The sequence below is a fragment of the Varanus komodoensis genome, unplaced genomic scaffold, assembly GCF_004798865.1.
Source record: "Varanus komodoensis strain SLA01 unplaced genomic scaffold, ASM479886v1 scaffold6_4, whole genome shotgun sequence".
NCBI classification, from domain to species: Eukaryota; Metazoa; Chordata; class Lepidosauria; order Squamata; family Varanidae; genus Varanus; species Varanus komodoensis.
Genome location: NW_025336347.1, coordinates 7,763,492 through 7,907,670, shown reverse-complemented (window position 1 = coordinate 7,907,670; position 144,179 = coordinate 7,763,492). Strand labels below are relative to the sequence as shown.

General features: G+C 41.5%; 1 protein-coding gene across 2 annotated transcripts; it reads right to left on the bottom strand.

Annotated features, from left to right (window-relative positions):
* Window positions 1-23,623: 23,623 nt before the first annotated feature.
* Window positions 23,624-113,275, bottom strand: LOC123034595 (RING1 and YY1 binding protein). Of its 2 annotated transcripts, XR_006416799.1 has the most exons (6): window positions 112,797-113,275; window positions 111,480-111,605; window positions 36,345-36,521; window positions 35,699-35,797; window positions 33,895-34,029; window positions 27,733-27,798 (listed from the first exon to the last, which is right to left on the bottom strand). XR_006416799.1 is itself a non-coding variant. In XM_044452050.1 (5 exons), exons 1-5 carry the CDS (start codon window positions 112,826-112,828, stop codon window positions 27,546-27,548), a joined length of 687 nt encoding a protein of 228 aa, XP_044307985.1. In that variant the 5' UTR covers window positions 112,829-113,274; the 3' UTR covers window positions 23,624-27,545. The 2 variants fall into 2 exon arrangements, 1 of the variants encoding a protein (XP_044307985.1); XM_044452050.1 differs by lacking the exon at window positions 33,895-34,029 and having other exon boundaries at window positions 23,624-27,798; window positions 112,797-113,274.
* Window positions 113,276-144,179: the final 30,904 nt, after the last annotated feature.

Genomic DNA, 144,179 nt, shown 5'->3' with positions numbered 1-144,179 from the left:
CAAATTATGAATGAGATGAGTATTGTTGCTAAGAATACATTAACTATGCTATTCATAATAATTTGTGTTACAAGTTAGCTTTAAGTATTCCTGAAACTGAGGCAAAAAAGCTCGCCTCAAGTGAGAAGATGGTTGGAACAAATTGCTTCATTCTTGGAGTTCGAATGCCCATTACAAAACAGGCATTCAGAGAAGGTGCTTCTGAAGAAAGATGAAAACCTGGCTGTGTCACAGAGAGGCCTTCCCAAAGGCATAAAAACGATGGGTGAGTTCAAAACACTAAGGGGCATAGAGGAGTGTTTAAGGTAAAGGAACATGATTAGTGGTAAAGACTGGAGAGATCCTGGGAAGGCCAGGACACTTTTGCCTTCCAAAAGTGTTTACCTAAGCTCTGCCATTTGTGTCTCCCAGGTCTGCAGTGTTGGTTGAGAGGAATAGAACTTCACTTTTAGTCAGAAATGTGCAAGTGATTATTTCTATTACACATTTATTTATTTATTTAAGATATTTATATGCCATCCTGTCGCAAAAGCCTCAGGACAGCTTATATAAAATATAACATAAATAAATTCCCGACCCACACTGGCTGCAGTTAAATACATAGAAAAGACAATATTAAAACTTGTTAAAATATTGCTGGAATAAAAAGGTCTAATCACCCCGCTTGCAGATATAATAATGTGTTCTGCTAATTTCATCATTTCAAAGTTTTGTTAGTCCCTAATACTGTTGAGGAGTATAATTAGCAGTATAATTTGTGGTACCCCTTCATGTTATTTGGCTTCAGCAGTGTTTCAGGAACCACAACCCATATCAATCAATTCTTGAAGCCCAGAAGACTGAGATGAGATTTGCACATCTGTTTCCTGGTTGAGTCTGTTCACACAGCCACTGTTTTCTCTCCTGGTCAAGTGAATTGCAAACACACCTGTTCAGGTAGGGGAAACAAGCCCACCACATGGAATAGGGTTTCCTTTGTCTCTCAGTGTGTTTTCAGGCTCTCAACTGACACAACCCAGGTAGGGTGACTATCAGCTGCTCCTGGACAGGAAGGGCTATGAAAGGTTTGCTGTTTGGGCAAGCACTTTGCCTGGGCAACAATGTTTTCCTGGATCTGATGCCAGGAAAACTTTCTGGTTCACCTCTGGAACTCCTAACCACTCAGCCTTGAGACAGCCATTTGGCTCTTTGCAAGAAATTTGTTCTGCCCTTTGCAAGAAAAGGAAAGAGCAGAAGAGCCTGCCTTTCTCCCCAGCTGACTGTACTCTACTGCACTCCTTTAATCCATTTCCTCCTAGTGAGGGTCATGTGTGGTATCGAAGATGGAATTGCCAAAAATAGCAGCAGAACACAGTAAAGCATCCTTCCTCCACCTGGCCTGATCCAGCTGCGCTGGGCAATTCCCTGGTTCTGAGGGGTACAGTGAGGCAAGGCGGGGGATGAGCAAACCCTTTTTACGTTGGGGAGAATCTCCCCGCCTACAGTTTATACATACTGTGGATGGGGAAATGGACAACAGCAATTGCCTCACCACATATAAATCAGAGAGAAGGTGGATCTCCAGATGCTCTGGACTTCAACTCCCAGAAGCTGCTGCCAGCATGGCTAGTTGTCAGAATTCCAGCAAATTTCTGACTGAAATCTGACAGGTGCCCCAAATGGTCCTTTTCCCTGCCATTAGGGTCACTTGTCAGATTTTCCTGCTCCTCCCACCTCCTGCCCTAATGATCTTCATTCGGGTAGGAGTGGGAGAGAGCTGATCGGCACCAGGAGGAAAGCAGTTCTGCTTGTTTGATTCCTCCGCTGGTCAGCGGTGTCCAGTCTCCATGGGTGGCAGCGCCTGCTTGGGTGCTGTGTGCTGCAGGGAGTCTCCTGCCAGAGCGAGAAAGGGACTGCCAGGCCACCTCCCTGTCATGGCCACTGCCCAGCTGCTTCTCGCCCCTGCTGCTGGCTGGCTCGTGTGCGTGAGGAGCTTTGCTCTGGTGGATGTGGGATCCACAGAGTGCAGCTGCTCCTTTCTGCAGGGTTGCTGAGGGGAGTCTCGTCCCTGCTTTGGCTCCCTCACATCCGAGGAGCTTCCCCGCAACAAGTGAGAAACTTTACACTTTAAAGAGAATAACCTCACTTGTCAACTTGTCAACAGGCAATTGCTCCTATTCCTTACGGTTTTTTTGCATCCGAGAGCAAGCAGGTTCTTGTCAGGCAGCGGGTGACAGGGCGGGCAGAAACAAACTGAATGGAAGTAAAGCAAGAGTGCTAATCTAGATGCGCTGTTACAAATTCTTGGTCCTGCCTTGGCTTCATGGAACACCAGATGTGCTAAATCTGCAGAAGAACCCCTTCCCGGTGGCCCACAATGCTGAGCCGACCTCCCCACAAGCTGCGGGTTCCTCGTCTCTCTCGCATTTGTTTTGTAACATGCTGAGGGGCACATTACTTGAAAACTGATCTACGTAGAATTGAATTCCATTTCGCTAAGGAATCGGCTTTCCTTTTTCTTCTGGTTTAATGGCACTGTGTCTGAGTCATGCCATTAATCTTCATGGACTGTTATTTAGCTATGTGAGAACGTTGCATTCCCCACGTCTGGAATATGCTGTAACTCTAGAGAGGTGGAAAGCTGATCTTGTGTCATGCTGACATATGCAGCACTAGATTGGGTATGTCAACTCACAAGTAAGTCCTGCTAAGTTCAGCGCAACTGCATCCCAGGTAAGTGTGAGTCGGGTGGCATCTTTTGTTTACAGCAGCGTGACAACCAAAAGGAAAGGAAAGAGTCTTCTCTGAAAACCCAACTCTCTTTTTAGCAGATGGCTGTGCAGAGTTAAACCATGGATATTACTGTCAGATGATGCGGTAATAGCCATCAGCTTGGATGTTTTGGAGAGGATTTTAAAAATTTGGGGAGAGTACTAAGGGCACATTGACAAGAAGTACCATTGTGAAAACAGGACATAATATATCCCTAAGAAATAATAGTGATTTGAAGCATGTTGGCCCTTACATGTCCATTCTCTTGTACTTCTGGGAATTTCTGCTCTTCTGTAATTTGTAGTTGGTGCCTTCTCTGTTTGTTTTTCTACATCCTTCAGAAATGGATCTTCGTATGCCTTTCAGATTATCTGGTTAATTTATTAATGAAATCGGGTTAATCTGACGGGATTTGTTCTTCATGTTGGCTTCTAGTAATCACTGCATTGTTTTTAGGGTGGTTGCAGTTTGGCTGCTGTGTAATCTGCTCCAGAATTACCCATGGATTGATGTCCAACTGACTGGACTGAAGTTCCCAGGCCCCTCCTTTTTCCCCATTTTGAAGATGGGGACAATATTGCTCCTTCTCCAGTCATCTGGCATTTCTCCCATCTTCCATGATTTCTGAAAGGTAATAGACACTGTTTCTAAGTGTTCTTCTGCCAACTCCTTTATTATTCTAGGATGCAGTTCATTGGGCCTGGAGGTTTAAACTCATATGAAGTAATGGGGTACTCCTTAATCGTTTACCTGTGCCCGCCAGCTTGTACCTCACGTTTGCCAGGGAGATGCTAAACCCTCTTTTGAACCAAGGTAGGAATTGAGGCTTCTGCCTTCTCTTTGTCTTCTGTTAGCATTTTGCTATTCTCACTGAGGAACTGAACCACCCTTTCTTTCCTCTGTCTTTCCTATGCACATAATTGAAAGCTTTTTTAGTTCTTACTTTTTGCATCCCCCACTAACTTCAGCTCATTCTCAACTTCAACTTTCCTAGCACCATCCCTGCAATTCTGTGCTACCTACACAAGTATATATCCTTTCTAGTGCGGAAGAGCACACAGCCTCTGGTTGGCAACTGGTTCCAATGTTGTATTGCTCCGACAGTGAGGAAGTTCTTCCTCATGTCAAGCCCGCACCTGGTGTACTGTAGTTTGACTTCATTGTTCCATGCCCTACATTCTGGGATGAATGAGAAGGGGTCTTTTCGCTCTGTGACAACCTTTGAGGTACTTGTCGAGTGCTATCTTGTCACCTCATAGTTTTCTTTTCTCAAAGTTGCCTATTCTCAAAGTTGAACAGACCTCGTTCTTTCAGCCTCTCATTATTTTCCGGGCCCTGCATCATCTTTGTTGCCCTCCTTTGAACTCTCTCCAGATTTTCAGTGTCCATTTTAAACCTGGGTGCCCAAAACCGAATGCTGTATTCCAGGTGAGTGAAGCCACATGGCTTCTTCTCTTGTCTTCTATCTTTTTTGTTGTTAGAATTGTTTGCAATTGTACCTTTAAAATTCCCTATGTTAAAAATCCCTTTCCTCATTAGAGTTGCTTGCCATGAGACCTTATGTATCATTGTCTTGAGTTTATTAAAATGGGGGGGGGGTTTGAAATCCAGGGTATGTTGCACTCACCTTTTCCTTCCTTTAGAATAAAAAATAAAATATGACATGGTCACCTACCCACAGAGTTGCCATAACTGTCGCCTTATCCATAGGGTCATCCTTGTTGGTCAGAATCAAGCCAAAGGCAGGCAGTCCTCTAGGCCAGGGGTTGGCAACCTTAAACACTCAAAGAGCCATTCGGACCCGTTTCCCACAGAAAAGAAAACACCAGGAGCCACAAAACCCTTTTGACATCTGAAATGAAGATAACACTGCATGTATCATTTTTTACCTTTATGCTATGTATAAAAAAACTATGGTGTGTTGCATTTATGAAATCAATGAACTGCTGCATACAGAAATAAAAATTGTTTTTTCTGTAACAAAAACATTTTGAACTCTGTAGAAAAAAAAAGACGCTGCGATGAAGGTTACTTTCAAATAAAATACTCAAAGTCTATTTGAGTCCTCCTAGTATTTATGAAATAAAAAGCCGAACTTAAATTATGATTTTTGCTCAGATCAACCTTCCACATCAGTTCCGAAATAGCTTTTTTTCTCATCTCCATCCAGATATTTTTCAGCAAAGGCTGTGTGTTTATTCTGGAAATGTCTTGCAACATTTGACTTTTTGTTGTTTGCCAAGTTCTCACCACATACTAAGCATACTGGTAAACCAGTCTCGTCAGCAGTGAAAGCAAATGAATCTGCCCACATACCATTAAACGTTCTGTTTTCTTCTGAAACTTTTCTTTTCTTGGATTTATCCATGGTTGACCTACCAGGAGTCGAAAAGCTCAATAAATCGCGTGCCGGCCGGTGGGTGTCGCACATTGGCGGTTGTGACGCATATTTTGAGCGACGGAGCCACAGCAGAGGGATGAAAGAGCCACATGCGGCTCCAGAGCCGCGGGTTGCTGGACCCTGCTCTAGTCCCTTCCTTCACTTGCTGTAGGAGGAATTTATCAGCAACACAAATCAGGAATGTGGAGGTGCCATGTTTGGCAGAATTTCTCGCAACAGATATCAAGCAAATAGAAGTTTCCCATTAGCATTACACCATACCTCCCTGAAACATTGGCAATTTGTTTTTCAAGATTTCCATACTTATCTTCCCCTAGACTGGGTAGCCAGTAGTAGACTCCAACTATCATGTTCGTTTTCTTCTTTACCCCATTTATTTTAATCCAGATGCTCTCAATGGCCATAGTAAGCTCACCCATCTGTGTTTCTGTGCAGAGATATATATCTTTAACATATAGCACAACCCCACCTCCCTTTCTCTTCTTTCTGTTGTTCTTGAACAAGATATATCCTTCAATCATTGAATTCCAATCAAGGGAGTAGTCCCATCAAGTTTCTGTCTCACTTGTCAAGTCATATAACCCCTCTGTATTATGAGTTCAAATGTTTGTTTCCCAGACTCTGGATATTAGTACAGAGACATCCAAGACCATGTACTTTATAGTCTAGCTTTCTTCCTACATTTTAAGAGGACTATTATTAGGTGGTATTAGAGCTGCTTTCTCTACTGTGGTGCATAGCCCTTGCTCATCGCTAAGCCCAAGTTTATTTCTCCCTCCTCAGTCGGATTCAGTTTAGTCCTTCTCATGAATCCGTCATGCAACGGCCAAGCACATTCTTTTAAAAGATGGTGATTTAGGGCCACAATTGTATACACGCTTATCTGGGAGTGAGTGCCACAGAGCTCGGTCAGGCGTACGTCAGTGTTGCGCTGTTAAGGAAGAGACGCACCAACATTTTTCACAAAATGGCAGCAAGTTCTAGTTAGAGTGAAGCTGAGACAGGAACGAGAAATGCTATTATTGCTTAGCATTTATCTAGTAGTAGAAAGCATGCTAAATGGACCGATTTAGCCCAAGAAAACTTGCTTTTGCTAGTTAAGATGGCTTCCTGCTTTCCTTTGTGGTCTGAGTGTGAGGGGAGAGATGGGGGCGGGGGGGGGGGACTCAGTGAAGTTTCTCGCTACCTTTCTCACAAAGCCTGTGTCCAACCTGGTCTGGATGGGGCTGCATCCCCCACCCTCAGGTGGCCTCAGTGGCTTGAATTATCTTTTACCAGGTTTGGCTGAAGGCCCTGCTACACCCCATCAGGCCAGGGACAGTTTTATAAAGCTACGTATAGCTCTTACTTGGATTACTGCAGGGCAGGCTACACAGGGCAGCCGCTGAAGATGGTTCAGCTCAAATGCAGAATGCAGCAGCCAAATGAATACCTGGAACGGACAGGTCCAACACACAAGACCAGTTCCGGCCCACTTGCATTGGCTGCCTGTATGCTTCCAGGCCCAATTCAAGGTAGTTTTGACTTTATAAGTCTTGCAGAGCATGGGAATACAATACTTAATAGAGCACCACTCCCAACCACAGTCTACCTGGACAGGCCTTCCTCCGAGTACCAACTCCAAGGGAGGCTTGGAGGGTGGCACCCAAAGAAAAGGCTTTCTCTGTGGTGGCCCCTGTCAAAGGAATAACATTCCCATTGCAGCTCACCTTGCAAAACCCTCGCCATCCAGGTTAAGAAGGCCCTTTATACTGAGGCTTTTAATGATAAGCTTGGTTATCTGGGGGCTTGAGGGGATTACCCACCCCAGGAGTTTTGCTTTTATAGGGTTATTGTTCACTCTGATTTTAGCTATTTTTAATTCTTATACCCTTTCATCGTATTTTATTGTGCTGTTTGTCTGTACTGTTGTTAACTGCCCAGAGACCTTTGGCTATGGGGTAGTATAAAAATGAAAAACAGAAGACATCAGAGAGTCCATTAATAGTCCACTGAAATGCTGCTGACTCCGGACAGCATACCTTCGGCTCTCCATTGTAGTTTTCTGCATTTGGCCGCAGCTCTTCTGTCCTCCCCTGGCGAGACGAAGCAGGTGGCCTGGGGCAGATCCGCACAACAGATTTTACTGGCATTGTATTCCTTGCCTCACTGGCGTCTCACATGATGCTCCCCCAGTGTCATTTTTGCCACTGTACCCTGGGTTTCTTCAGGTCAGTTACATCGCAGTGTTTTTATACGTTGTGTTTTTCCTGAGATACATATTTCAGTGTGTGCCAAAATTGTGCTACCGTTCCGAGGAGACAAAAAGCGCCTTCGGTGGACTCGTGGAGTGGGGGAACGGCACTGCGAGAGGAAGCGTCCACTCGGTTTTGTTGTTTGCGTGAGGCTTGCTAAAGCGCAGGTGGAGCAGTGTGAATCTGTGGATAACAGAAACCCCTCGCATTCGTTCAAGTGCTGAGTGAGGAAGGCTGCTCCTGGCTCCGCTCGGCTCGGCGTGGCGTGGCAGCCTCAGCAAAACGGCAGCAACCCTGCCATGGATCAGCCTGGGTCGCTTTCCACCTGCCACCCTGTCACTCCTGCACTTGGTCTCCCGCTCCCTCTCTCCTCCCCCAGTGAACTAGAGAGTAGAATCCCCCCTCTCCAGCCGTTGGGGAAAAAGTTTGGAATGTCTTTTCAAATGTCTCCTTTCTCATCCATCCTGAAGGAACGGCTAGCTAAAGTCACCAATATGCATGTCTGTTAGGAGTGAAACCACATTATCTTCAACCCTTGGGAAGCCAGCTCAGCAGAGGGGCTGCCCTTGCTCTGGGGCAGTGCCTTCATGTGGAGGGGGTGGGGGAATGGGTCGTCCCCCGCAGGGGTGCGAGGATGGCAGCAAGCAGCGCGATGCCCTCGCCTCTTCTCTCACCATCCCCTTCTCTGTTATCGTTTGTGAGTGGGGAGGAGCAGCTGTCAATTGCTGGCTTTTTAAAAACTTTTATTTAACTAAAAATCCCTGCTCTGTCTAGGGAGGTGAGAGGAAACTGTCTGGGATGAAGCCTCAGTCGGATTCTCGGGGCTTGGCTCCCTGGGCTCTGGCCCACTTTGCAGCAGTCCTGAGTCTGGGTTTCTGGCGAGTGCTCCCAGCAGTGCTCACCAGGACCTGAGCTCCACATGGTGAGGGCCGGGCTGTGGGCGGCAGCAGGGTACGGGCAGACCGTTGGGCCCAGGCATGAGCTCAGCCTGGGGTCTGGAGCTTCACTATTGGGCCAAAGGCTGGGAGCAGGGTCAGCGTTGGAAGCACTGAAGGGAGCAGCCCAATTTAACACACACACACACACACACACGAGAGAGAGAGAGAGAGAGAGAGAGAGAGAGAGAGAGAGAGAGAGAGAGAGAGCGCGAGCGAGCTCAGATCAGAAACACTCCCAAGGTCAGTTTCCCAGGTGAGTTGTTTCAGCAACGGTAGGCGAGCAAATGTCAGGAGCAGCATAGGAGCTGCCTGGAGCAAGGCAGGTGTGAGGCACGGAGAGGTGGGGAGCCAAAGCACAAGGAGCCAAGGGGACGGCTTGTGTAGCTGCGGCAAGAGCAGCCACGTGAAGGAGCCTTCTATGCGAGTCTCCAGGACTTCTCAGCCGTGCCCTGCAAGCAGCCATAGAAGAATACCTGTTTCTGGCACACGTGCTGCACAAGCAGCGACGCCTTCCGCACACGGTGCTGCCTCCACTGACCACGCCACATGGGGAGCAAGGCTGGGCACGGGGCCTGGGCCTGGCGTGACCCCTTGGAGCACCCTCCTCCGTGGCTGCTGCCGCCGCCTCCGTCAGCCACACTGGGCGGGGGAGAAGGCCAGCCACTGGGGTTGCTGGGAGGGGCACCTGTGTCCTGCAGCTGCTCTTTGGGTGGCTACCCTCACAGAAGGTTTCCAGTTGCACAGAGGGGTACTCAAATATTTCGTCTTGGCTCGGCTCATTTTGCAGGTCCAGGTGAGCACAAGAGAAAGTCCACACATGCTACAGGAACACTTTCCAAAAGGGTTCATCCCAACAGTAGCTCTGTCATCCCAGAAAACTTGCCCATGTTATTATGGATCAAACACCAAAACCAACCTCCCTGCTTTTTTCAGGGGCCATTTCCATGATTCCAGCTCTTCTTATTTCTCCCACAGTTGCAATTGCGAGTGTCACAAGATCATGCTTTCAGTAGTGGGAACTGCACAGTATTCATTAGCACGTGCCATAACAGTGGGGAATGCATTGCGCGAATACCACAATCTAATAAATTGAGGGTGTCTAATGAACCTGAACCATACAGCGTTGCCGCAAGAATCTCTGGATGTTGTCCAATGACTAGTAGAATACTGAATAGAATCATTTTTAATTGAATTTACACTGTAACTGAAAACAACAAAGCATTTTCACTTGATTTACGGACACAAGAAACATGTGTAAGTATTTCTTGTGGAAAAAGACCCTAGATAGCTTTAAAATGTGTTTAATCACAGATAACCAATCTGGAGTTTTTGGATCTTTCTGGAACTGCAGGGAATGGTTAAAGTAAAGGTTCTGCTATCCCTTCCAATGAAAATAGAACCCAACCCAAATCTTCAGAACGGTATAATAATTGCTGTTATTTAGCAGTTGTACTTTAATAATTATTTGGTGGGAATTTTTTTGGGGGGGTGGCATTGTGGACTTTATCAGGAAACCTGCAGGAAAAAGAAGTCTTGTGCTGTTAGCATGCTTTCGAGTCTTCCTTCCTTCATAGACTTACATTTCTGGATTGCAATGTTTGCAACTAAGGATACAATCCTATGGACATTTAGACAGAAAAAATGTTCTACAATGCATGACTGGGGCATACTGGGAATTATAGTCCTTTGTGCTATTAAGAAGAGTAGGGGGAAACCCCAGAGAGTGTCTGCTGGGGGTATACCATCAAGAGGACATTTCCAGTTTATTCTGACATACAGGAAATACATGCAGCTTTAGGTTCCCCGGAAGGAGGGTCGGGGCATCAGCCGGGGGATCATGTGCACAGTATGCTGCAGGTAATGAGGGTTAAACAGTAGGGCTGAACAGAATTCAAGGAGAAGAGTCTTCGGGACACACAATTAGCACATCTAAGGGTGTACCCGAGCTGGACAGGCAAACACTAGCATCTCTGGGGTGTATGTGAGATGCAAGACTTGTAACATGGACTCCTGAACATGTTAGGAATCCCATCTTCAGTCTAAAGCAGTTTGAGCAGCCACATTATGGCAAAGCCTTTGCTTTTTGTCCTGACACTATCTAAACTTGGACGGGATTTGCCCTTAAATGTAGTATTTTCTTTCTGAGTAAGGAAAATGGAGGGGAGCTTCATGGCGATCATACGCACATGGGGCTTTCTCCCCGGGAAGCCTGGTGAAGCAGCAGAGGCATGGGGTGCTTGCATGCACTGTAGGGATCCCCACCCATGTCCCAGTGTCATAACGCCAACACCTGTACTCTGCACACAGCCGGATCAAAACATTCAGAAAAATGGCATACTATGCAATGTTCTCAATTATCACCTTACCATCTATGATGCACCTGCCTGTCTTTTCTTTTCCTCAAATGTCACAATTTCAGGATCATTTGCTATCACAAATGTTTCCCATCAGTAATTCCCTACACTCCGTGCTATTGTACTCCCGTTTCTGCAAATTACGTGATTGTCACAGCATGCATGTCAGGCACCCATCACATTTGACATCTCGCTTACTATGAAAACCCCTTTCAGACTGGCAAGTGCAGCATCACATTCATTTCTAAATCCCATTCGCATTTCACACTTTGGGTCCTCAACCCATCCTTCCAGCTAGCAGACCCACAGTAACATGATAGACTTTCGTTGAATAAATGGACAATAGTAACATAAAATATCCCCAAAATACTCTAGTAGCTACCACAATGTCTATATGTAAGCCTGACTACTGCACAGTGCTCCATCAATATACTATTTCCTTCCATTAAAGTTTGTTTTTAATCTGTATTTTATTGTTGTTGGTCACCTTTGAGCACCAGCTTTGGCAGAAAAGTAAGATATCAGTTAAAGAAATAAATAGCTCAAGATTATGCAGGCTATATGGTAGAATACCAGGGTTGTAAATTGACCCATCTCAGACTCAGTGGCCAAGTGTGATGGGTCAACTTACAACCTTTTTCTTTAGTTCAAAAAAGATGTCAGTGGAGGGGTATCCTTTTTTATGAAGTTACGCAAGATTTACTATGCACCATTAGGAATAAGTAGCAAAGGCTGGAGCAGTCAATAACTCAACTGGAACTGGAGTGGCTTCATTGTTCTAGGATTAATGAAAAATTGGCGATAAGGACATAAAGGGCTGGGAAGAAGAGCAGAAGGAGAATTCTGAACTGGTGCTGCCCTTGTTCTGTACTGTTATTCTGAATGCATATTCCAGCTGAACCGAGATGTGCACACCCAATGAATTTATCAGGGGTCTCTTCAAACGATCCCTTCATGGCAAGTGACCTGTTATCCTGCCATGACAGGTGCAGTCATGTTGTGAAGGAGGCCCCAGGTCTTGCATATGACAGCTGTGCCTTAGTCTGAAGAGTATCGGAATGGTTTGCTTTCCCACCTACCTATCCCATCTCTCTAGCTTTATTTTCATCCAGGTTATTGCTCCTCCTCCAGGCCCTTCCGACACAGTTCCCTTGGGTCCCTGCTGAGGTATGATTGGCCCGTATTCGTTAATCAATGTTTGTTCATTTTGTCACACACTCCCCATTTCCACGCTTTGAGCAGCTTCACCAGGTTTCATTTCCTTTGGGTAACAGCACACTGCAGACTTCCAGCATACCTTTAAGCAATGTACGAGTGGAGGGCAGTGGAAGCCAGGGTGCCTCCAGCACGCCGCATCTCTGCCCTGCGATTCCAGTTAACGCTAGCCGTAAATGTGCATAGATCCGCGGCCGCTTGCCCCTCATTCCTTGCCATTTGGCAGATGAACTGCTTTTTGCCACCTCTTTGCTTCCGCCTTTCAGCTGGAGTGTATTAGCCACTTGAACCTCTGAGGTCTCTCATTCCAAACACTTGAGAGGGTTTCTCAGCTATCTAGAGGCAATCTCCTTGACATTGGCTCTCCCTGATGAAACAATACAGTCAGCCTAACAAAGGAATGAGGAGGCACTTGTAACGTTGGCAGGCATAACAGTTTTGAACTATGCACCAAGAAATCCCAAATTCTGTAATCAAAATAATTGGTGCATTTTTGCAAAGAGCTTCATATTCTGCATATTTTATTCTGATTCCCATATGAGTTGGTTGCATTGAATTACCAGATTCTACACAAAACTCTCAACTGCATTGTACAGAAAAAGATAACTAGCCCCATCTATCTCTGAGAATTTCATTTCTGCAGGAGAAACATGGGAGCATGACCTGTTTGAAGGCCTGGGCATGAGCACATTTCTGCCCAAAGTGTCTTTAGACTGGCGAACATGTGCTCATGTTTGTCTTATTCCCAATTCCCAGTTTGATTCATGCAAATTATCTCAGTAGACTGAATAAGCCCCATTTTAGCCTTTGGAGGAAATGTTAACAAATTAGGAAATGTGCACAAATTTTCTTGATTTGCACAAGTTTCTGACCTGTGTAGAGTAAGCAGTAATTGTAAATGCAAGTAAATGGGAATCAGACATGATGAGATGATATTCAGAGAATCCCGGCAATCTTGAACAACGCTTGTTTGTCCATCCATGATGTGATGTGTGCACGAGTGCACATACATGCAATGCTACCTCTGTTCAGGTATTGGGAAAAGCGTCTGGAAAATTGTTCCAGCCCCCTGATTTACCGACTCAGATCTGAACAGAATTCAAGAGGAGAGCAAGGCGCGGAAGTTAGGAGTCCTGGAGCTGAACAAGGGGGAGTGGGTCCAAATCTTTAGCTGGCCACCTTGGGCAATTCCGTATAAACCAGCCCTATTTACCAGAGAGAACTGAGAAGACAAAATGCGTTCGTACCTTATGAACCACAGTCTGGTCTTGAGAGAAAGGGAGGATTCAGCTGTGGGAGAGTGTCTTAAAGAGCATATTACACCTAGTAAGTAAAAGGGGAAACCGCGAGGAGAAGGGCCTTGTCTGCCATTGCACCTCCCCTGTGGATGCCCTTTCCAAGGAGGTGCTTTTGGCACACGCATTACTTGCATTCCGCCACCAAGTTAAGATGTTTTTCCAGTTAATACTGGTTTTAATTAGTTTTTTAATGCCGTTGTTATTTGCTTTCATGTTCTCCTGCCCAGTGTATTATGATATACAGTGTTATATTGGATTACATGCTGGTTGTTGGTTTTTACAATTTTAATTTTGTTTTATGATCTTACGATTTTATGATAACTGTTTTATCTCTCTCTTTGAGCCACCCAGAGAAACTTCATGCTATGGGGTGGCATACAAGTGTAACAAGCAATAATAATGTGGTAATATACCAACTAGTCACAGTCTAACATAAAGTTAACTAAAGTCAGGCCAAGCAAAGCCAGTGGGCAAGGACAGGCACTGGTGCAGTTAAGCCATTTGGACTTAGGACATTCTCCCTTTCGATAGCCATTTTGCACATTTTTGGCTTGTGAAGCACACGACGTCATTCCCGTTCTACCACTCCCCGAGATTCTGTGCTTTACTCCTGCCCACACATTTCTGGCTTGGCAGCGCTCATTTAACCACACACCCCTCTGGACATTTGCTGTCTCACATTGCAAGTTCACACAAATCATAACATTATAATCGCTGCAGGAATGCATTCGAGTTGGCTTCTGCTTCCCTCATCACCTGTGAGTGCTGGAGGGGTGTGTGCTTTGGCCGCACAATGTAGATCCAGCCGCACCTCTGAAGGCAGGCTAGACTGTGCCACACAGTCCAGCACAGAAGGTCACAACTGCTGTTCCACTGAGCAGACGTTCTTTGCCGATGTTTGCAAACAGTGAAATGTCTTAGAGGGTCTCTTTCCAAGATCAGGAACAAGAACAACTAACTGTTTAGTGAACTCCCTAATCCTGTGACTTCTTTGGTTTCAACGACACTTCAATGGCGCAATGCCCCATTCTGGGAAGGGCTCGATTAACTAAAATTGCAACAAGGAGTTGGCACAGACGCTGCTCAACACTCATCATCACCATACACTCCCACCCTCATATAGATCTGAGCATATCTATCCTGCTATGGCATTTGCCTACCACTCCATATCTGGCCAGATTCTGGAGTGGGGAACAGTCAAACAAGGAGTCAGATAAAGGAGTAAAGCAATACATTAAAAGCAGGATGATGTTAAAGCCATGGCTGGACAGCAAAGAAGGCTTCTCGGAACAAAGACCTCTTCATCCACAGCAACTCTCAGAGCTTGATTAATGGAATTACCCTACAATCCCCCACACCTCCCTAAGACTTGCAAGATTTCAGTCGCAATCTTTACACACACCTGAAAATTAGTCTTTCCGAAAGAATAGGGCTTACTTTTAAGTAGGCATTTGTCAAATTGTTTACTACTACTGTTAATTTCATAGCTATACCATCCAATAGCCAAAATGTTCAAGAAAGTTCATAGCAATTCATAAAGCAAATAAATTACAAGCACACTAATAAAAGATAAACACAAAAATGCAGCATGAATTTCCAGTAAAAACAAATTATTTAAAAAACCAAAACAATATCAATGAACTAGATTTGCTGAAAGAACTGACAAAGAAACATAGAATAGTAGAGATGGAAGGGGCCAAGAAGGCCATTGGTTCCAGTCCACTGATGTTGCAGGACAATTTACAGCAACCCACTCAGATGGCTGTCCAGTTTCTTTTTGAATGTCTCCAGTGTGGAAGAACCTGCCACCTCTCTAGGCAGCTGGTTCCACTGTTGTATTGCTCTGACAGTGAGGAAGCATTTCCTGATATCTAGCCTGAATCTGGCTTGTCGCAGCTTGACTTGATTATTCTGTGTCCTGCACTCTGGCATCAGCAAGAAGAGATCATGACCTTCCTCTTTGTGACAGCCTTTGAGGTACTTATAGTGGGATAGCATGTCCCCACTCAGCCTTCTCTTTTCAAGACTGAACAGCCCCAGTTCTCTCAGTCTCTCTTCGTATGACAGTGTTTCCCAACCCTGGATCATTTTTGTTGCCCTCCTCTAGACCCTTTCTAATTTTCCTGCATCTTTCTTAAATCTTGGTGCCCAGAACTGGACACAGTATGCCAGATGAGATCAGACTAGTGAACAGTAAAGAGGAAACCATTACTTCTCATGATTTGGAAGTAATACTTCTATTAATGCATCCCAAAATACTATTTGGCCTTTTTATGGCTGCATCACATTGTTGGCTCACGTTTAGCCTGTTGTCCACAGTAACTCCGAGGTCTTTTTTCTTTTCAGTTCTGTTGAGCCACGTATTCCCCATCTTGTATCAATGCATTTGGTTTCTTTTTCCTAGTTGGAGGACTTGACATTTGTCCCTCTCATTCTGTTGCTTTCAGCCCAGCATTCAAGTTTATCAAGGTTGCCCTGGATCTTCCTTCTATGTTCTAGGGTACTCGCTATTCCTCTCAGTTTTATATTGTCTGCAAATGTCCCATCACATGTCATTAAATACCTAGAAGTTGTGGGCATTCTTAATAAGGCACGAGGAAGACAACAATGTGGGCACAAGCAGGCTTGAATGGGGAAGATCATCCCTTAATTGAGGGAACAGCACTGAAAAACTCTCTTCCTTGTTGCCTCCTGCCATATCTCCATTAGAGGAAGATGTAGATTATACCGCCCTACTAGTTATGGATATGTACTTCCTACTTTTACTCTAGTGGGTTTATGAATTGCTACAAACTCACCATTATTCAAATGAACTGAGAAACAACCTCATCTAACCTCTTCCCTTCCCAGAGTGATGCTTCATAAATAAAAGTGGTTTGGACTTTTCAAGAGGCTGCAAGGCGGGGGGCGGGGGGCGGGTATAAAACCTGCAAGTGATTTAGGAAGCCTCACTTTTAAAGGGGGTTACTTGTACAATAAGGGACTGCAGGTGGCGCAGTGGTTTAAACCGCTGTGCTGCTGGGCTGGTTGATCGAAAAGTCACCGGTTCGAATCTGCACAAGGGGGTGAGTTCCCGTTGCTCCGTTCCAGCTCCTGCCAACCTTGCAGTTCGAAAGCATGCAAATGCAAGTAAATAAAAAGGTACCACTTTGGTGGGCAGGTAACAGCGTTCCGTGCACCTTGGTGTTTAGTCATGCCGACCACATGACCACGGAGACTGTCTGCAGACAAACGCTGGCTCCCTCGGCTAGGAAACAGAGATGAGCACCGCCTCCTAGAGCCAGGCATGACTGGACTTAATGTCAAGGGGAAACCTTTATCTTTACCTTACTTGTGCAATAAAGTGGATAGCACCCCTTCTTGCACTGTACCACTATCTGACAAGAAACCACAGAAAAGTGCATCCATTGCTCTCTCCAGTGGAAAAAGAAAGGAACTCAGTGAACTCAGTGAAGGAACCCACTCCTTGGAAGGCAACCGTATATCCTCCTTGGAAGGCAACCGGATATCCCTCCAGGGCATGGGAGACTTCTGATAGTGGAAAATTTGGTCACTGGAAACATAGAAAGTTGGGTTTGTGATGGATGTGTGGACCGCATGATGAATTGCCTGTGTGGTGTGAAGTTTATGGATATTGCACTCTGTCTAGATAGCTTTGTAGATAGTGTGGGGCCAAGTCAGTGGTCGTGGTCCATGTTGGTACCAATGACATGGGGAAATGTAGTCAAACTTAGGTTGCTAGGTAGAAGGTTGAAATCCAGGGCCTCTGTGGTGACTTTCTCTGGCATGCTACTTGTTCCATGTGCAGGGCCAGCTAGATGGGTGCAGCTGAGGAGTCTCAATGCATGAATGAGTTGGTGATTAGAGAGGAGGGTATCACATTTGTTAGGCAGTGGGGAGTTTTTGGGGCAAGTCAAGCCTGGATGGACTCCACTTGGACTAGAATGAAGTCAGACTACTACCACATAAGATTTAAAAAGTGGCAGAGCAGCTTTTGAACTGAATCCTAGGGGAAAGCTGACAAGAGCTAGAAAACATCTGGCCTGGGTTAAATCATCCCAAGTAAATGAAGAGGAGGAAGTTTCAGACTGCCTAAGTGTGGGAGGGAAGGAAGTAGGTAACAAGGTTATCAGTAAGCTGTGATAGCCAGTTGGAGAGGACAAAGGACCAGCACAATAGCTGCACATGGCTGGAGGCGGGGACACGGTGCTTAGGTATTTTATGCACATAGTAGAAGCCTTAGGGCCAAAAATGGGAGAGCTGGAGTACCTGGTGATGAAGGAGAAGCTAGATATTGTGGGCATCATGGGAACCTGGCAGAGTGGAGATCACCAATGGGATGCAGTCATCTATGGATACACACAGTTAGGACAGACTTGGAATGGCACGTTGCAGGAGGTGTTGCCCTCTACGTCAAGGAGGGCTTAGAGTGCAGCAAAATAGATAACCTGAAGTGTGAAGATTCCTCCACAGAAGAACTATGGGTGGAAATTCCTGGCTTCAAATCTAATTTAGACATAGGTGTGTGCCTTCCTCCCCCAGACCAGAATGCTCAGGGTGATCTTGAGATGGGGAAAGAAATCAGAGAGACCTCCAGCAAAGGAAAATACTGTAATAACAGGAGACTTCAGCTACCCACACATTGACTGGATAAATGAATGTTCCAGTTCTGAGACAGGACAAATTTCTCGATGTCATAAATGACTGTGCAGAGCAGTTGATCATGGAACCAATCAGAGGGGAGGCAATCTTGGATTTAATCCTAGGCAGGGTTGCCCAGGACATAGTATAGGGTGTAAATGTTTTTGAGCCATTAGTGAACAGAGACCACGCTGGTATCAGATGTAACATATGGTTAGATGGAAGACTTCCAAAGAGGTCAAACACATTCGCATTTGACTTGAAAAGAGGAAACTGGTGAAGAAGCTAAAACGGGAATCAAGAAATTTAAATCACTTCAAAGCATTTGAAGATTATACAAAAACACTATAATAGAGGCACAAACAAAATGCATACCACAAGAGGGAAAAGGTAGCACAAAATCCAGGAAATCACTGGCATGTTTAATGCAGAGAATCAAGGAAGCCAGTAGGGAGAGGAAAGCTTCCTACAAAAAATGGAAGTCTTGCTGAAATGAAAAGAACAAACCACAAGCTCGCACAAGGGAGATGCAAGGAGACAATCAGTCTGGTGAGCACATTGCTAACAATATGAAGCCTAACAAAGAATTCTTTAAACGTATTGAAAGAAAGTGGCTAAGGAAGTTGGGCCATTGGATGATATTGTGAACCACACAGACAGCCCAGATATGGGCTATTGTAGTAGCATACAAATAGAAATAATTAATAATGAATGGAATTAAAGGGGCACTGGTGGGGCGGCGGGATGGAAATGAGATGATTGCAGAGAAGCTGGATGAATTCTTTTTGTCATTCTTCACAGCCGAGGATCAAGAGCAGAAATCTGTCCCTAAGCTTATGTATTCCAGAAGGGAGTCTGAAAAATTAGGACAGATAGTAGTGACAAATGATGACATCCTCAACCTTTTTGTCAAACTGAAGGTCAGCAAGTCACCCAGTCCAGATAGTATACATCCTATATTTATCAAGGGGTTCAAGCATGAAATTGCTGATCTTCTTACCAAAATATATATCATGTCCCTATCATTAGCCCTTGTACCAGAGGACTGGAGAATGGCTAATGCAACACTGAATTTTAAAAAAGGATCTGGGGCTGGGGGGATCCAGGAAAATACAGGCCAGTTAGTTTAACAACTGTTCTAGATAAATTGCTTGAAAGCATTATAGAAACAGAGCGAGTCAGAAGAGGCCTCCAGGGCCATCTAGTCTGACCTCTGGCACCAGCCGGCTCTGCTCACGACATGCCCACCAGGTGGACGTCCAGCCTATCCTTGAACACCCGCACTGATGGGGCCTCAACGACCTCTCGTGGAAGCCCATTCCACACCCTCGGGGCCTTATGAAAGATAGAATCCAGAAGCACACAGAGGGACAAGCCCTGCTGAAAAAAGAAAATCAGCATAGCTTCCTGAAGGGGAAGTCTTGTTTCACTAACCTGTTGAAGTTCTTTTGAGAGTGTCAAAAAGTACATAGACAAGAGGTGATTGAGTAGACATTGTTTACTCGGACTTCTAAAAAGCCTTTTGTCAAAGTCCCTCACCAAAAGCACTTGAGCAAACTAAGCAGTCATGGAATAAAAAGTGGTGGATCCTCTTATGGATCATGAACTGGTTAAAGAACAGAAGACAGAAGATGAAGAATAAATGACAATTTCTCCCAATCAAGAGATGTCACTAATGGAGTTCCACAGGGTTCCGTATTTGAACCAATGCTTTTCAACACATTCATAAATGATCTGGAATTAGGAGTAGGTAGTGAAATGTTTGGTAATGACACTCAATTTTTTAGGGTGGTTAAAACAAAAAGGGATTGTGAGGAGCTCTTCAAGTTGGGAGAATGGGTATCAAGGTGGCAAATGCAGTTCGATATAAGCATGGCTTTTCCTATGTTCTTACATAACCTCAATATCCCTCTTGTTTGGGCAGTTCAACATAGTTTCATTGAAGCGTGCAAAAGTCAGACTGTAGCAGCACAGATGCCTTGAGGGAATATCGGGAGATGCCCTCAGCAGAGCTTGCAAAACAGGAATCATAAGCATCAGCAGTAGCACCAATATCATAGCTGAAGACGGTGACAAGGGATGAAGGCTTCACATCTCTCCTTCAGGGCTACAGCTTTTTAAGTGGTTCACAATAACATACTCCACCTTGCCTTTTGTTGATGAGGAGGATATTGGAAAGAGCATACCAGTTTTAATTACTATTTTAGAAAGAGTTTTTAGGAACAATGAATAAAATATGATTGAATGTACTGGGGTGATTTCCTAGCCTGCTTGTAAGACCGGGGCAAGTTTAATATCACCTGCTTCCACCTAGAAGAGGTAGGCAGGTTTAGAGTCATTTTGTGATTGATGCTTGATCATTTTGCTAATTGACATTGCACTATGCCAAACATGGGGATTCTTAGTAACTGTGCAAGACTGATATAAAGTATAATGGTGAGGGGGTCACTTTGTTGCAATTGAAGTACTTTTATTCTGATGTTGAGTTGAAAAGGCTCCCCAAGTGATTTATGTTGGATTAGTAAGTTCTGGCCCAGAGTCTGAACAACTGGGAGTTAGGAATTCTTCGTGACCTACTGCAATCCCAGTGTAGATGTTACTGAACAACATGGTCCAATTGCCCAACTTGGCATAAAGAAGTTTCCTGTGCTCCTAAGATTGCCATCACAGGCTATCATAGGCTTCCTTTTACTTATGAATAAGTCACCAGTACTTGCATTACAGCATTTATTATAGGGCAGTCCCATAGGAATACATTTCAGGCAGGCACCATTGAACTTAGAATTTTTCCATTCTAAGGCAACTTAACAGGGAAATGCATACTTTCTATTGCCACAGACCCACAGTTGTCCGTGCTGTTTAGCAAGGAAGAGCTTGCCTTGGGAGCCTAGAGAAGGTAGGTGCCTTGAGCTTGGATGAAGCTGCTTGAATTTAGGAATGAAATTGCAGCAGAAGCAGGATGCCTCTTTACAGGAACAATGCCAGCTGAAAATAAAACATGTACAGAAAAACTGTATTGTACCATTCTTACATTATCCAAACGGCTGCTAGAACCCAGTACAGCAAAATGATAAATGGAGTGTGTAAGCGAGAAAGAAGCCATCTTTGAAATGTAGTGCTAGAACCAGCTGTAAGGAAAACAGGACTGCAGTGCAGTACACTCGCACACACAACAGGTAGATAGAGCAAAGAGCAACTTTGCGCAGGTGGAAACACCATTCTTGTTGATACTGCAATGGCTGCAGGCCAACTTTGCAGAGCCATCTGAGTTGGCCTTGGTGTGCCCACTATGAGTGAAGCCACGCCTCTTGGCACCCCTCGGCATGGCTGCTGCCGTGATGAACCCCTCCAGCTCTTGGAGGGAGAAGTCTTCCCTGTGGGAGGGGCTGGCCCACAGCAGGTGGAAGGGAAGCTTCCTTAGCCTGCCAATCTCTTGGGCTTCGAACTGTTTGGACTGCAAAACAACGTGCGGGTTGAGGAAGTCTGCCACTAATGGTCGCAAGTGCCAACCATATTGGCACATGAAGGCATTACAAAATAACCCCAAGACACACCCCCCTCGGGTCCCTGTAACATGCATGCCAAGTGCAATAGTGCTGACAGATGGCCAGGCATTCTGTTTTATTATCCTAGGTATGTGGACACCCCACCACACACACTGCTTCGCTCTCATCAGCTCCGCGTAGGGTCTCTAGGTCACAATGCCGGAGTGACAACAGAAGGCACAGTATCAAAACACAGCACTGCACAGTCTAGACCTAATAACCCTCTGCCTCTTTGCTCCCTTGACCTAGTCTCCCCGGCCCTCTAGCTCCCCTTTGCCTATTTCTATCATTGGCTTTCTTGTTCCTACATGGAGTAGAGCCCTCCAACTCAGGCCTTCCCTGCCTCAAATCCTTGCCTCCCCTTGTTTCCTTTAGTCATCCTGTCTCCTGTTCAGCTTCCCTTTCTCTTCTTGCACCACTCCTACACTAAGAGCCCCCTCTTACCCAGTGCCTTGTGTCTTTTGACCTTTTTCCTCACACCTCTTTCTGTTTCATCTTTTCTCTTCTGGAGCTTCCTTTTTGGTCCCTCATAAAATTACTTACATCTCTAGGCCTGTTTTAGCTCAGTCAAATTGACAACTATCTCTTCCTTCACTGATGCTGGATGGCAAATATTTGTCAGTCACTAACAGGTTTGGGGAGAGCTGTATCCATCTAAATTACATAAAAAAATAGTTGATCATCAGTATTCCTTTCAGCAGAGAATGTCAAGAATGCTGCATAACAGCAAAAACAGCTAGGCAAATTACTACATTGATTCAGTAATCCCATCCTTCAATATGGAGTATGGGCTTCTCTGGGGCTATCAAGCTGTGCTGTGCTTTCATAAATGACTCCTTTTACCTCTAGCTGTCCTTACCATACACTTGGATTCCACTCATTTCTAAGCTTTCCTGTGCCTAAATTTCAGCCAGTTCCAGTAGCTGTGGCCAATTAATATTTCTTAAAAGCTACCAGCTGGGCAGCACACAAATGTATATTACACAGGGAATTGCATAGTACCTAAATGCAATCTGTCAGCATTACATGCTTCAGACATTTCTGACTTACCTGCATGCTGGAGGAAATGAAAACCAACAAGCATGGCACACACAGCATGATCAGAATTTTTCCATTCTAAGGCAACATTGACCAGAGTATTGTGCTAAATCTCTCTCAGGAGAGTCTTCACTTCAAAGTAGGCAGACCACATAAGGCCATACACATCTTTTTCAGAACAGGTATTCAGACTTCAAAAGAGGAAACTCTAAAAGAAAGGAACTAGTAAAACAAAACTGAAAGGGAGCATCAAGAGGGTCAAGTTTCTCCAGAATACTTGGGGATTAATGAAACCCAGAATAATAATAGGTCAGCTAGAATGTATATTACAAGACAGAGAATGTGGCCCAAGGTCCAAGAGGTCACCAGCATGGTTAACAAGCAGTGCTAAGGAAGCTATTGGGAAGAAAAAGCTTCCTTCTGATTCTAGTTTTGCCTAAATGAGAATGAAAAGAAGTAACACCATGCACAGAGGTAACACACAATGAAGGTTGCTAAAAAGGAATTTGAGGAGCTTATCACTAATAACATTAAGATCAACCATATTTTAATGCATAAGCAGGAAAGAGTTAATTAGATGAGAATCAAAGGAGTACTAGTGGAAGATAAGTCTTGAGTAAACACATTGATTGGATCACTTTCTCTCATGTGTATCGACACTCTCAAAAGAACTCTAAAGGTTATGAACAGGACTTACCTTCGTAGAATCCCTGTTGATTCTCAGTAGGACTTGTTCTTCCATATGCTGATAATGCAAATGGCATGCAGGGAAAAATCCTACACTATACAAAACCCTGCCCCAACTTTTTATAATGTAAACCTATACTTAAGACTTTCAACACACAAAATTTATGTTATTTTGAATACTTCTACATCCCTTAATAAAATTGCTCAAGGACTGATCCTATGGCCTCTAGTCAGTGCTTGGTGGAGGATAGGATAGTTCACATTTCCAGATCCAAGGTTGGAAATGAAGCTCTGGCCTCAAAGAGAGCCATCTGTGCATCAATTCTCACAAAGGTCCACCTTTCTGCACAAGAAATGCAGAAAGAATGCCAGTTGTTTATCCAAGGTCAGGAAAATTAGAGCAAACCCACTAATTTTCATATACATAAATTTAACAATAATGTAATTAAAAGCAAATATTGCCTAGAAAAAATATTGTGCAATAATCTGGCTTCCTGGGCATCAATGAATAAAACTTCCAGTTTAATTAAATGTTACTATTTTATTTGTGAAAAAACTACAAGCAGAATTCATAAATAGACATTTCTATTTAAAGCAGGAAAATGATAAAGTGGCTTCTAATAACAGTCGTGCACATGCCGGTAACAGGAATATATTAACATCTTTTATTTGCTAGACAAAGAGCAGTGTCCAATATAAATTTCCCAAAAACATTTAAGACCTGTGAATTTTTTTCTGACCAGTTCACAAAACCACCATTGACACTTTTAGCATGAAGATTAAAAACAAACCTAACAGGACTGTCAGCTCTAAAGACTTTACAGAGCAGAAAACTTCCAAAAGCGTTATACAAGCTGTCTTTCTGGGCAAATGAAAAATATAGCTCGTATAATACATTAACATAAAAATCCACAAGATAAAATTATGTCTTGACATACTTAAACAAGCATTCTCTATTTGTCTCCAAACAAAGCTAAAGAAATAATGTAACCATCTTTACACAGTAAATTAAGGTTACAAGTCATACACAAGAACAGAACTGCTTGCGCATTAAAAACTGTTCAGCTCCATTGTCATATTCTAAATGTTGGCTCTCAAACCATTTTTTTCGGTTACATACAAGCAAAGGTTATTATAGTCAGCAAGTAATAATTTTTCAATAATTTATGTTAACAGTTGTTTAAAAAAGTAGACTGAAAATGGTACTGATAAGGCAGATGGAAGTGTCTCTCCATGAATATAGCTACTATCCAATTTTAAAATATAAACTGATTTTTAACAAGCAAAATGCTTTCAATTAAAACTGCCCATCTTAAAACAATTTTTCTTTTTATTGTTCCCTTTGCATGACTCTTTCAAACTGAGTAAGTCAAGCAAGCCGTTGTGTGTATGGGTGTGCGTGTGTGCGTGCGTGCGAAGTGTAGAAATTGAAACTTGCAAATGTAACACTGTGCTTTTTCCTCACCTGCTTTCTGTGCCACTGGCTACCAAGCATTTCTGGCCTTTCCTCTACACTAGTACTTTAAAACATGCTCTCCAACTACTGTATGGATAACTGAAATGCAGAAAGTGAAAGAAATTCCTTTTTTAAACATCATGCTTAAAAAAAACAAAACAAAACAGCGTGTTGTCTGGTCACAATGCAACAGCTAAAAATGCGGCCCAAGAAAGTTTGAATGCTTAGCTGACAATTTCAGCCAAATGCAGTTTCAGTCACTCCACTTGTGCCAAAGTCTGATTTGCATATGTTATTCTAACAAGCTAGTATGTCACAGAGGCACACATTTATAAAGGAAAGGGGGAGAGGAGGAAAGAAAAGATAAAGAAAACCCAAAGAGGATTTCACTGAATTGGTAAGCCAATGAGCAGTTCATTATTGTTAAAGCTTTTATCACCTAACCGAAGGGGCATATTTCACTGGGCAGACCCCCACCCCCACCCCGCTCCAGTGCTGCTATGCACCATTTAAATGGCAGCCCACAAAAAGCCATACAAAAATGGATGGAGCAGCAGCACTCAGTGGGTGGTGCTCAACATATTAAGTAATTTTCTCAACATGTACACTGCTTTTCCCTGCACCAAGGCCTTATTCCAGCAAGCCACTGAAGGAAATACACCATTTGTATACACAGGTGCACTCCTATTACACATGCCCATAGATCAGGTATTTGCTGGGAAAGGGCCAAATGCACACAGGCCTGGTTCATTCATTTAAAAAAGCTGTGCAAATTACACACATCTGGGACTAAGTTCAAAACATCTCTTTAAAAATTATTTTTTCTCCAAAAATAAATTATGGCTGACCAATTTACCCTCCCTGAGATCCTTTAAAGGAATACTAAAACTTGGAAAAGGAATGTCTTTATAATATCATACCAATATTAAAATGTGGACTGATGTGGACTATTAAAACTACAGATAATATTGTATTTCAGAGCTTATAAGAATCATCTGGTTTTCCTTTGGTACTTTGTTCTTTTTCAATAAATACTTTAAGAATAAGATTTTCAAAAAAGAATATTAGATACACGAACAATTTAATGAGAAACCCACCATGTTCAAAATTGAACTGCAGATGCAAAGGCACTGCTCTGCTACCCTACCCCTTTGAGCAGAGTTGCTTTATTCAGCTAAGCATAGATTAAAATTTTAAATTGATATGAACTTGTGTTTGCTACTTTAAACTGATAAAATACAACAATTTCATTGCCTCCACACAACAGAAATAATTTATATTTTTCAAGCAAGAAATTAGTACAGTAATTATCTAGCACCAAGTTCTGCTGAGTGGCCCTTTGAGAACAAACACCTACATGGTATCCATTTTGATATCAGAAAAAAGGTTACTGAAATTACAGCAAAGCACTCTGGGTCGCCTAAAAAAGTCCGCACAATGAGAGCTTGAAGGTTTGCTTCTTCACAACAGTGTTCCATCTCTTCATTCTAGTGTTTTCAGCAGGATAACACACAAGCTAGGCAAAACTGGAGCACAACTGGAACTGGAAGGAAGCTTACTGTCAAAATAATTTTCTAACAAGAATTACTTGGCTATCCCTGTTATGACTATGCCAGATTGACAATTTGCCTCAGTTTTAGCTCCCATCACAAAATAATTTCTCTAGACATGTCTAAACACCAACAATCCTGAATGCATCATCATTGCATGACAGTTTGTTTAAAATTTCTCTCTCTGGATACACAATAAATTATACTAAAAACAAAACAGCAGAGTCAGGTATGGAAAATTTGCATTGAGAACAAACCACAACACATAAAATCATGTAGTGGCTTGACTGTAATAGCTGAGGAATAAGAAGGACCCTCAGTACTAACCTGAAACATAAAAGCTGGCAGACATTGCCCCACAGATAGCCAAACATGTTCCCCAAAGCCCACTATCGATATGGGCAAAAGTTAAAGTTGCTGAAAGAGTTGAATGAAACAAATCAGGCAATGTTGATGTGCAGCCATCATGTACATTAATACTAAGTGTTCTGAAACCAGTATAGCTTGTAGTTTTTAAAATTTGGACACTGTTGTAAGAAAGGGCTCGAAATATGATTATTTTCAGATAGTCTACTGGGAATGCAAGTGACTAGGAGCACCTTCTGGATTTCCAAAATAACAGAAAATAAGAAAATAGATATCTATCTTTGTCCAGTACTCTTCAGCCAAAGCACAAGAAAGCCAGGCCCTGTTTCATTTTGAACTTCCAGGAAAACTCTGTTCATGTAAGACTGGTTCTAGTTTAGTTTCAGAATTTTCCAAAACGGCACTCTCTGACCCAGATATTAAAATTGTTTCGCTTCACAGTGTTTCAAGCACCAGCGTTTCCATGTATTGGTTTCAAATAACCCTATATATATTTTATTTATATATATATATATATATATTTATATTTATATATAATTTATATCAAAACTGATAGTACACAGAATAACTGGAAAAAGGAGAACTGAATGCAAAAGAATATGCTGAAGGAACAATGAGTCAATGACAACTGTGAATACAATAAATAAAAGCCCTCCATTAGCCCTCCCCTCCCACCTGCATCACATTTCCTCACTTCTCAAAAAGGTTGTAATGTTCATGGGAAAAAATTGTGCACAGCAGATTTATAAAAAAGTAGAGTCAGGAGCACATCCAATTATAAATGATTGTTAGGAAAATCATATAAAACAATGGAATACATAAGTGTCAAAAAGTAATTGTCAGGGTGCGAGATTCCTTGATGGCCAAATGCCAACAGCCAGCCCAAAGTCCTGGTGTCATCAGTTAAGGGGACGATGTCCAAAAAGTATTCTGAAGCACAGGAGAAGGAAGCGAAGAAGAAAGTGGTTCTGGCAGCTTTACCAGGCCTGCAGCTGCAGCCAAGTGGACAGGTGGAATATTTGAATTGCATACCCTGATTTCATAAGTTTCCCACAATTCCATGTGCAATTCTCAGAAGGATTCATCATTAACTGCAGACATATCGCCCTTTGGCGTAGAGGAGCGGGACGAGCCCTTGTCTGTGCTCTCAGAACCCGAGCTGCTCTGATTTTGCTGTTCTGATCCTGCACTGGAGGTCACTGTGGATGAAGATGTGGAGGAAGAACGAGTCTTTTCTTTAAAGTCTGTGATAATTACTGTGACATTTCCCACTGTGACTGCCAATTGCTGGGCTGTACTTCTGTCCACGTTTTTCAGTCTGGGCCTTGGAAAAAAAAAAGAATCATTATCATCAATTATATATAGCTAATGACTCTTCCATTACATTATTCTCAGCTTAGTTACAAGGATCAGTTTTAGAGAAAGCAAAGGTACAATTGTATTAAACAAACCTACTATGCCCCCTTCCCTGCTATATCTGACCTTTTGCTCTCTTAAAACACTAAGTCAGGAAAGTCTGTGCTAGGAACATGTTCAATCCCCAGTGAGCACATATGTGGCTTGGGAAACAATTTCTTGGAGCTCTGGAAAGATTTAAAGTTATCCTCTACTCTTCTCAGCCAGAAAGAACAGCAGTATGTCAGAGTTATACAGGTATCAAGAAAGATCCAGGGTCCCTTCAGGAATACAAATATTCCATGCTAGGGAATCCTTCATCTAGCTGAGTTCCCCAAAGCTGTGACTTTGCAATATAAACCTACCAAAAAAGCATCTGTCAAGTGGTGCTGTTATTTGTAAAGGGGATCTCTGCTGCTGCAAACACCACAGGCACCAGTACAGCTCAGTATCTCTGTCCAACTGCTGGACTTTATACAGAGAAGCAACACAAACAGTCCCTTCTGAATATGGCAATGGGAAGCAAGCTATTAAAAATACACACTCATTGTGGGCATCATTATTATTCTGATTCTATACTGAGACAAAACTAAAAAGTTAAATTTATAGCCTAGGACCTTCTTCATTATTTGTGCCATACTAAGAAGCCATTAATAAGCCAACTAATAAAGAACTGCTTGCATTCACATGTGATTGCAAAATGCCCAGTCCATAATACAAATATAAATGCAAATGAATGATAAATTTCAAGGCAATCCTGTATCTGTAACTGTTGGAGGTTCTCTAGTCAAAGCAGGTTTAGACAGTGATGGACGCAAGCCACTTTTATTTGTTCACTATCTGGGAGATCCAGCCTGTTTCCTGCCATCATATCCAAAGAATCAGGAAGGGACAAAATAATGAAGAACTTTAGCTAACATGTTTGACTGCTTTTTAGCAGTGAAATCATTCCCTTGATAGGATAGATAAAGGAGCTGTACTTCAAATTCAAAACTTAAAATGCTTAGCTGGCTCTAAACAGCTATCTCTGGTAGCAGTTTAAAAAGAGGAATTATTTTGTAGCAATGCCAAAATTAGTCAGATGTAGTCTGTTCTACTTTGTTATCACCTCAGCCAAGGTTCTAAGTAGGGATGTATGAGGAATCTGTTTGGGAGAAGGAAATCTGTTGGATTTCGTAAGCTCAGTTCCCTGAACTCTGGTCTGCTTGCAGTGGCCCAGAGATCAAGTTCCTGCAAGCCCTCATGGAGCTCTCAGCAAGAACTGAGACTGAGACACTGTGCAAACAGTATTGCTCTCCTGCATCAGGTGCCTCAGCCCAAGAGCAGCTACACATAGCACAGAAAAGGGATGCTGCTAGTGGTCATGCAGGACTTGCCAAGCAGCATCACTCTTCTGCAGCCTTTGATCTGCTCCACTTGACATGGAAGAAGGTTGCTGATTGCACAGACTTTGTTCCACATGTGTTTGCAGGCTTCTTCTCAGCTCAGCTTGCTTTGCAAGAGCAAGCTCAGTATGAAAGAAAGTCCACAATATTAGAAAAATGGATTCACTAGGGTTCGTCCAGGCCCTAGCTATGAGGTAGCTCTGTCAATCTTCACCTGCACTAGTTACGTACACAGTAGGTACACCTCAAATCATTTGGCAGTGAGGAGTCTGACATTATCTAACCCTGCTAACTATGAGAAAAATACTGAACCTTCACCTCGTTCCATCCTTATTCAGTTCTTAATACAAAGAAGGCACTGGATTGAAGAGGGAAATCAGAAAAGATGTTTATTTTTATTTAAACAATTTCTACATTGCACTTCATTAAATCAGATTCTAGGGCAGTGTAGAATATAGATAATTATTTTAAACCTAATACCACAAAACACTAATTATCAAACATAGTAAATACATCTGATAAGAATTACAAGACAGACAAGAGATTACACAAGTTATAATCCCTAGATAAATAAAAGCATCTTAAACTGATGCAAAAAAAATTGTAGACTAGGTATCAAGCATACTCCTTTAAAAAGGGCATTCCAAAGGCAAGGAACCACCACTAAGAAAGACCTCTGCTGTGAGATCATGTAACACGATTCTGATAAAAAGGGCACTTTGAACAGGGCCTCAGTAGAAGACGTAGACAGCTGATACGGAAAAAGATCTTCCTTTAGGTATTTGGTCCTAAACCATTTAAAATTTTTTAAAAAACTGCACCCTTAATTAGGCCTAGATTTGAATCTGTTCGAATCAATCTTCTGATTCATCGTCAAGGGAAGCCCCATGTACAGCAATTCAGCCACAAGCAATCCAGGAAAAGGCATACATGATGAACCAACCAAAGCTTGTAGAAAGTACTCCATGCTATTTATGCTTCATGTGCTAAAACTAAATCTAGGAGTGTACACCCTAAGCTGCAAACCTACTTGTTCAGGGAAATGCAAACCTATCCAAAGTAAGTTGAACACTACTACCCCTGACCTGATAACTATCTGCCCACAGTAGTTCCATTTTGTCAAGATTCAGCTTCAGTTAATTGGACCTCATCCAACCAATTATCAAATGTAGGCATTTACTTGGCTTTAGAAACAGGAATAGACCAAGGTTTACCATACTCCAAATGTTCAGATGACCTTACCCAGCAGCTTTATATGGATATTAAAGAATGTCAGGGGAAGATGGAATCCTGTGGAATCCTATGACATAAATGCCATGGGGCAAACAGAAATCCTTCAATGTCACCTTCTGGAAATGGTTGTACAGGTAGGAACAGAACCACCATGTCACTGTCTCTCTACACCAACTCACAGATATTATCAATAAATATGCCAATGTTGATAGTATCAAATGGTGTGGATAAAGGAACCCAACTAGACTGCACTTTCCCACAATTTCTCCTGAAATTGATCTAGATCATATGTTTAATAGAAGAGTGCCTAGAGTTGAACTACCACAATTTTCTCAAGAAACTTGCTCCACAAGGGGATACTTGTGACTAGATAAATGTTTCAATCTTCTGGATCCAAAGATGATTTCTTTAGGAAGTCACACAATGGCTCCTTCAAGACAGTTTGAACTACTTTGTCCAAGTAGGCAATAATAAGTTCCTGGACCCACTCAATCAATCCTAGCCAGCTAAATGTAATGAACTAAGATGGGAAAGGACTGAAAACACAGGTGGTCAGCTGAAAACCTCCAAGTACCTCGTCTATAGCTCAGGCTGCATCAATTGAAAGTGATCCCAAGAAAATATACTGGGTGTCTTCATAGGGACAGGTCTGGCAGCATCATCAAGGCCAGAGCAAATATTAAGAATCTGAAATCCTTTGCAAATCATGGCAGTCTTCTGAGAATTTTAATACATTTATCCCAACCTTCAGTTGTAATAAATCTTACCACTGGAAAATGCTCTACTGGATGGTTGCTGTAGGATGCAATGATGATAAGATAGAGAAGTAATATCACTACACTGACATCACTGCCATAGAGTAAGCCCAGTTATGCACTCTGTAATGTGGAAAGAGGACACTTGAGAACAAGTGTTGAAAGCCCATTACAAATCCTTATTTCAGAGTGAGATGACAGCTTCAAAACAAAGACTAGTCTCATCAACTAGAAACTCCCCAAGATCATATAGGACTCAGATTTGATTCTTCTGTGGCAAATCAACAGCTGCCAATCTAAACTTCACCAGGAATGGCCTGACCATGACAATGTAAAGATAGATAAACCAGTTTTTCCCCAGGTTCAGAGCATGTCTGGGAGAATGTATATAGCATGTGATATATTGATATACATAACTTTCAGGGTGATCATAAAACTTGTGCTGACTGCTAAGGCAGCTGCAGTGTAAAAGTTCCAGAAGACCATCATCCTTGGAGACTCCAACACCACAGGCAAAATCACCTCCACCAGCTCAGGCAAGGGGACTGATGGGCAGTGAGCTGGCAATGCAGCCTTTCCCAGCTTGGTGCCTACCAAATATTTTGGACTTCAGCTTCTACTGGAAGTTGTACTGGACAGCACCAGGTTCAGGAAATCTGCCCTAATTGTCTGAACACCTAGTACGAACACTCTACTGAATAAGTTTCCAAGAGAACTGGATAGAATTCCTTTCAAGCAGGGGTAGGCAATGTAACACTCATGTAGATCAGTGCTCCCTTGGACACCTTTCTTGTAGCTTGACGTGGTGCTAGAATCCTTACAAAATGACATCAGAGGCTCTTTGGGTCTTCCCATTTTCTCATTACATGAACAGCTGAGCCACATGTGGAGCTCAGAAATATTTTTAAGGAATGAAGATGATAGGTAATAACAGGCCAATGTTTTCATCTGCAGTGCACACTTTGCCACAGCATCCACAAAAGTTTTGAAAACTACCAAATGTACTCACTGATCTAAAAGTGTTGCCTACCCATTTTAGATGATAGCAGTTCTCTCCCCTGACTCAAACCAACATTGATGCTGGACAGAATACCCAAGTAGACAAAGCACAGAGAATACATACCAAATTGGCCTTTCATTCACAATTAAATCATGGATATTCTATTGTGGATCAACCTGGCAGCATTAGCAGAACAGAAGGCAAGTTGGCAGGGAAACCCAAAACCCACTGGGAGTAGAATAAGATTGAATGCATTTTTGTTATTACTGTTCATTAGAAGACTATGGCGTAACGTTGAACCAAAATACATTCTTGTCATCTCCTGGTGCAGTTAGACTTGCAAGCAAGCAAAGGAGCACTTTTCCCTTCCTGCAATACTCAACTCTACAGAATAGAAAACTTAGGTTTAGAACTGCTCCAATGAAATGAAACGTAGCAATAAGAAATATTTATGGTGTCCTTGCACCTGGTCTCTTTCTTATCCTGTTTTCAACAGAAGTTCCCAGAATGTTTTAATGCACTCAAGTCCAATTTTTAACCTACATCTTTTATTCCTACCTGTGTTTTATTTGGGATATAATCTTATCAACAATCTCTGTGGGCTTTGTATACCTAAAGCAGATTCTACTCAAATGCCCTTGCTTACCACCTTTGTTTTCACAGTGGCTAGTCCATATATTTTCAGTTAAGATGTGATGCTTCAAGAAAGCCAGTTAGTTTTATTTTATGCCTCCTACATTTACACTTGATGGAGCAGCTCCTCCTCCCATATTCTAGTCCTACTTAATGGATGAGATAGATTTTCAATCCAGGGCTTAAAAGGCTCAAAACCAGTCCTAAAATCTCTAGATAGTTGTGAAGCAGGCAGAATTAATGGAGAAAGCTGATGGATGAGAAGGGTTTGTTGTTGATGGGGGCAAGGAGGGAAAGCTACAACCTGCATATTTATTATACCTTAAGTATATAAAAATCCAAAAATTGATTGACATAAAAGAAGTTCACAGCTGAAAACAAGAAAGAAACTTAAAATCTTCTAAAAACCGAGCACAATTCTACTCTCCTTCAAGCTGGGTAAGGCTCTATAGAGCTTGATGAGTTACTTTGTTTTAAAAGGATTATAAACAGAAGGAACATCCAGTGCTGCACAGCACTAAAAATATTTTTATCCTATTACTCTACAATTGCCAGTACAGGAGCTTTCCATTAAAGGCAAACTGCAACTGCAACTTCCCCATGACAAATTAAAGAAACTGGAAATTCAGTTTACTAAATGAAGAAAAGTTTCAAATTGTTCAAATCCTATTGGCTAAGGTGCTAAAATTCTCTGGAGAGAGTTCTATCTGCAAGTTTCTTAATCGAAGAAACAGACTTTAGATGAGATTAATAACAACTTGACACATTATCTTCAAAACAAAAGTTCACATGTACTGCCAGAAAGAAAAAGAAAAGAAATAAGCTGTCATACAATCAGATTTTACTTCTTTGGGGCAGTCTTTAATACTGCTGCTGAACCACTACTCATTCTACTGCTGAAGGACGATGGTAAGCATAACAAGAAGTTAGTGCTCCCTAGAGAAACCCAAGAAACCAATTGAAATACTTGTTTTCAGAATGGTACAGGCCAAGAGAACTCTTATGCAAGCTCCACTGACCTGCATTTCAGTTCATTTCTAGGTGCTTTATGAACCACTAGCTTCTTGTTGCACTAGTGGTTGGTCCTGCTGGTGGCAGTGGATACTACCTTTGGTCTCTGGCAGCATCTGCTTTTCTGTGGTTTTCCTTCTCAACTGCATGTAAAAGCAAGTAAGGAAAACCAGTCACCAGCAATTTTCTTATTTTTCCTGGCAAGTAAAAGCAAAGTCCTGTATTATGGTGGAGTGGACAGTGATTATGTTTTCTTTGCCGAAGATCAATGGGAAGGGAAGGTTTAAAAAAGGGATTTCTAACCACAGTTGTTCGTAGTGGATCAAACCCCCAGTTGAAAGAAGAAAGCAGCTTAGAATAAACACATGCACACTTATTATTTTATCTTCTACATGTATCTTTTGTACTCAGGTATTCACACCAAAGTAAAAAAAAAATCATATAGGAACCACATTTCCCCCCATTTTGTTCTTTCCCAGAAGCAGCTTTGTCCAGTTTTAATTAATATGCCAGTTGTGTCCCTTGCTAAAGAAGGTAGATCCAGCCAGTGCTGTGAAATGGCAACTAGTATAAAATGCAGCAGCTAGATAGCTTCCTGGCGTGTTTTTGTTAATCATATTATGCTGGTCTCATATCAGCTGCTCTGGCTCCCAGTGCTTTTCCAGGCACAATTCAAAGTGCTACTACTTAGCTATAAAGCCTTAAAGAGCTTGGGGACAAGATATCTGGAAGACTGCCTCTTCCTATGTGAATCTATCCACATTCTCTTATCCACATTCTCTTTGGATTCCTTACTGTGTCTCCCAGCACCAAGATGGGATAGCACCCTCTCTGTAATAGCAGCACTTGGAATTGTGCTAGAGCTCCCTCCTAAGAAAACTAGGCTGCCCCTTTTTCAGGTTTAGAGAGCTGCTAAAATTTTCTGGTTTCACGTGGCTTTTTGGGGGCACTCATGGCTTTTTAGGAATCACAGCCCTGTGGCTGCCAGGCAGAATATAGGCAGCCATAGGATATTTTGGATTCCCAGCCACAAGGTCAGATAATCACTCTGACTTCATACCTAGGGATCCATGCTCAAATTCCCCTCCCACACTCCCCCAGCAGCAGATGTGGAAAGAAATGCAGTGGCTCCCTCACTGAGGTTGTAAATTCCTGATCCAGGAAGTGGGATGGGGAGGAGACTGGAGTTGCCAGGATACAATGTATCTTGGCAGTGCTTCAGCTCCTTTCCCTCCCACTCTGAAGCGCCACATTGAAACAACTGAAATTAGCTGTGTAAGTGCTTTGCAAGGTAAGAGCACAGAAGCAACCTTCATCTCTATATTCCTCCTGCCCTCTAAAGGATGCCTGTGATCCTTTGATTTCACCCTAAATATATTAAACATGGCACTTTGATTTCAAGATTTTTCTCTGCAAACATTGTAAAACTGCTTTAAAGGTAGTTTAAAACATGTTAAAGTTTTACACTGTTTTACATCTTAATTATGAGTCACTGTGGGAGCCCTGTTTTGACTGTAAGTCATAAATTTATAAATAATAAAATAACCATTTATTACACCAAAAAGATGAAAAGCACCCTCAAATAAAAAATTCAGAATCACAGAGATTTTTTAAAAAGGACACTAGGTCCCAAACCCTCTAAATCTCCATCCTTCTAACTTCCATGAATTTAGGAGGTAAACGATGTCATGGTCTCCGAGATAATTAAACCCCAAAGGCCACCAGATTGTGAATAAAAACGTTCCATAATCCAAACATGGAGCCTAATTTTGAACACCTAGAATCAGACAATTCTTTAATTTAAGAAGTTACCTTGAAGTGTGATTTGAATCACCAGTCTTTGTCGTTGTATTCCCAGACTGTATGCTGTTTGCTTCACTTGGAGGATCTTTCACGACATCTGACTTTGGCCTGAAAGAAAGAGAGAGAGAAAGGAAAGAAACTTAATGCTAAAAGTTTTTGCAATTTAAGAATATCAATCCTGAAACTGGGATATCTAATGCCCTAGAGTATGTACACCCACAGAAACATCATGTAACCAATACAGCTCTCACACCCATCAATAAAGCCACAAGTAAAAAGACAAAATCCTTATCTCAATCATTTATGCAAGGCAAGGATGTGCTTTCCCTCCCTTCTCTCTGGCAAAAGGATAAATGGCATAAAAATAAAGTTGGGGCAGCAGCATGGAAGAAGCAGTGTTACATGAATCAAGAGATGGTGGTGGCATAGGGGAGGAGAGAATGATTGAGGAATTACAGATAAGCATTGAGAATCATTGGAGATGTGTATTTAGAAGTCTGAGATATTCTGGGACTGGCTGGAATTTCAAGGCTGGGAGAAAAGGAACATGTGTGTCTAGGGATAATGAATACATGTTAGATTAGACCATTTACATAGGGATACAGAGTCTAAACGTTTAAGAATGGCTGCTTTCAATGGGTGGTCAGAAACATACTTAGTCTTCTTGTTGGTACTCTTCTTTATAACACTTTGACTAATTTCTTTTTCTTTGTCTGGTTTTTTCTCTTCCTGCTTTTCCACCTTCTCTTTCTTCTCCTTTTTAGGAGGTGGTGGGGTAGCATATTGCTGAGCAACTTGTTGTGCAACAAGCTGAGAATTTATCCTAGGTTTCCTATGAGGTGAGAAGAAATAAAAAAGGGATACTTATTGTCAGTGACCTTATTAAAAGAAATGGGTGAATGGCGCCAAAGCATTAATAAAACAAACATTTCATTAAAACACGGAATGTTTGGTCTTAACTAACAAGTGTGTCATGTCCAAAATTTTAAAGTGGTACATTCACACAAATATTAACATTATAGTTCAAAGTATTCAAATTCTTTCTGAATATTCCTTTAAAACTGGGGATTCTAATCATCACTTATTTTAGCAAGCATCCTAACTTCAGACCTGAACATCACAGAACATAATGAACAAAACCCTGCCCATTAGGTGCAGAAGCAGCCCTGAAACTGAACCTGGCACCATAATACATCTTGAAGAATTTACTCTCCGCATCTTCTAGAAGCAAGCCACACATTTGTAGCCATCATAGTTACGGAAAGTGTGACATTTTGAAAGTTTTGGATATGAAGATGAGCTCCAAAGATCATTGGAAGCCAACAAACTGCATTCACTCTTGTCTACGCTTTGAAATTTTATGCCAACTGACAGCTTTCAGGCTGCTTGTATTGTTTCATTAAATGGACACTGGTAAATTGTTAAATACAGAAAACAGAGTTAGTAATGTCTCATTCAACTGTAATTATTCAGAATAAACTCTTCTTTCCTAAACTTACAAGACTGACAATCACAACAGAGATTGTCAATCACAGCAAAGCTAAAACAAATGGTACATTTGATGTGTTATTAGCAGTCATGTCTCTGCCAGCCTCCAACTGGCACTGTTTCTTAACACTATTTTCTCCAAATGTCCACAATCATTGCAGCAGATTGACACATAAACCTGAAAGGGGAACAAGCAAGCAACAAATCTGAAAGGTATTTTTAGTATTTTCTGCAAATATAAAGTGCATTTATGATGACAGTAGCCTTTCTTTTGCACTTAATAGCGCTGCTGTATGGCAGCTAGCAATGTTTACTCCAGTGGTAGGGAATCTGTAGCTTGCAGAGCCTCTGGATCTGGTCCATGGCCATTCTCCTCAATCTCACATTCTACTCAGCAATTAGCCTTAAAGTAGGTCCCATCTGCACAGCAGCTTAGTTCATGGGTCCAATTTCATTTCATCTCAAATACTGAGAGGTAATATGGATTCCATCATCACAAATACCTACAAACTCAACAAGCAATGCAGCAGGGATGAGTATTGTGGCAATGGGTCTTAAGAGAATAAGAGGCAGAAAACTTTTCAAGAAAATGAAACCTAGCACATATTCTCCAGAGGATTCCTCAACTTTACACCTAATGAAATACATTAAATTTAACACATGGAACTGAGAAATGACCTCCTAATCTCAATTATTATATGCTTGCTGGCAACCTTTTCTAAGACTTATAGAAGCTGGTGTGATCAGTTGTAGTCTATATCCTTTCACTATCAAGTTATCTCAGAAGGTAGAGGAAGAGACTACTTTTCATGTGAAACATGTTTCTACTGGCAACCTATCCCCAATAGATAGTCATTAGTTCAATGTATTCAATTGCATAGCTCCATCATCATCTTTTTTTTAAATAATGTTTGCTTAAACAATGAGATGATCTTCTCTTGTGCTCAAAGAGCTTCCTATTATGACATTCTAATCCCTGTAATGGGAGCATTTTGCTGAAATACATGTTACATTTTTTCTAAATAATATATTGTACTTCCAATTCAGTTACATAACCAAAATGGCAGCACCTATGCATAAGAGCAAGATATCTATCAGCAGACCAGGAGTGAAAATTGAGGTTTGCAGACATATAAACAATCTTCAAGAACACAGCCTAAGGGGAGAAGCTCCCCAGAACAGCTCAGTGAGACCAAGATGCTCACTGTCCACAGGATACTGACTACCTACTGAGAGGGTAAAACTAGAAAATGGGAGCGGGGGAGGGGAGAGAACGAATATGGAATGGAGTGACTGGAAAAGGATGGAGGAGAAAACACAACATTATAAAAAAGAGGAGAGAGCACCTCTCATTGTCCAAAGGCTCACACCAAGAAGATATTTTTAAATGTCCCCAGGAAAGGAAGTGAGAGCTGTCCATAGAAATCCAAGATTTTAAAGTTCCTACTGTTTTTACTTTAATACTTATCTAGTTTGAAGCATTCAAAAACATTTTCCTAATGCAAATTCCAAACAAATATATTGGCACCATACCGCAGGGCAGGAGCTGTGGCTGAAAGCAAGCAAGCTTATGACATCCCTACAGCCCACTCCACAGTAAATACTGCTGGTCAAGCTGAGCGATCCATGAGAACTCTATAGCGCTGTTCAGAGGTATTAGACTCCTAAAGTAAACGGTGCTGAAGTCGAGGAAGCAACTCTGAAGCATTACGCAGTAACCCGATTTGCACAGGACCCACAAACTGTTAATTACCAATGATTTGCTATTGAACACTGCAGGTTTGGCTGTATGAGTAGTGTGTAACAACCCTGTGTTGTAATTCACTATTATACCCCTACTGCAAACTGGAGAGAAGTATTGACAGAGTAGCTTACAGCACCACTGTAATGTTGTCTGCTGCTAGCCCAGGTAGTCCCCGGGTTACAGACAAGATCTGTTCCTGAGATCATCATTAAGTCAAATTTGTATGCAAGTCAGACCACATGAGTAAGCCAAACATTTGCCTTACTATATGCATACATTTTACCTTTCTATGCATATAAAACACTTTTGAAACACTTCCATATTCACTAAAATATCTTAAACACAATATTGTAATAATGATAATACAGTAATAATACAAATATAGTACTGAAGAGAGAGAATCTGTATGTATGTGTGGAGTTATTCAGTACTGTAAAAAAACCCAGTTTTTAAAACAGTTTAGAATATTCTTGAGATAACATTAAGCCTAACATTAACTGATAATAATGGAGAGATGCTGGAAAGATGGGAAGGTTACCACTGGAGTCATTTTCTTGAAGTAGGCCTCAAAGGTTGTTTGTACAGCCATTTTCTTTTTCTCACCATAAATGGTCTCGCAGTAGCCCAGGGCCTGGTTACAAGGTTAAATGCTAAAGAAAAAACCAAAGGGAAACTATGCACCTTATATGTGCCCCGTAACACAGAAACAGAGAGAGTCAGAAGGGGCCTCCCAGGTCATCTGGTCTGACCCCTGGCTCCAGCCAGCTCCGCTCATGACATGCCCACCATGTGCATGTCAAACATATCCTTGAACACCTTCACTGATGCGGCCTCAACCACCTCCCATGGAAGCCCATTCCATACCCTTGGGGTCCTAAATTGAACCTTGGTTCCCTGAGATTCGCTCAAACCCACTCAAGCTGATGCCTAGAATGAAAAGCTATGGAACTGCATCCTTAGGGAACCAGGCTGCCACTGATGACATGTTACGTAGTTCCCTAGAGATGTTTATATAGGGCTTATTTAGGTAGTTTTGATTCCCAGTTCTCCCCATACCTCTGAGAAGGAAATAAAGGTCAATTTTCTTAAACTTGATCTCTCAGAACTGCTCCAAAGTCAAATCAAGCACTCAGTAGTACAGAGAAATATTGTCTGCCACTGACTGGCATGGAAACTGTGCACTTTTAACTGTTCAAAAACTTTTTATTAAAAAATGTGAGTAAAGCAATATGCAGAGCAGACATTCCTGTGTTTAAAATTAAAAAAATTCCTTACTCCCTCAGCCCCAGTCTCAGGAAAATCACACATACTAGGGATACACTGAACCATATTGGTAGTATATTTTGGCCTAAACTTTCCCTTCTGAGATTCAGGATGTTAATGACTTTGCTTATGTAACCAAAACATATTCACCAATGCACAAAAGAGAGGTATCAGCAGCTTGAGAAACTATCAAGGTCTGCCATTCCTGGCAACCAACCTTCTTCCCTACCTGCTGGTGGTAGTGGGGGCAGCAGGGCCAACTGCAGGACAGGAGTGCTGCGAGTGGCATGCCAGATGACCTTCGCAGTGACCAACCTACTTCCTCACTCAGTGCTAACAGCGGTGGCAGTGCTGGACATAGATGAAGGGTGCTTCTTGCACAGTAAAAGGGCTTGATTCCTGACCAGCACCCTGCAGACACTTAGTGCACTTGCCAGAAACTTGGACTCAGGGCCACTGGAAAGAGTACTGGAGTCCACGGAGCCAAGCCCAGGAAATCTGACACACTCCCACCCCAAAAAGGATTCCTCACACATCCCTAGTCTATACATAAAAGGGTGCAAAGATGTACAATGAAGACTATGTACACTCAAGTGATCACATAATACTACCTGTTCTGGGTGACTGGAATCCTGAACAAGGAACCATTCCACACTGTAACTTTTTTTTTTTTTTTTTTTTTTTGCAGGTTACACTTGGCCAGTATACAAGTAAATCAAAAGAAACCTTACTTATGAGTAAGCATTAGTAAAAGATGGACTAAGACAATTAAAATAGTACTGTCAATTATTACAGGAGTCCTTGAAGTGGTTTCATTTGCTACTGCATTAACTAGAAGGTTGCCACTCTGAAGCCATAGCCAAAGAATTGGCTCTCACTTGATCTGAGAAATTATATTTGCCTTCCTCTTCACACAACGGATTGACTGGATGATGTTGCTCAATCCTCCACATTCTTGTTCATAAAGTATAAAAAATTGCACAGTAAGTGAAAAATGTTTCACCCCCACAACTACACCATCTCCTTCAGCTTCACAATTTTCAGACAATCCTCCCCAGATACATAGAGCCCTGGCTACTTTTCATAATTATTTAAGATACAACACTGCAGATAAGAAATGAAAAAAAAAAAAGTCAACTGAGAAGTAAGGTTTGAGCCTCCCTCTCCACCTCCTGACAACTAACCAAAACATTCCCCCCATGACACACACACACACTACAGGACTCTGATTTGCTTTTAGGAACATTAGCTAGATTGTCATGCTTTCACTAAAATTTAAACACACAGTCCTGAGGAACTGTACAGTATCATAAAACAGTCTTAATTGCTGAAGTCTACACTGTTGCAGAACTTTTCCCGATCCTGCAGACAGGATCTTCAGGAGGTACAAGGGAGGAGGAGGGAGGTATCTGCAAAAGTACCTTCAACATCCCTTCTTCTGGTGGGGACATCCTCTGATTATGACTCTGCTCAAAGGATGCTGTACTTGGCAGGAGCAAAGTCTTGATCCAAGCCTTGCTTTCAGCGTATCAAAAATATAACTGACGGAAACCAACTTAATAGTGGCAAAAAGAAACATACAATAGCAAAATCAGGCCAGTAGTTTGGAGAAAAATTAATGAAAAGTGGCATTTACTTAGATGAGGTTTGCAAATTACTACTTGCGTAATATAAGGTAACCAGGAAGAGAGGTTTTTCAAAACTGCTCCCATCCCCCACCCCCATTCCAAGCCAGAGATACAAAACCAAGACATGTGTAAGCAGGTGGACTAGTAAATGTTTTTCTGGCATAGTAACACCTGCAGACTTATTTGCAAGTGTGATTTGCCTACTACAAGAAACTACAGAACAAACCAGCTAAAAAGCATTTCAAAATTAAAGGACAAACTTTCACTTACCCTCTGCTTTGTTCATCTAACATCAGAGAGTGATGAAAGGGTGAATGGTACACTTTAAATATAGCAATGTAATTTGCAATTCTGGAGGTGAAGAGACAGCATGCAAGAATGCAAGCCAAGAGAAGTTAGGGAAACCCACTTAATTTAGTTATGGTTGCTACTGCTCCGCAAAGAAGAGCACCCTGTTTTAATATAGCACTCTAAAAGTAGCTTTTAAAATCAGATGAAATGACACAATCAGTATTACTTCCCCTGTCAGAAAACTAAATAAAGTTTGCCCCAAATTTCTAGAAACATTACAAAACAGGAAACAAACTGCCAAGCAAATGAACTCAAAAAATCTTTTCCAACCCTATAAATATATTTGTGTCACAAATTACACAGCTGAAATTACATGTTAAAAGGCGACAATTCTTTAAAATCAGAACAAAAAAATATGGACCACCATCTTTAATTTGCAGAATGTGACATATCTAGGCTTATATTTTTTATATCCCCCCCTATTCCCAGCGATTAGGATTGGGACTGTGAAGCTTTATGTTGGAAAGCCTGTAAATTGAAAAAAGTAGATTTTTTTATCCTTGAACAATAGTTAAACATTAGTACTTTGCAACTTGCCATCCAAAACTGCAGGGTCAACAGAAAGGATCTCCCCTTCCATATTCTCAGAAATCAGCCTGTAATTATGCACTCCCATTTCTTATTTCCTAATTATTAAACCCTTTTTGTACCAGATTACAGAGAAATAAATGTATGGTGAAGCATGCACTGTCTGTCTGTCTGTCTGTCTGTCTGTCTGTCTGTCTGTCTGTTTTTTGTTTTTCAGGTTGAAATGACATATACTTAGTTTAATGCAGCCCATAATTTCTTTCAATAATAAACTAAAGTTACTGGAGAGTCTAATGAGAACAGTGATATAAGTAGTATGGTTTAATTGTTTTCTCCACTGCTGGAGTCCTAAATTTATCCCAAAACATCTATACGGCATGCGACAGAAACTTCTATTTGTACCAGTGGGAACTCCCGACAACACCACCACCACTACCCATGCAAATTAGCACCTGAGGAACAAGCTTATCGCACTTTATGACATTGATTCTAGTCCAAGAAATATCTTATGCTATAATAAGCCTGACTGTCCTAAAGGTGATAAAAAGCACCTATGCTGTAACCACTACCACAGTCTTAGGTAATGCTACTTCCCTCCATTTCTTCCTACTTCTAAACTTTGACCAAAAGGTACTATGAAGTTGCAGACAAGCCGAGATTTTTCTGCATTCTGCTCCTATATGCACTTTGCACCATCCCACCTAATCATGCCATATTTTTCTTCTGCCTCTCTGGTGTGAATGAGGAGTGCAGGGCTGTCATGTGGGTGCATGTGTGCACATGCACACATGCTTGAAAGATAGAGAGACTGTTTCTACATACTGACACCAAACTTACTAAGAGAGTGATCCTATGCTTCCTCAGCAACTGTCCCGGGGACCTTCAGGATAGCTCAGATTTCCTCTTCTGGGTTCAAAGACATCAATATTATCTTTAAATGAAAGCTGAAGATACAATTCATTAACCCCTCACAGCTGGCACAGAGGGAACAGTGCCAACTGCCTCTCCATTGTCAAAAAAGTAGACTAGTAGTGGCATGGAAGCATTCTGGTGGATGGTAAGGAGACTGGAGAGGCCAGGATAAGATTTATTTTGTATGTCCTCCAGCATCCTTCCCTCCTACTCCAAAGAGCCCTTGCTAGACAAGTTGAGCAGCCCATCTTGCAAAAACAAAACGAACTCAAACAGCCACTCTTCCTGCCCTGCCTGCTTTAGCAACTGAATTACCTTAAAGCTTTCTAAATACATCTTAAAAGCAATAAGTACATTATAAAATTCCAATGCTGTTTTTACAAATTTCCAAGTCCAATCTGACTCATTCAGTTCTGTGAGCAACACTGTCACATGAAAATGTTCCCCAAATCCTAGAATCCAATGCCCCAGTCCAGGAGGAGGATTATGCAGCTGCTGGGGATATAGATGCTTAACTTGCATGCATATTTCTATCCACACTGCCATATTCATCTGGACCACAAGGAACGTTTGCTCTTTTCATGGGCATGACATTGTACAACCCCACCTAAGCATCAGGATAAGCTGTCCATGACTTAAGTTGGGCCCTGTAGTGCAAGTTTATTTACAGAACAGTTTTGTTAATTCTAGTACTGCCCTTCTGCAAACAGCAGCTTATCTTATGAAGAAATGTGCCGGTCATTTCTAGAGGCTTAACATTAGACACTGTGGGCAGATTCATGCACGATAACAAGCAAGACTGTGTGATTCCCAGTTTATCCAACAGACAGGAGGTCTATTGTAGTTTTGTCCCTCCTGCCCCACTCTTACCTCCCAGTGTTGGCAGCCACTGTAAGTGAAATCCCATCCTCATATGCCTACCTCCCTTATTATGTTGTCTGCCACTTCCTGATTGGTTCCACAAGGTTCTCAGGATGAGCTTTCCCACTCCCCCCCTCCACTGTATCTCTCCACATTTCTTCCATACTTCCTAGCTGATTTATCTCCAATTTTATGTATTTTCCCATAGAAAGCATTGTCTCCCTCTTGGATTGACCCCTCCACAGTGCCTGTACCCATTTTCTCCCTGCTTCTTCAGTCACGGCATCAAAATGCCTTTTCCCACATTTCCTTCCATTCCCCCAACAGTTACCCTGAAGAAGGATCCCCTGCAGCTTGACTTTTTGCAACAATGTACACATCCCCGTTTTAGTAAAAAGTGGCTGTGACTCCATCATGCTGCTTACTCTCTGCATTCTACTTTTATTGCTTTCCCACTTCCTCCTTCACACTCCTGTTAACGGATAAGATTTTGGTACAAATAATTTTTTATTCCTTTCCCAAAGAGTTTCTGCATTGGTATCCCCTCCTCCCCAGCTATTTCAATCAGGATGCCCCATTCAAAGTTCCCCGGCTGCCAAGCACCAAGTGCACTCTAGCTTTCCATTATCCCTTCTTCATTTCTTTCTTGTCTAGGAGATAGGTGAACTGCTTTTTCCCTTCCTCCTGTACAGATATGAGAACATAAGATGCGGGATCAGATCAAAGGTCCACCTAGTCCAGCACTCTGTACACATGGGGGCAAACCAGCTGCCCACAGGATCTCTCAAGCAAGAGGGGTGCAAGACCTCTTCCTGCCCAAGCTCCTCAGCGATTGGTGTACGCAGACATGCTACTTCTAGTAAAGTGCATAGCAAAGCTGATAGCCCTTGACAGCCTCCTCCCTCATGAATCTGTCCAATTCCTTTTTGAAGCCATCCAGATTGGGGGCCATCACAACTTCCCATGGCAGGAAATTCCATAGTTAAAGCATATGCTGTGTGCAGAAATACTTCCTTTTATCTGTCCTAAACCAACTACCAATCACCTTAATGGGATAATCCCAGATTCAGGATTACAGTGTTACAGGAGAGGGACAAAAATATGTCCCTCTTGACTTTCTCTACACTGTACATTATTTTAAAAAGTGCTATCATGTCTCCCCTTACTCATATTTTTTCTAAGGTGACATATGCTGTTTTCTCCCTCTCCAGGAAAGTTTGTCTCTTCTCCACACCCCATGGCATTCCCCACCTTATTTCTCATCCCCATATAACCCAATCAAAATATTTCCTATTAAAATGAAATTTATTCTGTATTCAGAAATGGAGAAATACTCTTATTGCTAAAACTTTCTCTGTGGAAAAACTACACCTTGTGTATAATAAAGCATTTATTGATTTTTGAAGCATAACAAATAGGGCTGGCTGGTTAGAAAGATTTTTAATTGTCTAAAATAGATTAATTCATATTAAACTTACTTTCAAAATTCTTTTTCTGGTGTGCAAGCTACACTGCACCAAAGCACTGCTGCATGATTCTCGGCAGCTAGAAAATAACAGGTGGAAATCAGGATGATAGTACAAAAGTTGGAGGGGAATGAAAAAAATGCAAAGTCTGTGGAAGTAAAACAAGCAATGATGATGACAAGTGTGTTGCTAGGCAGAGACTGGATAAATCAAGCAGCTCTTACAGTTGCTGCTCTTTCCATGGGACTCCGTGGCATTACTCTACAATAAACTATAACACTATGCTTTCAGATAGCATGACAAACCAACATGGTAATGAGAAACACTACAAGAGGCCATTGTTTATTATCATGGTTTTTTCAGACAAAGCAAACTGGGATGAAACACCAAAATTAGGTTCAGATAACATGATAAGCAAATTATGATAAAAAACCACAGTTGCTTGTCTTGTCATCTGAACCCAGTTACTAAGTAAACCACATGTTTCTGCCAACATTTTTATATTTGCTCTTTCAGTCACCCATTATTTTCCTAATTTTGAAGCCCGTCCATGATACTTTAAATATACCTGAATACGCACACATGGATGCAAAAATTTGGGGATAGATTTGCACACAGGAGCACAAAAACAGCAACTAGAAACCTTATTTAAGTAAGGTCTACCACTTCTGCACATAATTGGCAATTATCTTTGTGAATAATTACAGCTCAGGTGATGGGCTGGTTCAACTGTAATTACTGTAATATACTTGGCAGATTGTTCTTCACATGTAATATTTTGGGCTCTGAAAGTAAATCCTACTAATCTTTCAAGTAACCCTAACCATACTGAACTTTTAACAATATGGTCATAGATCTCAACAATTCCAGCACTCTGCCGGGAGCTCAAAGTACCATCAAATACAGTTTAACTACACATAATGGTGACCTTAAACTTGCACCTTCCTCAGAGACAAAGCTTCAAAAGATAAAAACAATGGGCTGGAAAATGCTACACATGGAAATTTAAAGAAGTTCATTAGGGTCTTAAACATTTAATGGCATGATCCACCTCCGCTTAAACAAACAGAAGATTTATTGACTTAAACAATGTAGATTGCTTTCTTTAAACCCTGCAACCCTTATGAAATAGTTATGATCCAAACGCATACAGCACTACCCTTCACCATCAGCTTGATGGTGGGCTGCCATCACAAACACTTTCTTCAACACTGGAAGAATAGTATTTTTTGCATTCTTTAACCTGCTACACCCAAAGCCATTTTTCATTACAAATATACAATTTTAATGGTGTTTGTTTCAATATAGTGCATTATAATAGGTTATAGTCTTAGCTTTAATATATTTTAAAGATTTGAGAAAGAATGTATCACCAAAAAAAAAATCTTAGCAGGCACTGTTTTACATGTTCACGTTTGTTTTTATCTATCATTTTATACCATACTTTTTTAATCCAAGGAAGCATGATGTCGTTTATTTAATTATCTTCTATACCTCCCAACAGTCAAAGTTCTCTAGGTGGTTCACAAAATACATTAAAAAAGAACCAAGAAAAGATACATTTCACACACACAAAATTAAAACATCATTAAAATTTATCATATAAAATTTCAACCCACATATTAAGCAGGTTATATATTAAGCGCACACACACACACACACACACACACACACACACACATATATATATAATTTAATATATAATATGAAATTTCCTTCATATATATGTGTGTGTGTGTGTGCGCGCGCACGTGTGTGAAGGAAATTATTCAAACCTGCAGCAACTAGCAGGTCCCGAAAACTACTTGAATTTAGAAAATGGTCTTAACCTGGCATCAAAAAAATACGAAGACTGGTGCCTCAGTGGGGAGTTCACACCACAACTAAGGGGACACCACAGAAAAGGCCCTTCTCCTTGTTGCCACCAACCAAGCCTCCTTCAGAGGTGGTGGTCAGGGATAGGCCCCAGACTTGATCATAGTGTCCAAGTAGAACAAAGTCGGGAAAGCCATCCCATCAGGTATCATGGTCTCAAGCTATGTAGGACTTTATAGGTTAAAATCAGCACCCTGAATTGGACTTAAAAGGATATAGGTACAGTGCAAGCGAGCCAGAATGTATATTACATGATCAGAATGTCTGATCCCTGTTATTATCTGGCTGCTGCATTTTGCACCAGCTGCAGATTCTGAACAGTCTTCAAAGGCTGCCCCAGGTAAAGTGCACTACAGTACTTGAGCTTAGAGATTACCAGAGCACAGATCACTGAAAGCAGGCTATCTCTGTCCAGACAGGGCCATAGCAGACTATGAACCTGCTCCTTCAGGGGGAGTGCAACTCCAACTTGTTTTTACTCTGTTAGTATGTTTTGCATTGTAAGCCGCCTATGTAAATAAATAAAATAAACAAACATGTTGAATTCCCTCCATTGGTCAGAAGAATCACCCACTAATAGCATCTCAGTCCTGCCACAAAGGAAAATCTAAGAAAGGCAGCTTGCTTACTTCTGTCATTCTTTGAGTGGTCATATTTGCATACACACATATAGGCTCTGCACAAGCAGGAAGAGCCCACTGTCAGGAAGATTTCATAGCTGAGAGGGTTTTGGTGGGAAACCCTCCCCCACCCCAGTTTTCTTGTACATGGAAGGTGCTCCCATCCATTTCCTCAGTTTACTCAAGACCATCTTTATGGCCTCAGGACTGATCATCTTGACTAACCCCAACCTTAGTCAAACCAAATACAGGTATAGAAAGCAGGAAAATTCCTAAGTCCATCACATATGGGAGGAGAAGGAAAGCTTAGAAGATGACACCAAAGAGGGGTTGGATGGTGGGTTGTATGAATGCACAGATGACCACTCAAAGAATAACCATTACAGGTAAGCAACCTAACTTTCTTTGTGGGGTCTGTGCATCACACATAGTGGGTTGGTATCACTGCCACAGAAGAAAAAGACTGCTCTCCCAAGGGCACAATGTATTTTGCTTTGGGTGTCAAGTCTGTAATGTTTAATAAATACCATTAAGAGTTGACCAGGTTGCTTCTTGCAGAAGACCAGTAGAGGAATTCTGGTGTGCTATGAAGTTCCTGTCACCACTGTTTACAAACAGCACAGCTTTTGTGATACTGGAAGGATGTAGACCAGGTAGATCATAAGACACAGAAAGTATCGTCACTATGGAAACTGCTAGTCTCTGACGTAACAGGGCTATCCTTTGGGTTTGTCACCGTAATGGATAAAGAATCTTTGGAAGTGACAAAACAGTTTGGATTTCGACCTTCTAGAGCAGTAGTTTTGCTGAGGCGGGATTGTGCTGAGAGCATTTTCTTAGCGAGTCTGTGCTGGTGTGTACAGGGGTTTGAGTGGGTGGGGTTCATTGTATTTCGTTATTTAACATTATGAATATTATTGTATTAAGTAACTATTTGATTTTGTATTGCTCTACTGTTAATATTGTATTTGAATGTGTATTTGCTATGAGCATAGTACTGCATTTATATTGATTTTGTATTTTGCTATTGTAAATTTTTGATCAAGTATTCTTGAAAAGAAGCAACAGTTGAATCCTCAGTAGCCTTATCTGAATTACATATTACTCCCTAAAATTTCAGTTGTATTCGATTACATTTAATCTCAATATTTTATTCTTTTATTAGCTTTTTTGCTGCTCATTTTTGGTGCTATATTTAAAAACTAATGCACAAAATACTGTATTATGTATATAATTCTTTTTTATCCCTGCTTTAGCGGTCCCCGAAATAATTTTCCTATTTTTGCAGGTCTCCAACTGTAAAAAGGTTGAAAGCCACTGTTCTAGAGTAGTAGATAAAGATCACCATGAATTCAAGCAGTTTTCTTGTAAGGCCTTATAAGACAACAGAGAGGTTCTAGATGGGTGTTAAAGAACAAGCTGGTGGAGCAATGTTCCTTAGTCCTCATTTAAGGATATTAAGGATTTCTTATTTAAGGATTTGGGGGGGGGGATGAGAAAAAGCTTCAGTTTTGTGGCATAGGGCTTCCTCTCGGAAGGACTCAAGTCATATCCAGATTAAATCCCATTTCAATAGATTCTGTCAGAAATGTTCAACAGGTGGCAACTGGGGTTACCTAGGCCACTATGTTGTTATTAGGATACAGTCAACAGCCTCTTGACCAACCTTTGTTCATGTCTTCACGATCAGAGAAAAGGCAGAAAGGTAAAAATGAAGTCCCCATCAAATTAAAAGAGAAGCATGTTGCAAATAATATTGCATCGAGTGATCCAAAATGGCTAAGCTGGAGTGGTGCATCCACGTCTGGATGGGATGGGGTATCCAAAGATGCAGCCACTGAGGACCATATATAAGATTGTAAGTATGGATGAACCAGAAGTTAGTGAAAACATCTGAAATCTGACAAGCAATACAATCATAAATGTCAACACTGTGAGGCATTTAAAATGCCACTGGATCTGAAAGGTAAGGAAGAGATATTCTCTGTATAGATTGTGCAAATCTCTATAAGTACTTATGGGCTTGTCAGCAGGAGAAAGGCACTGCTGAGATGGAGTTTAACTATGTCCTAATGAAATGCATGGACTAAAAAAAGTGGGGAATAGATATTTCCTGTCTGTGAGCAGTCCAATTAGGTCTGGACTCCTTGGAAGCGTGAGCAGGCACTGGCTGCCAGGATGCACTTTGTCGATACTCTAGGAGTCATGAATAGCACTCTCTCTCTCTTGGAAATGTAGGTCATGCCTGTGGGTTTAATGGAGGCATGAAAGTATGTATCATACATAAGGTGTTCAGAGCAAACCGGCATCTTTTCTGCAATAAAAGAAGGATATTTTATGAACTGACCATCTCATAATTTCTTTGGTACCATAGAAGAGCAAAGGTTTCAAGGGTCCAGGATCGTCCTGGGCCCCCAATTCCTTTACAGCACCACACGGGGAAAAAATCAGTGGTGTACTGGAGAAGGAACCCATTTTATCACTTCCTCAAAAGTAGCAGACTACCTCCGGTGGAGATGGACCTGTACTCACCATGACACTGACCAGTAAGAGGGCATCAAAGTCAATCATACAAATTCTTTCAAGTGAATAGGTTCCATCCAAGCATCCATAGCTGCCTTATGTCAACAGCCAAGTGCTTTTTGGCTCTGGCAATATTAGCACCATTTCTGTGCCTTGACTGTGATGCCAGTTGTTGTTGAGCCCATCAATCCACTAGGTCTCAAGGTTGGAACAAGTCTTGGCCAGTTCTGAGCCACTTTTGCAATTTCGATGGCTGGTGTTAATACAACCCTATATGGTATGACACAGAGTGTGCCTTCTAGGTGGAATAAATCCACTCATCCATTTAAGTGTTGGAAGCCATCCCGAGGCTTATGCGAATGGGACGGCATACAACTCCAAATAAATAAATAAATAAATAAATAAATAAATAAATAAATAAATAAATAAATAAGCAAGCAAGCAAGCAAGCAAGCAAGCAAGCAAGCAAGCAAGCAAGCAAGCAAGCAAGCTAATTTGATGTCAGCAGCAAAACATGGCCTGCCTCACGTACTAGAATTTCATGTTGCTACACAGAACAAAGCTTTTTTTCCATTTCATTTTTACACATGTATACTATTTAATACTGCCATTGAAAAATACCCTTTAGTTTGAGATTTTTGACAGGGCAACTCCAAGATGCAAAGGCAAATTGGGAGATATGAATACAGGAACATTTTACAGACTGCATGAGAATGCATTGTGCAGCCTGTCTCAGAAGCAATGAAGAGACGCAGAGGTGGCTCACATAATTATCTTCCCCCTCTCAATCCTATTTTCACAACAGCCCTGTGAGTTAGGTTCAGCTGAGAGTCTTCAGCTGGCCCAAAGTCACCTAGTTAGTTCCACAACTGAGTAAGGGATAAGAACCTAGATCTCCTGAATCTTGGTCCAGAACTCTTAAGTATTATACCACACTGGTTTCCCTGTATGTACAGCACCATCAAACTTTACACAGTCTTTGAGATGCTAACATATAGAGAAGTGCCTGAAACTGGAAATGCTGATGCAGCTGGAAGTGAGTGGCCACTTAGCAGCAAAGCTACTCTCCTTAGTTGCCATACAGCTGCATAGCAGGAAGAAGGCAATTAAGCCCCAGCCACACTTGTTTATGGAGCCCAGTCAGCTTAGGAGCAGCAGACAGCAGTGCCACAATCAAGTGTTGACCCAAGCTGAGCCAACTGACCTAAAGCACCTAGTGGGGTGTCCTCCCATGAACTCACACCAGGTGACTGCATCTAGTGCAGGATGGCAAAGGCCAAGGGCATGGTCACAAGGCTACCTCTTTAGTGGGGGGGCACTTTCTGAAAGGGGGGAGGTAACCCTCTACACTTCTAGGCAATGTGGAAGGTACAAACAGCCCCTGGCAGGGCCAGAGCCATAGGAGGCACAGACTCCTTTGCTTTTATTTATTTATTTATTTATTTTATTATTTATTTATTAAAACATTTCTATGCCGCCCCTTGCCAAGGCCTCGGGGCGGCTTACAACATAACTGACCTGGCAATGTGGATTAGCCCATGTATAAAGCCAGAGCCACAGAGGGAGAGCTCCTTGGCTCCATTAGCCTACTCTATTAGTGATTCGCCCCAGGTCTTCATGCTTGTCCTAGACATAGCCCAAGGCAAAGATACAAATGTCCCTCCTCCACAGGTGGAAAGAAAGTAGACATTAGCAGATGAAGAGTAACCTTACAGAATTAGAAGAGAAGAAAAATGCTCACAAGAAAGAAAAAGGGAAAAAGTACTTCCTGCGCACCACAAAGAACTGAAGAACTGAGGGAATGGGCAGGAACTCCTCTCATGTACACTGAACAGCAGGATAGGGAAGGGGTTCCCGCCAAAACACTTTCAGCTATGAAATCCTCCCAACAACAGGCTCCACACAGGCACAGAGCCCATATGTGTGCCGCACAGAGACCACAAAGAACTTTCTTTACATTTAACAGATTAAGAGAAAGGCATACCCCTCTGGATCTTTACTGTTAAATGAGTACTGGCCTAAAGCTTTCAACTTCCTCCTCCTGTCATTAGAAATCTGGCACGATTACATGCTGCAGTAAATAGTGAGAATATGATTAACATCAAGGCAGATTATTTAGAGCCCAATTAATCATACCATCAACTTGAAAACATTGGGTTGGATCCAATGGTCTTATCCTTACAGTGAAAGGGAAACCACTGGTGTAACAGATTTTTTCCTCCTGCTTGCAGACCTCCAAAAAAACTGCTGGGGGAGGGGGGGCCTCCTTGAACATATTGTGTAGCGGGGAGAAGATGGGAAATTCCATTATGCAAGTGGATTTCACTAATGCAATTTTGGACGCAAGACACTGAGAAAGATAAACTCTTAAAAATTAAAAACTGATAAACATTCAGCATGGAACACCACCTATCAATTCGACAAATGAAATTCTAAACCTTTAAAGTAGCAAACCAATTTCATTCAAAACACTTTAATCATATCAAACCGAATTGTTCTGATGTTGCTCTGCCCTCAGCCAATTTCTGCCAGTCTGTTCCACAATATTAAATGATTACAGATGGTAGAACTTAGTGTTGCTCACACAGGCAGATCTCATACTCAAAATGAGCCCACTTGTAGGAAGTTGTGTCTTGGGTGAAGTAGCTCATATGCTTTCATATATTTGAATGTGGTTTGGATATAGATGGCAAAGAGATCATATTTACAGCTACTCAAGTTGGGGTGTACAATCCAGTGAGCTGGAACAATTTAACAGCAGGAGAAAAGGGGAGTTCAATAGAAGGAAAACAATGATGTGCACCAACTGAAGTTTGTACCATGGATGCTTGATCCAGTTATAATTAGGGATGATTGTCTACTTATTGAAATTTTTCCCAACTTGATGAAAAATTTGCCAAGTTTCCAAATGCATCACTACAAAACTGAAATTTATGATATAGACAAAATGTGAGGTTATTTCCCCTGTCCTAACCTATTTTGGAGGGGACAGAATGGATTCCAATATGTTTGGGTGTTTAAAAGGAATACTTTTCCTTTAAGTAGAGCCCTTGATAACTAAGTTGAACATAGAACACAGAAACAAAGTGAGTCAGAAGGGGTCTCTTGGGCCATCTAATCTGACCCCTGGTTCCAGCTAGCTCCAGTCATGTAATCCCCAACATATGGTTGTTCAATCTTTCCTTGAATGACTTCACTAATGGGGCCTCAACCAGCTCCCCTGGAAGTCCGTCCCATATTCTAGGGGTCCTAACCATCTGGAAGGACTTCCTGACATCCAACCTGAAGCCTGGTTTCTTGAGCTTTGCCCCATTAGAATGCACCCTGCCCTCCATGCAGGAAAGAACAGGTCATGGCCCTTTACCTGTAAGTCACTAAAAGATCCTCCTGTGGTCTCTTCTTCTCCAGGCTGAAAAGACCCAGTTCCCTCAATTTCTCCTCTTAAGTCATCCCTCCCAACCCTGCTACCGTTCTTGTGACCCTGTGCTGAACCAATTCTAACCTAGTTATGTCTCCCCTATAATGTGGAGCCCACAACTGGATGTAGTACTGCAGTTGTGGGCACACCAGAGTTGTGTAAAGAGGTAACAACACCTCCCTAGATCTGGAAGCCAGACATCTGGCTATTCATCCAAGGGTGGCATTTGCCTTCTTAACCGCAGTGCCACACTGCTGGCTCATGTTCAGGCTGCTGTTGACAAGTATCCCAAGATCCTTTTCACAAGCACTGCTCTCTAGCCACTTGTCCCTTTCACTTTTCATTTAAAGGGGGGTTCAGTTTTTCTAACAAGATTTTACAAATACGTAACGCAGCTTCCAGGCCATTAGCTTAGAAGGGTTAAGAATGAACAAAAAGCTGTGCATTCTATGTCTAGACCAAATTCTGAAAACTAACTCACACATTATACATTCACTTTTCAACTTGAAAACAATTTAGCATAAACTATGGACTGGATCATTTAAAAATGGGTAAGGGTTCCACCATACTTCTCCATATCCACAACAGAATTGCTGGAATCTCCACATCCAAGGAAGGATACAAATTTCCAAGGCACTCTTTTGACTTCCAGATGCCCAGAATTAATTATAACAGCTCATACCTCTATCACAACCAAGTTATCCCAAGAGTGAAAACAGCAGAACCAGAGATTTTATGGAGTCAAAAGCCTTATGATCCATGAAGAAGGAAGGAATTAAATAATTTCACAGTGTTCTTCTTTTATATCAAATGTAGTGCCAACTGTTAATAGTCTTTTAAGTAAGGATGGGTGTGATGCTTCATGACAAAAATAAACCTATTTTTATAACACTAAGTATTTAACTATGCAGTCAATTGGAAGAGGTAAGAATAAACTCCCCCAAAATTATTCATATTTCAGAGATATAAAAAGAAACAATGCAAATGCTTTATTAAAATACACTGTAGAAAGCAAGGAAGATATCTTGGCAACACTTGTGCTATTCAATGCACAGAAGTTTAAAAATGTGCATGGAAGTTGGAATGGTTGTGTTGGGAACTTTGGAGTTAGAACTATTGAGTTTTCCGGTATATACATCACCCACATTTGCCTACAATAAGAAGTCAGATTCTGGCAACCAAATTCATTTAAACCACAATGGATAAAAGAACCACAAATACTATGGCTGTAGTATGGCTATAGCCGAAGAGATAGGGAAAAGGTCCTTAGCTCACAGTATCTACTGACTTTGTTATGCAAACCCATGAACAATGGCTATATGACCCACTTGCAAATTTTGACCAAGCCTTTGAGGGTCTTTGTACTATTCTATCATTTCTAAACTAAGCACACACTTATGATGCTGTCATGGGTGACTGAATTTCCACATGAAGGTTGAGCAATCTGCTCTTCATGTAGGGGAAAAGATTGATGATGTTTTATTTTCTACAGATGTCCCATTTGGTAGTCTAAAGGTCTCAAAAAGTCTTCAAAAGATAACCGCACACATACTGCATTTCAGTAGTCCAGTCTAGCTACCCAAAAAGAAAAAATTCTGTCCAGCTGTTTTCCATCCATCCGGTGAAATGTGCTTCATGCCAGATGCCACTTAGCTGTCTAGGGACAAAGCCACATTTATCAGCACCACTTGTCTGTGAGATCTCCTCTGGGTGGAATGCAAATCAATCCAGTCTAGCTTAGTACCATATTCCTGGTCAAAACAATAAATTGTAAAAAGTATTTTGTCTGGATTCAACTTCAGTGTACTGACCCACTTCATGACAATAATTATCTGGCCAGGGCAACTTCTTTTTTTTTCTTTTATAACTTTTCTAACTTCTTTTATATTGTTTATATTTTTTATTTTATATTATTAATTTTAATTTTATATTGTTATTTTTATATTGTATTGTATTGTGTTGTAAGCTGCCCCGAAGCTTCGGCAAGGGCGGCATAGACATGTTCTAATAATAATCATAATCATAATCATAATCATAATCATAATCATAAATTAAAGAAGTTATTTCATATTGATGGAAGTTGGCTAATGGAAACATACTGCTCTAAGTTTTTAAACAGAGTGCTGATTTTGACCTCCAAAACCTTGAAGATCAAGGGTATGCTACAAAACACATCTTTGCATATGATCCTCACTTATGTCATTGGAAAGAACTATGCTTCAAGTGTCAGTAGTGCTTGATGATAGACTAGCTGATATTAAGCTAGAGCATTCATAGTAGTTGTGCCCAAATTATGGAGCCCCCTTCCTAGAGACCTGCTAAACTGAAACCGTATTGCTTCAGCAAGCATATGAGGAAAGGTGAATTTTAGTTAGGGCTTGGATGCCAAATAATAGCATAGGTGGGTAGTTTTGAAGATGGGCAAGAAAGTCACTGAACAGAATTGTTATTGATCTCTTAGGAGCCTCGTAACATAATGTCCTGTTCCATCATGGATTCCATCATCCCTACTACAAACCTAGTGAGGGGCAAGAAATAAAGCACTTGAGTGAAGGAAGTATGAAATAACACAAGTTTGGGTGAGGGATGGGCGTGAGATGTCCAGGTTAAGAGGTAAAAGGGAGATTACTTTTAGCTCATGTGGAAAAGAACGTAACTCATTCATTCTTCTTGCCTATGAACTAGCAAGCAAAAAGACAACCTTCCCAGAGAGAAACCAAAGGGACCAGGTGGTCTAGAGTTTGCAACTGCAATACAATTACAGAGAGATTGTAGGAAGATGTAAATAGGATGCAGTGTGCATACAGGTTAAAAACCTGTTTTATAGAATGTTAAAGAGTATGATAGAAGAAAATAAAACAACTGGACAATTATTAGTGGAAACCACAACTAAATAAAACTTCACTGCGGAGATAGATAAACCTTTTTCTTAAGGGATAAAAAACCCATTGTGGGCAGGGGGCAGGTACCTGCATCAGTATGTACCGCTGCAACAAATTTTTAAGAATTACTTCTCTTGACTGAGTAGGACACCCTGGTGAATAACTTACAAGCCCCTGAAAATGATTCAGAGTGCTGATAAACCATGTCATCAAGCAGACTGTGAAGGTCTGGATGAAAGATTTTGTCTAGAAATATCAGGTGCCTTAGAGAGGAAAGAAGGGAAGGGATTGCAAACCAAGGCTGCTGGGGCTCCCAGGGGCTAAGTAACACATAATGCACTTGATCCTGAACAACCATCATCCCTGTGTGCATTAGTAGTGGGAATGGAGTAAACCTATAAAAGCAACCCTGGCTATTTCTTGAGGAATGCATCTACCAAGAAGTTCTGTTGCAGTTCTGACTTGTTGCAATATATGTTGCACCAGTTATTACCTGCAGTAGGGAAAGAGTGAGCCATGTAAAGACTGCTGAAATAGGGAGCGGACAGCCTTTTCTCCCCACAATGATCTTGACACAGATTGTTTCTCATCATATGAAAAAATAGAAGAGATAACATTCTCTGATGCTCCCACTGTGAATGTCAGAAACAAGTGGAGTGGGAAAGAAGAGCAACTGGAGGGTAAGCACCTAACAGAACTCTAGAGAAGCTTCCTGAAATATACATAGTGTGTGGGATTTCACACAAACCAAAACACAACAAGTGCTTGTGACACACAAGCTTTGAAATGCTACATGAGAAACAGTGCAAAACAGAAGTATAGGTATTAATGGGAATGACAAGCATTTCCCACCTACCCCCTTACCTAAATTTCCTACTCCCAAAGCAGCCTTCCTGTTTTCTTTCTGCCTCAAGTTGCTGATGCATTATTAAATGTGTAGCTAAGTCCACTTTTGCTCTGCCCTTTTCTTCAAACTTCATCCTCCAAATACTTTTCCTTTACTATTCCACTTATTCTTCAAGTCTACCTCTGAGCCCAATATTCTTAAGGTTTCCTACAACCTATGATCCCCTTCCAGTCCCTCAAACTGTGCCTGTGTTTTACTCCAAGTTAAAAAAACAAACAAACAGCAACTCTGGCTTCCTGGACAGAAGCTGGCCTGCAAACTGAGTAATTCCCTGAACGAATAAATATTTTATGCCATTGCACCAGCATATTCAGTGCCATGAACTTCATTCCTACAAGTAAAGGCACTTCAGATCCAAACCCTGCTAGATCCACACCTGATGCTCCCATACAGAGCACAAGGTACTGCTAAGTGGGTTATCTTAGTTCTAAATACCATGTTTTAGTTTAAACTAGAGCACTGCTCACAAGAATGGCAAAGCAAGAATTAGTTCTCTCACAACAACTACGATACTATTTCCACTGACAACTCATCAGGCTTTAAATTCCCAAAAGGGAACAGTTATTAAAACTGTGATATATTTATCTTAAGTTGCTATCTTCTGAAGCTAGTTCACAAATAGTTCTAGCCATTTCTACAAGAAAAAAGTAAGTCCCATTTGTTAATTGCCAATACCCTGCCTTAGGTGCTTCTAGCCTTATGGCAGAATTGGATCAGATCTTCTTTAAAGGCTTTGAAAAATGCAGATTCCTCTGGAAAGAGAGGTTTAAAACAAAGTGGGGGGGGGGAGGAAGTTGCTTTATTTATCACTTCTGTAAATGGGCTCCCATTGCTGAAGGTTAAGTGTTGAATGGCTGTTTCAAAGCTGTCTGGCTTCTCTCCATGAATTCACAGCTGCTCCAATACAGGCGGCTGCAGGATTTCACATGTGCACCACAGGCTCTGACAGTAGTCTGCCAAGCTTCTCTTCTTTGCTCCCACAGCATTCATCACAGTCATTACAACACATGCAACTCTGCCCAAACTATCACCAATAAACACTGCCACAATGGAGCAAAAGTAGCTAACTATTGATGCCAGCACTTGATATGAGAGAAAGAAGGAAGCAGAGTAATGGCAACTAAAGAACAACACAAGAAAGGGAAAGTTGATTTTTTAAATGTATCCTGTATCTTGTCCTCTTTTCTCTTTCATTTTTCCTTCTTTTTCTTCTTCCTCTCTCCCTCCCCACTTTTTGCGGGGTGGGGGAAAGCTTTTTCTCCATATCCCTCTAGGTGTGTATAGTAGAAAAGCATTTTAAAGGTCAGTACTGTAGGTGCAATTCCAATGCAAGTGCTCAATGAAATATCACAGTTGTCGCACCAAAGCCCTGCTTGGCAACTAGTTTACTTGAACAAGGATGATCCAGGGGCTGTAAACAAAGCCCTGTGAGGAGATTCTAAGAAAGTACGGTTGCTTACCTGTAATTGGCATTCTTCAAGTGGTCATCTGGGCACTCACACATATGGGCTCTGTGCCTGCATGGGGGCTATTGTCGGGAAGATTTCTCGAGCTAAAGTAGTTTTGGTGGAAGCCACCCCCCCCCCGTGTGTGTGTGTGTGTGTGTGTGTGTAATGAGTGAGGCTTCCCAGTTCTCATGAGACTGATATTTTGGCCTTGGAATCAAGGAAGAAAAGCTGGCAACAGCCCAATCCACACCATCCCAGTATAGGTGCTGAGGGAAAGAAGCTACAGGAACCAAGACTGTTGACACTGATGTGGGGCTGGTGGGCTGCTTGTGTGAATACACAGATGACCACTCAGAAAACATCAGTTATATGAAAACAAACTTACTTTCTTCTGTGTGGTCTCTTGCATCACCCATATAGGTGACTAGAGAGCTTACCTCAAAATGGAGGAGGGCAAATGTCATCAGTGGAGGATTGGCGAAAGCACTGCTCAATCCAAAAGAGTAATCCCAGCTAGTGACAATATTGAGCCAGTAGTGCTGGAGGAAAGTTGCCAGGGTAGATCATTGTGCCACTCAGCAGAGCAGCTGCAGAGGGAGTTGGTGAGCAGTGCTGTAGACATTGTCATTGCCCTGGAAGAATGTGCTCTGGAGCTGCAGTCCAGACAGTTGGTAGGCCAGTTTGATGGTCTTGATGACTCAGCATGTATCCTGTTGAGGGGTGATCAACCTCCCTCTGGACTGCCTGTCATATGCAAACAAAGAGTCTCTGAGACTGGCAGAAGGATTTGGTATGGTACCAACAGAATGCCAATGCCAGATCTATCTTTTAAAAAATTATTGTATAATTTTTATATGTTTTATTGTATAATTTGTATATGCTTTTGTTTGTTTTTGTTGTGAGCCGCCCCGAGGCTTTGTTGCGATGGGGACGGCATTGAAATGTTTTAAATAATAATTAATAATAATAATAATGCCCTATGCACATCCAGAGTCAGGAAGAATGCTGCCAAGACAATGTCCTGTTTCAAGTGGAATTGTGACAAGATGTTCCAGAGGAATGTCTGGTCAAGCTGTAGAACCAAGCTGTGGAACAAAGTGCAATGGTCGCTTGCCAGCATGGCCAAAGTGATTGTGAGCAGGTAAGGCAATCTTCCATGAGTAGAGGCATAAGACCACACTGGCTAAATGCTCAGGGGAGGCTGCATAAGAGCCTGCATGATCGCTGTCAGTCTCTATCCCAGCATGAAGAAATGAGGATATGGGACCAGATTATGCAGACCTCCCATGAATCTACAGGACAGAAGATGTGAGAATACTACAAAAACTGCTGCCCAACCCAATGAGATCACCACCAGATATATCTTAATGGAGATGGCTGCAGATATCTAGACTACAGCACATGGAGGAAGCTGAGAATAAGACGCATGGATGCCTGAGGTGGATCAAAGGCTTCCCCATGGGAGAAGGCTGCAAAAAAAGAGTACTCTATTTTGCTATACAGGGACTCCCTGTGCTCAGTTGCAGGGCTACATCTAGGATCAGCATGTATTGCAGGATGGATAGGGAGATCCTGTTTTCCTGGCCAATCCCTCATGATGAAGATGCAGGATATGCCTTTACTCCAGTTCTTTGCCAATCTCCTGACAATCAGCAGGAACAGTGGGAACAGGCAGAACAGGGTCCTTTCCCAGCAGAGAAGGGACTCACCTCCCACTGAGCCCTGGCAAGCCCAGCTCAGAAACTGAATGCGGTGCCTTTGGCAAAAAGGTCCACTGACAGGGTACCCCAGGTTTTGAACCCTTCATTGATCCCCTTGTTCCTCTTGCTCAGGGTGTCTACTGCAATGCTGATAATGCAGTCCCAGCCAGATAATGACTATGAAGGCATTAAGGGACAGGCAGGCTGCAGTAGTCAGTGGGGTTGCTTCTCGGTGTCCAGTCTCCTTGTCTGTGCCAGCTATTTGTCAATGCGGGCACTGAAAAGAACTTTGCTGTCAAAGGACAGCTCAATCATAGCTGCAAACCTCACTTCATGATGTTTGTGGGAATATTGCAGAAGAAACAGAATGTTGCACTTCTGGACCTGATACAGGATTTCTAACTGGCTGAATGTTGGATGTGGCTGTGCTAGCACCCTCCATGGATGTTTCATGGAAGGAATGGAATGGCTCCCAGCACTACATCCTCTGCATATCCAGTCCAAGTGACCCTGCCATCCACAGGACCTATTTGCGCGGGGGGGGGGGGGCACCTCTTCCTAGGTCACTGGACTGGAATCCTGGGTTCTGCACTGAAAAGATTTCATTGGGTGAGGAGGTGAGCACCACCTTGTGGAATGGCAGTGAGTTTGTGGCCAAGGCATGGTTGTCTGGGTCCAAGAGTGATGAATCTCCAGCTGGTGAGGAAGGTTGCCAAGGGAGGGTAGGCAGCTGGTGTGTGGGAATGGGCACAGGAACCACGGAAAACAGGAACCTCAGGTCCTCTGGATAGTAGTCAATCCCCCTCTGCAGGGATTGCAGGCTGACAGGACCTCCCTCAGTTCCTTTGGGTGGTAGACCCCACTGCAAAAAAAAAAAAAAAACTGACAATAACAGGGCCTCCCTCAGTTTCCTCTAGGCAGTTGACTGGGGCCCCAAGTGCAGGAAAACACTGGTTGATGAGGCCTCCCTCAGATCCTCTAGGCTATAGACTGGGAGTTCCACTGTAGAACCCACTGGTTGTCTGGGCCTCCTTGCCATGGACTGTCCCGGTAGAAATACCATGATGGTAGAGATGGCATCTAATATAGACAACTCTCCTGCTGGTGAGGGAGGTTGTCAGGGAAGGGCACAATGGGTGGCAGGAATTGGTGCAGGAATGGGTGCAGGAACTGGCATGGGGAATGGGGCCCTTAAGAGTCTCTGAGTGGTACATCAGGGCCCCTCTGAAGAATAACATCAAGAAAGGACAGTGTCAGCATTGGCTTTGTCAGAGTGATGGCAGGAAACAATGAGGGAGCTGGAGAAAGGGTTGCACCGTAACAGGCACAGGGGGCACAAGAACAGGCCCAGAAAGCTGCCTAGGAGCTGCAGGAATGGCCACACAACAGCCAGAGAAACAGGCGTGGTAGAGCAGGGGCCCCTACCACTACCAGAATTGTGGGTAGACGGAATTCACAGAGCCATGGCATAGGAACCACCACAGGAACTGGTGGAGAAACCAGCACTGCATGCATGGAGAACACCGATGCATTTGTCCTTGCCCTTCTGGGCCTCTGCCATTGAGGGGGAGGGGGAGGTTTGGTCTTCTTTGCTCTGTATTTCTTCTCATCTCACAAGGCAAAGATATGAGTAGGATGGCTGGCTGGCGGGTGGAGCTCCAGTGGCTGCGGATGTATGGTGGGAGAAAGGAGCTGCTCACACAGTGTGCATGCACGCTGCGACAGCACCATGGCTAAGTTAGCAGCCACAAGGGTGTGGCTCCACCATTTGGCTCTAAGTCAGTCCACTTAATTCTTCCAGACCTGGTGGGGTCTTCTCCCAGGCAGAAAAGGCACAGGGATTGAGCACTTGTGGAAGGTAGAGGACTTCCTCAGAGAACACATTTCCTAATGGATGCTTTGAGCACCATCAGGGAGAGAGAGGAAAAGGCAAAAGGATAGACCCAAAGGAGTCAATGATAGGTGAGGGAGGGGTTTATTTTAGTATTATTTTTAGAGAAAGAGATCATTATTTTTAAATAGTTTAGGAGGAAAAGGGTAGATTTCAAAAATGAGTGAGAATAAGTGAACAGAACAAGTTACAGAACAGAGAGATCACTACAGATTCTAGAAGATAAAAAAGAGAAAATGCTAGGAAGAGACAAGTGGCACCCAAAACAGTAGATGGAAAAGAACTGGGAAAAATGGCAGGAACCCCTCCTATATATAGCGGGGGGAGGGGACAGAGCTCCCACTCTAACAACTTTAGCTAGGAAAATCCTTCTGACAACAGATGCAGAGCCCCTGTGTTATACACAGACAAGAAATGGGTATATTCATCCTCAATAAGACCGGGGGAGAGGGGAGAGATATGACAACACTGTGCTATTACTTAAAAACCTGTTACAAAGAGGAAAGACAAAATCTGTTCTTGATTATCTCAGCGTGCAGGACCTGGAATAATAAATAACAGACTTAAATTAGAGGAACTAAATTCTAGCTAGATATCAGGAAAAAATTCTATACTGTAAGAGCAGCTGGGAGCCATGCTGAGTCCACCCTCTAGGTGGGGCCACAAAGACCAGACCTTTTCCTTTCTCTGCTCTGTTTTCTGCTGGGAGGGAAATGCTGAGGCGGGACTGTGCTGAGAGCATCTTCTCAGCCAGTCTGTGCTGATGTGTAAGGGGGTTTGAGTGGGTGGGATTCGTTGTATTTCATCATTTAACATCATGCATAATATTGTATTAAGTAACTTTGCTTGATTTTGTATTGCTCTACTGTTAATATTGTATTTGAATTTGTATTTGCTATGAGCATAGTATTGCATTTATCTTGATTTTGTATTTTGTTATTGTAAATTTTTGATCAAGTATTCTTGAAAAGAAGCAACAACAGATTTCACACTAGCCTTATTTGAATTAAATATTGCTCTCTAAAATTTCAGTTGTATTCAATTACATTTAATTTCAATATTTTATTCTTTTATTAGCATGTTTTACTGTTCAGTTTCTGGTTATTTTAGAGAATTTTCATTTTTGGTATTATATTTAAAAACTAATACACAAAATGCTGTATTTATGTATATAATGCTTTTTCTTTCTGCCTCAGTGGTCCTTGAAAATTTTTTCCTATTTTTGCCAGTTCCCAGCTGTAAAAAGATTGAAAACCACTGCTGTAAAGAACCAGTGTTGAGAAAGTAGTAAGGAGCATTTTATTTTTTTTTAACCTTATATACCAGAACCTACAGTCCAATTCAGGGCTCTCTGGGCTGTGTACAATATGTTAAAAATCAGTATCACAAAAAATCCATAAAATACGACAATATAATAAAAATAAGTATTGCAGTTTAAAATCAATTAAAAATCCATAAAATATTAAAATATAAAATATAAATTTTAAATTTTAAAAGGTAAAGATTTCCCTTTGACGTTCAGTCCAGTCATGTCTGACTCTAGGGGACGGTGCTCATCTCTGTTTCCTAGCCGAGGGAGCCAGTGTTTGTCTGCAGACAGTCTCCATGGTCATGCGGCCAGCATGACTAAACACCAAAGTGCACGGAACGCTGTTACCTTCCCACTGAACGCTGTTACCTTCCCACTGCTCCTTTTTATCTACTTACATTTATATGCTTTAGAACTGCAAGGTTGACAGAAGCTGGGACGGAGCAACGGGGACTCACGCCGTTATGCAGATTCAAACCGGCGACCTTTCAATCAACCAGACCAGCAACACGTGCAACCTGCATAGGACAGTCTTTGCCTGGCACTGAAATGCTGAGAATGAGGGTGTCAGTTGAACTTTTTTGGGGAGTTTATTCCAAAGGTGTGGCATAACCACCAAGAAAGCCCTTCTATTTGTCATTCCCCTCACTTTCTTGGTAGTGGAGTCAGCAAGCTTCTAAAGCTAGAGTCAGCAAGCTGATGTCCCCCAGATGTTCTGGATTTTCCTAATTCCTCAGCACTACCCATGTTGTCTGGGGCTTATGAATGTTATAGTGCTAAACATCTGACAGACATCCTCAAAGAGGATGGTAAATCGATAACAAATGACAAGGAAAAAGCAGAGCTGCTCAACTCCTACTTTGTCACAGTCTTCTCCCACAGGAAGACCTCCAACTAACCTACCAAAGGGGAACTACAAGCTGAAACCACTGGATGGCAGCCGTAAATCAGCAGACAAATCGTCAAAGAACATCTAGTTGGGCTAAATGTATTCAAATATCAATGATCCGACACACTCCATCCCAGAATCATAAAAAAGCTAGCAGAAGAACTTTCAGAATCACTATTATCTTCATGGAAAACCAGGGATGTTCCAGATAACTGGAGAAGGGCTGATGTTGTCCCCATTTCAAGAAAGCGAAAAAAGTTGGACCTGGCAACTACAGACCAGTCAACCTGACACATCAAACCCTGGAAAAATTTTGGAGTTATGTATATGCATGTATTTGCATATTGTTTACTCAGCCATGTTGGCTCTCTGAATGGTTTATATACAATAAAATTATTTTAAAAATCAGTCTGCAAGTACCTTGAAGAAAATGAAGTGATTAATAGATGCCAACATGGATTTCTCCAGAATAAATCCTGCCAGAGTCATTTTAATTAATCTCATTTTTTGACTGGGTACCTCCCAAATGAACAGTAGAAATATCATGGACATAATCTATCTTGATTTAGCAAAGTTTTTCACATGGTGCTCCACAACATTCTGATAAACTAACAGAATTGTGGCCTAGACAGAACAACTATCAGGTGGATCCACAACTCTGGCTACAAAATTGGACTCAAAGAATGCTCCATCAATGGCACCTTCTCAAACTGGAGGGAGGAAACTAAAAGGGTGCAACAAGGTTCAGTCCTGGGCTCAGTGCTCTTTGACATATTAATGATCTAGACGTGGAAGTACAATAGTCAAAAAATACAAATGACACAAATCTGGGTGAAAACCCTGGAAGACAGAAAGAAGATCCAGATTGATCTAGATAAGCTGAGCTGAAAGCAACAGAATTAAATCCAATAGAGACAAATGTCCTCCACCTAGGAAAAAGAAACCAAATGCATCACTATATGATGGCTCAGCAATACTTCAGAAGAGAGGGAATGGTTGTGGACAAACTAAATATGAGCCAACAATGCAATGTAGCTACTAAAAGGGCAAATGCTATATTGGGGTGCATTAATAGAAGTATCACTTCCAGATCATGAGAAGTACTAGTTCTCCTATACTCAGCACCAGTCAGAACTCATCTAGAATATTGTGTCCAGTTCTGGACAGCAAAGTTTGAGAAAGATGCAAAAAAAAATGGAAATGGTTCAGAGGAGGACCACAAACATGATCCAAGGCCTGGAAACAAAGCTCTGTGAGGAGAGACTGAGAACTGGGCATGTTCAGCCTCAAGAAGAGAAGACTCAGAGGGATATGATAGCACTCCACAACTATGTGAAAGACTGTCACAAAGAGGAAGGGCAAGATTTCTGCTTGCTCATCCCAGAGTGCAGGCCATGGAACAATGAATTCTAGTTGCAAGAAACCAGATTTATGCTAGATATCAGAAAAAAATCTTAACTGGTAGAGCAATATGACAGTGGAACACGTTGCCTAAACAGGTAGACAGTTCTGGAGATAACTTCTGGTTATGGTATACTTTTCAACTTAATGTGCCACTCTGGTTGCTTCAAGATTTATGTGCTTGTCCTTGTGTAAGCAGCCCAATTCTTGGGTAAGTTAAGGGGGAATGATCCTGCTTTAAGAGGAGCTAGAAATATGGAAGCAGTGTTTATTACATCATAAATAATCTAAGTTTTTCTCTGTTGGAGTGGGCTCATTCCAGCACAGGAGAGAGGGTCGTGAGAGAGGGCTCCGAAAATGTTTTAAAGGCTACAATTTAAAGGATACAAAAGGTATCCTACAATACCTTGGCTAATTTGAACAATATCAAAGATAAAAATGTAAAGACAAATATTTAACAATTTATGAGCTATGGAGAATTGCACAGATAAAAGGGGCAGGGGAAGGAAAGTTTGCGTCATCTGTTGTGACTGAAGGATAAGAATATGCTTAAAGAGCTACCTCTACTGGCTGATCAAGGAATGTCAAGAAGAAATCTAAAGCAAGAAATCAAAAAACCACCATATTTGTCTTTAACCAGCTATTGAATGAAGCCAATAGAGTTCAGATACACCATCAATCAAAAATAGCAACAGAAAGGATGATTGCACTGTAGGATCAAAATTGCAGAGCCAATCTTTATTTATATGGTGTCGCAGAATGAGCACCTACAGAAGAGACATAAATTAGAAATGATGTGCTGAAATGGCTTAAAGAAATGCTCCAAGATGAAAAACTGGAACATGAGGATATAGAAAGAGTACACTGGGTTGGTCCCAAATGTGGATCTAGAATATTCCTAGAGATGTACTGATCAAGTTTGCTAATTATTATAAGAAAGAGCTGCTTATGAGAAAATTGAGAGATAATTTGAGACAACTGAAATTCAAAGAGCCTCCTATTCAAATGTATCAAGAGCCTTTTTATCCAACTATAGTGTTCAGACAGTCGTTAAATGTAATCATTATAATTTTTTTAAAGATTGTATCAGCTACAATTGGGGTTACCCAGTACATATGACAGTTTTTCACAATGGAAAATACAGCAGAATTGAATCTCTGAATCAAGGTTTAAATCTGCTTTATGAACAAGCTTAATAGATGAAGATCAACAATGCAAACAAGAATTAGCAAAAATTGAAGACAAAAACTGGGAAACAGCATCGGGAGAAGATCAAGGCGACAGGGAAGATGATGTTGGAGTTGTTGGCGGACATTTCGTGACTTGAAGTATTAGCCCAGTGGAAGAAGAGACATCAAGGGGTACTTGGAAGGAGGAGACAGAAGGGTTGGGAATGAAAATGTTCCACAAGATAATAAAAAAAATGCCATTAACCCAATTATTATCTTCTTTTGTGCATTCACACACACATATTTTTTCTAATGTAATCTCCCTCCCTGGTCTTTCCTTCATTTTTCTCTATCCCATTAAGAGATGGTATATAACTTAAAACTGAATATAGTAACAACAGATAGGGTAACTAAAAAGATGAAAATTAAAGGGAGACAATATAAGATAATGATATAGAGCAAGATATAGGGAATGGAGAGATGGTGAGGTAGGGATGATAAATTTATTTTTTAGATATCTAAGAAAAATCAGATTAATTAGTAGTAGCTAATGAAGTGACAGAGACATTAAGAGCTGAAACTAGTCATTTTTCTTCCCCTCACTCTGCTACAGGTTTTGGGTACACCTAGGAGGACATCTCTTTGGGGGAAGCGGTAGAGATATCAGGTATGTGTTGGGATGAAGGGAAGTTAGGTGAGGGGATTGTGCTGTGGGGAAGTTTGGTTTTTTTCCTTTTTTCTTCTATGTAGAAGTAAGAGATTGCACAAGAGACCAATAAGGATACATGTCTTTAAGATAAGGTTAAATCTATGAGATTAGAGTCCTTAAATGTCAAAGGTCTAGGGCAGGGGTCGGCAACCCGTGGCTCTAGAGCCGCACGTGGCTCTTGAACCCCTCTGCTGCGGCTCCGTTGCTCAAAACACGCACCGGCACAGTCGTTGATCTGCTCGAAGCTCCACTCAGCAGCAGGGATAGTTAAGTAAATCAGCTAGTTAAGTAAATCGCTACATTCCTCTGCTAAACAAGCTTTCTGCAGGCTCTCATGTTACAAGAAACTTCTGATGAAAAGATTCTCTTTGTCCCAATGTAATCTCCTTCATCTGAACGTTAAAAGCTGCGCTTGAGACCTGTCACAATTCACAGCACTTGACTGTTTATCTGCTATTCAGTCACTAAACACACCTATATCTCAGCTGCTGATCTGTAGACCCGAGCTGATTTACTGAGCTCCCCCCCACCCCATAGGCCAACCATGGATAAATCGAAGAAAAGTTTCTGAAGAAGACAAAACGTTTAATGATATGTGGGTAAATTCATCTGCTTTTACTGCTGACGAACTTATGGGGTTTGCTGTTTAATGCATGCAGCCCTTTGGCACTGACTTTGACTCTTCAGGAAGCTGTTCTCCTATTCAAAATATATGAAAGAAGTCCTATTAATTTATAATGTAAGATTAAAAATAACAGTTTTTAGTGACTGAACTAGAGCTGCAGCTAAATCATAATGAAGATATACATAGCATTAAGGTAAAAAAAGATACATGCAGTGTTATCTTCATTTTAGATGTCAAAAGGGTTTTGCGGCTCCTGGTGTTTTCTTTTGTGTAGGAAACGGGTCCAAATGGCTCTTTGAGTGTTAAGGGTTGCCGACCCCTGGTCTAGGGAGTGTAATTCAAAGGATATGAACTGGAAGTGATGACAAATAAATAAAAAGTATATATTGTATTTTTACAAGAAACCCCATTAGAAAAGAGAAGGTGTAAATGAGCTTAAAGTAACATGGTTGAATATTTATGAAAAAGCCTTTGGAAGCTCAAAATCAAGGGGAGCAGCAATCATTATTTCTAAGAAAACTGAGTTTAAGGTAAATTGAATAAGCATGAAGGAGGAAGGTATTTCATTTTACAGGACAAAATAAGAAAACTATATATTAGTTAATACCAATGTTTTCTAAAAACAGGTTTTTAAAGAATTGGAAATAATAAAGGATAAGTAATATTGGCTGGAGATGTTAACATGGTAATGAATAAAACAATGGATAAGCAAAATCCTATTAAAGAGGGGGAAAGGCACAATATTACAATATTGAATAAACTGGTAAATGAATATGAATTAGAGAGCATTAAATGGTAATGAAAAAGTTTCTACTCCTCGGTACACAAAACTTATTCTATAATAGATTATATAGCTGTGTATAAAGGTTTGTTTGGTAGAGTGTATGAACTGAACATTGGTGTGGTAAAAGTGACTGACCAGGCTTTGGTAAATATGGATTTTAGAATTAAATCTGATAATAAAGAAAGTAAAAGATGGAAGATGGATACCAATATATTATAGGGATATAGCAGACAAAATGGAGAAACGGCTAAAGTAAATTTGGGAAATTAATGACAGGGAGGGTAGTGGGGTAGTTCTTGCTCCAGCAGGTGATGGTTGGACAACTCCAGGCACTTTGGAGGAAACTGACCTTCTGGAACCATTTCAGTCCAGTTTTAGGCCTGATTTTGGGACCTTGGTTGCCCTGCCTTGGTCACCCTGCCTGTGTGATGACCTTTGCTGGGAGAGGGCCAGGGAGAATGTGTTCCTGTTGGTTCTTTTGGACCTCTCAAAGGCTTTCAATACTATTGTCCATGGTATCCTTCTGGATAGGCTGGCTGAGTTGGGGGTTGAAGGCACTGCTCTGCAGTGTTCCCACTCTTATTTGGTTGGCTGATTCCAGAAGGTGGTGCTGGGGGATTATGGCTCTGCACCATGGCAATTATGTCATGGAGTGCCACGAGGTTCCATTTTTATTCCCCATTCTATTTAACATCTAAATGAAAGCCCTGGGAAGTTTGAGCTGAGGTGTCACCAGTATGTTGATGACACCCACCTCGACCTCTCCTTTACATCTAATTTAGGTGTGGTGATGACTGTTCAGAATCAATGTCTGGATGAAGTGAGTTTGGGTGTGCTCCTCGACCCAGAGTTATCTCTGGAATTCCTGGCGCTACTAGTACTAGCCCTCTGTACACACATCTCTGCTGTGGCAAGGACCGCCTTTTACTAACTTTGGTTGGTCCATCATCTACATCTTTACCTGGATGAGCACAGTCTAGCAACAGTAACCCAAGCTGTGGTAACCTCCTGCTTGGACTATTGCAACATGCTTTACGTCGGGCCACCCTTAAAGACAGTCCAGATAATTCAGTTGATACAAAACAAAGCAGCCAGGCTACTGACAGAGACCAGCAAGTGTGACCATGCAACACTGGTCCTGTACCATCTGCACTGGCTACCAATTGAAGTCTGGGGCCAATTTAAGGTGTTAGCTTTGATGTACAAAGCTCTAACTCCTTCATGGATCACTGCCTTGTCGGGGCGAAGGGGCTTCATAGCTCAATGAAGCTACAAACTATGCCATGCAGGGCCACCCAAGAGGGACAGGTCACAGCAGACAGCTCTGACAAAACGTGATCCACTGGAGAAGGAAATGGCAACCCAGTCCAGTATCTTTGCCATGAAAACCCCATGGACAGTACCAAAAGGAAAAAAGATTTGATGCCAGAAGATGAGCACCTCAGGTCGGAGGGTGTCCAATATGTTAATGGGGAAGAGCAGCGGGCTAGTACTAGTAGTGCCACAAAAATTAAGCAACTGGGTCAAAGCTGAAAGGATACTCAGTTGCAGATGTATCTGGTGGTGAAAGGAGAGTCCGATGCTGTAAAGATCTATACTCCACAGGAACCTGGAATGTAAGATCCATGAATCAAGGCAAGCTGGATGTGGTCAAACAAGAGATGACAAGATTGAACATCGACATCTTAGGAATCAGTGAAATGAAACGGACAAGAGTGGGAGAACTTAATTCAGATGACCATTATTATACTACTGTGGGCAAGAATCTCTCAGAAGAAATGGAGTAGCCTTCGTAGTCAATAAAATAATAGGAAAAGCAGTACTGGGATACATCTCCAAAATGACAGAATGATCTCAGTTTGAATCCAAGGCAAACCATTCAACATCACAGTAGTCCAAGTGTATGCCCCAACCACTGGTGCTGAAGAGACTGAAGTTGACCAGTTCTATGAAGGCCTACAACACCTTCTAGAATTAACTCCAAAAAATGATGTCCTTATCATCATGGGGGATTGGAATGCTAAAGCAGGAAGCCAAAAGATAACCAAAATAACAGGCAAGTTTGGCCTTGGAGTACAAAATGAAGCAGGGTACAGGCTGGTAGAATTTTGTCAAGAGAATACAATGGTCATAGCAAACACTCTTCTCCAACAACCCAAGAGACGACTCTACACATTGACATCACCAGACGGTCAACACAGAAATCAGACTGACTATGTGCTCTGCAGCCAAAGATGGAGAAGCTCCATACAGTCAGTAAAAACTAAACCAGGAGCTGACTGTGGCTCAGATCATGAGCTTCTTGTTGCAAAATTTAGGCATAAATTGAAGAAAGTAGGGAAAAGCTCTAGGCCACTCAGGTATAACCTAAATCATATCCCTGATGAATATACAGTAGAGGTGACAAATAGATTTAAGGAATTAGATCTGATACACAGAGTCCCTGAAGAACTAAGGACAGAGGTTCACAACATTGTATAAGAGGAAGCAACTAAAACCATCCCAAAGAAATGCAAAAAAGCAAAATGGCTGTCTGAGGAAGCTTTACAAATAGCAGAGGAAAGAAGGGAAGCAAAGGCAAGGGAGAAAGAGAAAGATACACCCAATTGAATGCAGAATTCCAGAATAGCTAGAAGAGATAAGAATGCCTTCTTAAATGAACAGTGCAAAGAAATAGACAAAAACAATAGAATAGGAAGGACCAGAGATCTCTTCAGGAAAATTGGAGATATGAAGGGAATGTTTCATGCAAAGGGGAATGATAAAGGACCAAAACGGCAGGGACCTAATGAGGCAGAAGAGATTAAGAAGAGGTGGCAAGATTACAGAGAAGAACTATATAAGAAAGAACTTAATGTCCCTGATAACCACGATGGGGTGGTCACTGACCTCGAGCCAGACATCCTGGAATGTGAAGTCAAATGGGCCTTAGGAGTCTGAGCAACAACAAAGCTAGTGGAGGTGACAATATGCCAGCTGAGCTATTCAAAATTTTAAAAGACGATGCAGTAAAAGTGCTACAGTCAATATGCCAGCAAATTTGGAAAACTCAACAGTGGTCACAGGATTGGAAAAGGTCAGTTTACACTCCGATGCCAAAGAAGGGCAATGCCAAATAATGTTCAAACTACCGCACCATTGCACTCATTTCACATGCTAGCAAAGTTATGCTTGAAATCCTACAAGCCTGGCTCCAGTAGTATATGGACCGAGAACTACCAGGAGTACAGGCAGGATTTCGAAGAGGGAGAGGAACTAGAGATCAAATTGCCAACATACGCTGAATCGTGCAGAAAGCTAGGGAGTTCCAGAAAAACATCTACTTCTGCTTCATTGACTATGCTAAAGCCTTTGATTGTGTGGATCACAACAAATTGTGGCAAGTTCTTAAAGAGATGAGAGTACCAGACCATCTTCTTTGTCTCTTGAGAAACCTATATGCGGGTCAAGAAGCAACAGTGAGAACTGGAGACGGAACCACTGATTGGTTCAAAATTGAGAAAGGAGTTCAGCAAGGCTGTCTACTGTCGCCCTGCCTAATTAACTTATATGCAGAGCACATCATGAGAAAGGCAGGGCTAGATGAAACACCAGTTGGAATTAAGATTGCTGGGAGAAATATCAACAACCTCAGATATGCAGATGATAGCACTCTAATGGCAGAAAGTGAAGAGGAACTAAAGAGCCTCTTGATGCGGGTGAAGGAGGAGAGCACAAAAGTTGGCTTGAAACTCAACATTAAGAAAACTAAGATCATGGCATCCGGTCCTCTCACTTCCTGGAAAATAGATGGGGAAGAAATGGAGGTAGTGACAGATTTTATTTTCCTAGGCTCCAAGATCACTGCAGATGGGGACTACAGCCAAGGAATTAAAAGACACTTGCTCCTTGGAAGGAAAGCTATGGTAAATCTAGACAGCATACTCAGAAGCAGAGACATCACTCTGCCAACAAAAGTGTGTATAGTCAAGGCTATGGTTTTCCCAATTGCAATGTACAGCAGTGAAAGTTGGACCATAAGGAAGGCTGAGCGATGAAGGATTGAGGCCTTTGAATTGTGGTGCTGGAGGAGACTCCTGCGAGTCCCTTGGACTGCAAGGCGATCAAAATGGTCAGTCCTAGAGGAGATCAACCCTGACTGCTCTTTATAAGGCAGGACACTGAAGATGAAACTCAAAGACTTTGGCCACCTAATGAGAAGTAAGGACTCCCTGGAGAAGAGTCTAATGCTGGGAACAATAGATGGCAAAAGAAGAAGGGGATGGCAGAGAATGAGGTGGCTAGATGGAGTCACTGAAGCAGTTGGTGTGAGCTTAAGTGGACTCCGGGGGATGGTGGAGGACAGGAAGGCCTGCAGGAATGTCGTCCATGGGGTCGCAATGGGTCGGACACAACTTTGCGACTAACAACAACAACAACAACAACAAAGCTCTAAACAGTTTAGGGCCTGGATATCTGAAGGTGCATCTCCTTCTATATACACCTGCCAAAGCCTTAAGATCTTCCACAGAGGTTCTTCGGGAGCCCTCTTTGAAGGAGATGAGAAGAGTAACTACGCAGAGGAGGGCCCTTTCTGCAGTGGTATCCCAGCTCTGAAACCTGCTACCTAGAGAGGTGTGCCTGGGACCAGCTCTTTATTCATTTCTGTTGTAGTCCAAAACCATTTTATTCACCCAGTATCTTAATTTTGAAGTTTGATGATATTTTAATATGGGATTTTACTATGTGTTTTACATTGTATTTTAATTATACTGTTACTGCTGTGTGCTGTCTTGAGATCCATTCTGGTATAGACAGGGTAGAAATGTTTTAAATAAATATACAAGTAAAATAAATAGTTATGAAGGCTTAGTATGGGACATGTACCCTTTTTCCTTCTAAAAAGGAAGAAAGGGCAAACAGGTAGAAAATTTGGAAAGAGAAATAAAGGAATTAGAGGAAAAATATACAAAAGAGACGTTAAAATTCTAGCAGAAATGTAAGCTTAAAGGAAAGGAATTAGAAAATGTAGAAGTCAAAGCAAAACAGAAAATTTTAATATATTTGAAGAGGGATTATTTTGAATTTAGCAATAAGTATTCAAAGTTGTTGGCAATTCCACAAAACAAAAGAAATTTTAAAAATTAATAGGAATAGTTAGGAATGAAAATGTGAAAAGTGTAATTTAACAAGAAATAAATGAGTAATAGTTAATATTTTTATAATTTATATGCAGGTGGAGAATTACTATTAAACAAAGTTAGATCGTAGATAGAGAAAAATGTGGAGGTTAAAATACATCAGATGGATTTAGACCTAATGGAACAAACAATTAAAGAGAAAGAAATAGAAGAAAGTATTAGTAAGCTGAAAATATCGAAATCTCCCAGTTTAGATGGATTAGGGCCCGGATACTATAAAGCATTTAAAAAGTTGTTGATTTCAAAATTAAAAGCTTAGTTTAACAAAATATTAAAAAAGGAAACATGCCAGTGTCTTGGAAATACTCTGCAATAGTATTGATTCCTAAGCCTAATAAAGATTTGAGTGATTCAGGGTCTTACAGACCTATATCACTGATAAAACAAGATGCAATTTTTTACAGCAATAGTGGTAAATAGAATGAATAGATTTATTGATAAGTATATTAAAATGGATCAAGGTGGTTTTACAGTAGGAAGATAGATGGCAGATTTGACTAGAAGAGTTTTGAATGTATTAGAAATTGTAAGGTAACACAAAATTTAAAGCTGGTATACTACCTTAGATATTTTAAAGCCATTGACTGAAGGGCCAACAATAAAGATATTAATGGAAACTTAAGGATTTGAAAAGCAATTTAAAGGTGCAATAGAGCAATTATATTCAGGTAATTTAGCAAATGAGATAGTAAATTGTGATATAATGGAACAAATATCCCTAGGGCGAGGCACTAGACAAGGATGTCCTCTTTCTCCAGTATTGTTTGTTTTAGTTATATAATTAGTAACAAACAGCATTAGAAATAATAATACAATAAAAGGTATAGGTTTTGAGAATGAGATCAAGATTAGCTTATTTGCACATGATACCTTGTTATCAATAAGAGATCTGTTAGAAGCTCTGGATCAGATCAGATTACACTTGGAAGAATTTGAAGAGATAGCGGGTTTAAGGATAAACTAGGATAAATCAGAGATGATGTTACAATAGTGATAAGGAAGGGAAAGAAAAAATTAGGAGAAAATTTAAAGTTAAGATACCTAGAGTTATTACATATTTAGGTACTAATATTACTAAAATGTCAGAATATTTAAAAAAGAAAAATTCAACAAATTAAGAAATGAAATAAAAGAGAAAATGAACAGTTTCAGAAAGATTGGATTGTCTTGGTTTAATATTGCTTAAGATTTTTTAAATTTATGATATCAATTAAGATAACAGATAAGGAATTAAAAGATTTGCAAGATATGATTAATAAGTTTCGTAATGGGGATAAGAAAGCAAGGATAAATTTTAAAAAAGATGGTACAGATCACAAAAGATAGGAGAATTGGGTGTCACTAATGTAAAGTTATATAGCAAATCAAGTGAGACATATACTGGATATTATATTACAACATGACAAGGTAATATAGCTAAAATGTGATAATAAACATACTATTAAAAAGGTAGAAAATCCTTTTTTAAAAATGTATTACAAATTCGGAATAAGGAAAAATTATGCCATCAATCTCACCATTATGTCCAATTAGTGAATTAGAAGGGTTTCTAATTAAATTTTAGAGAAATGCTAGGGAAAATATTAAAGAATAAACAATTAGATTAAAAGATTGGCTAGAGAAAATGAATAAAATTGGGAGATCAAAGCAATGCTAGGAAAGGAAAAAATAACTTGGTATAATTTGATTCAATTAGAATGCTGAACTAAAGAATATATAAAGAAAAAAAGGCAGATACAGGGATTATACAAAATTTGATTATAGGAAAGGGAAAATAGAAGAATATGTGGATTAAAGTATAATAAGTAAAATATTTAAGATATTGTTAGAAGAACAGGATCAATATGATGCACTTAAAGTAACATGGAAAAGAGATTTGAAAAAGAACATCAGTAATGAAGATGGGGAAAATATTTGGACAAACAGGATATTAAAATGTATGTCAGTAAGAATAAAGGAATCTTTAAATAAAATTTTATGGAAGTGGTACCTAACTCTGGTGAAGTTGAATTGTATAGATAACAAACATTCCAATTTATGTTGGTCAGGTAGGAATGTGAATATATAAAGAAGTTTTAGAAAGAGGTTTTAAATGAGAGTAGTAAAATATGAAGTTTAAATATAGAAATATGCCCTGAGATCACATTATTTTCAATATTTGGTAAGAATAAAAGGAGTTGTTATAATAAGATATTAATAACAAGTTTAATAACTGCTGCAAGATTAAGCATATCTAAGAACTAGAAAGTAAAATATGATTACCAATTGTGTGATTGGTATAGATAAGTTTGGAATATAGCTGTTAATGATAAATTAACCTGCAATATTAAAGTGAGAAAGGAGCATATAAAGAAAAATAACTTTAATGAGATTTGGGGCACATTTATTATGTGTTTAAAAAGGGGAAAGGATTTGAACCATCAAAAGAATCACTGCAGTTTTGGAAGGGGGAAATGTCTTTTTATATCTGTAGCATGTATCCTATGGACCTGGTGGTGGGGAACACAGTATATCTAAGAATTATTTTAAGTGTATGTTTAATTTTATGTATTTCTATTTTAGCTGCATTTTTCTTTGGTTGCATTTTAGATAAAAAATTAATTTTAAACATTTAAAGAGAGGTAGTCAGTTCTCCCACACGAGAGGCATTTGAGATGAAACTAGACAGACATATGAGTGGGATGGTGTCCTGCACCAGCAGGGGGTTGGACCCAATGGCCTTCTTGACCCCTACTAACTCTACTATTCTGTGATTCTATGAAAGTGGCCCACTAAGAAGTTCTGTTTCAGTTGAAGGCTTCCACTGAATGGAATCTGAGTGCACTCAGTACATTTTCCCTTCCCCCACCCATACACACACTTCCTAGTAAATCAAAGTGTATAAAATACTGTCTTTTACTGAAGCTTAACTGGTTCTGCTGTGTTATACTTTCTATGGGAAGGGTTAGCAAGTTGTATAATTCAAAGTAACCATCACTCAGAAGCAGCTTCTGCCCTTTTGAAGAATTGAGTCTAAACTGAAAAAGCTCCTTCTTCCTTTCACAAGGTCCTGACTCTACTCTCAGGGTAGTTCATGCCCCTTGTAGGTCAAACAGCAGGATCATCTGACACTATGTACTGGTCTGCCAATTTGGTTAAGCGCTGTTTCACTAGATCTAGGAATAAACTCTCCCTTTCCCCCATTCTACAGTATCTTCTCCAGGCCCAAGATAGTTTCGTTCTCAGCTGCCACTTGACTAATCTCAGTTATTAAGCTTGCCTTTACAAAGCTACCAACTCCTCCCCTACATCTATCCCTTTTATCTCACATTCCAGATCAGAACTTCTCTGGCTGGGAATGCTGTATTGTGAGAAAGCTGGGCCCCTGAGAGAATGCTGTACTGCTCAGAGGCCTGATTTGGCCTGGGGACCCTCAGTTATTGGTTAGACTACACTCTAAGCTATTAACAAGCAACAAAATTAAACTAAGTTAAAGAAGTCAGTTCTTCTCATACATTCAGAAGATATACCCCACCGCCACTAGTACCATTAAACTGGTCTGGTCTGGTCTGGTATTTTATTTTATTAACTAAGCTTGACACCATGCCTATACTTTGAACATTCCTGGCATGCTACCAGGATGCACTAGAAAAGGTGTACTTAGTTGTTTCGTGCATAACCAGACCCTTGCTCTACATGGAATTGAGAGAATAGAATATTTGGGAAATGTCTCACCTCTGGGAGAAATCCCAAACTGCTTTATTAATTCCAGCAAGCAACAAGCTGCATTGAGGTTAGCACACTGGTGACACAAAAGTGCACTTAATCACTGCACTTGGGGAGTCTTTGGGGAAAAGATGTGTTTGGCAAGGGGCTCCTGCAGTGGTATTGTTAATTGTAAATTCAACTTGGCCCTACGGAGCGTAGAACTATTTTATTTGCAATAAGAATTTAAAACATTAATGGGGAGATTACACTGGTTTTAATTCACATTGGAATTTGGTTAGATAGAATAAATCAAACTGGACTATCTATATTATCATCCCTCCCTAAAATATTACAAAATTGGTTTTTGGATATAATATGCAACCATAGACTATGGGCCAGTTTGCACAGCACAACAGAAAAACCTGGGTTAACCCCAAATTTGTTAGGGCACTCAGTGTACCCAGGACACTTCTATTTTCTGCAAACAATCTCCAATCAATGGGTCAGAAGTTGTGAGCACGACATATTAACCACAGGTTTATTAGTGGTTCACATACTGGGCTTGGTTCTCAAATTACACAAACTCTGACTGAACCAAGTGGAGGTTGTTTAAAAAAACTGGAAGTAGTCCACAGACAGTGCGCATATACACAAATCATGAGTTAAACTGAATCCACAATTTGCCACCACAATGTTAAACATTTTTTCAAATATTTTAACTTCCCCACCCGTACATCTATCCTGAAATCCTACGTTTCCTGCCTTTCCGACATGTGGCATTTTCATACAAATTGACCAAAAAGTCATGGTGGGGGATTTGGAAAACTGCTTTTCCACATGATCAGTTGCCTTTATTCTTCTGCAGCTCTGCAAATTTTTAAATTACGGACAAATATGGACTCCCTAATTTTCAGAACAATGGTCCACAAAGAACAAAGCCACACCCTTCCCTTACAGATCCTTATACAAAAAACCCTGTGGCAATCATTCTGAAAGGTTGATTGTCTCAGGAAAAGAGGTATCCCTGCAATTTTCCAATTCTGCCATTCAATAAAAAAGTTACTAATAATTATTTTTTAAAAAACATTAAAATAAAAACCCTCCCCCTGTACCTATTTTTCTGACATTGGACAGGCATAATACTTCCCTATGCAGCTACAATGGCTACAACTATCATCCCCATGATAGTTAACGGAAGACATAAAGTGCCAGCTTTTCAAACCTTGACACAGGTTCAGAACTTGACTGAAGGCAATGAACACCGAGTATGTCTGAGCAGAAGTGGGCTGTTTTCTGAAGCACTGAGTCAGAGTCCAAATCAAGATGGCTGAACCCTGATTCAATGCACACTTCTAATACATATTAAGTCAGTGCCACCACACCTCCTTTACTTTATATGACTGAGAAATAAAACCTAGAGATTAAGTCACACTGCATTGCATTTTGAAAGTGAAAATTATTGTGGCAGTTCATAATGAAGCTTCACTGCGGTCACAAAATATGGTGACAGCCCTGACACAAAGATAAACAAAGGGAGTGCTGCATTTCCACTGTCATTCTTTGTTGGTGGCTATAGTCATCATTAATATGAAAGCCTAGTTCTTTAGAAAATACATATCAAGTATGCTTTCCTACTACAATGCCTTAATCTCTTGGGGCTTCCCTCAGAAATTTTGTTATGAAGACATTTCTTTTCAACTGCTACTAGTACTGTAATTCATGGCAGACTATAATCAGTACTGTAAGCCTCAAACATAAAAGTGAACACTTCAACAATTGCCCAATGAAAAGTTAAAAATACGCAAAGGTGGACCTTGTATGTAAATAGCATAACCATAATCTTGTATTTCTGCTGCACAACTGCTTGAATACAGAATTTTCTATAGTTAGCTTGTTTCTGAAAAGGTATTTTTCTCAAAGTAGTTTAGCTTCCCAATGTCAATTTACCTAGCTTCAACAGGCCATCTGTAGTATGTCGATTTGATTTTGTCTTTTATGTAAATTTTTATTGAATTGGGTTATTTATAAATGTGATTTTACTGTATTTTATGTATTGTGAGTCATCCTGAGATGCCTAGGCATAAGGGAAGGCATACCAAAGTTTTAAATAAATAAATAAATAAATAAATAAATAAATAAATAAATATCCTCTTCCCCATTTACATGTGGCTTGTCTATGTAGAAAGTTTGGGACTCAACTCAAATTTCATGACGTGGATGGGATGAATATGAACAGAAGAGAAATGCACAAGCCATTATCTCTCTTTTCCAACTTCAAAGGGCATTTGAGAAGAGGAAAAACAACACAACTAAATTCACAAAAGAATAGAGCACATGTTAGGACAATTGAAAAGAATAAAAAGCTATAGCAGTTTACATTAGGCTTGTATATCTCAATGATGTATCTAACTTAAGAGATTTTGCAGATTTAGTACTGCTTCCACTAAACATGATAATATTCTTTTCATTGCATTCTAGTATGTTAAACTCCTCCCTTTCCCTTTCCTTCCTAATTAAGACATTTCAGGAGAGATGTACAGAAAAATGCAATGTAATCATGTAATAATTTATTCCTAAATGCTATTCAGCTACCACCATATTCCTATTATAGTAATACATTTTGATCTTATGCATCCCAGTACATATACCAACTTGCTGAGAAAACCAAACCAAGGAAAACCAGATAGTTCAGCAGCTATCTGGATGTTGGAAACCAAGTTAAGAAGTTCTTGCTAAGTCCCTGCAATTCTACTGTAAATCATGCCAACCATCCTGGCACCATCAGTTATAGTACTTTGCCATTTAAAGAATCACACATCAATGCCAGTATAGCCTTTCATTATCCAGCCCACTTAATACCCACAATCTGTCCACAGCTCACTTGCTCTGCACTGACCAAGGAATACAACACAGGCTGAATGTATGGATATTGTGATTCCCATTTTTTTCCCTGCTGGCAAAAATGCTAAGTGCTTGGCAGCGTGCCTACGACATGTGTGGAATTGTCAGCCTAATGCAGTATGTCATCTGGAGACTCTCAGAGTGGAACATAACTAAACACTGTTTTCTTAGAAACTGCTTTGGACTTCTAAAAACGTTCACCTCTTAAGTTTCATTAACACTAGTTAAAAAAAAATGTGAACACAGATTTTTCTCTCCTATGTGTTTTGTGACAGATGAGTACTCCAGTATGAAGAACGTGACTTTTTAGTATTGAAGCTAAGTTCATTTTCCTGAATTTGTTAGACTATTTCTTTTGGGGCTGAAAAAAAGCTATTTCTGAATAAAATCCTCTTATAATTCATCATCTTATTAACTAAGCATTTGCAATAGGAAAACAACAACATACTCCTAGATGAAGTACAGTTCATGATTCACATTAGAAGTTGCATTATACCTGGCTATAGTAAGGCAGGTATAAAGTTTAATAATAATGCAATACAGTAATTTGTCCATCTAGCACAGAGTATATTTTGAATGGCAATGTCACTCAAGGATTTCAGGTGAGATCTCTCTTAACACCTGATCTTTTTATAAAGTTTCTGCTGCATAAGTTCTTGCATGCTTTGCTTTTTAAATTGTACTATATGTTCTTCTATCTTTTTTATGTGAGAGAGAACCACTTGCTGGGATGTCAGCTATTTAACCTAGGACCTCTACATGAAAAACATGCACTCTGCCACTGACTTATGGCCCACACTGTGGTTGGACAAAGCAGTGAATCTGAAGGTGGAACAAAGGTCATCTAGTCCAACTCCCCACTGGTGCATAAAATACCAGATAGACAGCCATCCAGCCTCTTCTTTAAAATGTCTAACACAGTCCATCATAGTCCCAAGCAGTCTGCTCCACCAAAGAGATCTTCCTAACCCATAGCTGAAATCATTTCCAGCAAACAATCTCCTAGTTTGAACCAGTTCAGATCCTAACCTGAACAAGAGGTATAAAATTTGTTCTGCCCTCTTTAAGCATTAGGCCTTCAGGGAACCTTATAGCTAATGGGTTAGGATAAAATATATTACATACATATTTTTATCCTACCCCATTAGCTGTAAGGGAGACGTACATACATACATACTTGAAGAGGGATAAAAATATCCCTTCTGGTTCCCCACACCCCCAAATGGTGATATAGGGCAGGGAGACATGTAGTCAGCAAATAAGCCCGCACAAAGGAGAATAAAACGTGAGGCCTGTGCACACACATATGCATATACACAGAACAGAGAGGTGGTTGTAGAGCCTCTAAAATGACAACTCTGTTAAAGCAGAACATATGCATTGGTAAATGCAACAAAAGACAGCTCCAACAGACTAAATGCAGCTGGTTGAGCACTGTTAGGAGAGGTTACTATTGAAGTAACCTAAAGATGAATTCTCAGAAATAAACAGGTCTGAGATAACGACACAGCTTTGGATCCTGCTCCAACAAGACATATCATCTCAGTTTTAGAGGACAGATTAGAATAATCTTAATTCCAACTATTTTCTAAAGCCCTTTTAAAATTCCATTGAATGGGCAAGTATAACAGTGACTGGATTAATTTTGGTTTTAGTGATGATAAGAGGAAGGTGAAACTTAATGTTACATATACGCTTGACTTTTTTGTTAAGGGGGAAGATTATATTTTTTTCTTATTTAATGCTTCAACACTAAACACTTTCAAGGTGTTTAGTACACAGAAATACTTTGGAATTATTATAATTTCCCAATTATTTCCCGGTGGCGCCCAATATATGGAATGCGCTCCCCAGAGAGGTCCACCTGGCGCCGTCGTTATTTGTTTTTCGAAGCCAGGCGAAGACCTTTTTATTCAAATGTTATTTTAATTGTTAATATTATTTATTCATTTTATTCTTTGGCCAGGGCAACTTAATTTATATTGTTAATTTATATTATTCTATTTTGAAGTTTATTTATGGTTGTGAGCCACCCCGAGGCTTCGGCGAATAGGGCAGCATAGAAGTCTCCTAAATAAAAAATAAATAATTCTTAATATCTATTACACAATCTTGTTAAGCCTGAACACATGAGTAAGCGTGGTTTCATCCCATTTCAGATCAAAAGGTCGAAACAACTTCGTTTTATATATAATTTCTACTCAAAAGTGTATCAAATTCCAGTGGAAAACATTTCTACACAAATATGTTCCTATTTTCAGGAAAGAACTTAAGAACGCAAGTGTCTTTTTAATGTACTTGTGATTCCTCATAATCAGTATACATTTTAATGCATTTTACAAATCTGTTATTTCTCAGCTAATATTTTATGACTTCACAAGTGATGATTCACATATAATGCCACATATTACAGCATTATAGCAGATATCATGTATAATAATCACATGCAACTGTAAAATGACTTATTTTACTTGCCTTTATTCCACTTGTTTTCTATTCATTCAATTTTTCTTTTCCTTGGACAACAGCCAAACCAGTGTATCTCCTTTATTCTATTTAAAATGCCAAGCAAGTTTCTTTGTCTAGAGTAAGTGTCACTCTTCACTGATCAGCCTGAAAACAACTCTATGTATGCCTACCTCATTCATATAGATAGCACAGGCTCTTTTAATTACTGTGGAAACCATTAAAGACATGAACAAAAGTTAACTAGAAGACATGAATAAAAAAGGAATTCCTTGAACCTAAACTCTGTATAGCTTACTAAATTTTTCTATGATGGAGTGGGTACAATATGCACATAGCTTATCCTGCATAATGTGCTGCTATTTCTGTACTACTCAGTAAACAATGTTTGTTGCAAAGATTACTTCTCAGTCCTCCAGAGTCTATGCATGTTGCATCTTTGCTTCACTAGTCAATTATTAATATTTGTTGTGTATATGATCAAGTCTTATATTACATTTGCTCCAATTTGAATGAATATTGTCTTCTCCTATGCCTGTTATCATAACAAGTTAAGAAAATGATATATTTAATATTCAATCAAATGGTATAGCTCACTTACCTCAAAAACCCTATTATAAAGCAACTGAAACAAGAGATAGTGCCAGAAAATGAGACCCCACCCCCCAGGTTGGAAAACATTTTATGAGCTACTGGGGAAGGGCAAAGAACAAATACAAGTAGCACTATTTCTAATGATGCTACTAGATCAAAACCAAATGGAAATCTACTGGCTGAGACAAACAGAGATGAAAGGAAAGTCCAATGTGGCACAACTCATACAATGGAATGTGAGAAGAATTAATCAAGGCAAACTGGAAAACATAAAGCAAGAAATGGAAGAAATGAACATCACAGTACTTGGTGTGAGCAAACTAAAGTGGACTAGAATAGGACATTTTCAATCAGTCAAACACAAAGTGTTTTTCTCCGGAAATGACAAACTCAGAAGTGGAGTGACTCTAATACTGAGGCAAGACATAGCACAGGCAGTAAGAATCTATAATGACAAGGCCAATTGAATAATATCTATCATAATTAGTGGAAAACCTATCAACATAACCATAATTCAAGTCTACACTTGAACAACACATGCTGAAGAAATTGAAAACTTTTATGTAGGTATTCAAGAGAAAATGATCGCACACCAAAAGAAGACATGCTGCTAATTCTAGGTGACTGGAATGCAAGAGTAAGTAACAAAGCAGAATCAAATGTGATAGAAAAATTTGGCCTAGGTGTAAGAAATGAAGCAGGGGAACAACTTGTAGAATTTTGCAAAATCAACGACCTGTTCACTGCAAGCGCACATTTCAAGCAACCACTGAGATAACTGCATGCATGGACTTCACCAGATGGTTAATACAGAAATCACAGAATATGTAATTGGAAGGAGGAGATGAAGAAGCTGTATTTTTGCTGTAAAAACAAGCCCTGAAGCAGACTGCAGAATTAACCATCAGCTCTTACTTTCAAAAATCAGACTCAAGCTAAAAAAGATCATCAACAGAAACACAGTGCCAAAATATAACTTAAGTAACATCCCTTAAGAATTTAAAGTCCACATAAATAACAGATTTGCACTGCTCAACTTAACTGACTGTGAGTCAGAATAACTGTGGGCTAAAACCAGACACGTTATCAGGGAAGAATGCCAAAAGACAATTCCTGTAGTAACATGAAAGAGAAAGTCTGTATGGATGACATCACAATTTGTTTATTCATTTAATTGCTATACCACCCAACAGCCAAAGCTCTTTGGGCAGTTTACAAAATTGCTAAGGTTGCTAAGGTCAGGCAAGAAGGAAAAACAAAGAGGACAGCAATAGGGTAAGAATCCTGAATGCAACTTTTCAGAGACTATCATGATCATGTAGAGACAAAGAGAAATACTGCAAAGAATGAACAAAGAAATAGAAGAGGGCAGCAGAAGAGGAAAAACAAGAGAAGTACCAAGAAATCAAAGGGAAATTCAAACCAAAATTAAGAATGCTAAAAGTATCTGACCCAGAGAAAATCAAGAGAAAGCAGAAAAACATACAGAAGACCTATACAGAAGAGATGAAAGGATGACAGACTTTTCCAAAGCAGAATCCTATAAAGAAGAGTTTGCAATGTTAGAAAGTGAAGTGGAAGTGATTCTGAAAGCACTGACAAGGAATAAAGCACTTGGAATAGATGGAAAATAGAACTATTCCAGCTGAAGAAAATGAATCATTCCAAATCCTAAGAAAAATATGTCAACAAATATGGAAAACAAAGCAATGGCGCACACACACTCCAAACTTTCAATATGTATTCCAATCACCAACAAAGAAGATACAAAAGAGTGCAGCAACTACAGGTCCACCACATTAATCTCCTTTGCAAGGAAAGTGATGTTCAAGCTGCTGCAACAAAGAGTACTATCCTATATGGAGCTAGAATTTCAGTCCAATTGCCGCTGAAGGCCACCAGATTGAGGAATGCTGAGCTATGCTTTATAGATATTTTATTTATTTATTTAAAACTTTTATATGCCATCCCCTCATGCCTCGGCATCTCGGGACAGCTTACGCAGATAACAGCAAAGCCTTTGACTGTGTGGATGACAAGAAGCTATTATGGATGCTCCTGAAAGAAATGGGTGTTCCTCAGCTCTTGATTGTTCTGATGCGTAACCTGTATCATGGACAAGAAGCTACAGTTATGACAAAATATGGAGAAAGGGAATTGTTTTCCATAGGCAAAGTGTCAGAGAAGAATCTGTTCAATCTGTATGTGGACCATGTCATACAGAAGGTTGGATTAGCATCAAAGGAATTACTAAAAATTGTTGAAAGATGCATCAATAATTTGAGATATGTAATTGATACCATTAATACTTGCAGAAAGAGCAATGAATCAAGGTGACTTCTGATGAACGTGAAATAGTGCAAGAGCAGGACTACAGAAGAATGACAGAACTTTCATATCAGCAATGAGGAAATCGAAATTGTGAAACATTTTGCATACCCTGGATCAATCATGAATTCAGATGGAGCTTATAGCCAAGAGATTCAAAGAAAACTGAGGCTTAGAAGGGCAGCAGTAAAGCCTTGGTCACCCTGAACAACGACCTGTGCAGGGAGAGGGACAGGGGGAGTGCATCCCTGTTGGTTCTCCTGGACCTCTCAGCAGCTTTCGATACCATCGACCATGGTAGCCTTCTGGATAGGCTGGCCAGGTTACAAGTTGGGGGCACTGCTTGGCAGTAGTTCCGCTCCTATCTGGCCGGTCAATTCCAGAAGGTAGTGCTCTGCGACATGGCAGCTTTGTCATGAAGTTTCACAGGACTCTGTTTTGTCCCTCATGCTCTTCAACATCTACATGAAACCGCTGGGAGACTGTGCTCTTCAACATCTACATGAAACCACATGCTGATGACACCCGGCTCTACCTCTCATTTACATCTAATCCAGGTGAGGCAGTGGCCGTCCTGAACCACTGTCTGGCCAAGGTAATGGGCTGGATGAGGGCCAATAAACTGAGACTCAATCCAGATAAGATGGAGGTCCTTTTGGTAGGAGGCTCAGGTTTCCAGGTAAGTGATTTTGGCCCTGTCCTGGACAGAGAAGCACTCCCTCTAAAGGACAGGGTCTGCAACTTGGGAGTGCTCCTTGACCCAGAGCTGTACTTGGAAATCCAGGTGATGGTGGTGGCAAGGAGCACCTTCCTCCAGCTTTGGCTGGTCCACCAGCTGCGTCCTTACCTGGATGAGCACTGTCTAGCAACTGTGATATATGCCCTGGTAATTTCCCAGTTGGATTATTGTTTCGTACTCTACGTGGGGCTGCCCTTGAAAGTGGTCCGGATATTTCAACTGGTACAAAATAGAGCTGCCAGGTTGCTGTTGGGGGCCGGTTGTTATTCTCATATAACGCTGGTCCTCTAGCAGCTACACTGGCTCCCAACTGAAGTCCGGGCCCTATTCAAGGTGATGGTATTAACCTATAAAACCCTAAAAGGCTTAGGTCCAGAATACCTGAAGGACTGCCTGCTTCCCTATATGCCCTCACGCCCCTTAAGATCAGCAGGGGAGGCTTTGCTCCGGGAACCCTCCTTGAAGGAAGTACAGAGGGTGTCTACCAGGAGGATAGCCTTCTCCATAGTGGCGCCCAGACTATGGAATGTGCTCCCCAGAGAGGTCCTCCTGGTGCCAATGTTATACTCTTTCTGGCGCCAGGTAAAGACCTTTTTATTTAACCATCATTTTAACAATTAATGGGTTTTAGACATTTTAAGATTTTTTTTGTTTCTTTTTGTTTCAGTTGCACTTTCTATTTTTCTATTTTTTAATTTAGTTCATAATGATTGATTTTAGATATTTTAATAATTGTAGTTTTACTACTGTATTTCATAATTTTTAATTATGTAAGCCGTCCTGAGCACTTCCGCAGAAGGAAAATGCTGTAATAATAAATAAATTAGAAAAGAACATCAAAAATGTTTCACTGGGGAACAAGGCCAAGACCATCCAAACTACTGTATTCCTGATCATTATGTCTGGGTGTGAAATAGAATGTCTGCAATTTTTTTTTTTAAATGTGCTCTTCTTCTTCTTCAGCATCTTGTGGTTGAACATGGACTTGAATGTTGGCTGTGCTGTTAAGTCTTTCAAGAACTCTGATAGATATGATTTGGTTAGACTTTTCAGTATAGCCCATTATTCCATATGCTACATTTTACCTCAGTATTCCAGCTACTTGGCTTCTTCTGAATGTCATTTCCAGCGTTAAACAGTTTACTGTCTTCACACAAAGTACTGCAATGTTCAACTGTTCCATTTCTTTACAGCTGCTTTCCAGTTTCCTTTGAATCATTCTTCTCATGTTCCTATTGCATGTGTTCTGCAGCACTGGACTTTGCTTTTGCCTCTGTACATGCCCACCTCTATTCATATTTCCCTTATGTTCTTTCCTAGTATCTGATAGAGCGCTTCCTGACTTGGGAGTCTTATCTTCTGGCACTATCTTTTATTTCTTTTTGGATTGTTTCATCAGAGGGTTTACCAAGTAAAAATACTCAGAAATAAATTACCACTGTCTATGTCTGGGCTTCTTCTGTGTTTTCTGTACTTGCTAAAAATATTACCTTTCCATCAGCATTCCCCAAAATGATAATCTTGTCCTCTTTAGGAAGACTTTTTGTAAATTAGGTAAAAAAGGTAAAGATTCTCCCACACAAGTGTGCGAGTCGTGTCCGACTCTGGGGCCCATGCTCATCTCTAAGTTAAAGAGCAATGTTCTCTGAAGATCGTTCTGTGGTCGTGTGGCTGGCATGACTAAATGCAGATGCACACAGAATGCTGTTACCTTTCCCACCAAAGTGGTATTTATCTACTCACATTTGTATGCTTTTGAATTGCTAGATTGGCAAGAGCTGGGACAAAGTGGTGGGCACTCACCCCGTCGTGCGGAATTGAAGTGCCAACCTCCTGATTAACAGCCCAGCAGTTTAACCTGCTGTGCCACCGCATACCCTTTTGTACTTTACTGAATTGCAAATCATGTTAAAGAAATATCTATCAATTCAATGAATAAATCATATTGTTTAGATTGTATTCAGGACCTTGAAATTATTCAAGGAAAAAGTATCATATGAAGTCAATTTATTACATGTCCACAAATATCGGGAGAAAGAAATTTGGGAGGCTTTTAAGTTTATACACTTCCACAGACTAAAAACAGCAAATGTTATCTTTGGAATTAAACTAAGTATTAACATAATGCAAGAAATAACTCATAGGTTAAAAGAAATAGAATATTCAAATAATTGTATGCAGTTTATTTATTTAAAACATTTCTATGCCGCCCCCATTGCAACAAAGCCTCGGGGCGGCTCAAAACAAAAACATACAAAATTATACAAAAATTATACACTAAAAATATTAAAACCCGATGCATCTTGGCTTAAAATTTTTTTAAATCCTACATAATAACACTTAAAATAAGTTTTAAATAAAAAGGTCTTAGCCTGGCGCTGAAAAACAAATAACGACCGCGCCAGGCGGACCTCTCTGGGGAGCGCATTACATAGGTGGGGCGCCACCGCAGAGAAGGCCCTCCTCCAGGTACTTACCCTCCTAATATCATTCACAAAGGGTTCCCAGAGAAGGGCATCTGTTGCTGATCTCAAGGGGCGGGAGGGCATATATGGATGCAAGCGTTCCTTTAGATACCCAGGGCCCAAGCCGTTGAGGGCTTTATAGGTCATAACCAACACCTTGAATTGGGCCCGGACTTCAATCGGGAGCCGGTGGAGCTGACGGAGAACTGGGGTTATATGAGAACAAAGCCCAGTCCCCGTCAGCAGCCTGGCAGCTCTATTCTGCACCAATTGAAGTATCCGGACCATCTTCAAGGGTAGCCCCACGTAGAGCACGTTGCAGAAATCTAATCAGGAAGTTACCAATGTTCCATCAACGTTATTTAAACCTTTTAGTGTTCTGTGTAATTAAGGCTGAAAACATATATACCTACCTAGGAATAAGTCTCTTTAAAGTCAATATGGGTTACTTATGAATAGGCATATACAGGATCATGCTGAAAGCCTTCCAAAATTAGCCAATGTTCTAGTTAGGTGGGAAATGAAAAAAAAAAAAAAAGCCTGTGAAGTTGACATGATCACTCTAGCATCTTTCTATAGTGAGTGAAGCCAAATGTGTTCCCTGCTTTTCCAACAAAATGAAAGCAATAAAGTGACAGAGATGGTGACAGTGGCTGAAAATCTGTATTGTATCTGACCATACACAAACTAGAGCTCATTTGAGAGCCTAATTCATGGCAATAAAGTTGAAGAATTATTCTTTTCTTGACATCCTTGAGTCAGCACAATGTCATCCATATGATATTTTTGGAGTGTCAAAGGAATATTAAATTCTGACCCAGCAGAAGAAAGTGTGGACTGCTCAATAGCTTACTGCAACTAACTGGTCTAACACTTTGCAGATAAAATCAATTATATTTGTGCAGATTTGGATGCCAGAGCTGATACACATCCAGTGGATGAAACTTTGACCTCTGCTAATGGATACTTTCAGTTTGTATAGCCCAGGGATATGGGCAGGATCCTTGACCTTGCTTTCTTATAAAAGCACCAGGGGAAGGGTAAGAGCAGCTGCTTTATGGCAAGGTATGATTCCATACTGCTTACAGCCAGTACTCGAAAACCTTCTCTGAATCTCATGGTATCATAATTTTTGGCCAAGCTCCAATATTCCATTCTTGGGCAAGGTACTAGAGCATGTGGTGATTTCTCATCACCAAGAATCTGGTTATTTTTATTGATTTCAATCTGGCTTCAGGACTAGCTATTAGGGAGAGCCTCCTCTGGTTGCCCTGACAGCAAAACTTACACTGGGAACTGGATTAGATAATGTCTGTGCTGGTTTTGCCAGACTACCCAACAGCATTTGATAAAATCAACCACAGTACCCTTGGAATGCTGAAGAATTGATGCCTTTGAATTGTGGTGCTGGAGAAGAATCCTGAGAGTCCCCTGGACTACAAAGAAATCAAATCAGACAATCTTAAAGGAAATCAACCCTGACTGTTCTTTAGAAAGTCAGATATTGAAGATGAAACTCAAATACGTCGGCCACCTAATGAGAAGGAAGAACTCAGTGCAGAAGTGCCTGATGCCGAGAACGACTGAAGGGGACGGCAAAGATTGAGGTGGCTAGATGGGAGTCATTGGGGCGGCTGGTGTGGGCTTGGGTGGACTCCAAGGGATGGTGGAAGACAGGAGAGCCTGGAGGAATGTTGTCAATGGGGTCGTGAAGGGTCTGACACATCTTAGGAGGATACCAAGTGTGTGTTTAGTCACTAAGTTCTCTGTCTGGGATGAACTTGGGAGACACTGCTTTACAGTGCCCCTGATCCTTCTTAGAAAAGCTTTTCTGAAGGTGGTGCTGGGGGATTCCTGCTTCTTATCATGACCATCTGACTCAAGGATATACTGTGTCCCCTCATGATATTTCATATACATGAAACTACAAGAAAATATTGTTCTGAGTTTGGGGAATCCTGCCATCAATATAACGACAACCCATCCTATCTTTCCTTTCCTTGTAAATCTAAGGAAGCTCTTCTAGTTCTAGACTGGTGTCTGATATTTCTAATAGACTGGAGAAGACAAACAAATTGAAGCTTTATCCAAATGAGACAAAGATACTCCTGATTACTTGAAAAGAAGAACAAGGAAGAACAAAGTTATTCAACTTTTATTTGATGGGGTTATAGCCCTGGATACAGGATTGAATGCTTAATTTTTTGCTGTGGGCAGGACTATGTTTCCATAGGTGATACTAATGTGCCAACTCTGCTCATCACTAGAGATGTCTGAACTAACTACAGTCATGTATGCCTTAGTTGCATCCCTTTTGGATTAGTATAATATACCCTACATATGGGGGCTACTTTTGAAAGTGTTCAAAAACTTCAGTTGGTTCAGAATGCTTTGGCTGCACTAACAAGGCTATTTAAAAAGATTGTGTGACTCCTCTATACAAATGTTGCCTACTGGTCCATTATTAGGAACAATTCAAAGTTTAGTTAATGCCCTCTAAAGTTTCTTATGGCCAGGAACTAGGGTAGTTGAAAGACCATGTTCACCAATATAAGCCTGCCCTCAACTTTCTCTCTCTCTCTTTCTCTCTCTCTCTTTCTCTCTCTCTCAGTTCCACTATAGTCAGAAGTGCACCTGACTGGCGATGCTAGAGAGGGCCTTCTTGGTGGCTGCTCTCAAATTCTGTGCTGAGGGAGAATAGGCTGGATCTAATTTTGTTGTCCTTCTGCCGTAAGGAAAAACGCATTTTTATTCTGGTAAGTCTTGGACATGTAGTCTGTTGCTGAAGGGGGTTTAATTGGTTTGTTGCCTTTTTATGATTCTCTTTTTATACATTTTAATTCAAATTTTGTCATTAACCTATTTTATTATTGCCACCTACCATGAGTATCATTTTTGGTAGAAAGGCAGGATATAAATAAAGAAATCAGGCAAATAAAATTCTAGTTAAACCTGCTGAATATGTAAGAAGAAATTAAGAAAGCTATTACTTCAACTGCCTGAAGCCTTAGCTCTGTTTCCATCTTGATTAATTAAAGTAAAACTATAAGACAACTTGATTCTTCTTTTAAGAATACTAGTTCTGCTAGTCACCATGTGTAGGATTTCAGTTTTAATGATACAGTAATCTAGTAAAAACTATTTTATTTGTACAAACCATCATCCAATTCCATTCATGAATAGGGGCATTAAAATACTATAAAACACATTAACTGCATCCAATGCCAATTATTTCTTCTTGATCTTACAAAGCATAACTATAGGGGTCAATTCTACTAAATCTCTCCTAATTTTACTTGGACTAAACCTTTTGATCTGTAGTTGTTGCTTATCATATTCATGTCAGCTCAAAAGCTAAAAATCATGTAATAAATGGAGGCTTCCAATTAAAATTGTAGAATTGCTAATAATCTACAGATAGACTCTTATGATTTATTAAACTAAGCAGAAATCTGCACATTCCCTCTGGCTTACATAATTGGGAACTATTTCACTAAGGGTTTTTAGGAATTCCAACTTTCTTAACGGAAATCCTTTTTTCAATCTCAGCAGCAGCAGAGAACAGAGGCTGGGGGAGTGTGGACAGAGTGACCAGGGAACTTGAGAAGGCAAGGCAGGAGCTTTGGCAGGGGATTGGTGGGGGGAGGGAGTGGAGAGGGCGGGGCCAGTGGTTTCTGAGGCTTAAAAAGGTTCGGGGTCTCAGGGGCAGGGTGATGCAGGGACTAGCAGAGTATTGCACAGAGGATTCCTGATGTGCCAGGGAGGTCAGGGAAGTCAGGGAATGGGTGTCATGGGAAAGAGCTGTGATGTATGCATACCAATGGTAGGAGCATGGGAAATAAGCAGGAGGAGGCTGGGATTCTCCTGAGAATAGGTGGGTATGAATTACAGAGGCCGGTGGGAATTAGAGAAACACGGTGGGATGAAAGTAGGATTGGAATGTCAACACAGAAAGGTAAGCTCCTTTTATGAAGTACAGAGAGTGTAGCGCTATATAAGAGATAGGGTACAATGAAAAAAGGAGCAGGGTAGAAGGGGATCAGGTAGAGGCAGTATGAGTAAAACTGACAGATCTGAAGGTGGCCAAGGATCTGATAGTGGAGATATGTTATCACCCACCAGGTCAACTTGAGACCCCTGAACAATGCTCTAATAGACCAGACTGGAAGGGTGAGGGAAGGACATGGGGAGGGACATGGTCCTAACTTTCCTGATATTACCTGGGAAATACACTCGGCGGCAGTGGCTAGGTCCCTTTGCTTCCTAGAAGCTATGGAGGGTCACCCAGAGAATCTGAGAGGCAACAGGGGGAGGGAGGCATCCTAGACTTGGTTCTGACCAACAGGGAGGATCTGGTGGATGATGTGCAGATTAGGGAAGCTTTGGATGTGAGTGACCGCTCCATTTGCAAAACTTGTACAAAGAAGTTCTCAGAACAGCTTGAACGGATTAAGCTGAGGGTCAGTGACTGAGCCAAAGTTACCTCAGTGAACTTTATGAATGAATGGGGACTTACCTGAACCCAAATCTTCTGAGACCCAGTCCAGCACTGTTAACCATCAAACTAGCTTTCAAATTGCCATTTTTTTGGAAATTCTTGGACTTTGAAACTGGGAAGTGCCTGATCCTGCCTAATCTTGGAAGCTAAGCAGGATCAGGCCTGGTCAGAATTGGGATGGATGACTTGAGTGTATGATTCTATGATTATTACTGTAAACTGCCCAGAGAGTTTTGGCTATGGGCAGTATAAAAATGTAACAACAATAACAATTCTATGATTTGAGATCAGGGGAGCAGGGATGAACAGTAGGACAAGTACTGGGGTTGGGACTTCTTGACGGCCAACTTCAGCCAATTGAAGGCCAGGCTAAGGGAAGGTTCCTGGGAGAGGGTACTGGAAGGAAAGAGAGTTCAGGAGGGGTGGGTGGCTCTAAAAAGAGATGTCATCGGAGGGCACCACTGTGGATGTGAAGAGAGGTGGTAAGAGGGATTAGGAGGGAGAGGAACCTTCACAGGAAATGGACACTGTGGTAAGTAGACAAAAGGGTTTACCAGGAAGAGGCGACACGATGCAAAAGGGTTCTTTGCAAGGCTAAGGCTGATTATGAGCTGAGACTTGAGAAGCATGTCAAGAGCAACAAAAAGTGCTTCTATCTCCATGTACATAGGAAGAGGAAGGGGGAGACAGGTGGTGGGGCCACTTAAAAGGGAGGGAGGGAGGGAGGGGATCTGGTAACTGATTTAACGGAACAGGCACAGATGTTAAATGATTGTTTTGCTTCTGTGTTCTCCCCAAAGAAGACTGGGGGATGAGGTTGGGGTTGTGGGGGCACAGACTGGAGTCACCTCATTAGAAGTCGAGGAGCTCCTCAGGGCCCTGGATGTTACAAAGGCACTGAGCCCTGATGGGCTACACCTTAAGGTAATTCTGGAATTGGCAACTGTGCTCTCCTATCTGTTGACCTTCATTTTGAGGTTTTGTGGAAAATGAATTGGAGGGTGGCATAAGTGGATCCAATCTTCAAGAAAGGGTAGCAGAGGGGATATGTGGAATTACAGGTCGGTTAGCCTTATGTCCATTCTGGGAAAGACAATGGAAAGGCTCATAATAGGAAAGCTCTAGAAACCCTAGACAGGGATGGGAGGCTGGCAGCCACGAAACACAGATTCCATAAAAACAGATCCTGCCAAAAGAACCTTGTAGAATTCTCTGATAAGGTCTCAAGGTGGTTTGACAAGAGGGGATGTAATAGATGTGGTTTACCTGGATCTCAGCAAGGCCTTTGACAGTCACATGATATCCAGGTCAAGAAATTGTTGAGAAATTGTTGATGATACCAAAGTGGGGACAGTGGCTACAACTGAGGAGCAGGTGATCCATATCCAGAAGGATCTGGGCAGGCTGTGGAAGTGGACAGGGGACAACAGGATGGCATTCAATGTAGATAAATGCAACATCTTGCACCTGGGACACAGGAATAGGTGGTACAGGAAGAGGGACAAGTGACTGGAGAGTAGCACTTGTGAAAGGGATCTCAGGGTACTTGTCAGCAGAAGGCTAAACATGAGCCAGCAGTGTGAAGGTTACATTAAGAAGGCAAATTCCACCCAGCCAGAAGTCTGGCTTCCAGATCTAGGGAAGTGTTGATACCATTCTACATGACTCTGGTGTGCCCACACTGCAGTACTGCATGCAGTTCTGGGCTCCACATTATAGGAGAGACAGAACTAGGTTAGAATCAGTTCAGCGCAGGGTCAAGAGAATGGTAGCCAGATTAGGAGGGATGAATGTAAAAAAAGCAATTCCCACACGTAAGCAGGAAAATGCCTAGACAGATGATGAAAGAAACATAACTGTAAGGACAGGCACAGAGCAACTGGAAAAGGTGGCAAAAACAGGGACAGAATCCTGAATGTAACTTTTCAGTAACCTTAACATAGACACAAAAAGAACTATTAGCCTGCACAGAGAAGAGTAGAGGGCAGGAAAGAGAGCATATGACAACAGGAAAACAAGCAATCTCTTCCAGAAGATCCAGGAAATCAAAGGGAAATTCATACCTAGATTAGAAATGCTGAAAGACAAATGAGAGAATATACTATCTGATCAGGATAGAATAAAGAGAAAGGGGTAAGAAATATACAGAATTATACAAATGAAATGATAACAGACTCTTTCAAAGAATAATTCTATAAGGAAGAGTTTGCAATATTAGAAAGTAAAGTGAAAGCAGCTCTGAAAGCACTTGGAAGTATTATAGCACCTGGAGTAAATAAGAGTACCAATAAAAGCATTCCAATGAAATGGTCTAAATCCTAACAAAAATATGCCAAGAGATATGGAAAACAAAACAATGGCCCTCAGACTGAGAAACATTCAATACACATTCCAATACCCAAGAAAGGATATGTGAAGGAGTGCAGCAACTACAGAACCATGGCATTGATTCCCCGTGGAAGGAAAGTAAATCACAACATGATACAATTAATATTTTTACTATATATGGAATAAGAAATGCCTGACATTCAAGCTGGATTCTGAAAAGGAAGAGCCCAAGGTGGATTTGATTTAAATCAAATCAATTTAAATCATGACTGAAATCACTAGTAAGACTAGATTTAAAAATGGTTTTGCACTCATGCCTGCCTTACCTGTAAGTAGAAGAACATCATTAAAATATTCCCAAATTGGGTCTCTTTTATAGCCTGCTGCCATTACAGGTTTTCCCTTCCAGGGGAATAATAATATACCTCAGACTATACACAAAAAGATCCAGAGAGTTATGGAGTATTCTGCTCAAAAGATTTCACTGTCATTTTTACTGCTTGCCCCTCTCTCCTCATACTTAGCTTCTTGTGTAGATCTATTCCACTCCCAACTATCCTTCTATTCATTGAATTTTTGAAACTTAGCACTTAAGAGGTAAGGGGTCGATTCTGTGTACATAGATTTCCAAATGAACAATGAGATTAAGGTCCTTTTCTCATCTCTGTATGTTTCTAACGTTTTTGCTGTGAAGAAGAGGCGTTTGATCCCTGCAGATTCACAGAGATCACAGTTACAAATTCACAGTTTTGAGAACTATAAAACCAAGCATCTGTGATAATATCTTCTAGACAGAAAAATAGCCCAAAGATCTTACAGAAACCTCTGGAAGAGCATGACATTGTGAATGGATTAATGGTATTTACCAAAAAAAATTAAACATTGCATGAATATAGAACCTTATGCTACATAATTAAAGACTAATCCTATGATGAATAACCTCTGGACTATAATGTATCTTAAATAGTAAACTACCTTTAGATAGATTTTTCCTCAAAAAGCATTTTATTTAAAAAATCCAATTTAGATCAAAAGAATCTGATTCAGTTTTAAAATCTTTTATATTTTTGTAAAATAATTTTTATCCACCCTGAAAGGCTTTTAAATTAACCTTCAAGATTTCAACAAATAGTATTTTGTCTAGAATGTCACTGAATGAACAAGGAGCTGTACACAGGTTACCTTCTACACAGCAGCATTTTCAATTACTGCACTGTTTATATTTCCTTTCATCCTAAATATGGAACAATGCAACAACTTTTACAAGGTTTGCTGAAGTCCAATTCAATAATTCATTCAAAACAATAAATACAATACTAGATTTACTTGTTTTTCTCCCACCTCCAAAAGCCACCTGGCTTTGCAGTAACAGCCAGGACAGGAGAGTTATTAACTTTATAGAGAAAAGCCCTCTTTCCTTCTGCTAATGATGTGCTCTCACTACCCCAGGAGATAAATGACTTTACTGGCTGACTTACTCCAACACATGGCCAACTTTTATCAATGCATTGCCTCTTCTGTTGAAATCTCAGGGAGAGAGTTGGGAAGAGCATACACTTTCAGATTTAAAAGTTATGCAATACAGCTGGATCAATAATATAAATGACTCAAAGAAGCAAAAATGAGCAAACAAAACTACAACCAAAATAAGCATAAACAGAAAGCATGCCTTAGAAATCCACGTGCACAAGTTATACACATCCAGGCTACATAAAAATTCTTAGCTCTTGGACATATGCATTTTCTAAAACAGTAAAGCACACCATATAGGAGCAACACAAACTATATAGTCCATGCAGCATTATGTTACTCTCTAACGATATAGCTTAATTAGGCAGGTAATGGCAGTGTGTAAATAACTGAGAAAGGAAGTTGGTCCCTTGGTATTTCTAAAAACAAAGCTTCATTTTACATGATCCAATTCCTGCCTAATCTGTAAATCCTACACATGCTTATATTCAGGCAAGTCCCACTGACCATAGAAATTACTCCAGGGTACACACAGATTACACTGCACATTCTTTATTCTCCTACTGGCAAATCCAAGGTGTGATCCTACACTGAAAGGGTAAGAATTTTCTTTCAGATGGTAGGAGCAGCATATTTAAACCACTAGTATATATAACAGTTAGCATATAGCAGGCCTTATTCTAAAGCCTAATGAGGTGTTCTAAAATTATTTCAAATCTAAAAATACTACTGCAACTACTATCACTTCAGAAATTTGTTTTTATATCGTATATAGATTAATTAATTACATGAAGTAAGCGAATTCTTCTCATTCAAAAACTCTGCTTACTCCAAACAATTTCACACAAATTCTTAAATATTGGGGTAGGTGAAAAAGAGAGTGCAAGCATATATTTTAAAAGCAACACCAAATTGTAAAGGAGAATAAGAGCTATATCAGTTTAGAAAAAAATCAGAAGCATCTAGTTGTCAAAACTGCTATGGATTCATTAAGTGAGGCTAACAGTAATTTAATATATTTTTTCCACCTCAGGTATGTTTTTTTAAAGAAAAAGGGGACAACAAATCTTAGTGAAGCCATGACATTAAACATAACTAAAGCCCATTACATGTTTGTCTATAAAATTCTGAGAACTGAATTACATCAGAACACTTGGAGAGGACAAACTAAATGTGACCCATTTATCAAGAGCCCTCTTCCAATGGCAAGAGATAAGACAATTATGTGGTAACTAAAGTCAATAGCCATGGAATGACTTTAATATGGAACAAGCATCATCAAGAAGAACAAAGAACAACAGCCAAAGAATCTATTAGAAATTAGGAATGAATTGAGCCATGGAACTGGAAGTAGGCCCAGATGAGCAAACTTACAACCAAAAGGTAGACAAGATATAGTAGGAGTAAGAAGGCATTAAATCTAACTGATTCATTAATGGAACAGCCAAATTGACACATTATATAGATAACAAACTCTAAAATGCCTTTAAATTTATATCCAGCAAGTGTCAGTTACTTGTTCTGGTAGCAAAGCCATGCAAAATACATATCTCCCTACACTAAAGCCCCTTCAAAGAAATGCTAGAATGGAGTACTGAAGCCCACTACTGCTTGCAATGGGCAAGACTTCTAGTTCAATCCTTGGAGTCTCTTACAGTCATAGACTAAGTGGCAAACTTCACAGGTTTTTCAAATATTGTCCAGGAATATATGAAACAAATGCTAAGCACAAGAACACAAGATGCTTATATCACTGGAAACACACATTAATAGACTAATAGGAATGTGTTGGGGATTACACAAGCAGAGCCGCCTGCAGCCTGGGGTCAGACTAGATGGCCTGGGAAACCCCTTCTGACTTGCTCTTTTTCTATGTTTCAAAGTTCAACAGGGCTTCATCTCAGTGATGACTAATCCGTACTTGCCTGTCTTGGGTTTCCTGAGCTGATTAGAAGGATACTGCCAGATTCACAGTGGAGGAAAGCTCCAAGCAACTACGTAAATAATATGAATAAGATCACACTTCTTTTATGTCAAGTCACTACAAAGAATAGTGAAGTTGTAATGCTTCTAATGAAAAGTAAGCTTATCAACATATGGATATCATTAATTAGGGAAAAATGTATAGCCATTGTTAAGGAAACTAAACTAAACTACAAATGTGTAAATGATTGAAAGTACTTCAAATGGCTGGCCAGAATCATACACCTAATTTCCTGTTAGGCTAAATTCTGAACTAATCAGAATTTACTTCTGAGCAGACATGTATAAGATTGTGCCTATCTGTACACTAGGATGCAGATGCCTGTCTTCAGAGGTTAAATGCATCAGTTTCAGGGAGACAGCCTTTCTGGTGTCTCACATCCAGAGTGTCCTTTCCAGTGAGGTGAATTCTTACATCTGGCTCTGATGTTTTGTGTTGACATTTTAAAAAATACAGTAATATTTTATTGGGAACGTTGAGCATTTATTAAACTTTTATGTATAAATCAAGTTTGTTCACTTATATGATTTATAAACGTAACAAGCACAAAAGGATTTCTGCAAATGTTATAAAATCCAGAGCCTCAGAAAATGTTTTTCCCTTACATACTGGAAATTTGCTTTAGGATACTGCATAACAAATACATAGCTGATGTTTCCATTTACCATTCAGAAAATACAACCATACAAGGTTCTTCTTTTTTTGGTCAGAACATGCATCCCCTTAAAAATAAAGTGATACTTGCATCATTTTTGTACATCAGAGCAGAACACGAGGAGCTGGCAAATAAACTATACCTTCTAAGGGGAGAAAACCTTGGCGCTGCCTACATAACCTGTGCAAATTGTACTATAGGTCAAAAGCTACTTGTTATGGAAGAAACATACACCTTTCCAAATGACCTACATTTTGCAACAGAGCCCCACTGACCTACAGAACCATTTGAAAGCTCAAAAAGTAGGTCACTGGGTTTCTGTTTTTAAGCTTTGCACTCCAGAAGAGATACTAGACTAGAGACAAAAGCACATCACACAGGAGCTCCACATATAGCAATTGAGTTTTCTAATCAAACTATATAGCACAGAACTATTCTGTTTGAAGTCACATATGTGGCTTCTACTACTTTTAAAAGATCCCAGTGAAAGACCTAAGTGTTTATATGTTAAATTTATAGTTTTCTGTTAGTCTATTAGAACCATTCAGATCAGTGAAGAGTAGACACACACAAGAAAGGTTATGATTTATGAAAGGTTAGGTGCAAGCTGTTTTACCATAAGGCAGTTCCGATATACAGAAGAAAAGTTGAAGTAATCTCTGCTTAACAGATACACAGATTTTTTTAAAAAGATGGGTCTAGCCTCAAGCAAATAGGTGAACTTGTTCATTGCTTAAAGTAGCATTAAAACTGTTGAACCTTGAAATTCTTAATTCTATTTGATATACATTTCAGACCATGCACAGAGGACAATGGGGAAGAAAACTGCAATTTTCTCACCAGATGGCACAGTTTGGAGAGAGTTTGGAGTTGTTTCCAATGCTATTTGAAAAGAAATATCCAATCTCCATCTCTTCATAATGTTCCAAATAGACTGCATAGGTCTGAATACATAAATATTGCAATTTACACACAGTAATGCAACTGTTCTGTATGTTATCAAACTGGTCTCAGGCTTAGGTTCTTCCCCCACTTCCAATCCTGCCAAACCTCCAAAACCTAAGTAAAATGCTAGAAACAGCCCTGAGATGCACCAAGAAGCAGCCTAGGTTTCTGAACACAGACATTCTAGAAGTAGAGAGGGATGCTGGACAGTGAAGAATGTTGACAGGAAGAAAACTCATGCATTCAAAACACGGTGCCGAAAGAGTTTTGCAAAACAAACAAACCTAGCCTGAGAAATAGATGAACAAATGAGTCCTATATCAAACCAAACCACAACTTTCCCTGGAAGCAAAAATGACAAAACTGAAGCTGTCATACTTTAGGCATAACTTAAGAAGGCAAAACTCTCTGGAGAAGATGATCATGCTAGGGAAACCTAAGCAGGTGGCAGCAGGAGGCGGCAGTGGAGGCGGCAACCAAGTATGGGATGGATTGCATCCACAAAAGAAGCCACAGCCTTGAATTTACAAGAGCTGAGCAGGGCTGTGTAGGAGAAGGTATTTTGGAGGGCATAGAGTCTCCCTAAGCTGGAGACAATCTAACAGTACATAACAAATCAGTAACAAAACAAAAACAACCACAACAACAACAAAGAGTGATGCTCTTTTTACCCAAATTTAATTGTGGAATTTGTTCTGACATGTATTTCTTCCACAGAAGAAAACATTTCGTTTTTCTTCTGGTTTAATTGCAGGGAATGAAATTAAAGGCTAGATTCTTGCCTACTTAAGATTTGTTGCTGCAAAGATCCATAGGTTCAAATTAATTGTTTTTCCATGTGAGAAATAATTCCTTGATTTTCTGTTACACTTATGAATATTTCCAAACATATTTAAGTCCATTTATACAATAAAATCTAAAACATGATTGGCACTTTGGGTACCCTGAGCATTGTGCTTTAAACACAGTAAATAGCCAACTGTGCCAAAATTCAGTTATACACTGTTAGGCCTTGAATTCTACCCATTCCTCTTCTCTTATTTTTGTTAAACCTATTCCAACTACTAAAATTTAAACTATAAACCCTCTGTCAGACTCAAGAGTACTGCGCCAAAACAAGACTATATTCTTATAGATTATATGTGGGCTAGTTCACGTATGAGGATAAGCAGCACAGCAAAAACAAGTCATAGTGGGTTGGTTAATCTCTCATTAAACCACTCTGCTGCATCAGATAATCAGGCACTCACCATGGTTTGTTCCCCCTTCACCTTTTTGTCCAGCATGTACCCCAGGAGTCTTGTCTTTATCAGTGATTTTCAACCACTGGGCTGCGGACTAGTGGGAGCTTTCCTGTCAGTCCATGGGAGGGTGCATCTGGCTCACTGTGAACCGGTGTGGGGGCTAGCTGTGCTCCACCACCTCTTCCTCAGTTGCCACTGCATTCATGGGGTGTACACCTGTGCCACCGGGGGAGGGCAGGGAGGGGAAGACACAGCTCAGTGGGAGCCAGCTGGGAGTCATGCTGTGCCAATTTTGGTATTTTGTTCTTTCGCTGGCATTTTTTGTTGCTTGGTTGCTGGTTGTTTTAGAGAATTTTCCTTTTTTTGGTATTGTGTTTGGAAACTAATACAGAGATTACTGTGTTATGTGTATGGTGCTTTTTGTTTCTGCCTCAGCGGTCCCCGAGGTGGTTTTCCTGTTTTCGCTGGTCCCCAGCTGTGGAAAGGTTGAAACCCACTGGTCTATGATTCTTTTCCCATCCTCCCATTCTTGCCTTGCAAAGCACCTGCATTGACATATACTTAACACATCTTCAGAGTGGAAGAAGCAGACTTACACTACTATACCTTACTTCATGAGAAGGCTGGGAGGAAGGGAGATTCTTAAACTTTTTAAAAGACTTTGTGGCTTCTCCTTACAGCCACGGAAGAGCAGCATTCCTCCTCCTAACATAATCATACACGTTTGCATTACTAACCTCTCAGTAAGCATGTGCGGCCCCAGATGGATCATGGCAATTTGGAAAGGGGGAAATACATTCCACTCCTGGGATGTATACACTGAAATAGTCCACCCAATCCCACACCCACCTCCCCAGTGACCCCATCCAGCCACCTCAACCTCCACTGTCCCCTTCCCTTTCTGCCTTCAATCATTCCCAGCATCAAGGTCTTTTCCAGCGAGTCCTTCCTTCTCATTAGGTGGCCAAAGTATTTGAGCTTATAAACAGGAGTGGGGAAGCTTAAATCTCCCTTCCCTAATTGCCATGGTTCCAAATTGTGGCCACACATACTTACCTTCCATATTTGAAACAACCTCCCTGCAGTCCTCTTGGTACCAAACGTGCCAGGTCAAGACAGTCCTTTATGTGGACAACTTTAAAGATCTTGACTACTGGAGGCCTTATAGGATTATCCAGGTGAGTCTTTACCTTTGCAGGGTCTTTTTACTGTATTGTTAAACCTATTTTACATTCGTTTTAATATTGTTTTTTATGGGATTTGTATTGTATTTAATTGTTTTGTTTTATACATTGCTGCAGACCAGCCAGAGAGCTTTGGCTATGGGGCACTAAAAGCATAGCTATTACAAGATTAATAAAACCAAAGGAGGGCATGCAGAGGGGTTCCATGAGGAGATGTCATGTTTTTCACTGCTTCTGCCAGATATCCATGTAGTCCATTCAAATGTGCCATGTACAAACCATTGTGCTGGGTTTGCTCAATATGACAAGCCACTTTGAAAACAAGCCACCACGAATAAGTGCCAATGCACAGTTTACAACGTAAGCCACAGTGCCAGATATGGATATCACAATAAGCTACTCTGAAACAAACAAGTGTGCAACCCATCACGGGGTGTCATGTTTTGCAAACCTGGCCATCATACATGCTCAGGTCGTGGCATTCAGACCATATATAAACTACTTAGTTTAGCCAGGATAAAATAAACTTCTGCTAAGGGCAGTGGTTTAAGCTGCTGAGCTGCTGGGCTGGTCGATCGAAAGGTCAACAGTTCGAATCTGCATAATGGGGTGAGCTCCCGTGCTTTGTCCCAGCTCCTGCCAACCTTGCAGTTCGAAAACATATAAATGCAAGGAGCTAAACAGGTACCACTTCGGAGGGAAGGTAACAGTGTTCCATGCACCTTGGAGTTTAGTCATGCTGGCCACATGACCACAGAAACTGCGGACAAACGCTTGCTCCCTCAACTAGGAAACAGAGATAAGCACCACCCCCCAAGAATCAGACATGACCGGTCTTTAATGTCATGGGGAATCCTTTACCTTTAAGTTGCTAACACAAACATTCATTCCAGTTCTACATAGCTACATGTAAATAGACAAAAGAATAGTAGGAAAGATGTGTTTCTTTCTAGTCATGGTAACAAAACAGAAGAAAAATATAAAAAGTTGGAGTAAATACCAAGAAAGTTAATATGTATTCTGCATCTCCCCACCTCCCTGTCGCATTTTAGGGGGGGAGTTAGGTGAAAGCCTCAAACGTTTTAGTTATGTAAGGAGAAACAGACTCTGATTTTTAGAGTGGCAGGGCACATGGGCATGAGCGCTGAACCTTCCTTGCCCTCTCTGCAAACCTATCTGTAGGATCCCCCTTCCCACTCCATATTTTGTTTTTAAAAAGGAAACAGGGTATTCATTCTTGTTAACCAATTGGAGCAGACCTGGAACTAACAAACATACATGCTGCTGCTGCACACAGAAAAAACTCTCAGAGTTTATTTATTATTTATTAAAAGCTTTTGTATGCCGTCCTATTATACCAAAATCTCAGGACAGCTTACAATATTTAAAAGAACAGTTAAAACACCAATTTCTAATAAATACATTGAAACTGAATAAAACAATAAATCACAAACAAAGGAGTGACTAAGGTTAAAAAATGTTAATTTTAAAATAGCATTTGAATAAATAGATTTTGGCCTGGCTCTGTAAAGAGTATAAAGTTGGCGCCAGGCGTACCTCTGTGGGAAGTACATTCCAGTACATTCCAGAGTCTGGGTGCCACGGCAGAGAACGCCCTACTCCGAGTTGATGACCTTTTTACCTCTCTTAGAGAGGGTTCCCGGAGCAGGGCTTCTCCCACAGATCTTAAGGGGCGTGAGGGCATATAAGGAAGGAGACGTTCCTTCAAGTATCCTGGTCCCAAGCCGTTTAGGGCATTATAGGCCAAATCCAGCACCTGAATTGGGCCCAGACTTCAACTGGAAGCCAGTGGAGCTGGTAGAGGACTGGCGTTATGCGAGAGTAACAGCTGGTCCCCATCAGCAGCCTGGCAGCTCTATTCTGTACCAGTTGAAGTATCCAGACTGTTTTCAAGGGCAGCTCCACATAGAGTGCGTTGCAGTAATCCAAGCGGGAAGTTACCGGAGCATGTATCACTTGGTAGGGAGTGCTCATCCAAGTAAGAATGCAGCTGATGGATCAGTCGGAGTTATAGGAAAGCACTCCTTGCCACCGCCGCCACCTGGAACTCCAGTGACAGCTCTGAGTCAAGGAGTACTCAAGAACACTTACAGTAATATTAAACTAATTATGAACTTAAGAGTCTTATTCAGTTTCACACTGATGGTGTCAAAAAAGCACCATCAAGCTGGATTCACATACAAGACTATTTTCCAAAATATAATTTCAAAAAAAATTAAGTATAACCCAACACAAACATAAAATTGATTGGTCAATGAACAGATAGTAGCAAATGTTTTAATGACTAGCAGTGAACTCAAATATATATCTACTTGAAATTAAGTCCACTGAGTTCAATGGGGCTAATTCCTTGGTAAGTTGGTACAGGATTACAATCTAACTTTTCCAAATGGATAACACACTGAATGAAAAAGCAAAACTAAATAAAACAGATTGTACAGAATACCTAGCTTCTCTTTAAACAATGCAAATTATTATTAGAACTATATGATTACATGTAAGCCTCACCATTAATGTTGCTTTTAAAAGCTTCATAAAGAACTTGTTCCGTAACTTAACGCTTCAGTGTTAAACAGCCTCCTAGAAGTTCTAAGGAGCCCTAAAAACTGATGTTGGAAGCTTCAAAATTCATATTACTTTAGTTCTGTGAAGGACTGGCTCCTCAAACACTTACGTAGCTCTTAGAAATTTCAAATATTTTTGCAGACCTTGCAAGCTTTAATACTCCTGAAAACAAGATGGAAATGTAAATGCTAAGCAACACATGATCTCTACTACTTTTCAGCCCTCTATTCTACCCAAATCTTCTTCCATCTCTGGCAGATTTCTCTTTTTCTTCTCTCTTACTTTTCTGATCAAAGAATAGCAGTGTAAATGGTGTAATGGACAGCTGTAATCTGCACAGAATTAGTTGTGAAGACTTTTGAGGTCATGGACAGAAGGTGCTACACTTTGGGCAGAATCCTATATTTAGAAAGATGAAAGTCGTACAGCCACCCATATACTCTGTGACCTTTATCCACAAGCTGTTTCATTTGAATTATATTCCTTTTGCCATGTCATAATTATAAATCATTATTTTATGTTAAGCTTATCTAGAAGCTTCAGGAGAATTTCTTGAGTAAGAAACCAAACTAAAGCTTTCACTTTCAGTTGTAAACACACTCCTCTTCCCCAAAGCACACAAATATCTTAAGAGTTAATTAATTGCAGCCAATCTTAGTTCCCATTCCATAGTAACCCTCCTAGCATAATCCAAAACCCACTAACAAGTGCACAAAACCAACTTCTATACTTCTATGATTAGAAACTAACAAGCCAATAGAGAGCTGACCACTAGTACCACTGCTACCCTCCCACCCACAATTTCTTATGATTTGTGTTAAAGAGTACCATAGAGCAAAGTGCATGATAAATAATGATTTTATTACTCACAATGTGCTTACAGAATATATGGATGTCCTGAACAAACTGAAGTTAAGCACCTGTTTTATATTACACATCCACACACCCTTTAGACCGTCCTATTACCGAAGTCTCGGGACGGTTTAACAAAACAAAATGTAAGTAAGTAAGTAAGTAAGTAAATAAATACAAAACAGTGTCCTAACATTTAGCTGATAATAAAACCCAAATTAAAACAGGTCTTAAAACATTGGGAAAATAAAAAAGTTTTGGCCTGGTTCTGAAAAGAATAAAGTGATGGTGCCGGGCGAACCTCTCTGGGGAGCGAATTCCACAATTGGGGGGGGGCAACTGCAGATAAGACTTCTCCACCTTGTGCTGTTCAAGTATTCAAGACTGTGTGGATCCAGCTTTAGGTCCATGCTACTTGGATGGGCGAAACACATTTCCCTGCCTCTATTTCAAAAGGAAAATCTCATTTCCCCACCATCATGTTACACAAAGGACCTGGAGACCCTTCTGTGTGGATAGTGTGGGGATAAAACAGGATACCTGAAAATAAGGCCAAGGTATTTTCTCTGAGCAGACAACCAACTTTGTCAGTTTTTGTTCTTGGGAATTTTTGACTCTTCACCTCAGAAGTATCACCACAAAATTGCTACCTTGCTACTGATATTCTTGAAGGCTAAGGTGGAGTAGCAGGGTGGAACAGACTTTACGATCGCAGAATCTACCTGGTTTTTCACCAGAGCCCCAAAATTCACCGACTAGAGCCAAGTACCAAATAGTGGCTCAGTAAAACAGCTACAGAATTGTGAATCAAGATGCACCTAAGCACAGGAATTTGTCTTCATTACCAAAATCAGCGTTTGTATACAAATCCTTTCCCATACGAACATTTACTACCCCACCCCAGTTCTTTCTATAAGTTTTCTGGATTTCTAGACCCTAATTAAGGAGGGGAATAAGGCTTTTTGTTTAAGAGTAAGGAATACTTGTCAATCTATTGCAGATCACCCAGAGATCTATCAGTAGATTCCAATCTACCTTTTACCTACCCCTTTAGTTAGAGGTTCCTACAGATATTAGTAAGACACATTTTCTGTAACAGAAACACACAAACAGCTTGCATTACCAGATGTAAATACTCCAAGTAATAATCAGCAATTTTCATATACTAAGTGTCTATGAAAAAAATCAAAATCTTCCCCCAGACATCAACATATCATATACAGTGAGTTTCAGAGCCAAGCCATGAGCAAGTCCTCAACATAAAGTTCACACAGTACAGTTGCTGCAATTTCAGTTGTTTAGAACATTCAGTTTCAGTTTACATATGATACATAATATGCACCTTTACTGTTAAATGTTAAATATTATTGATAAGCACTTAAACCAGTAAGATACATCTTCTATTAAAGCATTAATAAACTGTACAGTTTATTTTATTTATATATTTATGGTTAAACTATATTCATATAGGCAGGTACTGGGCTGGGAGGACAGCCCAATATGTTGCAACCAAATCATGATGAAAAAATTACTACTGTTTTAGTTCTATCACTTGCAAAAGTTGTAACTAGGCCCAATTGAACATTTCCAATTTTAATAAGTCACTTTTTAATAAATATAAAATTAAATGGGGTTAGGTCCCTTTATTTTCCTTCTTTCAATCCTTCAGGGATATTATGCATTTTTCCCTTAACAGAAAATCAGATTCTAACAAGCAGAGATCCTAAACTAGTTATACACAGGACATGCCTAACTTTTCTCTCCTTTGGGAAGCCTGTTATCCCATTTCTAATATGGTTCTGTGAAGCATGCTTTGCCTCACAATCTCAGTTGCTCATGAGCACAACAGTTCTCCAGTAAACTTTTTCCAATCTAATAGAAAGACCCTTCCAGGTACATAACTCAGGCATTATAATATGTAGGATTACACAGACAATATATGTTGCATTCAATATTGAAATGTACTACTGAAATTTGGAGTCTATTTCTTACAACCCAAACATGCAGGAGTTTCTGGGGGCAAATGTTTTATTATACTTAAATTAAAATTTGACAGGAAGACTTAAAATTGACACAGGGCATAAAATCAGTTCACAAGCACTCAGTTGTCCATCTCCGTTAAGCAGCATCTACAAAAATTCTGATCCTATAAGTACATCTCCAAAAGTATGCACAGTCCCCACAAAAATTCAACAGGTTTGTAAGCAAGAGCTACAGGTGGATTTAGCGCTGCTACTAAGTGCATGATAAACATTCAATCACACAGTTAAGACCACACAGAAGCTAGACAGACTTGCACAGATATAAGAGTTATGTATGGAACTAATATATGAAAACTAACACAGGTGCTCATGTCAGAAAGTTTCATAGATCTATTCAGATTTTCCTCTTTGAAAGTGTGTGTGTGTGTTGGTCACTCTGCCTTGACCAACATATTAAATTAATACATTCTCAACAATTCTCAGTCACATAACCAGTCTGTCATTCTGCAGTCTTCACACAAGCAACTCTATTCACAGAAACATCTCAGTATTTCAGCAACATAAAACTACACAAACTTAAAACATTGCTTATAATATTCCAAAAGTACTGTGGAGAAAAACAAAATAAAAACATCTAATTCATAGTTAAAATAATGTGCCAACCTAACTACTTTGAAAGAAATAACTAACCTATCCATGGTAGTCTCAACATTTTGAAACAATTTCTAGCAGTAATCTGCATGTTAATCAAAAATAAGCATAACATCTCTTGTCCTTGAATATCCATATTGCTTCATATTTTCTGAGAGATGAGCACATACATTAGGTTGTCATACTGGGAGAACTCCTGTATATAACTTGTATGTCTACTCATTCTTCTGGAGGCACTGATTTTCTACAGAGCTCTCTCATTTTACATAAAATAAGAATTCTTAAAATACAAGAAAACAAGATTTTTGAAGCTGTTTTGTATTGTGGTTCTCTCTTTACACTATCAACCTTTAGAACAACAACAACAGAAAGTACTCCCAAGCTTAAGAAAAACTATACCATATCATCACAGAAAAGTATGTAACTTCCAATCTTATCCAAATGAATTGAGATGCCCAAGAAGCATCAAGTATAATATACCTGAAAAACATTTGCTTTTAATGTTTATTGAAATGGTCATAACACAACACACAAATTCAAACATTCTTTCAATTTCTTGCAACTTATTTCTTGCATCTAACACTACAGTAAATCAACAAGTCAGCAGCATTACAATTAATGGAAGAAGGGAAATATATTTATTTTAATATGCCAGTGTACCTTGTAGAGGTGCCTTTCCTGACATCACATATGCTGCATTTAAAGGCTTCAGCACTGTTCCTAAAGGTGCAGACACTACAATCCCAAAAACCTTCATCGGCTGCAGGTTTGGCTTGCCTTTTTGGCCTTGAAAAGTGCAGGGGGGGAGAGGTAAGAAGAGAAATAAAATATGTATTAAACACAAGATCATAAAGGGAGATTTTTTCATGCTATACACTGCTTTGCCTGCCCTTTTCTGCTAAAAGTAATCACATTTTGGAAGGAGGAAGCAAAGCATCTGTATAGCTAAAGATTCACTTTGTTTTAGCTTTTCACGACACAAATATCCTGCCCAACCTTCTCCATCACCATCCTTCGTTAAGAGAGGAAAGAGGAATGCTTCCTCTTAATCTTAAATCCCAAGACGATCGATTTTCATAGAACAACGACTACACACTGAATCTGGAAGGGTAGCGAAAAGAGGATGATGGAAGGTATCTAAGAGGGTTGGTTATCCTCCCTCTTTTTTGGTGCGAGTGTGTGTGTGTGGGGGGGGGGTTGCTTGATTGTACTTTAAAGGATTGTAGGCGTGTCCCTCCATGCGCTCTCTCCATCTGTCTGTCTCCTTTACCTTGTTAAATCTCCCTTTGTCTGGAAGAAGTCAGTGTGAGGAGACGAGGAGTGAGTGAGAGTGAGAGCGAGAGAGCGAGAGAGAGCGTGTGTGTGTGTGTGTGAGAGAGAGAGAGAGAGGGAGAGAGGGAGGGAGAGAGAGGGAGGGAGGGAGGGAGGGAGGGAGAGGAGCCGCCATAGCTGTTCTAACACCAGATTAGCCCTGGCACCAGAGAAACACAAACACTTCGCCTTCCTTTTTGCTTTTATACACTCCCTCCATCTTAAGAGCCACCCTGGGCACAAAATAGAGCCGCCGATCCCACCCCTTGCATCCTACCACACAAGGAGCATTAGGTTTTCTCTCCCTCGACACTACAGTTCTTCCTCTCAGCACAATTGAAAACAAGGAGTTTTCTATACCTGGCTGGGAGGCAAGGAGACAAACAAGCTCTCCTCCTTACCTACTTCCTCCATCTTAAACGCCCCCTCTTCTACCGCCACTACTACAACTACCACCCCCCCCGGGGCCTAGTCCCCACACGCAGCGCCTCCCCAGAGCATAAAGCGGGGTGGAGGGTGGGTGCTCTGGCTGGCACCCGCGCACACTCCTTTCTGTTCCCCCTCTCCACACTCCCCTCCATCTTAGGAAGAGCTCGCTCTCGTTCTCGCTTGCTCCACGAAACGCCACTACTTCCTTTCCTTCTTGCCGTCCGTCAACCTCCTTACCTGGTCGGGCTCTTCTTGTCGCCCATGGTCATGGATCGGTCGAGGCGGGGAGCCCCCCCTTGCCTTGCGCACAAGGAGTGGAGGGCTACAGGGCTTACTCCTCCTCAGACCAGCAGGCTCCGGCTGCTCCTCAGCCGCCGCCGCCGCCGCTCCTGCCGCTGCCAGGCTCCCGCTCCAGACTAGGCAGCGCAGGGAGCGCAGCCCCGCTCCTCTCCCCTCCTTCCCTTTCTCCCTCCCAGCCAGGCAAGCACGGCTACAGCGGGCGGAGCTCGCGGCCCTCCCCGGCCAATCCGGGCAGCCCGGCCTTGGGCTCCGCTGGGGCGAGGAAAGGGGAACGTGCACCCCCACACACGCACACACTCGGCCCCGTCACCCGGGGACCGCTCTGTGTGTGCGCGCGTGAGGCGCAAGGATGGCTCCCCCGACGAGGAGGGCACCCGAGGAGGCGCTTGGGATGAGGCTCTCTCAGGCTCTGTGGAAGGGCCGAGAGAAGCGTGTCGCCGTCGCCGTCGTTGGGCGGCGCCTGGCCACCCACAAGGCCAGCATGTGACCCCGCTTCAGTTTACTCGCCCGCTGCTTCCGCGCGCCGAGCGGGGAGCGTGGCCCTCCTCCGACAGTCACCTACGCCAGGGCGGGCGGCGGAGAGATGCACCTCGCTCACTCCCGCGCCCCACGTGTATGTGTGAGGACACAAAAGCAGGACGAAGTGTGTTAGTCACGCGGAGGAGGCGCGCGGAGGAACATGACGTGCCGCCTAAGTTGTTCACCCACTCGCGTGAGCTGGAGAATGTGCATCAACCTGTCACCCGCTTGTCCCTCTGGGTAGGTGGCCCCGCGTTGATGCCTCCCGTGGAGCAGCGTGTCAGCCGCTTGATCCGCGCACGGGGACGGTCCGAGTCGCCCACCCTCAACGCCAAGCGGGCGACAGGACGCAGGCAAAAGATAACGTCACCCAGACTGTGGCAGGGAATGGCCCACCCCTTCAGCCCCGCTCGAACACTGAGGGAGAAGGGGGAACACAAAGGCCACCCTAGCAAGGGCAGCGTGTGACACCTCAGTCAGCTGCCATTTTGCCTCGTGCCCCCGCCCGCAGACAGGAGCAGCCTGTGTACGTCCAGTCGGTTATCCAGAGAATTGAGCAGTGTCAACATTTGCCCTGTCACTGCCTCAGGAGGCTGCATACTCAAGGTTACTTGAGCTGCAGTAGTAAACGCAGTCAAAGAGTAAGCCCCATTGAATACAGTGGGATGCAGTTCTAAGTAAACATACTAAGGATTGCACCACACACGTGAAATAATGACCGCATGTGAAATAATTCAGTTTCTTGCCACGCTCCTGGCAAGTGTGGCAAGCTCTGATTTCTACCCTTTCAGAGCTCTATTGTACATGGCCACCCTGCTTATGGGTGTCACTTTTCTCTCTGCCTGCCTGCAAAGCTTGCTTGCAGATCTCCCATATCCTGAGCAGAACAGAACTGCAGTTTTACACACCAGCATGAACCGCTTCAGTGAAGATTGTGTGTGGTGACATTTAAAATTACAAATCCTATTCAGGAGAAACTGGTCAGAAAACCTTGTTACTGAGAACAGGGAGACATGTTGGATGCCCCAAAATATTAGTGTTCAAACGTCAAGCAAGGGGATCACATCTGCTTCCATGTATAGTTACCATATAGTCCGAAGTGCCTGGTCCTACATGGAAGTTAAGAAGGGTCAGGCCCGGTTGAAATCTGGATAGGTAACTTAAAAGCTGTGAACTACTCAGAGAGCTTCCACTACGGGTGATATAGAAATGTAATTTACTAACAATGTTTGTGGATACAAAGTGTATTTTTCATTAGTGATCATGAATATGGTACCAGGTAACTACAGTGGTACCTTGGCTCATGAACTTAATCCGTTCCACAACTCTGGTCATGCCCCAATTGGTCATGAGCCAATCATGGGGAAGTCAATTTCCCCATAAGGTTCAATGTAAATACGGTTAATCCATTCTGTAACCATTTCCTTTTAATCGCAGAAATTTGAAACAAAGTGACAAAGAACAACAAAGTAACAAAGAACAACAAAGATCGTGGCCATCTCCCCCCCCTCCCAGCACGATTGTGGCCATTCCCCCCCACCCCCAAGCACGACTGTAATCACGTCCATCTTCCCTGCATGACTGCAATCATGGCCATCTCCCCCCCCCCCCCCCCCCCCCACCCCAATTTTAAAATTTTTTCCCCCCCCGGGGGGGTTTGGGGGTGGCCGGGGGGGGGGGGGGGGGGATGGCCGCGATCACGATTGTCACCCAATGCAGAGTTTGCAACCTCAGGCAAAACATTTCTGAAATTTCTGTTCATGACACAATTTGGTCATGAACTGAGGCGTTCGTGGGTCGAGGTACCACTGTATATAAAGATGATAATTGTTCAAGGATTGCATGCTTATTTAACACCAAGTAATTTTCTACCACTGTCCTTAAATTGTGGACCAAAGAAATGTCAGGGGCAGATTAGAGAGAGACAGAGAGACCCTGTTGAGTTAGAATTCATCAACAGGTTTAAAGTGGGATAAAGGCGTTTTATCACACTATGTCTGTGTTCACACATAATGCCAGGCCATGGCAGGAATGGCTTGTCATTATAAGTGAAAATCGGAAGCATGGTGAAATGTGTTACACTGGGTTACCCTGAATAGAACCTCCAGTTTGTTTTAAGGCTTCTGCATTTCAGCATTACAATGTTAGTACATGATTTTGCCATTTCAGCCAGCAAGTTTAAAGCTTGCTGCAAATGAAGCTGCAACTGATCCAGCCTCTACTTGCCACTGCTCTGCTTGCATACAATGGCTGAGTTGCTGGTGCACAGGGTGATAATTGGCTGCCCCATGTTCTCTGTCCTCCCTCCTAGCATGTGTCCTCCGATGCCCAGTTGGATGGCCTGCCTACTCACCACCTGCCCATCTTTTCAGCCTGGCACAGCCTCACACACAAATGTGTGACAGCACAATCTAGCACAAAATGGAACAGCATGCCATGCATGAGACCGCACCAGGTGTGCAAGATGAGCATCTTGGCGATCTGGCTAGGCAGCTGTAGAATCATAGAATTGTACAGTTAGAAGGGGCATGAAGGCCATCAGGTCCAACCCCCTGCTGTTGCAGGACACCAAGTTCCAGCATCCCACTCAGATAGCTGTCCAGTGTCTTTCCGAATGCCTCTAGTGTGGGAGAGCCCACAACCCCTCTAGGCAACTGGTTCCACTGTTGTATTGCTCTGACAGTGAGGAAGCTTTTTCTGATATTTAGCCTGCATTTTCTCAACTTGATTATTCTGTGTCCTCCACTCTAGTATCAGTGAGATCTTGACCTTTCTCTTTGTGACAGCCTTTGAAGTACTTATAGAGGGATATCATGTCCCCCCTCAGTCTTCTCTTCTTAAGACTAAACATGCCCAGGTCTCTCAGTCTCTCCTCACAGGGCAGTGTTTCCAAACCCTGAATCATTTTTGTTACCCTCCTCTGGACCCTTTCTAATTTTTCTGCATCTTTCTTAAATCTTGGTGCCCAGAACTGCACACAGTATTTCAGAGGGGGTCTGACTGGTGAGATGTTTAGGGGAACTACTGCTTCTCGTGATTTGGAAGTAATACTTCTGTTAATGCTCCCAAAATAGCATTTGCCCTTTTGGCAACTGCATTGCATTGTTGGTTCATATTTAGCCTATTGTCCGCAATTACTCCAAGATCTTTTTTCTTTTCAGTTCTGTTGAGCCACATATTCCCCATCTTGTATCAAGACATTTGGTTTCTTTTTCCTAGTTGGAGGGCTTGGCACTTACCCTTACTGACTCTCATTCTGTTGCTTTCAGCCCAGTGCTCAAGTTTCTCAAGATTGCCCTGGATCTTCAATCTGTCTTCTAGGGTGTTTGCTATTCCACCCAGTTTTGTATTGTCCTCAGATTTTATTATTGTTCTTTGAACTTCCACATCTAAACCATTAATTAAAATGTTGAAGAGCACTGGGCCCAGGACTGAACCCTGTGGCACCCCACTAGTTAAGTTCCTCCAGTTTGAGAAGGTTCCATTGATGAGTACTCTTTTGTGTCTGATTTAACAGCCCATTTTAAATCCACCTAATCTCTATCTAGTCTACTTTTTGTTAATTTACTTATCATGTATGTCATATGGCAGTATGTCGAAAGCTTTGCTAAAGCCTAGGTAGATTGTGTCCACATTTCACATTTGGGAGGTTACCCAGTCAAAAAATTAGATTAGATTAGTATGACAGGATATATTTTTGATAAATCCATGTTAGTTTGTATTCAGCAGTGCATTTTCTTCAAGATGCTTGCAGACTGATTTTTTAATAAATTGCTCCAGAATTTTTTAAGGGAAAGGACATGTCAGGAATGTCCTTGGACTAACTGGTCTTTAGTTCCCAGGTTCATCTTTTTCCCCCTTTTTGAAGACAGGGACAACGTTACCCCTTCTCCAGTCATCTGGCACTTCTCCTGTTTTCCAAGATTCATCAAAGATAATAGCCAGTGGTTCTGAGAGTTTCTCCGCTAGCTCTTTTATGACTCTGGGATGAAGTTCACCGGCCCCTGGAGATTTGAAAGTGCTTATTCTATCTAAGTATTCCTTGACCATTTGTCTGTCAAGCTTGGGCTGCCATCTCTCACTTTCAGCTTGTACTTCCTCTTAGCTGTAGATTTTCTTGTGGGAGAAGACTGAAGCAAAGCAGGAATTGAACTGCTGTGCCTTTTCCTTGTCCTCAGTTATCGCTCTGCCATCCACTTTAAGTAGCTGGACACCCTTCTCTTTCTCGCATCTTTTGTTTTGGATGTCTCTGAAGAAGGCTTTCTTGTTGGCCGTAGTATTCCTTGCTATTCTCAGTTCATTTTCTGCTTTAGCCTTCCTGATGCTGTCCCTGCAATTGACCAGTCAGAAGACATGAGGGTGGTGCAGCAGCCAGGTATCAGGGAGCACACACTGGGAGGGAAGACAGGGGGCACCCTGCAAGGACAGCCATGCATGGACCTTCTACATGGTCACTGCTCTGCTATGCCTATCGAGCCACCATGCCGCTCTAATGAGTAGACAGGGGCTCTGCAAAGCAGCAGAAAAAAAGTAGCATTGGGCTGAGAACACACCCAGAGGAACGTGTGGCCAATGGGGGAAAGGTGGGCAATTCAGGCAGGAGTAGTGCAAACTGGGATTGGTTTCCAGCTGCAGGGAGTGGTGGGAAGTGTGCTACCATTTGGAGGGAAGATGGAGGCATACAGAGACTACCCGGGAGGAGTTACCTCACCATGTGTGAACACAGGACACGGAATAAGAAAGGTTACTGCTCCGTAACCATTTGTATTCTGTGTGAATAGTTCCTATATATGGTAACTAGTTTACCTACTGCCAGGATATTTGTGTAGTCAGCAACAGTCCTCTACATGGCCATTGTTAATAATGTGAAGTCACTGTCATTATCTGTTTAATTTAATTTCCTTGTGATCTCACTGTTTACAATCCTCCCACCTAGATATAACTAAAGGTGGAAGTGTCCATAGTATTCTATGCATCTGATGAAATGGACTATAGTCCACAAAACTTTATACCAAAATAAGATTAGCTTATAAGGTGTCACAAAACTCTGGTGGTTTTGCAATTGACTAACATAGCAACACCTTCACTTTATCATCAACTCAAGTGGGAAATACCTTGCACACCACTTGGTGAAAATACAGGCACCAATTTAACAAAAAAAGTAACAAATGTATTCCTGGTTAATCCTTACAGAAGAGCAAATGTACTAGTTGGGCAAGTGAGGGAGAGAGAATGCAATTAACATGCTGCCTTTCTGCCTATGCACTTAGACGGGGAACATGATATACCCAGTAAATTTATCCCATCTCCAGTGGAAGAGTAGTTTCACCAGCAAGTTATCTCAGTGGGCTGCATCATCCAGAAGAAAGTGTTCTCCCAGACACACACACACCAAATTGGCAGTGTCTGCGTTTCCTTACCAAACACACAGGTCTTCCCTTCTGCTTTACATTGTAAATTAATAATAATTTTTTAAAACCCACTAACATGCTTTTTTATTCAAAGACATCACTCACCACAGAAATGGAGTCATCACAAGCAGAGGGAGAAAATGGCCACTGCAAGCAGGCAGTCATATGCATTAATCCTCACAGTGACTGAAAAATATGCTTCCCCTCCCAAATGTCAAGATGACTTTTATTAAATCCCCTCCAGAAGAGGCCCTCCAGGGACATATGAACAATCCTCTGTGTACTGAAAATACTCTCCACCACAGATCTGAGACATGCAATGTGATGTGGATTGAGCAAGACCTGCTTTATCTGTTGGTCAGCAAACTTCGAAGTTCAGTTCTCTGCAAACTGGCAGCCTGCGGATGTACTGGGCTCCAGCTTTCAATATGGCGATGGGGACATTGGGAGTATTGTAGTCTAACACATTCAGAGTGCACCACGTTGGGGAAGGCTGACCTAGCTGCATCAGCAGACTGAACAGAAACTAGCAGATTCCAGTGTGTTGGTTCTGGATGGTTCTTGATACTATAGCCAGGGCTGTAGCCTCCTGCAGTAGTCAGACTTAAGTTGTATTACCATATCATGTCAGTTTAGATGGCTACTGTGCATGATCAGTTCTGACCAGGCAGCATTTCTTCTGGGTCAAGCTGCGATGGCATAATTGATTAACATAGGAAGTGTTGAGTCAGTGATGTAGAGATTTTAATATAGGCACCATTGTTCACTTTTTTCCTTTTAAATTACCTAACATATTTTCATGGCTTTAACAAACAAACAGCGCGTTGGTCTCAGTGTACTATGCTTTATATACATGGAGTAAATCCTCCATTTCAACATCTACTGTTGCATTGCTGAAATTAAGACACTGGTGATGACTTACTGTGCCATCAGATCATCTGCAACTGATGACGACTCTATGAATGAATGTCTTCCAAAATATCCTGCCCTTGACAGCCCTGCTCAGCTCTTGTAAACTCAAGGCTGTGACTTCCCTTATTGAATCGATCCATCTCATGTTTGGTCTTCCTCCTCTTCTGCCTTCAGCTTGTCTTCTCCAGTGAGGCTTGCCTTCTTGTGCCCGAAGTACAGTAGCCTCAGTTCTGTCTCTTTTGCTTCCAGGTGATGACTTACAACCCTCCAAATGACACAGGGTTGTTTGTCCATCCTCCCTAGGATACAACCTGTACACAGAACAGTATCTTTAAGATTAGCATTTTTGCACAAAGTCAAGGAAACATGGGCATGCCAAGTGGCATTCTTACTGACTGACTGTCAACTCTTACTCTTGAAATATTGTCAGAGCATAGACATGTTAGTCTGTTGCAGCAAAAACAACAATGATGATTGTGGCAGGTTAAAGACTAACCAGTTTATTTTGCCTTAAATTTTTCTGAACTATAGTCCACCGCATCAGATGCTCTCCCGGGATACTCTGTGCGACTGGCCTTAAAGTGGCCATAGTAGAGCAAGGAAATGTCCAAGGGAGATTAGAGTAAGAAACTGCTGTGTTCAAATTAATCAACAGGTTTAATTCTATTGCCAGAGGGCTAAATCAGGATAAAAGATTATTATCCCACTCTATGTGTTATCTAGTGTTTGTGGTATCATAGCCTACCTCACAGGGTTGTTGTGAGGATAAGCTTGAGAACAGTAGGAGGAGAATGATGTAAGCCACTTTTAGTTCTTTGTAAGGAAAAAGCAGCATATAAATCCAATAAATAAATAAATAGCCTGTGAATAACTACTGTTAATAATGTGATTGTTACCAGCAAGTCCTTTCTGTATTCAATTTCCTGCCTGTTTACATTTTTTCCAGCCACGCTGAACCATCATATATACTATCTATAAATCTGAAACACTCTATAATATTCCATGCATCTGATGAGGCAGCCTATAGTCAACAGTTTATACCAGAAAAAAGTAAGCCTTTAAGATGCTGCAGAACCCTTCTCAATACAGTGTGACAGTTTTTTATTTATACTTGCTTTTGGTAGCCAGGGATATGGTGGGATAGGAAAAGCTTGGATGTATGAGAGAGAACAAAGTGAGACTTAATCCAGAGACAATAGATACACCATGGACATGGAAATCTGGTCAGGCAGACTAAAACTAATTTTAAATAGCTAAGTAATGTAACCAATGTAATTGAAGTTTTTATAATTAACCTATTGTTAATTACAACAATGAACCTCTTGCAATGAGGTGGGCTATCAAAATAATTAAATGAATTAGTGAATGCAGTTACCAGTTCAAAGCCTTCTGTATGTCTGGGGCAAAGAAAATATAGGAATGTAAGATTACACAGAAACAGATGGCACCCTCCCTATAATTGACATATACTATGTCTAAGAGTGTTGGTCCCAGAAAATGAGAGCTCAGGTGATATTTTTTACTGGTCAGATTTTTACTGGCAAAAGCATATTTGTTAGGTTCTTAATCTGCATTAAAGAGTTGACGTATTTGCAATGAATCCAAGTTCTCTTTGGATATACAAATAGTTTATATCAAGAGAGGTTTCCCCATATTATAGTGATCTTCCAAACAAACTGGAAGGCAAATTTGGACAGCTTTACAATTCATTTAAAGGTAGCAATGTTGCCATGTGAACAGACATATAATCTGTGTGTGTTTTGTTATTCAGGTATCTCATGCAGCTAGTGGGAATAGGAAGCACTGAGACTACCCTCTCACCTCCAAACTCACGCAATTCCATGCATGGGCTTGATTTTCTCATTTCCTCTGACAGCCATGACTGCTGTGGCTTTTTTGCTTTTGCTAAGTAGATGACAAACAATCCAAGCCTAAGGTCTGTGGCTCTGGAAAATGCAGTAGGCTGGGGGCTTCCCTTTGACTTCAAAACATGCTACCCTTAAAGCAAACACAAAGGTAATTGCTTCTGTGTTGTGTCTGGATTCTCACCAGCACACGGCTGAACTGAGATCCTAGGATTATTTACATGCACCTGGGCTGCTGCACAGTCCATTTTAACTATGAAATATAAGGAATCAATGCCAGTATTTGTGCCCAGAATTTGATGCCAACCATAAATGTTAACCTGAGACTCTTTGCCCAAATGTGGTTAATGTATTCCCCCTGCCCCCAGATTTGCCTCAAACTGGTATGCATTCTTAGAAAGACTGTTTTTCTAACTGGATAATGAGGGATTTGGCCAGTGAGCATTCTCACTAAATGTTTGTTTAAATTAAATTTGGCGGTATTTCTAGGAAATAGCTTTTCCTTGAGCCTGGACAGCCAGTGCTGTTGAAGTTGGGCACTGGGGTTGGTCCTGGGAATTATGAAGCTCTCTCAAGAGTTTGAGCCACTCATAGTCTCTCAGTCTAACTTTCAGGGCTCTATGGATATGGAGAATTATGAACACTGTCTTAAGCTCCTTGAAGGAAGGGTGGGATAGAAATTTATTTTTTTTACTAATACTTATTTGAGGGGAGGAACAAAAAATATTCTGCTTCTAGATCTGGAGTGCTTGAATTTTACACTGAGGAACTTTTCTTTCTATTTAAGAATTCAGTGTGATCGTTCCTCAGAATCTGATCCTGCCTATCAGGGAAGGAGAAAGCAAAAGTGCAAGCTGCTAAGCTAGCCAATCTGTGAAAACTGGAAGTTAAGGCAAGATGTCAGGCTTGCCAGTTCCTTCACAGCCTGGCCGCTCAGGCTGTCCTTGAAAAGCTAGTGTACCCTGTCCTCCGTTTCCCAGATATAAAATAGGAGTAACAATGTCCGGAAAGTGGGAGTTATAACAATGGCACAGAAAGGATGTAACCAGCTATGAAATACAAAGATATCTATATAATTTGCTTTTATATTACAAGCCCCAATCTAGTAATACTTAATTGCAACTAACAGTGCGATCTTATAAATATATACTCAGAAGTAAGTCCCACTGTGCCCAATGGCACACACCATCATGTAAATGTGCAGCAAGTGCAGCCTAAAGCCACACTCCTATCCATGCTTACCAGAAAGGAAATAAATATAATAAAATGCAAGAAGATTTGATTAAACATGGGTAGGATCAGGTTGTAAGGCTATTAGCAGCAATAGAACTTAAAGTTATCATAGAATAGTAGAGTTGGAAGGGGCCAAGAAGGCCATCAAGTACAACCCCCTGCTCAGTGCCGGACTCCAAGTTAAATCATCCTTCTCAGATGGCCATCCAGTTGCATCTTGATTGCCTCTAGTGTGGGAGAGCCCACATCCTCTCTTGGTGATTGGTTCCATTGTCATGCTGCTCTAACATCCAGGAAGTTCTTTCTGATGTTTGGCCAGAATCTGGCTTCCTGTAACCTGAGCCCATTATCGCATGTTCTGCACTCTGAGATGATCCAGAAGAGATCCTGGCCCTCCTCTTTGTGACAACCTTTCAAGTACTTGAAGAGGTTGCAGTCTTATACACATGTACCTGACAGCATTTTATTTTTATTTTATTTATTAAAACATTTTTATGCCGCCCCATTCGCCGAAGCCTCAGGGTGGCTTACAACAAATAAGTTAAATAACATTTTAAAATATATACATTAAAATAAATTACAAATATACAATATAAAATAAGCCGCCCTGGCCACAAAAATTCAATAATATTAACATTTAAAATGCTGCTTGAATAAAAAGGTCTTCGCCTGGTGCCGAAAAACAAATAACGACGGCGCCAGGCGGACCTCTCTGGGGAGCGCATTCCATAACTTAGGCGCCACCGCTGAGAAAGCCCTCCTCCGAGTAGCCACCCTCCTAATTTCTCTCCTGGAGGGCTCCCGGAGAAGGGCCTCTCCCCCGATCTCAGGGGGCGGCTGGGCATATATGGATGTAAGCGCTCCTTCAGGTAACCAGGACCCAAGCATGCCCCATCAAACAAAGTAGAAGTTTGTAAATACACATAAGAAAGCACTGCTTATTATACAACATTACATTTATATCCCACCATTCTTCTTTTTCTATGATGCCCAAGGTGGCTTACAAGATTCTCCTCCTCTCCATTTTATCCTCACAACAACTCTGTTGTGAAGGTTAGGGTGAGAGTCTTGACTGGCCCAAAGTCACCCAGTGAAATCCTGGCTGAGTGGGAATCCAGATCTCCCCAGTTCCCCAGTTCAGCATTCTAACCACTACACCACACTGACTCTTTCAGACACCACTGCTTGTTGTTGATAACTCAGCTGTTCCATGAATTTTTGTGAGATTTCCTATAAGCCTTAGCTTTATCTGGATCACAGTGATTTAGTCAAATACAAAACTTTTTTTTTTGCAGGGGGAGAGGAATTTTATTATAACTTTAACTATACTGAGGTATTTATTACCCCCTCTCCCCCTTTTCAGCAAAAATGCTCAGGCCCGCCTTCCCCAACCATGTGCCTTCCAGACATGTTTGGACTGCAGCATCCAGATTTCCCAGTCTATGACCCTGCTGGATAGGAACTCTGGGAGTTGTGATCCAAATGCCTCTGAAAGCAACCAGGTTCAGGAAGGGTGGCTTAGGCTTACACTGAGTGGTCACATTTTATCTTTACAAGAACCCTGCGAAGTAGAATAGGTTGAAAGACAGTGACTCGCCTAAGATCCCACAGTAGGCAAGCTGATCCCAGGTGGCCTCAGCTCCAGACCATCCCACACCGTCCATTCCATTATATCTGGTAACATTAAGATCTATTGTTGTGAGTGTGAGTGGAATTGGAGAACAGTGGGTTCCAGGGGCCACAATCACGGCATGCTTTTTTAACAGAAAATGACAACGTTGCCAGGCACCTCTCCTATTATATTTAGTTTATTTACTCATTTTCTGCAGAATTATGGAAGTGGTGAACATACCATGTCATTTCCATCAATAAAACATAACCATAACAAGAAGCTAATCCCTAGTAAAGCACCACTCTTTACAGTGTTCTGTAGAGTATGGTCGGCTGGGTCACACTTCAGGGAAAGCCTGTGTGGAGAGCTAGGTCTTGAGGAAACATCTGACCATCAGGGCTGTGGGAACCTGTCTAATGACAGCTGGCCATGTGTGGGTGCCATGACACTGCATGCTCCACTGCAGGCAAACCCCTGGAGGGTGCAGCCTCCTCAGCAGTGCTACACCAGTGATCATGAAGAGTATCTCTTTGGAAAGGGAAAGCTAAATGTCCCAGGAAGTCTAGATGATGTTGGTGGAAATGAATCATCTTTATGTCCCACCTTCCAAAGAGAGGGAGGGGACTAGCTAGGTGTGAGTCAAAAGCCACAGAAGCTTTTAGCAGACTGCAGATTCTGAGTGAAATACAGAGACAAGTGGAGGAAATAAGCCCTATAAAGTTTTTTTTGGGGGGAAGGCGGGGTGCTGTGTCTTTCTGGAGCTCTGACAAAGTATTAGGCTACATCTGACTGCTCAAATACTGAAGCTGCACCTCCACCAATGCTAATCTTGTATATTTGTATGTAAGTTCAAATATTACAGAAAAACTGCAATCCTCTAGAGATGTCCTTCCAAAGGATTCCAAAGCTAGGTAGGTATTGTGCCCCTGGGACATCTCACTTTTCAAGGAAATTGGCTGTCATGTTCCCCTCCCTCTCCAACATGCTCTCCCACAACCCCACCCCAGCCCACCCCCACACACTCTACTTCCACAGTATCCCCAAAGTGCTTGACAAATATACACCAGCAGATTGTGCCCCTTCCATCTCTGTGAGAGATTATACCCTATGCCAAGAGCAACTATGCCTGTTACCTACCTGTCTGTTGTGGAACTTCCAAAGGGAAACGGAATCTGACCTGGGACAAGTAGAAACAACCATCTGGAGGAACAATGGGGTCACTGCTGAGCTGCTCACGAGGTGGCCCTGCATCAGTGTCTGCGTGGGACAAGGCGTGCGGCGCATCTTGTCCCTGTGGAAGAGCAGCCTGCAGAAAGCAAAAGCAGACACACTGGGAGTAATCAGTGATAGCCAGACGCAAGAACACAGTCTCTGAACAGAGATACATCACATGAGTTTGTGAGTAGTTGCGAACATAGAGTGAGTACCATTACCTGAGTTTTGTGGAAGTACTCCGGCCTCCTCCATACACCCTTGTTGTGTTTCATTCAGTGCATTCAGGCTGTGATCCAGTAAGTTGTTACATGGTTTCTGTGCACACTAGTTTTGATTGGAAGAATCCACACACACATACACGCATACGCATGCCTCCTCCATCAGGGCACTCAAGATCACCAGGATACTGATTAGATTTAACCCCAAATATCCAGATGACCTCACTCAGCAGATGCACGTAGATGTTAAACAGTATGCGGAACAGAAAAAAATATCTGAGAGTAGAACTGCAGTGTAAGAAATGATTAGATAGGTTCGTTGCTATTTCAGTGACTTAGCTACAAGAGCTCTCTGTTCAAAAGCTGTGTACTTCTGTGCCAGATGTTCAAAATCAGCAAGAGGAAACCTATCTCCATCATATATGTTTGTGTACTTCTGAAGGCATCTGTCCAGCCCACAGGTCGGGAATGTTTCATTCCCCAGATGCCACTGGGTTGTATTTCCAGTCCTCCCTCACTAGTGGCAATGCTGGCCAGGATGGATAGAAGTCACAGTCCAAGGATATTTTGAGGGCCATGTGTTTGCTGCCCCTGGCAAAAAAAAAAAAAAAAAAGGTTAGAAACAGAATACCCTGGAAAATCATTGTTAGAAACAGAGTATTGGACTAGGATCCTTCAGTCTGATTAAGGAATGCAAATTTTGCATGTTTATGTCTTGCTTTTAGATCTGGCTTAATGTATTCTTCTATGGTATCCTATGGAACCTTCCATATCCCCAGGCGTACAAAAGAAAGTCAGGCACACCGTTTGAATTACAAGGGTTTGCAGATGGAGAGGCTCTGTAATGTAAATTTGTGATCACTTTCCTATTGGGTTTGCAGTAGTGCAGGCTGGATGTCGCCAGTGTATGAATAGGCACCTTGGGACAGCTCTGGGGATCACAGGTCAAAGTTTAGTGATGTATGTAGTTGTCTCACTAATGGGTCTTATTGATTATTATCCATAGAAACAACAAAGAGCTCTAACTCCTCCCTCTCCTACCAGATGCTGGCAACCAAGAAAAACTACCTTGGCCTTTGAGCCCTGAACAATTTGTAGGATAGTCAAGCTCTCAATGTGGATCGACACCAAGACAGCATATAGATTGCTGCAACAGGGTAAGTGGAAAATGATGAATGGGTCTGAGAAACATCTCCATAGCAATGATACCTGGGAGCAAAAATGCTAAAACAGAATAAAGATTGTACGATGGACTGTAATGCAAGAAGCAAGGCAGAGCCTTGTGAGACTCCAGAGTGCAGTTCAACAAATGGAGCAAAAAGAAACTCAACTGACAGCAGTTGTGCAGATAAGGATACAATCAGTGTTTCTTCTCTCTCCATTGCCCCAATGGAACCTTGACCCTATTTCAAATGCAAAACATTCCTCACTAATGCAATCAACTTGGAAAATGTTGGCATTTAGGTTCAAACATGTGGTTCCATGCATCACTGAGGGTATTTGCAGCAGCCCATAGTTTCCAGACCCAGCTTATCTGCATGGATCATACGCCGGGCAGCACATGTGAGCAATTCCCCAGCAGAAGAAGGCAAAATCCACAGTATGGTATAGAGTCTGAGAATCAAATTCTTCTTGCTTTGTTTACAGCTCTGGTCCAAACGTATTATTATTTAATTTTATTGCTATACCACCCCATAGCCAAAGCTCTCCAAGCACTTGTACATGCCATGGCATTTGTGTTTCACATATCAATCCATTATTTGTTCAGATACCCATCCTGGTCACATATAATGGGGGATGTGGTACACTCCAATTTTGACGTGAGAAAAAGGTACAAAGTAAGGACAGCTAACCTGTCCAGGTACTCTGCCACTTTAGAACACTTACGTTGGCTGGATTCCTGATGTGGATAAGGCAGGGGACAGCTCACTTCCTTTCACTGGGCCCACCTTTTCATGTCTGTGTATTTTTATTTATTTTATGTATTTGTTGACTACATTTCTGTACCACCCAATAGCTGAAGCTCTCTGGGCAGTTCACAAAATAAAATGTAAAGCCATAAAATCCAACACAACAAAACATAATATAAATCTTCCAGTTAAACAAAGAATAATCCAAACACTGAAACAGAGTAAAAGAAAACAGCAGTGCAAAGATGTTTAAATGCATTACTGCTCTTTCTTTAAAGTGATTAAAAGGATTAAAATGTCTGGGAGTCTCCACCTGGTGCTAAAAACGTTACAACATAGGCACCAGATGAGCCTGGGGGTGGGGATTCCACAGCCAGGATGCCCCCACTGAAAAGGCCTCACTCACCACCCCATGTGACCCAGAGAAAGGCCCCTTAAGACAATCATAGGATCCGGGCAGGTATATGTGGAAGGAGACAATCCTCGAGGCCGCTTGGCACAAGCTGTCTAGGGCTTTGTACATTAGTACCAAGACTGAATTGGGACCAAAAACTAGGCTCCTGCCCTGCTGCTTTTAAATTAGACCCCCATGTACTGCTTCTATAAATGAATCATTAACCAGCCACCTGAATAAACAAGCATGGCTACCACTGTAACATTTAATTTAGCCATAGGGAAAAACAGCAAGTTTCCTTGGAGAAGCAAGGCTATCTGGCTTTGACTTTAGCTTTCTAAGGACTTCTTGCACTGCCAAAGAGTGCTTCCTCTGCATTTTATCCCCACTTTGATATTCCAGCTAGCACATATCCAGGTATAGCAAGACAACATTCTAACAGAAATAGGTTTGCCACGGGAGGTAGGTTTTTATTAATCTTTCAAAGTCATATTACAAACCAAACTCATTTGACAGTTGGCAACAATTAGAAATAAGGTGCAAAAGGGCTGGCTATTAATTGTGCAGGGGGAAATCCTGATTTCTTTCATATCAATAACCACCTTAAGATTAGGCTTGAGATAAAAACAGAATCTAAAACCCATAAACACAAATATAATATTGTGCAGGATAGAGAAAAGGAAGGTGTGCAGCTTTATCCTGTCCACGGGCCCATGGTTTAGGCTGGCTAAGGGCCCGTTTCTTCAAGCTGTTGCTAGAAAGGCCACCACTGGAAGATCCTCTTTCACAGACATTCAAATAGCAGTGTTTTCTACAGCATGACTTATTTCCCCAGGGCAACTATACATATTACTACAGCTCTGGGTTCTGGACCAGTTAACTTCACTTATGAAAGAATGGCACAGGATTCAGGACAAAAGGCAGGATTGTAAAGAAGTTGCAGATTTAAAACTCACAAAGCATGATGGGCACAGGGAACAAGGAACAGCCTGTGAGTGCAAGTAAGCAAATAAAATCATTTGGCATATTTTCAACCCCAAAGAGCAGCTTTACATGTTCCAAGAAGAAAGACATGATTTCTTCCAAAAAAAAAAAAAAAAAAAAGAGTGTGCCATTGAGTTTCACTGGTGTATGTGCCCATCCCAGCTGCTTCTCAGATACTGTACATGTTTAATAATTTGAAATAGCACCATCCCAGAGTATAGTGGTACTTACTAAAATGATTTATTTATCTAACTTCTACATACTGTGTAAGTGCTGAAGCTCTGTATAATTTACAACAGTTCTTAAAAACTTAAAACAAGTTAATAGCTAAAACGGTATTTAATACTGCTAAAATCATCAGACATCAGTTCCCCTACTGGCCATTCAACAACCTTAGATACATTTAAATGCATCAGCAGAGATGGTTGTCTGGACCCACCCTTGACAGTTGGAAAGAGTTGATGCCAGACAGGCCTCAGTCAGGAAATCATTCTACATTCAGGGGGCCACCACTGAGAAGGCTCTCCCTCAGAGGAATGCCTCAGATATTGATCATAATAAATGGGTAGATTGTAGCTGGGAGAGATGTTCCATCAAGAACTGCATTCCCAAGCCATGTAAGACTTCATAGGTATAATGCTAAAGCTGCTGCAGAGTAAACACTTAATGGTGCAGCTGTGTGTGTGTTTGCAGAGAAAACAATTTTATAACCCAGTGCTTTCCTCTGTCCAAACATGCATAGGATTGCAGCCTAAGAAAGTGAATGGTGAGCTGGGAAACCTCATTCAGTGCATATTTAGTCTTTCCCTTTTCTAGATGTCGTATGTGAACTGATTTGCTGTCAAAGACTGCTGTAAGAATACCCAAGCCAAAGCATGTGAAATGATGTGGGTGTTCAGGATGCACACTCTGCAAACACCTGACACTCGTGTGCAACAAAATGTTGCAGTGTGCACTCCTCCTGTTCAGTGTTTCAGCCAACTACGCCCTTCTTTAAGATACCCCATAATGATGTTACTTCCTTTACCAGCCATATTTTAAACTTCCTCCTAACAGTCAGTCAACCATCCTTCTGGAGCAACTAAGGCCATTCAGTCTTCATTAAGCTGTTTATGCCTTCCTCCCACTTAAGGTTTTTTTTCCCCTCCTAAGAGTCTTTTTGTACATTTGCAAATGTTGAGGTTTCCCAAGTTGTTGATTTGTCTCTCTTCTGCTTGGATGGTCTATTTTGCCTAGGCAGGGATTCAGCCACTTTTTCTGAACACTGGAAAGAGAAGAAATTGTTTATTGTAAAGTGGTTCTAATAGGAGTGATGGATGAACTGGCCCCATTGCAATTTGGTGTGATTTTCAAACCCATTTGAATGAAAATGTGGAAGACAGCTCTCTTCTGTTCCAAGCTTTTAGCAGGTACATGTTTCTGAAATTTATCTTGGATACAAGGCATATTTAGGGTGAAATTCCTTCTCCCTCCCCCACTTCTGTGTATTACTACATCACACATCACCATGCATCAGTCTCTGACTGTTGTCACATCTGCTTTGTTGACAAACTCAGCAGACCAACATGGAACTTCAGAAATTAACTCATTGTGAATCTCATTTTTACTTCTACAGAGCTTTTTGCACTTTACAGAGAGCTTCAGCTATGGGGCAGTATAAAATGAAATTAACAACAGCAGCAGCAACATCAAATATATTAAATATATTTTTGCACAGAATTGGGACTTGTTTTACATGCTAGAATCACAAACAGTTTGGACTTATTTTACTGGCTAGTTATGAGTCCCGATACCTTCACTATCTGCAGCATCCTTCAAACTTCTATTATCCTAAGTTGGCCATTGGCTGTGGAAGATGGTATCAAGAAACCTGCACCTGACTAGACCAACATTTTTATATATTCCAGGAACTGTCTGGAATAGCACTTTTTACTTGGTCCAACCCTTCTGGTCACCTTTAAATAAACAACATGGTCTGGTAGAAAAGGATTGGCCACTTTCTTGTCAGTTCTTACCTTCCTAAGATAAACCTCAGCACTGATCATCCATTTTCCTGGGCAATTCTGTGTACATGAACCTCTGTCCATTGTTCATTTGCTTCATAGCTGTCAATCATGCTGTCTCTTCATCATTTATCTTTGACCAGCACAAGACATTTCATTGATTGCCAAAGGGACCTTGATATATGTCTATTTGCTCTGACAGATTGCTCAGTATAGAAAAGTGGGCACACCAGCATTCTGGTTTGTGAGCAAAACCCCCTGCAGAATCAGGACTCTTATACCACAGGGTTCCTGATCTTGTGGAAGCTTCTTCTATTCAAGCAAATGCACACAGAAGTTGCAAACTAAGGATGTTGCAGGCAGCGTGTGTGCCCCTGTGTCCCTGAACTGAGCAACTGTTTAAACCCCAAACTATAAGCATGTACAAGAGCAGAGAAAGATCTATTTTGTTAGAGTTTGCAGAACCAATGTGGGAGCAGGTAGAGAGAAGAGCTATTCCCCTTATCACTGACTAGTTAGTCAAGTCCAAGTGCACCCAGCAGTGAATTGCAGCAAATTAGATGAAGATCAGAATTTAACCCACACATTTGGGCACCTATGCTCCCTGACATGGAAAGTCAGTTTACTAGCAAGTGTACAACCTCTTATCCCACAAATCAGAGAGAAGGATTTGAACACAAAGAACTCTCCCACATAGTAGAACAAAGGTCTAATCTGGCAACCTCTTTCCAACTAGATGCTTCTGTGCAGGATCATCTCAAGGTGCTTTGGTGCTATAAAGCAAGATACAATTTCGGGAAAAGTTAAAAAAAAAAAAACCAACACACCCACCACTGCTGTTCCTTCTTGAATAGCATACTATGAAGGGAAACCATGGGTTTCCTGGGATAGTGCTTTCTTCTATTTTTATTTGCCTTTACATTACAACTAAGAATGTTGCTGGGTACATAAAAGATTCAGGGCATGGGCCCATCAGCCCACAGCAAGAGACAAAGTTGCATATATTAATTTATATGAATAAGTGTATTTAAATTATGGTTTGATTACTAAACGCACATCTCTCCATAGTGAGGAATATCATGACCTTGACATTCAAAAGGTACTAGTTTGCACTTGTGTTTTTATCCTCTGACTGCATTAGCAATTCAAGATCCAGCTTAGCTGTCCATTATCCTGAAGCAAATCATTCCCTGTTTAGATAGGAGAGAAGTAAGTAATCAACACTAGCACTTCAGGTTAACTAGGCAACAGATTGAACTGATGTACTTCGTGTGTTCATTTCATGTATAATGATTTCTTAAAACCGCCTTTCTTTCTGGCCAAGTCACTTTTTTTTTTACATCACACTGGTTTTACACACCAAATAACTACTGTTGTAAGCATGAAAGCGGTCAACGCTAAAGGCATAGATGCCCAAGAAACATATCTCATCATTTACAAAAGAAGGGACTGCTCTGTGTGGATAACATTAGTATAATTATGCAATGAATCATTATATTTTGTTATAAAAACAATAGTGCTGACAAACTTGCTCCTAAAAGATGCTGGTTGCATTCCCATACATGTTTGCCTGGGAGTAACCCCAAAGAATGTAGTGGAAAGGCCTAACTTCTGATTAAACATGCAGAAAATGTCCATGGTCATTAATCTGAAATTAAAACAAGCAACCAAAACGCAGTCAAGAGTTGATGTAACATGATTCAAGCTGCAGTACAATCAAAGCTAGGCAATTTAATTAGTCTTACTTAGGAACAGACCCCACTGAAGAAGGGGATTTGCTTCTTACAAACTCAGGAAGACTACATCCCATGTCTCCTGTTCCACTTGCTCTCACCAGGGTCTGAATCTGCTTTGCAGTACATTTACTGCACCCTTGGGAGTGCAGGTTTTAGTATGTATAAGTGTACAGAAGCAAGAAAGTGGCATGCATTTTTTTCCAGATCAAGTGAACGCAATCAATCAATCAATCCAAAAAGTTGGAGAGTGTGATTTTTGCACATCATTCTATGAAGCCCTGATCCTATGCATGTGAGCAAGCAGGTCCTGCACACTTGAGTGAAACTTACTGCCTCATATGTATTTCAGTGGTACTTGCAAAGGATCCTAACTGTTCCTAGAGAGTCTGAAAGGAGAACATACTGCATAAATTTCCCTTCCTCTCTTGCTAAGAGGAGAGGGATTGTGGTATGTGCAGACGACAAAGACAATCTGAGCTAGATTTCATCAGCATACAGAAGGCACTTCACTCCCTATCCTCTAATTTATATTTTAGTTATATTTGTTAGTCAACTCAAAATAAATTCTCTAGGTGCCATAAATTAAATATAAAACAAAAATTAAAAACATAATAAAATAAGATTCTAATTTAACACTAAAAATCCTAAAATGACACAAGAAAAAATGCCATATAGATTAATACAAACAAGTCACATAAGAGCAAAAACCTAAAAATCAACCAATTGCCATCCAACATAGACCAATGGCATAATCCTATGCAAGTCTGGACAGAAAAGGGTCTTTTTTCCTCTTTTTTTCTGTCTAGACATGCATAGGAGTATTCCTGAATAGTACTATCAATCTGCAAATATTAAAATATGATGAAGAGCAATGGAGTAAGCAAAAGAGGTGTTTTATTTCACAAAAATAAACATTGCTTTTGGGCATAATTTGCAATTGTACCCATTTTTCTGGATTCAAATATTAAAATAAACTTGAAATATCATAAATGACTGCATTGATGTTTAAAATGATGTTGAACTGCTGTAACATGCTTTATGAAGAAATGCCTTTTTAATGTTTTCATTTAAAAAATGAACAAAACAGATCAAAAACACAAAATAAGAACAACAGTAACGACAAGAAAACTTATGTTCACATAGTAACAGCCAGATACTTTGTACTGGTCTTGAAATTATTACTAATACAGAAGGACCCCCATATCCGCTGTCTCACTTACCACGCTATCACTGAACCGAGGCTGACCACAGGCCATCTCTGTGGGGGTTAGGGGTACAGGACCCCCGTGAAAGCAGGAAAACCCCAAATATCCCTAGAGTCTTCTTGCCCACTGAGAGACAAAACAAGGGAGGCTGGCTGGTACCAAGACAAAGAGCACGGCATCCCCAAGCAGAGTCTCTAGAGATATTTGCAGTTTTTCCCTAGAGCTATCTGGGGGTCTTCCATGTTTGTGGGGGTCCTGCACCCCGACTCCTGCAAATGGAGAGGACCAGTTCTACAGTATAAAGCGTTTGCTACTGTCTGTGGTTTCAGACATCCGCTGCGGGGCTTGGAACCCATCGCCGGTGGATACAGGGGTCCTACTGTAATATATATGTATGCTCACATGTGCACACATAAATATGCAACGTTCCTGTTCCACATCTCTAATATAAGTTGAAAAATGGTACAAACTTGGACTGGTCCAGATGGCTGTGGCCAGATTATGGACTGCTGCCAGTATAGGAAGCATGTCAGTTCCTTTGCTTTACTGCCTATTTATTCATCTGTGTCCAGGTACAATTCGAATTCCTGACCATGATGTATAACAGGAATGCAGAGCCTTTCTGGCTCCAGGGCATGGATAGGTATCTGTTGGGAAAGCACATGTGTGCCCAGGCAAATGTACACACACACACACACTTCCCTCGCAGCTGCTGAGTAGGGGAGGTGCATTTCCCTAGCAATAATATATTGTAAACAATATCTGTTGTAATGCTAGGTATTTGGGGGGTGATTTGCTTTTGCGTGAAAAATTAAGCTCCATTAGCTTACAGTGCTATCATGGACAGGACATTCTGGAAGACTTTCATTCATAGGGTCACGATAGGACAAAGAAAACTTCACAACACATAACAACAGCAGCATCCTCACATTGCTCCTGATGGAAGTGAAAACTTGTGGAACTGGTTTGTTCAGTTTTTTTCCTGGTGTAGGAAAAAGAAACTCCTGGAAAGGCATATGCTGTGACTGCTTTATGCTTTGGGGTGACCTGCTGTGTCCCCCTCGTGCCTTTCCCCGTCTGTTGCCTTCCTCCCAAAGTGCAACACGCTACCCATGGCCCTGTCATAGGATCATAGAACAGCAGAGTTGGAAGGGGCCACAGGGCCATTGGGGCCACCGAGTTAAACCATTCCACTGTCACCAGCTCACTATTCACTGTTACTTGATCCCGATAAATAGGGTGCTGTGCTCTACACTGTTGCTTTTGGGGAGAAGAGTCCACATTTGTGTGTAGAAGCAGGAGAGAGAGATGGCTCACTAGAGCTGCCTGCAGTTTTGGCTTGTCCTTGAGTGCATGGCTGTGGCATTGGTCATGATAAATACCTGCTCTTCAAAATTTGCCACCACACCACTTGTCCTCACACCATGCTAGCTTGGAATGCTCTACAGTTTTTTTTATATGCACATGCCCCACATAATGCAAACACATCTGGACCTTTATTACATGGTTATTTAAAAGTGAACAGAAATATATTCTCATTGTGCTGAAAGTAGCAGAAGAACGGCACTGGGTGATTCTGTCAGAAGGATGCATCGTAACCAGGATGACACCACTAAAGGGCTTTCTGCCTTGTGGTTACCCACGTCATTTGATGTAGAACCTACCTCATGGTTCAGGTTCAGGATAAAACTAACACTTTAAATTGAACCCAGAAATGGAATAGAAGCCAGTGGCAAAGCAGAGGAAATCACCAGTTCTAGCTAGAAGCCTTCTGGTTCTATTTTTGGATCAACTTCAGTTTCCAGCCATTTTTAGAACACACAGCTCCCCACATGCAAATAATAATCACAGATTAAACTCTGAAGCAAGTACACCACTACCACTACTACTGATAGTACTGCTCTTTCTGTTTGTGCTTCCCTTCAATGGACTGTCCTCAAGTTTATTAGGATTCTATCTTGACGGTAAGAGAAGTTCAGCAATGGAACCAAGTACCAGGAACAGGGCAGGGAACCTCTTCCAGCCTGAGGACCAAATTCCTTTTCAGATAAGCTCTTGGGGGACATGCTCTAGGGGTGGGCAGGCCCAAGAGCAAAGGGGGGGGGGGAACTGCCAGAACCAAAAATACCAGCATATTTTTGCTTAAAACTCTTAGTGCCAATCACTAAACCTTAGGAGAAGCATTTCAAGCATTTTAAACTGGGAAATAATGGGGTAAAATCCAGAAAACTACCCAATATTGTCCAGCCATGGGAAAAGCATGTGAGCATTTGGAAAACCCTAGAGGACTCTACTGAGACCCATGATGGATGGAGCAAGTCGTTGGGCCTGAGGCTCAACCCCTGATCTACGTATAAGACTGGTGGATCTCCGTCCACAGAAGTCTTCAAGCAAAGGGTGGCCATCCATACAATTGCAATGTCCTAGCACTGGTTTCCTGGATCAAATGTCTGTGTGAGTGCATGGGTGGAAACTAGATGGCCTGTGCTACAATCCTATGAAAGAATATGTGAGGACAGTACATGGCCAAGTATGTCGCGCCAAGAGGAGGGGCAAAGCAGACGCAGTGGGGCAGAAAGCCCCTCACAGAGGAGCCCTGCGCAAGCTCTTGTGCTTCACCTCTCAGGAAGGCAACGGCGCTGTGTGCCGCAGCTCCCGTCCCTCTGTTCCTCAGTGCTCCTGGACTGGAGGCTTGTTTTGTCACCGCTGCTGAAGCAGGAAGGCAAGTAAGTGGGTAGCGGAGGAGGATTTGGGAGGCAGACAGGCACTGGGCAGAGGTCAAGGGAGGTGAGTGAATCATGTCTGTGGAGCTCCCTGCCCATTGCAGCTGTAGTGTGAGCTTTACTGGGGCTATCCATGGTGTTGGCCTGCTTCACCAAAGTAGGTTCACCATGATGCCGCTCCACAGAGAGCTCCCATAAAGATCAAAACAGAAGCTGCACTGGATAAAAATGCCAATGAAACAGGAGGAACCAGCCTCCCCAGTGGGAGTGCCAAAGAGAAGGGAGGCAGCAGAAATGGCATGACTTCTCCTCTAACTCAGATTGAAATCTGGGCAACAGGAGATTTCCAGGGTAGTAAACACATCGTATACTTGTGTCTGGGTTTATGAGACAACAAGACTTGTGTTTCCAAGCCAGGGACTACTACACTGGATAGCATCACCAGTGAAGACATGGTGCTAGGAGGCAAAGGTGGCCAGAGTCGATCTGTAGATGTCTAGGACTCCCAGCATTCCTCCCCATTGGCCATGCTGGCAGGGACTTCTTGGAGCCGAAGCCCCAGTCATCTGGGGATCTGTCTACTTCTGCTGTGAGGGACCTGAGTGAAGTTTTAGGTAAAGACTCAAAGAGCCTTGCAATTCATTAAGGCTGTTCTCTGCCTGATGGTGTTGGAAAGCCTTTAGAATAAATGAAGACCACACAGATACTTGGTTGGCAGCAGTGCTGGGTCAGGGTTTCTGAGGCCTTGGGCAAAGCATCCACAACATCTCCCTCCTTCAGGCATCTGGCTTCTCACCACCCTTGTAACCAACTGGATTTGCCACTCAGTCTCTTTTCCATAACTGCTGCTACTGCACACGCGGGAGGCAGAAAACAAACGGGAAGCAGCATCCACTGTCCATCCTTCTCCCCACACAGCTGTCTGGGCTGCAACAAGCAGCGGGCAAAGAAGCGGTTTACAATAGCACAACAGGAGGAATGAGTCCAAAGGGCTCTTGTCAGAGAACAAGTGCCCCAACATACCTACTCTTGCCTCCCACACTATTTCAAAGCTCATATTTATCTGATACTAAAAGGCAGATGGAAATAATCTCAAGGAAAATTCTCTCTCTCATTTCCTATTGGCTACTGGGTTTTTTTTTTCAAGCAGACTATGGTACATATGCATTTCCAGGTGTTTGCAGTTACAGATCCAAAAGTAATGAAGAGGAATGGGGTTATATTGCTGTCTTGTTTCTCTTTTGAAGGCCCAATAGGGAAGGAACCATCCGTGTTCAGATGCAGTGCTGAGCACTAATTGCTAATAGCAATTCTGCCTAATTAGATAATTAGATTAACTACCCAATTAACGGAGATTGTTGTTAGACAAAGGCAGGTGGAAGCTTGAAGGTGATGGGAAAAATACTCTGTTGCTCCTTCAATCTTTATTTTAACACTGCAGAAGTCCCAGAACTTTCTCAATTAGCCTGTGTCCTTACAGCTTAAGGGTTATTTGATATATAGATAGTCAGAAATACTATTCTAAGAACTCCAAATTCAAAGATCTTCGAATTGAAGCTTCACAACAGTAAGGCTTCTGCAAGAGGAGAGTGGGAATATTTGCAGAACCAATATCTAAAAAGTGTAGAAACATCATGAACCTTTCTGTCTGGCAGACTCCTCACAGCTGCATGACAAACAGATGTTCAACTGGTGAAGCTTTTCCTGGGATGGAGAAACATCTTGCACCAGCTGTTTTTTTCAGTATGAAACACAGCTGTTCTGAAAGCATGGCAGCAGTGCTTACAAGAAAAGAAAGGAAAGAAATGATCAAGCCTAATTGTCCATTTGCATCCCATCTAAGAGAGGGTCATCTTGCATCTGGAAGCCATTTACTGAGTGGGCCATGGAGTCTGATGAACCAACATCACTGCCTGGATGCAATGAATATCAATGAATGTCCGTTCCAAGTTTGGGGGGCAACTGGGCAAGACCTTGGTCAGGCAGCGCACACACAACCAACGCAGGCTGCCGCCACTTCTCCTCCTCCTCCTCATTCTCACAGCTGGTATTTTTGTGGTGAAAGGGAGAAAGGTGTTAATGATGAAAAGAATTCAATCCAGCCAGGTCTTGAGCTTATGGAACCTGCTGAAGGGGTCTCAGCGGGCACCAATTCATGCCAACACTTGATGCTAGGCAGAAGTATTTTGATCAACTCCATTGTTCATTTCGGTTACTTAATGCCCTCGTCTAATGGTTTTTAGTACGTTCACTTGCTTCAAGGGGTGCATTCACACATCACACCAGCCATCCTGGCAAAAAGCCATGGTAGGTTGTTTGTGTACAAAACAACCCACAGTGAGCCTGACAGATGATCACGTTCACCTTGTGTTCTTGGCTTTCTCCTCCATGTTACTAATCCAAGTGCTCCAGGTTCCACCACTCAAGGAATGGTGCTGGCCAATAGGAAATGAGAGAGAGAATTTCCCCTTCCCCTGCCACAATCCCATGCCATTTGTGCTTGCCATTTTTAAACCCCTTTTTCTTGGATATTGGGAAAGTTTGCTATCAAACTGGCTTTCCCAATCCTCACTTTAATACCTATGAGCAATCCCCTCAAAGTGTCTCAGGAGCCTGTGGCTGTCTAAACTTTAAAAAATGAAAAATGTGGACAAAAATAAATCATTTACATTTTAAAAATGTTTTCCAAGCTGCAGTTGCCTGGCTGTGGTGGTTTGAAGGCTTGCCTGGGCCAATGTTCAGAAGAGCAGATGCTTTTACTGTCAAGGGGCAACAAGAAAGAACTCTGGGTATGGCCCAGAAGAGATCCAAAAACATCCCCCTTTTGTCTGTTTCTTTTTCTTGTCAAACACCAGTTGCCTAGGAAAAAATAAAAGTATGAGTGAATCTTAGCTACTAAAAGGGGTTTATGGAGGTTTAAATACCCTTTGCAGCAAGATCCTCAATGCCTCCCTTTAGATTCCACCAAAATGCACATTTTGTACTTTGTCCCAAGCCTGTAGGTGCTTGGGAAAGTGCAAAGGGGCACTCCTTTTTTCTTTTTTTTCGGGGGGGTGGGGAAGCAGTTTTGACAGCTGTCAGCTGTCAGAATTCTTGGTTTCTCTAAAAAGTGGGCTTTGAGTGGGAAATATGTGCCCAGATTTTGGACGTGAACAGAGTTAGATGAAATAGTAACAGATAGCAGGCAAAAGCTCAAAATAATGATGGAAAGTAACAGTTGTTATCATTTCAAAATAGTTCAGAATGACTCCACTGATTTTCATAAGCTGTACTGACGCCTTTTAGAATGTCTTTCATAAGCTGTAATTATGCACTTTTCGAAGACAGTTCTCATTCTCTCCCTCTTAGATGCATACATGGCAAATGCTGACCAAGTTAATGGCCACCGCTCAGCAGTTACCTTAAACCCTAGACGACCATGGGCATAATCATGCCTAACTCTGGGCTGAATCCTGGCCGATATAGACAAAATAATGCAACCAGCAACAGTGTGTTATTCTGAATGTTGAGAGAAAGTGTAGACTGATGACTGTTGCAAAATACAGAGGGCGGAGGGAGAGAGGGAGAGCGAGAGAGATGTTCTTCTAGCTGGGCCAGGACAAATGACTACATTCAGAAGGTGCCTGTTTCCGGACCAGAGCTCCAGTTTCAGCCCAGAGCTCCATTGCCTCCATCAAATGTAGTTCTGAATCAGCTCCAGATGGAAAGGCAAAAGAGAGCATGTCTATTAAATTTATCTGAGAACACATTGCACCCATTTGGGACCGGGTGTGGTGCTTAGGAGTCAGGCTGTCTGACTCTCCTAGCCCTGAGAAATGAGCACGAAGGAGTTTCATGACTTGGAAAAAGACCCTCTACACACACACACACACACACACACACACACACACACACACACACAAGAAAGGGATGGTGGACAGATTTGTCACATGGAGCATTATTCATAGTTCGTTTTAAGAGAATCTTTAAGGAAATAGCTTTTTATCATTTTCATTTCAATAGCTTTCTTACAAGAGCTAGGGCAAGATTGATTGGGACATGCATGCCAGTTAAAGTGCTATAAATTTCATATCTACAGATTGAGCAGACTCCTTAGCCATTTTTTACAGGAATGCAGAGCAGGGGAGAATGCTGTGCAGCACGCTGCCTGTAGTGCTTAATGCAGGATCCGGGTGTAAAGCGCCAGATGCGGCTATGCACAGCTCCCCACATGTATATAAGCACATCCCTTTCATGTTTTTGTTTTTAACACAATTCCCCTGCCAGCCCCATTGCAACGAAAGGGTTCTGCATAGCACTAGCATTTGGTGGGTGGCAGACATCCATGCCAGCATCTTGGAGCCCCCATCCAGGTCTCAATAAGCATTGCTTTGAATCCTGTGTGTATGTGTGCAAAATGGGTGCCGAGAACCTTTAAAAAGATGAGCCCTTACCAACATGTCCAAGAGGTCTTGGAAGTCCCGCTCACCTCCTTTGTGCACCCCAGGATCAGATAATGAATCCTAAGAGTCAAACAAGGCAACAACGGGCGTTGTGCACTTGGCCTTCCTGATGCTTCTGGGTTTCCCCCTCTTTAAAATACCTAGAAGCAACCTCAGCACCACAACAGCATGGATGTTGGGAACCCCACAGCTGGAGGCAGCAGCAGGGAAAGAAGGTGTCGCTCCTGGATTCCTGGTGGAAGTGTCAGCACAGCTGTGTGTCAGTACCTTGAAATGGTCCTTTTCTGTGAAGCACTGCAGATGTGTAGCTGGTAGTTTATTTATTTATTTAGGGAATTTATTTAGTTGCCCAGCAGCACTCTCAGTTGAAAGCTATACTGAATGCTTTGCCTCAAACCTGGGATTTTTTCAAGGGGCTTCAGATGACATCCTCGTTCATTTGGAACGTTCTCCTATCTTCCCACTGCTGCTTCTGTCTTTTCCTTACCTCAATAAATCCGTTAGGGAGGGAAAGGTGGAAGCGCTGCAGTGGGCCTTTTGAATTTTAGTGCTAGCATCAATCCAGCTGGAAGCAGCCCTGAAGACCTTCCTCCTCTACCTTATTTCAAAGCACTGTTCCCATAACATGGACTTCAGCATTTCCTAATCAGAATAGCCCTACAAAGTTTTCTGGAAGTTGGATTGCCCCAGATATGTGTTAAATCTGTTGCAGCCATGGAATGGCTGTTGATATCAACAGCCGTTCCATGTCTTTAACAGATTCACAGCAGCCAGAACTTCAGTATGTGGAACTTTTCCTGGCACAAAGATAAAGGAAAACTGTCCCAATGGAATTGCTAAAGGCACACCAGCTCTCTCCATAACCTAGGCTTCCTCAACCATATGCTCCCGTCAGTCATTGGACTACAACTCCCATCAGCCCCCAGCCAGCATGATCAATAGCGGGAGTTGCTGTCCAACCATACAGTGCCCAGATCAGAAAGTTGCCATAATTAATGCATAATTAAATGAGGTATAACTTTCCCAGTCTGAGAACCAGGTGTAAGTTCCAGTGTTCCCTTCTCTTCTGTTCTAGCATGTCCTGCTTCAGAAGAGGCTTCCTGCTTTATTATATCACTATTTCCTATTAGATAAAAACCAAGAAATTGGTCTAACTCTCCCTATAAACCCCAAAGATAAACCATGGTTTGATCCATGATTGTAGGGAGCATTTCAACCACGCTTTCCTATTCAGTTTCCCATTAATTGTCTGTGGTTAACAAGTCAAGGGCTCTGTTCACACACAAGAACAAGCCATGGCAGGAATGGCTTGTCATGATGCATGAATTCAGCAAGCATAGTGGACTGCGGTCCTCTTGGTTACCATGAATCCCCACAGAGAACTGAGAGTTCGTTCTCTGAGATTTGTGCTTCATCATTGCTTGTCATGACATGTGAATTCATTTACTCGACTTTTCTGTAGTCACCACTTTCTCAATAGCAACTTTGATGGGAAGAGTGGCTGTAGCAGCTGCAGCTGCTATTTTCCACTGCTGTTTTCCTAGCAACAGCTGAGTTGCAAGCAGGCGAGACACTGATTGGCTGCCTCCACACTGCCTGGACTCACTCCCAAGGCACACTTCCCAGGGCCCACCTGCCCCATCCCGCGGCCGACATGCCCACTGCCATCCCCCTGGCCTCCCACTGCCTCACTGCTGCCCCACCTCATCACCTGCTCGCCGCCCTGCCTTACAGAGATGTCTGCCAATCTCCCTCTCTCTCGAGATGCTCAGGCCTCCCTCCAGTGCCAGGCGTACTTCACACGTGGCCACTTGGAGGAAAGATGAGGTAATTACCAGGAGCAGTTACATGAGTAGTTACCATGCAAATTGTGAACCCAGGACAGAAGGTTGCACAAAAACGATGCAGCTTTGTTTAGCTTCGTGTGTGAACACACTCAGGCTGCAGCTGGGTCTGTGGGAGGAAGAAGGGAAACAGGAATCATAGAATAGTAGGGTTGGAAGGGGCCAAGAAGGCTATCAAATCCAACCCCCTGCTGGTATAGGGTGCCAGTTACACCATCCCACTTGGATAACTGTCTATTTTCTTCCTGAATGCCTCTAGTGTGGAAGAGCACGCAACCTCTCTTGGCAACTGGCTCCACTATCATATCGCTCTGACAGTCAGGAAGTTCTTGGGTCTAGCCTGCACCTGGTGTACTGTAGTTTAAGTTCATTGTTCCATGTCCTCCACTCTGGGATCACTGAAAAGAGGTCTTTTCCTTCTTTTTTGTGACAGGCTTTGAGGTTACCTGTAGAGTGCTATCATGTCACCTCTCAGTCTTCTTTTCCTGAGGCTGAACAGGCCCAGTTCTTTCGGCCTCTCATCGTAAGACTTGTTTTCCAGGCCCTGTATCATCTTTGTTGCCTCCTCTGAACCTCCCTAGAATATCAGCACCCCCTTTAAACCTGGGTGCTCAGGAGGCTGTGAACTCATTAGTAGGTAGCCTTCCCCAACTTGGTGCCTCAGGTGTGTTGGACTACAGCTCCCACCACTGCCAATAACTGAACTTGGCCAGTAGATCAGTGGGAAAGCAAGTATATTCAACTATTCTCAGAATCCTGGCTTTTCATGAATGGACTGCAAGATGATGCACTTAGTCTTGATGCCAACTTGGCTCCTCCACAGCACAACTGGCTAAACAAACCACAAATGGTTTAACATGGTATCCAACTTTGGGTAACAAAACATTTCAGGTTTCTTTAGTGGCTTACACTAACAAGAAGTGCCAAGCAGGAACATGTAGCTTGTCTAATAAGCCAGGATCCCCTGGGATCATGGTCTGCCACTCTGGCCTAGTTCCCATGTCACACTGCAATTCATGAGTGATTTCACCCAGGAATTGCCAAGGATGAGCAAAGCAACTTATCAATTCACACTCATCAATTCGGCTTTCAAG

Excerpts from the sequence above, each read along its gene's own strand:
- LOC123034595 (XM_044452050.1), bottom strand. The coding sequence starts at position 112,828 with ATGACCATGGGCGACAAGAAGAGCCCGACCAG. Across the intron at positions 111,606-112,796 it reads GACAAGAAGAGCCCGACCAG|GCCAAAAAGGCAAGCCAAAC; the intron begins GTAAGGAGGTTG and ends GCACTTTTCAAG. Across the intron at positions 36,522-111,479 it reads AGGAAAGGCACCTCTACAAG|GAAACCTAGGATAAATTCTC; the intron begins GTACACTGGCAT and ends CTCACCTCATAG.